The sequence below is a fragment of the Tachypleus tridentatus genome, chromosome 10 (assembly GCF_004210375.1).
Source record: "Tachypleus tridentatus isolate NWPU-2018 chromosome 10, ASM421037v1, whole genome shotgun sequence".
NCBI classification, from domain to species: domain Eukaryota; kingdom Metazoa; phylum Arthropoda; class Merostomata; order Xiphosura; family Limulidae; genus Tachypleus; species Tachypleus tridentatus.
Genome location: NC_134834.1, coordinates 173973386 through 174117564, shown reverse-complemented (window position 1 = coordinate 174117564; position 144179 = coordinate 173973386). Strand labels below are relative to the sequence as shown.

At 32.9% G+C, this 144179-nt stretch overlaps 1 protein-coding gene and 2 long non-coding RNA genes across 3 annotated transcripts; 2 read left to right on the top strand and 1 right to left on the bottom strand.

Moving 5' to 3' along the window:
- Positions 1-1931: 1931 nt before the first annotated feature.
- LOC143228265 (uncharacterized) lies at positions 1932-8694 on the bottom strand. The gene is made up of 3 exons (XR_013015295.1): positions 8544-8694; positions 7258-7377; positions 1932-2128 (listed from the first exon to the last, which is right to left on the bottom strand). It is a non-coding gene; the product is annotated as an uncharacterized LOC143228265 (long non-coding RNA).
- Positions 8695-57500: 48806 nt separating this feature from the next.
- LOC143230951 (uncharacterized) lies at positions 57501-59364 on the top strand. The gene is made up of 2 exons (XR_013016701.1): positions 57501-58204; positions 59075-59364. It is a non-coding gene; the product is annotated as an uncharacterized LOC143230951 (long non-coding RNA).
- Positions 59365-59676: 312 nt separating this feature from the next.
- LOC143230950 (uncharacterized) lies at positions 59677-124656 on the top strand (the record flags this gene model as incomplete). Its single annotated transcript, XM_076465303.1, has 25 exons — positions 59677-60352; positions 63692-63976; positions 70456-70625; positions 70916-71129; positions 77465-77529; positions 78022-78124; positions 78417-78619; positions 78951-79019; positions 81472-81589; positions 85841-86014; positions 86895-86967; positions 87650-87773; positions 90196-90252; positions 92678-92727; positions 99991-100117; positions 100521-100624; positions 103856-103958; positions 104450-104597; positions 104830-104893; positions 108634-108700; positions 109189-109271; positions 117301-117445; positions 122508-122597; positions 123441-123504; positions 123768-124656. Coding segments are annotated over 25 exons (3387 nt in total), but the record flags the coding sequence as incomplete, so codon positions are not given.
- Between the last annotated feature and the right edge of the window lie 19523 nt (positions 124657-144179).

Here is a 144179-nt window from a genome sequence, read left to right as displayed (position 1 = left end):
TCTTTCATCAACGAATAGTGGGATTGACCGAACATTATAACGCTCCCACGGCTGAAAGGGCGAGCTTGTTTGGTGTGAAAGGGATTCAAACCCGCGACCCTCAGATTACAAGTCGCACGCCTTAACACGCTTGGCCATGGCGGACCTGTTCGGAAAGTCACTATGCACTTATATATTTATTAACAGACATGTTTCAATATAGAACATAGGAGGTAAATATGAATGACAATTATAAACAATGTTGCAAGTGACCCCCGTTGGCATCAATACAGGCCTGGATCCTTTTTATTTTGTTTCTAAACACCGCTATCTGTTGCTGGCTTGAAGTAGACTGAATAAAGTATGATTACAAAACTGCACAGTGGCTTTCCGAACACCCTGTATTTATATTATTGTCTCGTTTGTTTTAGTTTTATTTATGTTAGTGTTGCATTATTCATGTGTGTTCTGTGATATTTTTATGAGTGCGTTTCTCACAGAGGCTTTTCTGAGCCGTAATTTTTTGGCTTCAAACAACATGTTGTAAAAAAAACTTTTGTACGAGTACGTTTCGAAATTTATCATACCAAGAAAAATATTAGAAAGGAATTCCACTGTAGCAATGTCACCGTTCATAGATTACTATTAGTAGTACAATACTGTGGCACCTTGATCATACAAAGATACTGTAAAGAACCAACAAATCAACAAAATTAAGTTAGAATTGCCTTAAAAAGTGCATGAATTGAACAAGGCCGTCGTTTTGAATTTGCCTTTGTATCCAGGCATAGATGTTTCAAACATGTGCCTATTTTGTTGATGTGTGCTTTATTGGCTCATCTAAAGTCCCCAGGTTAAAACTGAGCTCAAAGTTGAGGTAACTACTTATTTTTAAGATATCTGATTAGGATTAAGGTACTCTAGCCTTGGCCTAACCACGTATTTTGTAGTTTAATGTGCAGTGCAGTTTACAATTGATTATACTGAGTAACACAAATTTTGTTCCTGGATAGTATGTGTTATTTCCTTATTGCTTATGTTGTAAAGTACAGAAAATGGCCATTATTCCCCTCAAACTTTGGTTTTGTGACATGGATAATGAAATTAACCTATTTTCTGTGTAAGAATGGGCAAATTTGCACATTTTCATTTCTCATGTCAAAAATCATGTCTCTTGTATGTTAAACAGTATAAAATAGTCACCCTTCAAATGTATTTAGTAAAATTATACATTTTATTGAAACTGTCAAGAATAGTTCTGTACATGGAATAAATATAAAACTATAACTGTGTTAACAGGGTGAGTAAAATAAACAATCTTGTGTGAATAATACTAAAGCTGAACTGAAATTTATGAGAAAAGAAAACACAATTAAAACTACAAAGGTAGACACCTTAAACCATTGATATAACCATTCCTATTCATTTATCTCTTTAAAAATTTCACTGTAAAACAACAGAAATTTCAAATGTATTGTTTCTGCTTATTAGAAATAGAAATACTACAGTAAAATCTCTTACAATCAGAGTTCTTTTGCCAGACTTTACAGAAGAATACTGATACAGAAGTATAGTTTTGATCTTTATATATAAAAAAATATTTGATTTTTGTTACTGATTAAAATTTTAAGATCAACATAAGCTTGATTTTTGATACCTACCTAAGATCAAAAAAGTAGGTCACCCTATTTTTGTTCATGTTTTTTATGACACTAATGTGTCATAAAGCTATGACACATCTTAGCTATCTGCTTAGGTAGTACAATTTTAGTACTATCTCATTCTGAGATAGTATAGTTAGTAGAAAATATACTATTTTATTCAGAAGATACAAAGCAGAAATTGAAATTAACACTTTCATAAGTGGTTTGTATATTTAACATGAACTTGTAACCACCATGTAACTATGAATATATATACACCATAACAGTGATAGTACCTAATGTGGCTTCACAAAACTTGACGTACAATATAAGTCATTTGTAGACAAACAAAATAAGAAATTTCAATTAAGTACTTTTATTAAAAGTTGTCCATAAATATACGGAGTAAGAGAGTTGATTGGCCCAAGTGTTTTTTCATGTTAAAATAAAAATATTTTCTTCATCTGAAACTTTTCAAACTTCATCAGCATAATTTCTGAAATTTTCTAAATAAATATGAAATGTTTTGTTTTCAGAAACATTTTGACTTGTTTAATTTGGTTATTATTTTCTATACCATAAAACTATAGTCAGTTAGTGGACTTAAGTGACCTTGTTACAATCATATAAAGTTAATTAAGAAATAATCATTAATTACTCTTTTTCTGTAATGACAAAGTTGTAACAGGGTACTAGAACAGTTTATTTTAAATAGCTTATCACTTGTAATAATCAGTGAACCTGATAATGACTGAAGAAGGTCGAATCGTTGTTCGCTCCTCTACGTAAAAAAATTTTCTCAACCTAAACAAGCCGTTTTTACATATATAACTTGCAACAATATTCATCTACTTATACTTAATTTTGTTATTTATTGTTCCTTGAATGGTGCATAACTAAATACTGCCACACAACTGCCAACATTAACATATCAAATTATATAATCCATGAGCTGCTCACAAGCACACCTTAAAGAATTTTTTTTATTCATTACTTTACCATAACTGATAAGTTTTTATTTTTATCATTTTACTCACCGATATAAATAATAACTAAAAGACACACATGAAAAACAAAGATAATATTCACCTGAGTCTTCTCTTTTTTGTTGTCAACTGTCATGAAACTTAAGCTTACTTTTTTATCTATTAAAGGTATTGATAAATCAATAATGTTTTTATGTAATTAAATAATACAACTAAGAACACAGAATAATAATACATAGAAAACACTGTCCTATAAATATGATAATTTTTTGTCTTTCTAACTGTGTAATAATATCCTTAAAGAGATTCAGCTACACTATCCAATGTAATTAGAATTTCCATAAGAAATTTGAAACCAGATGATAAATAGACAGCACTGCATAGAGAAAAACAAATACAGATCACTTGATAGATTAAAACTTTAGTTTTTTTATTGGGTATAAATAATATAGTGTGAAACAATAAAGATCACTACTGGCACTTCTGAAAGATGGAATTGCAAGAAGTGGGTCTAATCATGCAGTTTATGGTTCGTAGAAATATAACAACAAGAGGTATAAAAATTATACTTTGTCTATATTATAATGAGCAATCTATGTTACCTGACGATGACTGAAGAAGATCGAAACATTGTTCGCTCCTCTACTAGTGCTTTCTCTACTCACGCCAGCCATTTTTAAATATATAATCTATATTTAATTTCTTATTTCTTGGAGATGTGTTCAATAAATTAGAGAAAAGGAAAAACCTACAGACCAAATGTCACAATTCTCATACTAGGGAAGAAGAAGAATTTCTTAAATATTTCTTTATAAGGTTAAAAAATTAAAACTGATGTAATATTAAAATTTGGTTAACTAATTATATTTTCATAACAAGTTTATTTTTGTACATTAATAAGAAGGTAGTTGCTTTTAATTTTGAACATAAGTCTGTAAAAGGTTGTGACATGTACACTTTGACCTGCATGATGCAAAATGGTTAACTAACAAGTCACCACAAAAGTATTACACCTAATCAAGTTCTCCAAGAACACTGTATAATAATATTAAAAAACAGATAATTTCCCTTAACTATCACAATTTTTCTAGCTTTTTAACTTTTCTTTCTCAGTAGGTGGGTCAAATTAACGAATATTGTGTGGAGAAAATAACAGATAAAATATAGAGTTTTACAAAACAGAAACATTTGAAATCTATTTAGGAGATACAGCATGTAGTTTTTGAAAGTGTAACAGGCCTAATACTAGTTCCTTGTGATATGTATAATTAATTATGATCACACATTGCCAGCATTATTTAGCTAACAACACTGATAATAAAGAAATTAGTTACTTCAGAAGATAGAATAACTGACTTTTTATTGAAACTGTTACTCAATTAACAAGACTGTTATTTAACATCTGAGAATAGAGCATGATAGAAAACTGGTGGTAAATAAAAGATCGATAAGAAACTGGTACACAATCAGGTAAAAACAACGTTAAAAAAATTAATTCTGTATCAATGGAGAAGACTGATAAAGAAATTGGTGAAAATTATGTAAAAGATTCATAAAGAAAATTGGTTTTCAGTTGAGACAAGATTAACAATAAACAAAACTTTCCTATTTTAGAAGACATAATGGTTTAAAATAAAAAAATCTGGTCATAAATCAGGTGAAAAGATAGAAAAAGAAAGCTGGTACTACATCAGGTGAAAAGACAAAGAAAGAGAACTGGTACTAAATAAGTCAACAAGATTGACAATAAAAACGTGGAACTGAAAATTAAGAAAGTATCAAACTGTCATAAAAACATGTCACATTGATCTACAAGTATACATACAGTTATTAAACTGTGATATAAAACATGTCACATTGACATACAAGCATATATACAGTTTTTAAACAGTTATATAAAACATGTCACATTGATATACAAGTATACATACAGTTATTAAAAGTATGTAAAATAAATAATATACATGAAACATTTCATACCTTGTAACCCTATTTATTTGGTCATTATACACAATTATCAAATGATTCTTACGTTAAATAATACACATTATTTACTTTATTTTTATTCATCAAAATAACATCATCATCTTAATGGGTTGTGTGAATATTTTTTAAAAACACCACCTGTTAATAGTACAATGTTAAAATGTTTGGGATTCCTATAGAAATTACAAGCAAAAAACAAAACATGAATATCATTTTATTTTTTATCAATTAATTTAACTAAGTCTTACACTAACCTTAAAGTGTGGTATTCAAGTACACTGATGTTTTACACAGTTATAAGTATCTACAAAACATAAATTCATAAATGTTTTACATTATTTAAGACATAAATAAAATAAGAAAATCAAGCTAATATTAATGTGAAATTAGAAAAAAATATTTATTCTAACATGAAGACCAAGTCTCCATCCAACTACAAGCCATTTAGATCATGTAGAAGAGGGCAAGATGCAGTTCAAATGTCCTCACAAGAGAGAGATAGGATCAAGAATATCTTGCAATGTTATATCAAACTATGAACTTAGTGCACTGTTCTATATTCCTTGTAATACCTACATCAATGATGATTCCCATTTCATTGTAAAAGAATTAAACCCTCAACTTATACTACTCTTTGGATTATACAATATAGTCTCACTTCATGATGACATTACAATAAACATGACGAAGAAGTCTGACAGTGTTACAACACAATACTTGTAGCATATAATTTTTGTCAACGATAAAATATTGGTATCCATAAAATACTCACATCTGAGTTATAAAAATATTGTTATTAGAAAAATATGTAAAAGAGTATGTTATACAGTAAAACAAAGTAGTATAAAAGTGTATACTGTAAAAATTATGAATCAAAGCTAACTTTGAATAAGTAAAGAAATGTATCATACATGGAGAATAGCTGTTGCTGACCTACTACATACAAGAAAATATTAAAATGTATCTTTGGACAGCTGGTAAAGATGTGAACACTTTTACTAATAAAGCAGAGAACAACGTTTTAACCTTCCTAGGTCATCTTCAGGTTAACAAAAATATTTGCATATTTGTTCCAGCTAACATTCGTGGTCAACACATGTAACTTGTATTTACATTTATAAAGGAAATGTATACTTTTGCCGAGCATAAAAAAACCCATAAATATGTTAATAACATGCCAAATGCTCATGTTGTATAGCTTACATGTTAATACCTAGTGCAATATAAAAATAATTTCATATTTATTATTTTCTCAGAGGTTAAGTATTACTTTAACATCATTTAACAATAAAAGTAGTTATATTAAATATTTAAATATTCAAATACCCCTTTTAAGTTTTAATGTTAATTTATACATTCAACCTTATATTAGTTTATACATTCAACCTTATGTTAGTTTATACATTACACCTCATGGATTGTAGGAAATTTTTTGTTACATCAGATTACAGTTGGAACTATGACTAGAACCTGAACTGTTCTGTGGTTAATAATATTCATGAATTTAGTCAGTTTTCATGCATACAAAAATAGTCAGCCTAAGGACAATATGTTAGGTCACTTTGTTAAAAGAACTTGTTTAGTTACAAACATCATCTGAAGTATCAAATGTCATACAAATATATAGTGTTTGTTTCACTCTATACATAAAATGAGGAAATTGTTAAATCAGGAGCAAAAATGCAAAAAGTTGAACAAATACTAAAATAGAAGAGACAGAAAAGTAAAAGATCAAAAGAGATTTAAAGGAAAAAAATAAAGGAGAAAGAGACACAAAATTACCAGAAAGAAACCAACAAGTAGAAAAATAAGAAAGTAGTGAAACGAGAGAGATCGGCCACTTCAAAATTTATTAAAGTAAATCTGGCTGGTTCATTTGTTTGATTGTTGTTAAGCACAAAGCTACGCAATTGGCTATCTGAGCTGTGTGAACCATGGTACTAAAACCAGTTTTTAGTGTTTATAACACCAACTTACAGCCTCCAGTCTTAACACTGTGCCACATGATGGAAAAATCTGACTGACCACTAATAAAATTTATAAAATTATTGAAAATGTACAAAAAATTAAAAAATAAACAACAGTTGTCTTTTGTAATTTAAAATAACAACTTTAAATAAATATTTAATTACTTTTCCATCTACAAATGCATGTAATTGCTTTGGTTAAAAAATACAAGATCTTTAACTATAATATATAGCAAAGTTATATTAAAATATTGTTTAGAATTTAGAAAAAAAAACACAAAACATTTAACGAAAAATATGTGACATACCATCTTTTAAAAAATAATACACTTAGAATTGGTAATTATTATATCTCAAAAACAGTCATACTACTTTTGAAAACAATCTTTTGGGACAACATAGGATCTATTGGTTCATCTTAGCTGTTCCATCCTCTAAATTAAATTAAAATACATAAATCTTAAAGCCAGCTTTTATCATTCATAAGCTTAATAAGGTTTTCTTAAACACAATTAAATTTACTTCCTTTACATTATACAAAAGCAATCAATTCCAAAGGCCAATCTCTCTGTTAGAAAAATTAACCTGTTTTAGCAGAAGATGGCTCCTACCCTGCCAAAATTTATATTTGTGTCTCCTAGACCTACTATTCATATTGTTAAATATAAAGAAAACAAAACAAAGGTTCTTAAACACCTCATTCAGATTCCCACCTACTCTTCTTTTTTCAAAGAAAAACAATTTGAGTCATTTCAGTCTCTTCCCATATGACAATTCTTCCATTCTAAGCACCTTTCCAAACATCTCATGTCTTTTCTAAGTTAAGAAGTGGAAGAATAAATACAACATTCCATATTTGGCCTAACTAGTGACTTACACAATGAAATCATGACTCTTTAGACTTGTATTCAATATTTTTGTAGAAACAATTTAAAATCCTATTTGCCCTACTACTAACTTCGATGGCTTTAGAGACTGATTAACTGTTACATCAATATCTTTTTTCTTTCATAACACTGTTAAGATTATTCCCATACAAATAATAATAATAATTATTATTATGATATCCATGAGCTCAGAATTAATGCAGTTAATTTGTTTGTTGTCATTTCCATCTATCAACTGTTCAAAATGCAGAACACAACATAAATATTCATGAGTAAAAAACAGAGAAAAAACTTAATGCAATAACCCACTCAACTCTTAAGTTATCAGATATGACTTCCTTTACCATCCCTCAGGGATTCTACCCTGATCCTAACATTCTGTTTACCCTAAACATATTTTCTCATACATTAATTTCTGATGTTTTACTTTCCTGTTTCAAACTTTCTTGATCTTCTATAATCTGTCATACCAGTCAACTTAAATTTTTTACGCTTTTCTTTAATTTTTTCTCACATACTCTTTCTGAGACAACATGGAGTTTTACTTGCTGCTAACCTTTTATTTCTATAAGGAATATGTTTACCCTAAATATATAAAAAAACATTTATCTTTAAAAATTTTCCACATCTGATCACCTTTACAATTCACAATGGATAATCCTTGTTTCATCCCTTTAGAATTTGCTTTTTGCAATTTGTAAGCAGAATATCATTTTTCCTTATCTCCACATGCAGCAAGATGTTACACTTAACAGAGCAATGATCACTGGATTCAGTGTCATGGCTATTATCTTCTATATCCTCAACTTCACGAGAACGTAACTCATATCTTACATAAAGTCACTCCTTTCCCTGTTTTTTTAATACTCTATCCCAATTAAATAGCTTGTAACCTTGTATTTCAAAGAAATTTCTGTCATCAAAATCATCTAGATTTAATCATATTTCAGTTATTCTCCTTATATAAAAATCTTATGTTCCTAACAGCACTCTAAAGTTATCTATTTCATTTATTATACTTCTAGCATTACAATACTACAACTCAGCCTATCTTTTCGAATTTTATATCCATTTCTTATACTGAAGTTCCCTCACCCTCTTATTCTTTTCTTAACTTAGATTATCATGGCTCTCTCCATGGTCTAGTTTTCTCTTACAGCTAGGTTACTAGTTTTAGTAAACAATTCAAAACAAAAATCGAACTTCCAAGAATGGATTGAACAACACCTCTGTTTTTGAATTTCGCGCAAAGCTACACGAGAGCTATCTCCACTGGTTGCCCTTAATTTTAGAGATTGTGTGGGTTAAAATTCGGGGAATGAGGTACGAGTTCTGGGGCATTTTTATTATGTTTTGGTAACTTGCAGCGGCCAAGCGAGAGGAAAGGCCGGGAAGAAGACAGGAAGTACGACTAATTTCTTGTAGTAGTCAGATATGAGTGAAAACTTCGAGCCTACGTACGAGATCAACTATTAACGATTAGAGACATCACAAAGTAAACGACCGCCCCAAAGGGTCGGCGCAACCCATCCTAGAAACAACGCAAGATTAAAATTATATTTTACTGCGTGTTAACAACAGCAATACAAAACAGATAATATTATATAATTACAGCTTATAATTTCAAGCCAAGTAACAAAAGATTGTATTCAATAGAAGACATAAAAATTTCGTATTTTTAAGTAACATATAAAAATACACCTGTAGTTCATTGTTCGTCCCGGTTGGGGGAAAAGGACAAGGCAAAATGCTTGATGTGGTTTAGGGAGTTTTGTGAAGTGATGTAATTGAGAGGACATACATTTATACCATCATGCTGGTGTTTATACCAGTCTTCGGACTTGTAGTATCTGTTACCGAGAGATGTAAAGCGTGTTTCAGTTGTCTGTGATTTACTTGTTTGATGAAGGTAGGTGCCAATGTTGTAAATTGTTTTGTTTGTTTGTTTTGGAATTTCGCACAAAGCTACTCGAGGGCTATCTGTGCTAGCCGTCCCTAATTTAGCAGTGTAAGACTAGAGGGACGGCAGCTAGTCATTACCACCCACCGCCAACTCTTGGGCTACTCTTTTACCAACGAATAGTGGGATTGACCATAACATTATAACGCCCCCATGGCTGAAAGGGCGAGCATGTTTGGTGCGAGGGGGATGCAAACCCGCGACCCTCAGATTACGAGTCGCACGCCTTAACGCGCTTGGCCATGCCGGGCCATTATATTGCTTTTAATTGGGTTAATTCTAATTGTATGTACAGATATTCGGCTTGTTACTTGTGACAGGGCATCCGTATTCGAGAACTGATCTTACGTAAGTGTTATAGACCGTTATTATAGTGTTTACATTGCAGCCAATGGCGTAACTGCTGATCTTTTTTGAGATAACTGATCCGCTGTTTTGCTTTGATCATAATTTGTGTGTTTCAAGAAGCGTTGGGAAATATATATCATTAAAAAACAAAATATACAATAATGGACTTGAAACAGTTTTCGGTGACGCTAGCTTGTAGTGGGAATGGGGTGAAATCTTATTGTTTATAGTTTCGTGTTTCTCTCTGTTAGTAAGCTTGAAATCCATCTGGTAAGTAAAGTTGGTTTATTGTGATGAGTAATGAATATTTTTAATATTCAAACTGTGTTTGACTGAACGACTGACACGCGCAATATCGTAACTTAGAATAAATCGCAACATCCGACTCCAATTTATTATGTTACATATAATTTGTCCCGAACCACTCTCCGATTTATTATTTTACATATGTATTACGATTTGAAATTTTAATTTAAATTTAACTGAATGTCGCTATGTATTAAATTTATATTTGCTGACAATATTTATACACACAATTTTCTTTCTTAACGCAAATACACTTTTAATATACAAATAATAATAAAATTGATATTAACAGTTATTACAAATATTCATCTATATACAAATATTTTACAAACTCATAAACAATATCCAGTCTTTTATCTGGTCTGGAAGTTAATATTTTATCGAAGATCGGGTCCACAACGAGCAAATTAATTCTGAATTGCTATTGTTACACTTTGCTTAAGCTAGGCAGTTCGGTTGGCCTCATGCCGAAGATATTTAATGTCCTCGTAGAAATACTAACGTCCGAAGTTAATTCACTGAAATTAAACGAGTTGTGATGTTAGAAATCTATGAACGTTCCTCGTCAAATTTTTTAGTTTTCTAATGAATAATCCTTAATCAGTTATAGCTTTTGAAACTTATAGTATACTGATTGTAGCTGACCAATAACAATACTATCTCTTGGCTAACTGTTTTTATATGAATCACACATGCGTTTTGATTGTTCAATAATGTTCTGAAACACGTAAATCACATATTATATATTATTGTTCTCGAGAATCTTCTAGAAATTTAGGGAACTGGCGGGACTTGCACAATACACGTCCAAGAATGTACAGCACATGTATAAAAAACTATACTGAAACAAACGTAGGAATTATAATAAATGTATAAGAGTAAATCTATTACACCTTTCTCATTGGAAAATTTAAAATTGGCATTACACAATTTTTAACAAATATATTGTGTGTATATAAATACACATTAAACATAATGCACTCTCAAAGAATTATACAATTTCAAGAATTATGAGAATAGATATAACATAATGAATACAAATAATTTTATGCTAATAATATTTATTACAGAGCATATGAAAGTGCTTAGTCACAGATATTATCTTTTAGGCTTAACACAATCAATAATCACAGGTTTGGGAGCTTCTTCATAGGTGGGATGAGGCTCAAAGGAGCAAAAGGAATTTTCTGATTATGGTTTCCAATCAACAAATGAATGAAAAGTTTTATAGAATTGGAAGACATCGTGTCTAATTTTCGCCCAAAAGAAATTTCTCATGATTTTCTAACACGTCTTGTTGACTCCTAAATGGCCTTCCATAGAGAGTTCATGGGTCACTTTCAATATATCAAAATCTTTTGGAGCAACAATTTTATAAATGAAAGCCTAGTCCTCTGAAACTGGTACATTTGATGGTCTCATGATGATATAATTTTCTCATGAACACACCATTTTTGGAAAGGTAACCATTTGGAACTTTCTCCAGTTCGTTGTTTGGGATTTTATATTTAAATAGTGACTACATCTTTATCCTTTTCTTGTTCAGCGATTAGTTTACTAGTAGTAAAAGAAACTTCATTAGGTGAATCAGATCCTTCACGTTCATCATTGTCACTCACCAGTGAATTGTCAGTAGGACAATTACTTACAAGATTCTCGTCGGATCCAAGAAATACCTGAGACAAATCCATAACATCATCCTCTGAACACGTCTCTATCATTTGTTTTTGTCTTAATTTCTTCGCCTGGGTTCTAGGCACAGCACACAACGGAAGCACTTATGGATTCTCCTTAACAACATCATCTTTAGATGAAATAGTTTGGCAATAACTTTCCCAACAATAAATATACACCCTCAACTGTCAGAGTAGGTCTTTCTCCAACCACAACTGGTCCCGAAACTATGTCTGATGTTAAATAAGTGTTATGAAGAGGAACGTTGACAAAGATACCCTCAATACCCTAGGTAATAACATACTCACCAGTGGCAAAAATCTAACCTAAAGGCAGTATACCTTCTAGCAACAATGATTGAGTTTCAGTCACCCCAGTATCTCGTAGAATGCGTATTGGTATGGAATTAGAAGAGTCATTTGTCAAAGACACAGAATCAACAGACACAAAAGGTCTAAATTACACACTAACTACATCAGCCTTTTTATCAAATAATCAATGGTCAAATCAATATCAGACGATCTGATGAAACTACGTCCATAAGTGGACATGAACGCATTGGAAGTTGCCTCCTTTTTTATGTCTTTTCAATCTCTTACAGTCGGACATAAAGTGAACATGTGTTTTTTTACAGAAATGGCAAACAGGCCTGGATGACTTTGAAGAAATTTTATTCTGAAGATTTCGAACAAAAAGAGTTGGATTTATTAGAAGAATCTTCAACTTCAGTAGATTGAACATTAACAGGTTTTTGCTAAGATGGCAGGAATTTCTTTGTATGAAAAGTGCTTTTTTTGTGTAGTCATCGGAATGTGCAGCTGCTTCCTGTAATGTTTCAACTTTCTTTTCATCGAAATAAACGTTGAGGACGTCCCTAGTACAGCGTTTAAAACCCTCAGTTAGACGTAATTCTCTTAGTATGTCGAAATTGTTGCCAACATGAATAAAATTACACCATTGATTAAAATAAACGTCTTTTTCGTGGGCGAATTTCACATAAGTTTGTTTTTCTTGCTGGCGATAACCTCGAAACTTTTGAGATAAGCCTTCAGTACTAACCCGTATTCTTTAATAATATCTGCTTTAAGTTTGTCATAATTCATGCAATCTTCTAGAAAGAGAGCTGCATAAGTTTATTGTGTTTTACCAGTTAAAACACTATATTAATGTGACCATTTTTCAGTGGGCCATCTGATGGTTTGGGCAACTTTCCCAAAATGTTGGCAATATTTATCAACTTTATTTTCTTTAAATGATGCTAAATATATATATCGATTGAGTTCAAAGTTGTAATTTTACCTTGGTCGATCGCAGTTGAGTCTAATTTCTGTTTCTTTCATCCTAATTCTTTCTTGGCTTCGACACGAGCTTTTTCGGCCTTGAGACGTTTACTCGTTCTTTTCACTTCAATTGTCCATTTTGTTTTTCTGCTTCGATTCGGATGCTCTTTCTAGTTTTGATGAGGCTTGTTCAAGCTCGATTTGTTTAATTGGATTTCTAACTTATCTTTATCGCTCAACTCTGGTTGGTTAGTGGAGGTACTAGAATACTCCCAAAATGCTTCCTCAGAGATCAAATCCTCATCGACTAATATTTCAACAATATATTTTAGTTCATTTTTCTCATTGATTTTTTTTTATCTGTAATTCTAAGGTTTTGGCAATTTTGAGCAGTTCACTTTCGTTATATTTTTCTAGTTGTTCGAGAGAGGATGATTCAAAACCTTAATAATCAGACATAATTAGATCTTGTTGGCAATAATAAATATAAATCTAATTAATATATGAATTTTAATTTAGAACGAATTTTGTCTCTAAATCAGATCTCGGACAAGAGACCCTAATTTATTATGTTACATATTAAAATTTATCCCAGACCAGTCTCCGATTTATTATGTTATGTATGTATTATGATTTCAAATAACAAGGAATTTTAATTTAGAAAATAACTGAATGTCGATATGTATCAAATTATGATATTTGCCAACAAGATTGATACACAATTTTCTTAACACAAATATATCTTAATATACAAATAACTATATAATTGATTTCAACAGTTATTACAAATATTGATTTATCTGTACAAAAAATGTACAAACTCACAAACAATGTTCAGTCTTTTATCTGGTCTGGAACTGAATATTTTATCGAAGTTCCAGGTCTACGTGGAGCAAATTAATTTTGAGTTGATATTGTTACACCTTTCTCAAGCTCGATATATCGGTTGGTCTCATGCCTCTTATAAGCTGAGTTATACCGACGAAGATATTTAATGCCCTTGCAGAAATATAAACGTCCAAAGTGAATTCAGTGAAGTTAAACGGGCTATAATGTTCGAAATCTATAAACTTTCCTCGTCAAATTTTGTAGTCTGCCGATAAATAAGCGTTTATCATAATTATATCTTCCGAGGCTTATAGTATATTGATTGTTTGTTTTTTGAATTTCGTACAAAGCTACTCGAGGGCTATCTGCGCTAACCGTCCCTAATTTAGCAGTGTAAGACTAGAGGGAAGGCAGCTAGTCATCACCACCCACCGCCAACTCTTGGGCTATTCTTTCACCAACGGATAGTGGGATTGACCGTCACATTATAACGCCCTCACGGATGAAAGGGCGAGCATGTTTAGTGCGAGCGAGATTCGAATCCGCAACCCTCAGATTGCGAGTCGAACGTCTTAACCCACCTGGCCATGTCGGGCCATATACTGATTGAAACATACCAATAATAATAATAACTGTCTCTCGGCTAACTGCTTTTATACGAATCACGCACTATTCTCGAACGTTCAACAGTGTTCGAAAACACGTAAATCATATATTGCTGATTGTTACTCTCGAAAATCTTTTAGAGATTTAGGGAGTAAGCGGGACTTGCGCAATACACTTTCAACAATGTACGTCACATGCATAAAACAATGCTGAAACAAACGTAGATGTTAATATGAATGCATGACGGTAAATCTGTTACAACGCAAAAAACAATGTCTACAACGTATCATATGAATGTAATAAAAATAATAAATAATACATCTTGGGAACCAAACGTACTGTTAATATTAGGATGAAATAATATCAGAGACGTCGTACATGATTCTATAGAAACTCACGCTAGAGAAGAAAGCGACAATTGTGACTTCAAGAATATAAAAATTTTGCCAAGGACTATGATACCAAAAATATTTGAAAAATTAAAGAAGGCATTGCAATAGCAGCCCATAATAAGATCCTTCCTAAAGGTGTTAAGGGCCGGCATGGCCTGGTGATTAAGGCATTCGTAATCCGAGAGTCGCAGGCTCGAACCCCCATCACACCAAACATGCTCGCCCTTTCAGCCGTGGGGACGTCATAATGATACAGTCAATCCCCCTATTCGTTAGTAAAAAAGTAGCCCAAGAGTTGGCGGTGGGTGGTGATGACTAGCTGTCTTCCCTCTAGTCTTACACTGGTAAATTAGGGACAGCTAGCGTAACTAGCCTATGTGGAACTTTTCGCGAAATTCAAACCAAACCAACAGGTATTAACCAAAATCATTTCTTCTCCTTCATACTTGTTGGCTATTTTTTATTAAATAAATCAAATCATGCGTTAACTCTAATGCTGTTTTTAAAATACCCTAATTTAATTTTTTTATCCGTTATTGTTTTTATTAATCTTACCTAATTTATTATATTATTATTATTATTTTTACTGTTGATTTTATTTCTAGCATAACGAATCACAATTATGGTATTGCTTGATATGTTTCTTGACTTTTAACGTTTTTTGTTTTTCTTAATTTTGTTTATTAGGCTTCAGGCTTATTTTTGTAAGGAAGGCACGTTCTTGTTTTTTCGTTGTTGCTAGGCAACTTGTGATTTGAATTGTTTCATAAGATCCTGTTGTTTATTAACCGTCTTGTACCTGTGGAAGGATTAGGTAATTGAGCTGAAAGCTTGTGCATTAATTGGAAAACAACTGAAAAACGTGATGGTAGTCGAAATAATTCACTTAATGGAAATATGTGTACTCACATTAAAAGACTGAAATGTTATTTATCTTCTAGCTATGAATGGCGAATATGCGAACTCGTCGAAGCATGTGAAACGACTGTTATCAGACTGTATTCCGCAACCATTGTGTTTTTCCTAAAATAGTTGTCTTATTTGTTATTCTTTACTGATTGACGAAATCGATGTCAGTTTTTCTTCGTTGCGTTTTGATTAATTTTCTAACATTGTTGATCGTGTTATTGATTAAGGATTTAAGGCTTATATCCTTTGTTCGTATAAACTCTTTACGTAAGCGCCTTATGTTTTGGGTTGTTTTTTTTTAATGGGATTATGAAATTTTGGTTTTAACTGCCCGCTATTAATGTTTACATTTTTCTGTGAGATTGCGATAGTACTTTCTAGAGCTTTTGTAATGGCATTTAAAATATCTTCGGCGTACATATATTGACCACTACTGAATGAATTTTTAATATTAGAAAAAAGTGAGTCCATTATTAGTTTTAAAATATCCCAGTTTGCTTTAGTGAAGTCATAAAATCTGGGACGCAAAATCGGGTTTACGTTACAGAGGCTGATATTGACATTATATGAAGTAGGTTGTGATCGCCCCCGATGTGTTCTAATGCTTTAAAATTGTTTATATTCGGAATGAACGGTTATGAGATGATTACTGAATCTGTAATGTCTCGTGAACCATTGTAGTGCGTATGAATTGGAGTGTTATCATTAATAACACAGCCCTGCAAATGTAAACCTATATATATTTACTTTATATATTTTATATGCAGTTAGGAAAACCAGGACTAGATATTAACGTTCACTTCAGTCAGATTTAGGTGGCATTTTTTGTGAATCGTAATAATGTAATTTAACTAGAAATGTTATACACTTAAAAAGAATAGGCCGTAAGACCAAGTTTTAACAATATTTTCTCTAGTATTACGAGTAGCAGTGTTACTTATATGTTTGCTCAATCTATACAGAGGGTTGAATTATGACAGAAGCAATTAGTATTATTAAGTTTCTAGTAATACAATGTTGGTATTACTGCTTCAGGATAGTATGATTTTAAAATAAGGATTAAATTTCAAAACAGTCATAACTTTAATCTAATTAGTATAAAATTTAATTATTAATAGTATTAGTCATTTTTTGGCCTTGATATTTATCATTATATGGAACTTATTTCTAGAGACTGATTTTCTAAATGTAATGTTTTAGAAATAAGTTTACAAACGTGTAATAACTAATATGGCAAATTATGTAAGATGTGGAAACTGTAATTTCAACAATAATTATTCATTTACTGTATGAACCAGCAATTCCCGTCCATACGCTCTTTGTTCAATAAACGTGTATTCTTACGTGTCTCTCTCTTGTGTAGGCCTGGCATGGCCAAGCGCGTAAGGCGTGCGACTCGTAATCTGAGGGTCGCGGGTTCGCGCCCGCGTCGCGCTAAACATGCTCGCCCTCCCAGCCGTGGGGGTGTATAATGTGACGGTCAATCCCACTATTTGTTGGTAAAAGAGTAGCCCCAGAGTTGGCGGTGGGTGGTGATGACTAGCTGCCTTCCCTCTAGTCTTACACTGCTAAATTAGGGACGGCTAGCACAGATAGCCCTCGAGTAGCTTTGTGCGAAATTCCAAAACAAATAAACAAACAAACTCTCTCTTGTGAGATACACATTAGAAATCTATATGTGTTACAGTAACTATTTATTATTTTCATAGAGAAAAATACATTAAAATGCTTAATTTTGCACTACTGCTCTATTAAATCTACCCTGATTTCTCATGCTCTTCCCTCCCTCAAAAGAACATTTCTGATCACTGTATTAAACTAATTATTAGTTTAATTTATTAAATGTATTCTTAAAACTTAAATCTAGGTTCAATAGTTCATACATATATCATGTTTTCGTTATGTCTACCAGGTATTAATAACATACTAAAATTGTCCTAGATGTCCTCTAAAATTGTGAAAGATTCCCTATAGAAGAATCTTTGATCTCTCTGTGTACGAAACGTTAATATTCGTTGGTTTCTCATTGTTAGATTCAGTTTATTTGAAGAGCATGACTTACACTCACGGGAAAAAGAAACTTTCCTCGCGATCTACAACAATGTGGAGAAAGATATGTTACTAGTCTCTCTATAACCAGCTGAAGACATAGAAGATTACTTTATGTATTATATAAAATTTACCAATAAAGTATTAAAATAATAGATTGTTTCTCGTATTGTCTTCCAAGTTCACTTATGCGTGAAGAGATAATGTCTTCTATTTAGATTATTATTATACATTATAACGCCCCAACGGCTGAAAGGGCGAACATATTTGGTGCGACGGGGATTCGAGCCCGCGACCATCAGATTACGAGTCGAAGGCCTTAACAAACTAATCATGCCGTGCCTTACATAAACAGTTTGCTTGATCAATTATTTAGAATTACCCACAAAGCTGCACAAAGAACCGTTTGTGTTCTGCTCACCACAGGTGTATATAAAGAAAAAAAAAGATTATTAAAAAGAGCCGAAGTATTTAATTCTGTATATATATATATATAAAATATATTAAATATTCAAACATATTTTAAGCATTTCTTATTTTATTTTACATACTTCTTTAAAGGGTGAAAACACAGTAAAGCAGTAGAATAGTATGAAAATACGAAACGGCTTTTGCAAATTTACAGAACAGAAATGAATGTTTTGTTGAATTTCCTTTAAAGTTGGCCAAGGATTATACTATATAACACACATTTTTTTCCTGCATAGTATGTATTATTTTTTAATTGATCATGTTGTAAAAGTACAGAAGATGGCCATTATTCCCTTCAGATTTGCTTTTGTAACCTGGATAATGAAATTTAGAAATTAACCTATTTTCTGTGTAAAAACGGGCAAATTTGCACATTTTAGTTTACATAAGGTCTGAATAAAACAATATATGAATCAAGATTTATATGTATTTACACTAAAGCTATACAAAAATGAATAAAAATGTTTAGAAGTGAGTATTTTTGACGTTTGCGACTGTAATGTAAATCACTTTCACGTAACAGCCCCCAAATATAGTCTCTAATCATATATTCGTTACACGCTCCTTGGTAGCGACGTTCAAAGTCCAGTATATCTTGGTGGAAGCATTCTCCTTGCTCCTCTGAGTATGCTCCCATGTTCTCCTTGAATTTACCAAGATGAGCGTCAAAGATATGGACTTTCAGGGACATCTTGCAGTTCATTTTACTGTAGTTCTTTATCAGAGCCTCAACCAGTTCCACATAATTTTTGGCCTTGTGATTGCTCAAGAAGCCCCGAATCACTGCGACAAAGCTGCCTCAAGCTTGTTTTTTCTTTCCTACTGAGCTTCTTGGGGAATTCTGTGTACTTTAGGATCTTCTTTATTTGTGGTCCAACGAAGACATCAGCTTTGACCTTTGCTCAGATAGCTCAGGGAAGATGTCTCAAAGGTACTTGAAGGCTGCAGACTCCTTATCAAGAGCTGTGACAAATTGTTTCATAAGACTCAATTTTATGTGCAATGGTGGAACAACATCTTTTGGAGGTCCACTAGTGGCTTACACTTGACATCGTGCCTCCTCACAGAGAACTCGGTCCGTTTGGCCAGTGCTTCCTGTTGTAGTGCGCTGCTGTGTTTCTGCTGTTCCAAAGGCAAAGATAACAGGAAGGCTTGGTAAAGCCTCCTTGGAGACCCATCAGGAATACCACCATTTTGAAGTATCCGATAATCTTCCAGAACTAAAGGAAAACACTGTAGGAAAGATATTGTCCGAAAGAGATAACAGAGTCTGCAGCGAGATTCAAAACACCCAAATATGATACTCTGGTAAGTGTGTATGATATGAATGGACCAAGAACAGCAGTTTTAACATTCTAAAACAAAAAAGTGAAATGTGCCATTTTTAATACTGATGTGCCAGACAATAGTTAAAATGTTGGAAAGAAAAAAAAGCGCAAAGCCAGTCAGATCGCAAAAAGCAATAAGTAAGATGTTAACGTGACTTGCCATCTCTACTGAAGAGCAACAACGTGAAATGTCTTGAAAATCTATACTTGCTTCGTAATCCATAAGAGGAGAGATGCACCTTATGTCTTAAAGGTTGAAGAAGCAGGCTCACTGTTGTGTTGTCTCGTGTTAGCCACTATATAAAATCGACTTGAAATGAGGAAGGGATATATATTCAGGAGTCCTAGGAATCCTGAACAAGGGATGGATCTAATAGCATTCAATCCTCCTTGTAATGATGGGTCCATAGACTTGGAGTAAATGCCCACCTGAGGGTGAGGATGGAATCCATTGGAAAAATGAGAAATTTTGACGAAATTGTGAAAATAAGATAAATCTGTAACTAAATACCAGTCCTTAGTTCTCTGAGAAAATACAAAATGATATCCAAGATTGAAATGTTCCATAGCATCCTATAAAAAAAAAGATGGAACCACCTTAGACAGACTCTGGCCAGAAATAGAGTTCTAGAGAAAAAGGAAGGAGACAGAAAGTGGTGTTAAAGGAAAGTAATATAGTACTTGAAGGAATACACGTTCTAATTAAACCCCAAGCACCCTATAATCCAATGCAAAAATCTACCATAGTTGCACACCTCGCCAATGTGTTTCCATTCTGCCTGAACCCACAGGAAGGTCACCTGTACTGTTGGCGGTATGCGACTCAGCAAAAGGCGAGAAAACTGAGGTCGAAAAGGAGGTATTGGTGGGCAGTAACCACCCTTGAATTCAATAATATGCTAATATCAATAAAATATAACTCTATAAAAAGTGGAGTAGTAAATAAATAGCATAAGTAGGTCTTGGGTAGACACATATTTTCTAATGATGCATTTTTACCCAGGGTTTCAAATAAAAGAATGGTCATGTTAGAAGCGAAAAGCCAAAGATATAAAACACGCCAACGTGAAAAAACATAAGGTAGCCAGTAGCATTTAAAACACTGCTTTGAAGTAGTGGTAGTAATAAGAAATTTAAAACTTATATTCAACTGGAATGAATTTCAAAACTAGTTAGTTAATAACTGTATAGGAGAAAATGAAAAAAATTAAATTGTTTAATAAATAAGATGAAAAACGCTAAAGTCAAATTAAAGTAAAAGCACGAGTGAAAAATTTAGCATGTATTAACACTATTTTGCCAGATCAAGAAGTGAAAATGGGAACTTTCATCCTACCGTCTGCTGCAGGTTGGTTCCCAGCAATGTAGTTTAGAAAAGGAGCTGGACCAGTCGAAATATAAGTGGCAGGCAGACCACCATTTCCTACTTCTGCTGGTTAATTCCTGAAAGATTTGGTGTGGAAAGTTAACATTTTCCTCATATGAAAATGTATTTGCAATAGATACTCACCACTTCACACGAAGAAGGTATCAACCCTGTGTCTTGAAGATTTGTATACCAGTGCATTTAAGCAACTACTTCCTAAACTTACGAAATTTCTCGTGATTTGCATTAATGGATAGTGAAAGTATAATGCAGGAAAAGCCCTCCACTAAAACGATGGCAACATCACCTCCCTGTGTGATAGCTCTCATTATACTATTGCACTTATTAGACTTCATTATTCACGTGAGAAATGTTGTAGGTTCCCAAAAAAAACATATTCATCAGAAAACGATCCAATCTGGGAAAGATGGTTTAGAATGGGATTCACTGCTCCAATTACATGAGAATCTATTAAGCAAATTTATTGGGTAGCTTCCAAATGGAGAAGATCGAGTGTTTAAGACAAACTATTAAGGATCAGATATCTCATTGGTGACTGATATACAAAGTATCGTGAAAATGTTAGAATGGGTCATACTCAAACAATCCACTAGCATAAGTAAGAACTGCAAACATAGCCAGTGGACATCAGAAAATTCGAGCACATTTATGTGAAGGAATTGCTCGTACAGGGTACAAGTACCTGATGTAATGGTTTTTCAGAAATGTATCCAAGAAGTAAGAGATGCATTTGTGAATAAATATATGTCTGGTTTGATTGGAGGTAAGAAAACATCAACAGTGGTATTGGATTGATCTAGCCACCACAAAAGTCCTTTGAACAGAGGATGGGACAAGTGAACTGGTGAAGTGAAAAGGTTCCTTGAGAGGTCCCACTGATCTCGTAAACACGCATATCAGCTCTAACTAAATGGTTAAACAATTATAATGAAACCATAGCTCCTGAAAATGATAGAACCTCTCGAGCAGTACGACTATGAGAGGCTTAAATTCTAATGACAAAAAGTTCCAAAGCGTATATATGAAGAAAAGAAGGCAATGCATAGCTGAGGATAAAATTCAAGAAAAATCTCAAGTGGATAAGACATTTGGTGAGAGTAAGAAAGGATTTGGAGGTTTCGACAATCCACTCATTGTGAGCTACCATCCTCAGAAGCATGAAGGTATAACTGGGGGACTCTTTCCATGAAAGTGACATGAGAAACCTAACTTACATACAGTAATGAAACAATGAGCCCAGTCGATGGAGATGTCGAGCAAAGACCCTGAAAACGCAGAAGCTGAAATCATTCCAAATAGTGGTGCTCAAAAAATCAAAATACAACCCCAATTTGCGAAGTGAATGAAGCATCTCGTTCATAGGTCAAAATAAAAGAGTTAATGAAGGGAAAACATTTCAGACAGAAATGCAGAACAACCATAGAGAACATGTGATAGGACAGGTTGATGACTGAATGATCCCGGGTATTTTAGGAAACCACAAATAAGTACAACAAAACACTGGAGAAGGGTAGTAAATCCTCTCTACTGCTTATTTATGCAACAAGTCTCAAATTACTTTATCCAGCTGAAGAAATTAGATGTTGTTTGTAATTAACCACAAAGCTACACAAAATGGCTATCTGTGCTCTGCTCACCGTGGATATCGAAACTTGGTTTTACCGTTGTAGGCCTGCAGACATTCCTCTGTGCCACTGGCAAGCGAAGAAGTTAGATGGGGTTCAAAAGAGGGTAAATTTGAATAGGTTGAAATGAACTAAAAGCCCTTGTGCAAAAACATGGGTAACACACCTGCTGCTTGATATATGTTATTCGAGACGTGAAAACTACGACAAACAAGTCTACACAGAGCGCAGTTCCTTTGAGTTGTCAACAATGAGGCCAACAAATGAAACATCAGACAAAATTAGGATGAGTGAAAGTTAAATTGGTAAAAGTGTGCAATTGGTAAGTGATAGGGCAATATCAGGAACAGTGTCAGATACTGTGAAGGAATGCATCACTATGCAGAGTTTCTGACATGTGGTGCAGAGATGAAAGTAACGAGACAGAAAGAAGTACCAGGCAAAGACAGGAAGATAGGATGCTTGATAATTAAAATGAATTGAATGGTTCAGCCTTAAAACAGGCAAAAGAGATTCCAAAGTTATTAAATATAGACAGTGCACTCAGGTCGGGATGATCATGCATATGGTCGTGGAAATGTAGATGGTCTAAAAAGGAAGCAATATGTATGGAAATATAATGAAAATAATGATATGATAATAATCATATAATGATATGAAATATATCAGGACTAGAATTATGCAAAAGTGATGAAAAAATTTCTTATTTATAACGATGTGACGAAATAAAGTAAATCCGATGGGAGCGAAAGCACCTGGTTGCATAATAAAACTCACTACAGTATGAACAATGGCTGTCATGTCATCAACACTTAACGTGCCTCCAGTAGCCACTGTAAAAATTTGACATGTGTAAAAATATTATTCTTCAATAACAAATTGAGAAATAGTAATATGAACTTGCGAGTTCATAGTCCAAAAACAATGTAAATCTTATTAATATAGGAATTCGTGAATTTTCGAAACACAACTGTAAGATGTAATAATAAGAGAAACAAAGTCGTTTCACGACTGGAAAATTATAGAGATAACTAGGTGTTGTTGAACTCCTATTGGTAGAAGGCTTTTCCTGCATTATAAAGCCATTATGCATTAGCGCAAATCAAAATAAATCTTGTAAGTTTAGGAGATAATCGTTTAAACGCTAGTGGTATAAATAAATCTCTGAGGCAAACGATCTGGGAAAGTCTCTTACATGTTTGAATAGGTAAGCTTTATTTCAGTAGGAGCCTAATAATATAGTAGTCGACTTAGAAACCACCTTCATACCATTTTCTATAGGTTGATTCCCGGCAGTTACGGAATGGAAAGGAGGTAGACCAGTCTAGATATATTGTTTTGGCTGGGCTATACCATCCCACTATAATAAAGAATGTGTTCCAGCCAATATATCTTCAATCAAGGATATCCTCTCTTTCCACTCAGTTCTGCAACAAATACTTTCAAAATGGGTGAACAGTGTACCTGGTTCAGATGAGGTACAATCTCCCTCGAGAAGTCACATTTCACAGATATTTTTGGACACTTTCCTCCAAGTCAACGAGTGATTCTAGTTATTATGTGAGCAGAGCTTTATAAGTTATCAAATAAGAAGTTAATATTTTCTTATTTTGAAAGGCCAGGCATGGCCACATGGGTAGAGCGCTCGAATCCGCGTCACATTAAACAATTGGTTGAGTCTAACAACGCAAAATGCATATTTTTCTTTATGTTCATTGGCCAGAAGTGTATATATATATATAGAGAGAGAGAGCAAAGCTACACTGAACTTTCTACTATATTCACTACAAAGAGTGGAAACTGTGGTTGTAGCTCTGTAGAATAAAAACTTCTACCACGAGACTATAAATAATATTACAAGGAATATAAACGTGATAAACTATATATGATGGTAAACAAAATGACAGGATTAAATATATTGAACTTATTAGTATGAAATTGCAAACTAAAGAATAAAAAGCATCTCACCTAGAACCATTAACACATTTTGTTATTGGTTATATTCTCTTTATATATTTAGGTATAGTGTTTTCACAAATAACTTTAATATGCTCAAACAAAAATTTAGTTGTTCATCAGATGCTTAAAAAATACTCTCTAATTCAAGTATGACAATCTGCTGAAGCTCCTTATAATCCTAAGGTATGTTTATGTGGTCTATGAAATAAGAATACATAAGTCATTTACAATTTGAATTATTGAACAATGAGTTAAATGAATAAATAAGAGAAATAATGACTTTCTAACTGATTGTGAATGCTTCTAACTGAACTAAACTAACTTTCATTGAATAAGTGTTTTTTGGAATTAAAATTAATTTTAAACAAGCACATATGTACGACTTCTAAAACTTTTCCTTACTGGGATACTCTCACACTGTCAACAAGCATACAACAGTAGTTCTGAGTGCCTATGTCGGAATACAGAACACCAATGAGCTTACAGAGGTGTCCAATATCTACTTGTTTTTCTGTACCAACATCAGGAAAAAGCTCTGCTTTTTCACTATAATAAAGAGTTCTTAGTTGCAGTCAGGAAGAAAAATCAGTTGTAGGATGGTGCGAGAAATGAACTTTTATTTTATTTTAAATGGTTGTTTGAAATTCATCTTTATTTTAAAAATGTAAAATACAAAACTGGTAACCTTACCTTTCAAATAGAAAAACAATGAATACTCATACATAATGGAGGACTGAACCCAAAGGACTGAGCGACCAAAAGCTGGGGTCTTTGGCAGTGAAGTAACAAGCTTTGCGTTAAAACAAATAAACACAAAAACTAAAGTAACTGTAAAATTCGGGGTTCATTTCCCCGTGGTAGATGAAGAGAAGATAAGCCTATTGAATATTTGCTCTAAAAATTTAAAGAAGGAAGAAAAGACCACTAATAGCTACTGACTGGAAATGCTTTGAGGTACAAAGTTATCTAAATCTGCACATCAAAATGTCATCTAGTATACAAAAACACCTTAATACGTTGAATTGTGGAAAACTTGAGAGACCCAAAGATGGTTTCACCAATCTAGAACAAAGCAGTGGTAACACTGGATATGTTAATATAAAAAAGTGCAGTAGAAGCCACAATCTATTGTAAGAATAACTGTAAAATCCCGTCTTCCTTGCCTTGAATCTCACTGGGCCATCATAATCCATTCTAATGCATCCTACACAACTTCCATATCTGCACTCATCATACCAAGTTTAGCAGTGATAGAACAGAGGGAAGACAGCTAGTCAACAACGTTATTTGTATTATTATTACGCCACTCGATTCCATGAAGGAACATAGGGCCCCAATCGCTTGCGGATTCATTAACAGGCTGGTTTTTAAAGTGAGCAAATTGTTAGCCTACTGCACAACCCCCAACCAGGAGGAGGAAACTGAGCCGTCCCTAATTTTGCAGTGTAAGACTAGAAGGAAGGCAGCTAGTCATCACCACCCACCGCCAACTCTTGGGCTACTCTTTTACCAACGAATAGTGGGATTGACCGTCACTTATAACGCCCCCACGGCTGAAAGGGCGAGCATATTTAGCGCGACTGGGATGCGAACCCGCGACCCTCGGATTACGCGTCGCACGCCTAACGCGCTCGGCCATGCCGGGCACAACTACGTTATTTGATAAGTAGTTTATTGTCCACAGTATAGGTGTAGTATCATGTTGCAACTAAATAGATAAAGAATAAAAATGATATGTTTTTTTCATTTTGTGCAATGCTGCACAAGGGCTGTCTGCACTAGTCATCATCGATTCAACAATGATAAAATAGAAGTAAGATAGATAGTTAACAGTAGTAACTGCCGACACTTGGGTTACTCTTTACCAACTAATAGTGGGGTTAACTATCACATTATATCATTCCTATGGCTGATGCAGTGAGCGTGATTGTGTAATGAAAATTCGAGCCCGAGACCCAAATATTGCCTACTGAACACATTAACTCTTAGATGATGAAAGGCCTTTCAAATGTGTTCATTGTATTGTGATAAGCAGATTATCATACACAATATAGGCATGTTCTTAAGTCGTGAATAACAAGTATTTGTATTTTGAATTTCGCACAAAGCTACTCGAGGGCTATCTGTGCTAGCCGTCCCTAATTTAGCAGTGTAAGACTAAAGGGAAGGTAGCTAGTCATCACCACCCACCGCCAACTCTTGAGCTACTCTTTTACCAACAAATAGTGGGATTGACCGTCACATTATAACGCCCCCACGGCTGAAAGGGCGAGCATGTTTGGCGCGACCCTCAGATTACGAGTCGCACACCTTAACACGCTTGGCCATGCCGGGTCTGTGAATAACAAGAAAACAGAGAATAACTTACATGCAAGGAGTTCCATCTGGTTTAAATGAATGGAAACCAGAGGCAAAACTGAAGTTGATGAAAGAAGTTACATAACAAACGAATAAGAACATGTTAAGATTCGTCCGTATGCCAGTTTTTAGTATGTCCTCTAAAGGATGTTGCAACAGAATGTCAAAGACATTTCCAAATGATAAATAGTGCAAAATGTTAACAAAAATTCATTTTTAAGGTGTTAAGGAACATTCTGAAAAACAAGGAGGACCAAACAAATGTGTTAAACGTAGCTGGATCAGCAACATAAGGTAAAAGCAACCTTTTTAGAAACACTCATAAAGGTTCACTATACAAATGATAATAACAAATGGTACTTTCAAATCTTTAAGTCCTGCATGGTCAGTCAGGTGGTTAAAGCCTTCGACTCGTAATCTGAGTGTGGCATGTTCGAAACTCCGTCACACCAAACATGCTCGCCCCTTCAGTCGTAGGTGTATTATAAATTTACGATCAATCCCATTATTTGTTAACAAAAGAGTAACCCAAGAGTTGGCAGTGGATAGTGATGACTAGCTCCTTTCCCTCTAGTCTTAATGTGCTAACATAGGGACGGATAGCACATATAGCCCTCGAGTAGCTTTGCACGAAATTCAAAACAAACACTCCATAAAAATAATAACTATCAAACGGAAAATTTGAATTATAAAAATGAAAACTGGAACGAGTGTGTAGCAGTATTAGACTAACCGTTACCAAAAACCATTCACTTGACAACAGATACACAACTGCTTACCAACATCACACAAAGCCGTCAGTTACGAACACAATACATGTATAACTGAGACCAAACGTTCAAAAAACAAATAAATAACCTGAGAAAGAAAATACAAGTACATTTTTAAAAATAAGAACAATTGATCAATTTCTGCTCTCAATTTAATGATAAAATTGAACCTAAACAATTCTTGAATCCTTTAAAAAGATGCGCAAAAGGAGAAAATGCAACCTGGAAATACCCACCACTAGAAATTAAAAACACAGTAGTTCACACAAACGAAGACAAAGCAGAAGCTTTCAAACAAGAATTACAGAAAACCTTTCGAATACATCATGAACAACACATTCACTTCTACAACGAAGTAAATCAACATGTAGCAAATATACATAGATACGTACAAATAACTTTTTGTTGTTTGTACGAATTACAATTATAATCAATAATCAAATCCCACCTAAATAATGTAAAAGTTAAAGTTTAGCAACGCACGAACTACATCAGGAAACTAACAGGTAAAAATAGCCGAGCAATAGCCGAAAAAATTACTAAAATCTACAAAACATACGTACAACCAATAATAGAATATTTTGCATCAGCGTAGTTGAAAGTAGGACCAAAACAAATTAAGCCTAAATTAGAAACACCGCAAAACACCTCACGTACAACAACGTACCTGGGTACCTAGATAAACGTCTTTCAGATTTATAGCTAATTATACAAATACATAAACATTAATCGATAAATTCCTACATAGTTCACTAGATTATTTCGAAAAGAAATGGCAAAAAGTTATCTAATGTGGGAACATGAGCATTTCTTTGTATATGATGAAGACAGTTCTAAGTACGTCTATCCCTTAATATCTGTATAAGAAATAGAATTAAAGTAAGGCCACCAAATGCCAAACAATTAAATTATCATTAATCTTTTGTAATTGTGAAATCAATAAAATGATTTTATGTGAATGATCTCGTATATATTTAGAATTAATGAAAATTTGTGAGAAATATTCTCGAACTGTTCATAAAATGTAGAGTTAGCACAAACGGATAAAGCAGAAGTGTACTTTACACAATAATTAATATTAATATAATCACCTAGAGGAACGTAGTCAGAGTTAAAGTGTGGAATAACTAAGCTTTGACCATCTTGTAGTAATTAAACTAATATTACACAAGAATCACTTATCCAGCGCTGGAAAGAGGTAGAGGTCAAAGTTGAACCTGAGTATTCCAGGTCTATAAGAATGACCAAAATGTTCATGTTGAAAATTGCAGTAATTAAACCAATATTACACAAAAATCACTTATTCAAGTGCTGGAAAAGAGAAAGAGGTCAAAGTTGAACCTGGCCATTCCAGGTCTATAAGATTTAAAGCCCGATGCCAAACCAAACGAGAGATAAGGAGAGTAAATTATCTTGTCAAAGTAATTCAACCCGCCTGTGTGGAATTTAACCTAAATAAAACAATTATTTAAAGTTCTGGATACCGGCTGTGGTAGCCAACTGGTTAACGTAAGTGAATTTTTCGCAAATTGTATACTAAAAGACAGAATAGAGAAGAAGAATTCGTCTTGTGAACTGGGTTTTAATGTAGCTGAATCAGTCTGTGTGGACTTTTGCCAAGAAATGTGAATTACTTAGGATTTCACGTACAACTGTGATTCTGATATTCTATAATGTAAATAATTTCTCTAGTCTTACACTGCTAAATTAGGGACGGCTAGCACAGATAGCCCTCGAGTAGCTTTGTACGAAATTCAAAAAACAAACAAACTATACCTACCTAAATGATCACACCTTCAGGAAATTAAACCACCTACGTGACTATGTGTGTTATATTTAGACAAAAAAAAAAAAGCAATAGAGAGAAATGTAGCATAATTAGATTTTAATTATTCATTTCAGTCAGATTTAGATAACACTTTTATTGGATCACAATAACATGGTGTTAATAACAAGAAACTGTGCATAATAAATGTGTGTAATAACAAGGAGTCGTTTAGAAAACTACGTTTAACCAATGCTCTCACCAGTACTACAGCTAAAAGGGTAAGCATATTAGGCGCGACGGGGATGCGAACCCGCCACCTTCAGATTACGAGTCGCACGCCTTAACACGCTTTGATATCTCGGGCCAGGTAGGTATAGAAATATTAGTATCGTCCATCTTACAGTATAGCATCGACTTCTAATAGTATAATAGTCCTTATAAAACATAAAGAGTTTATACTCGCACGGTTATATATATATATATACATGTACATCTTTACACCTGTTGTTTCTCTGACAAAATAAATTACTTTTTAGTATATTTTACTTGAAATTAATTTGATGTTCGAAACTATGAGTAAAAGTAATAAATTAATAACCAAGCACATATAACACACGTTGCAACGTCGATAAATATTGATTGGTATCATTTGATAAAACGAACACAAAGAAGTTGACTAAATTAATGAACTTTTATCTAACATCAGTTCTCGTTCCTGACCAAACGTGATATGTGATTCTGTGGTAATGAGTATTCCATCTGTTTTTACCGTCTTGTCTGTGGAGTTTCACACACTACTTTGATCAAAAAGGTTTTGCTCTAGCTACATATTTTTACTTTTAATTCGCCTACAATAGCATATGTTGTCTTCCCATGGTAGAAATAGTTGTTAGATCACTGGTAATAATTAGCAGTTATCTTTACATAGCCAACCAGAATACTTGCTAGTCACGTGGGAGTAAGATCTGCTATAGCTTTGTAATTAGGGAATTATACTTGCAGCCTTCGCAATTTGTGGTCAAAATTCATTATCGGATGTTTTTATCCTTTCCCACAAGTAATGCAAGACTAACAGGCCTGTAATTAGTGGAAACCTTTTATTATGTACTACATAATATTTAAGAAAAGCTCACAAATTTAAGTACTTTGAAGTAATTGGTATGTTGAGAGGCTTAGAAGATTATTGTAGATCAAGAAAGTTGGTGAAACAGAAAATTAAGACACCTAAAAGGGTATATGAGAAACGATTGGCTGTAAATTTATGTATTGACAGTAAGGATTTTTTAAATACATTTAGGGATGATAAAGTAAGACCTGTATCTGATGATTATGAGCTAACTGGGTTATTAATTTCTGTTATTACTAGTGAAGATTATAGTTATATTCCTTATCTTGAATAGTAAATAAATGGAAACAAGGTGTAAGAAGATGACAGAATTAATCTTCAGTTTGTTAAGAAATAATTGGAAAGTTTAAAGGATTTTAAATCTTCTGATCCACATAATATTTCTTCACAAATTTTGAGGAAGCTCAAGAACTTAATTTGTGAGTCACTTGCTACTATTTCATTTTAAGTTCTTGAAGAGTAGAAGGTGTCAAAGGATTAGATGTTAGCTAATGTCACTTCTCATTTGAAGGAAAATTATAAAAATAATCCCGGTAATTATAGGCTTATTACTCTTACGCCAATTGTAGGAAATGTTTTTGAAGGTTTGGTAAAAGATTGTTATGTGTTACACTTTACCCCAGACGAGCCTCTAATTATTGTGTTACGCATATCGATATCAAATAGTCGAAAACTTAGTTAAATAATAATTTAAATTTAAAAGTTAAATAAATGTCGATATTTTTCAGTTTTTGACACTTACCAACAAGTTTGATGCACAGTATTTTGATTTTAATACAAATGTATTTTAATCTACAAACAATAACACAATTTAAAAAAAAAATAAAAAAAATAGTAATGTATGTACAAAAGTTTTACAAACTTACAGACAATAGTTAGTCTTATATTTGTTCTGGAATTTTCTTAATATTTTATCTAAGGTTCAAAATGAGTGAATTAATTTTAATTGATGTAAATCCAATACACTTGACAGGGAGCTAAATCTGTGTCGTTATCCAGTGAAGTATTTATATGATATTTTCGTAAAAGTGCTAATATCCAATGTGAATCCGTTGAAGTTAAGTGATTTTTTAATATTTGAAATGTGCAAACGTTCCTGGTCAAATATCTGAAATTTCCAATTATTATGCTTTAAAACAATCACTATAGCAAACCAATGATATATAGTGTTATCTGATGAATTGAATATGTTTACAGGCATAAGTAGAGTTTCTTTGAATATCAGCTTACGACGATAGACCAGTGTTTATGTACACACACACATATACAGTGTTGACTGATACACTCGAGAATTTTCTACAATTTTAGTGAATAGGAGGAAACTTAGCAATATAGATTTAACTGTATAATTTAGGTACATTTCTAAATATAAATTTAATATCAACATTGGAATAAATATTTAATAGTACATTAATCAAAAGACGCTTCACACAATCATTTAACAAAGTTTAGAATTTTATTGGATAGTCAACATAGTTTCATTAAGGAAATTTTCGCAAAACAAATGTTTTAACATCATTTGAAAAAAGGTTACTGCTTATTTGGTGGAAAGTAAGAGATGGAGGGATTTTCTTATGAGGAGAGGTTTCGATCTTTGAATTTGTCTTCTAGAGGGGATCTGATTGAGATAATGTAAAGAGAGTTGCTAATGTTTTGCATCACCATTTTTATACTTAATGGCGATAATAATAACAAGAGGGAACACAAACATAAATCTTGGCAAGATAAGAGGTACCTTTGTGCTCTTATTCTTTCTATTTCTAATCTCTCCTCTCTACATTGACATTCTTTCATTTCTCTTTCTCTATTCTTCTTCTTTCTCTCTTTGTTCTCTTATTCTTCCTCTCTCCATTTCCAGTCTTTCTCTTTAACTAATTTTCTACTCTCTCTTTTTCTTCTTTCAGTCTTAAGCATTTGAATCCTAACTCATACTGTTGAAAATGGTGAATGTCATCAAGAGATATCTGATTTCCTCTGTTATAAAATAATAAGTGTGTAAGATTAAGTAATTATATTCTATACTATTATGATAAATAAAAATATTTTCATTAGAGTTGTTTTGTTTCATTACGAAAACTAAGTATTATTATGATTTAAGATGGTTAATAAAGTGATTAATGTAAGTCACTCTGATACCATTTTCAACTTTTTAAAAATCTATATTAATATTCATAGAATAATAATTTGACAGTTGGCTATATAAAAAGTATATCTAGTAAAGACATTTTTATATAAAGTCATTTTGTAACAAAATTATGAACAAACATATCATTAGTATCTTTATGAAATCCACATTTAGACAGCAGTTATTGTTTGGGTACATGTAAACATATATGTTAGCCATAATGTATACAATATTGGCCATACACTGTTGAATAAGGTTTTTATACAATTTTCTTATTTTAAGTCAACATTTGACAATTCTTTTTTATATTGTTTTATGTTGAAGAAAGGGCAAGGAAATCAAAATATTATCCTTTCTTATTTCGACCAAAGTGGATACAGACACAGTGACTTTTAGGCTTATGAATCATATTCAAGTTAATGACTTACAGCTGTGTGACTATACATATGTATAATTAGGTATATGATCATTAGCAAACACATCTCCAAGCTTATCTTGTGCACACAAATCCTGTAAGAATGTAAAATAAATATTTACAGTGCCCACTGTTTTCAAATATCAGTGATAATTTTTCTAGACTGATCAGTTTATGAATATACTGAAATTGTCCACAAGCAAGAACGTTTAAAGTGATGAGTAATGCTTTACCAAGTCGCATTTCAATATATAATTTTCCCTATTTCAAAAAATTAAAGTGCAAATAACCAGTGGATAGATCAGGTACAAGATCTAAGACAAAGACTGTGTATCTTCCAAAGTATTCCTTATATCATATATCGATTTCTTCATCTTGAAACTGTCTTTCTATTCCACCAGATAATGTTTCCTACTTTTGTGTATATAAATCAGCATCAAAATCAGGTTGTAATGGTCGTATTGGAATATTCTTTCCATCCACATTGATTGCCAATAAATTGATACACTAATATTTGAAATTGCAAAGGTTTTTTTTTTTTCAAGATTCATTAAAAGCATCTTTGTCGACACATCCTTTCCAAAAAGATGTACAAATGTAAATGGCCATTCATGTCGACAGTTTGACTACCTAAGGTATTAATGTATCAGTATTCGATTCGATTCCATCATTATTTCCATCTTTAAGATTGAGATTGTCAAAATTATAAACTGTGTCCTTCGGGCAATCGGTTTTCCACCTGTTAACTGCAATAAGTGTCGTGATAGGAATATACTCTCATAATTTCACAGATAACGAAAATCAAATGTTATGGTGACCTTCTTTTGGCTCAAATGTTATACGTCAGCATATGTCATCTTTTATATCAATCTTAATAGTCTAATTTGTTTTTTGGTTATTTAAATACAAGTGTTTATTGATGGTTGGTAAGTGTTTCAGTAATCATGTTTCCATCCCAACCTTTAACTTGAAGAATTCCTATCAGTGGCACATGTGCCTCACTGATGACCCAGAATGACCAGGTGGTTAGGGCGCTCGGCTTGTAATCCGAAAGTCGCGGGTTTAACTCCTTGTCATACCAAAAATGCTCGCTATTTTAACCGTGGGGACGTTATAATGTGACTCTCAATCCCACTGTTCGTTGGTAAAAGAGTATCCCAAGAGTTGGATGTGGGTGGTGATGACTAACTGCCTTCCCTCTAGTCTTACATTGCTACATTAATGACGGCTAGCACAGATAGGCCTCGCAAAATTAAAAAAATCAACAACATAAACAAAGCCTCACTGATAGCACTAGCTTCCACAATATTTGAATAAACAAAGAACGAATGAAATCCACTATACATATCAGTCTTTTGTGGAACTGTAGTGGATTCTTTTATCATACAATTAATTTCAAAAATCCTAGTTGTGCATAAAATACAGTGTAAATAATAGAGGATATTTATTTAATACTGACGCTTACCTTTCCGATGAATGAATCATAGCTAAATACAAGGCTTGATATAAAATCAAGCATGAAGTATTCTTATTGGTTTAGGACTCTAATTAAATCTCTGGTATTTTTATAATGACCCACTCTAATATAAACCATTTAATTGTGAGCTTTATATCGAGGAAATAATATATTCTAGTCTCTTTCATCAAGTATATTACGTGGATTCTGTTGCTCAGTAAAGGTCACTCCCTACGAGCCCTCGACGGCAATAAATCTCGTGAGACGTGCGAGATAATTCGTGAGAGTATTGCTTGAAAAATAGTTCATAGAACTATCGTTTACAACTAATACATACCTAATAATGAGTAGTAGAACTACTGATAAAATTTTATGATGTCAGTCGGTTCAGATCAGCTTGAGGGAATCAGTTATTAAACTTACCTGGACATCCTTTTCATTTACTGTAATACTGTTTGTTCTTACCCTGTCACTATTTGCATAACATTTCTTTTACAAGACAGACATTGTTGGGAATTTGCTTATTATCTAGATCCATGAAATGTTCATCTACTTTTTCTCCAAGATAGTTTTACAATTTGTACACTGGGGATTTCTCTCCAGTCTGTTTTGAATTGTAAATGTTTCATCTGACCAGCCAGGCATGTATCCTATCTTAAACTGATGTTACGCTTTCCATATTCGACATAGCCACTCACTTTTGTTAGTGGTTTGTAGAGCGTTTTCCTCATCACAATATTATTAGAGTGATTAACATCTATCGTCTTGTTATTTGGGATAATGTTGAAACAGTAGATCAATAATTTCTGTTACAGCATAAGCTAGAAGTTTACAATGTTCTCGACTTCGTTTTATAATTTGCTTGTAGGTCATTAAGAGCGTTACTATTTTCCTATCTTTAACCAGAGCAACACATGCACATCTAGAAAATACTTCGATGCACATCAGCAAATACTTGAACTGATTTTTATAGTGACCTAAGTTAGATGTATCTACTAAATAAGTTTGTAACTGCTTATCAACACGAAGAGAAATAATTACTCTTACAGGTTTGTGTAAAGTATATATATATCCTGACTTCTTAACCAGTCCTTGACCTGATTTAGACTGGAGGTTTAAATAATGATTTTACTTATATACCTAAAGACTGTACTTCACTTTAGCTAGCAGCAGGTGTACGACCATGATATAGAGACTGTAGAGTTGGATTCGTATTATACATTATTTACTACATCTGATTACACTGACTCAACTTTTGTGATTTTGGTTACTGTCAAAACTCTCTATCGCAGCAGTTAGAATTTGACCTTTTAAAGTAGGGAAAGTTAAATCTTAGCTGGTTAACAATATTAACAGGATTCAGCGGTTGATGGCAGCCTATGACGATAATCAGGAAATAAAAGGTTATATAACACACTTTTTGTTTATTAAAAATGAGATTTTTACGATATAATTCATTTGGATCTTTTAACAATACGACCTTCATGCTTCACATTTATATAACTGATACTGTTTCTGCAAGTTTTTTTTCCATTTATTTTAATAGGTTTCACAGTTGTTGATTGAAAGATTGTGACGTTGCTTTATTTTAATAGGTTTCACAGTTATTGACTAAAAGATTGTGACGTTGGTTTATTTTAATAGGTTTCACAGTTTTTGACTGAAAGATTGTGACGTTGCTGCAACTGATTTAACATCTTGGTTTTATCATCTACAGCCAGTGTGTTATTATTTGGTATAGATTTCACATATTGGTATAGATTTAGAGAATTTAAAACTTTGTGAATTGATCTTGTATAAACTATGTACTGACAAAGGGAGTATACCACTTCTTCAGGACCATGAATCATTCAGTTTGCCAAACTTTTAATATATATTAAATGTTTTAATATATTCAAACAGCTTTGCCAATAGCCTGTTCTACCAAACAATAAAAATATTGGTGTTACAAGTAACGGTAGAAACCATCTTTTATGTATTACTGAGTTTGTTTTATTTTAAACTGATGTTTTCTTTTCAGCCAACCCTCTCAAAAATGACTTGTATCATCTAAGTTTCTGTTTTTGTTTGTTAATCCTGAGAATTATACATCTAAAACATTTAAAGCACATTCACAAATAGGAGATATTAAATCCTTTTTGGCTTTAGTGATTAAACCTTTAATTTGTTTACACGTTTAATGCTCGGAGCAAACCCTGGTGCTGCTTAATTCTAGGTGTCATGATGAATAATGAACAAAAATAGAGTGTGTAGACAACTCATAAATCTATTTACTTACACATGTACTTATAAAATAATTTAAAATACATTTAGATGACACATCTTTTTTAACACTATAATAATAAGTTATTTCACCATTATGAGTTGAACAGAGTATAGTTAACTTATGGGTTGACTCTGGGACAAGGAATATACTTCAAATTATAACTAAGAATTTGGAAAATAATTCTTGACAGTTCGTTTTTCCTCTCCTCTTTGTTAAAATAGCTTAAAAGTTGTGTGTTAACAAACTAACTGCATTCTATAAATAAGGACACTTCATAATTACACTTTCCCAGGAGATATAGTTTATGTATTAAGTAACCCATTCACACTGGTGATGGACTCTATCTCTAAGAAACTGCTTCGAAATGGTTGTTTAAAGAAACACACGTCTACGTAACGATAACTAACACGTACGAATGCTAGTTTCATAATAATATACTGTTCATCCCTCAGATAAAATCCTTCAATATATATCACCCCGCAGTCCTCACGATTTATAGAGATGTATCACTTGGACACACAAACTACTCCTGGAAATAAATTGGTTCTGAAACGTAATTAGTAAAGACTCTGTAGTTTCAAATCAATGATCAGATAACCAAACTGTTGTCAAGTTCCATTTTGATAAGCTTCTTCAAAATGTTTGAACTATGTCAGAAACATCTCTGGCTAAAACATTTAACTGAGACTTATCTCTCCCATTCATTAACAAAATAATGTGTTGAAAATTTAAACTAATGCTGTACATTTCTCTACCCTGATGAAACAGATTTTGTAGAATACAAAATACAGATAAATTACAATGGTAATTTTCTCGTGTAAAATGTTGAAACATTCGTTTATGTTCATCACTTTCATTCATAAGATCGTCAATTATAAAATGATTTGGCTTTTCTAGTTGTATATAATCCCTAAAATATTCTGGTAACCCTATGTCAAAATTAATGTCAGGTATGGTTTGCGTTAAGTTAATATACAACTGTTGAAATTCATGGTATATCCACACAATGTTTTCTGGATTAAGACGAATAAGAGAAAAAATGTGATAACGTATTGCTAACAAATTAATTTTTACTGCTTCCAGTTCAATTATACGCTAAGCAAATAATGTGTGTTATTAATGGTAAAACGTCTAAAGTTACAATGATATTATATGCAATATGAAACACTTAATATTCTAACAGTAAATGTTAACTTTGTAGTCACCAAATATCTAAACTGTCATTATTATAGTCACAGCACGTTAGTTTCTATTTTCACTTCAAGCTGGCCCGGCATGGCCAGGTGGGTTAAGACTTGTAATCTGAGGGACGCGGGTTCGAATTCCCGTCGCACCAAACATGCTCGCCCTTTCAGTTGTGGGGTCGTTATAATTTGACGGTCAATCCCACTATTCGTTGGTAAAAGAGTGGCCCAAGAGTTAGCGGTGGGTGGTGATGATTAGCTGCATTCCCTGTAGTCTTACACTGCTAAATTAGGGACGTCTAGCGCAGATAACCCTCGTGTAGCTTTGCGCGAAATTCCAAAACAAACCACTGCAAGTTTCATTTCCACATGAACGAAGTTTTTACTGAAAACAAAATTTAATTTTTTCTCAACAGAAACCTACATAATACAATACGTGAGTTTATAGGCTAAAACCTTGGCTTTTTATTGCTTACAAATAATATATTATTGAACATCTGATAGTACTATTGAGAAATTCTCTTGTTCAACTTGGAATATGATGACGAGTCCTAGTTAATTAATGAATGAATATTTGCTGTAAATGTATTTTAAATGCTATTAATGTAGCTACAAGTTTGGCTGCTTATTTTGATTTACTTTCTTTGAGTGACTTACTGAATCTCTTTATGGACGCAACTTATTTTCACTTCTAAGGTGCTTAGATGAAATATTGTGACTTTTTGTCAATATACACCAACAAAACACAGCAACTTTCTTAGTTGCTCAAACAACCAGATTCCTTGAAATACATGGTGGTGTTTCTCCCTCTTAAAGACTTAATAATTTACTTTGTAGTAATACTATAAAATCTAGATTAAGATTTTCTTGTCAGCACCCACATATATTTCGTATAGCCATATCTAACATCATTTAATAAGGAGAATTTCTTAAAATTTCGTAACTTTATACTTAAAAGTTGGTAAAAAAATAATAACCACCAACTCATATGATAGTTTTGTAAAACTTGAGCTAGAAACTGATAATCTAGTTTCTTTACCTAACGAATATTTTGTACGTCCTTTCACCCTGTAGTTTTGCTGCTGTAAATAAGGTCTTTAACCCCAAAGACAAAAAATTTAAAAAATTCACTTTACTCTTAGATATAGTAAATATCTTAAACCGATAGCTCCCATGATATTCTGATAATGCATGCGCAAAAGTGTGTTATATTTGAGTAGTTTTTGTAGAATAACTTTGCATATGTAGTTAAAATCTACAGCACTTTTGACACGATTGTGAGTTTTAAAATCTATCCGTGTACCAGGTTAATTATGTTTGTCTATCTAATAAGGTTTCAATATTTTCATTGCAAACGATCTGCTATGGCCAGGTGGTTCAGTTCAGCACGGACAGGTGATTAGGCCCGGCATGACCAGGTGGTTAGAACGTTCGACTCGTAATCTGAGGATCGCGAGTTCAAGTTCCAATCATATGAAACACGCTTGCCCTTCCAGCTGTAGAGGTGATATAATGTGACGCTCAATCCCACTATTCGTTGATTACAAAGTAGGTGGTGGATGGTAATGACTAGCGGTCTTCCCTCTAATCTTACGTTACTAAATTGGGGACTGGTAGCGCAGATAACCCTTATGTATCTTTGCGCGAAATTAAAAAAAACAATTCAATGCAAAGAAAACGAAAAATATTTAGTGAAAATTGGAGATTTTATATTTTGTGTTGATCTCAATGGATTGTCTTCAAATTTGATACGTGAAGTGAAAGTCCAGTACAGCTACTGAAAATATGTAATAATTTGGGCTATCGCAATATGAGCTAGTGTAAAATTGCTAAATATTGACTTCTGTTAATATCAAATAGTGTATCCTACAAACCGTTTTGGTTGTACGACACATTACCTCTTGTATTGATAATTGAAATCAAATGACCATCAACCTCTTTATGTTATAAGTTGAAAAATTATTTTGTTTCTCGGAATATAAGAACTTTCAAAACTCAACACATGAAATGTTCCCATTAAAAATGTTTTCCTTTCCAATCGTGCAACACAATAGGTCACTTTTCAAGTTCCATTCTTTCGTCACTATCAAACTAAACAAAAAAGAAGAGACACTTTTCGAATCTTTAATTTTTTCTCTTAAAGAAGGCATAGATGATCAGAAGACGTGAGTATTGTTTTACAGCCTACACAATGTATTTCACTTCATCTGTGAAAATAATAATAAAACACGTTTTACATTGATATAATTGTCACACGATGAAACTGTCTCTTTTACGTTTTTAATTTTGTGTCTGTTGTTGCAGTCCATTGATTTACAAAATCTGTTGCAGTTAGCACAAAAGTTGGATTAATTATTTATGCAGCCTTCACTGTGAGAAACATTCTAACAACTCGCACTATAATGCATATTTAAGTTGCTAAACCTCTTATTACAATCACAATAGTGATACGAGACACTGAGAAAACCCTTCATTAATGATGCAACTCTGAAATGGCTATCATGAGACGAAACGAAAATTTTCTGGATATTATATTCCTTTAGAGATAATTCTATTGAAATTATCAAAAAAAGTGCACTTGAACTTTTACGTGACATTCAAATATTGTTATCTCTTCTATTCCTAAAGGACCAATTGGAACATTACATACATTTTCATAATTAAAACTAGAATGTGTTAAACCTAGAATAAATGGTTTTGACGTAGCAGACGTTATAACTATTGATTGTTTTTCAAACGATTAACCTTAAATAATATTAGTAATATTACATCAACCTCTACCTACTGGCATTTGTAAAGTTATGACTCCAGTTTTGAATTATTCATTTAATGTTAACCCTTTTTTAATTTGATCAATATTTGAGAGGATCAAGTTAGGTGTGAATTAATCCTTGTCTTTTAAATATGTACTAGTATGTTTATCTGTGTATAGAATATACTGACTCTAACCTCATCTTTAGATTTGAAATTATCTTTAGTCTCGTTAATTAAACGAATTTAAAATATTTGTGAGAAGCTGTTCGTATGAGTCTTCTTTGAAAGCTTATTTAAGGATCATAGACACCGCTATGTTTTACTTTACACAGTTTAATAAAGTTTCGGTGATATTAAATATATCTAAATGTCTGTTAAAGAGAGGAAATGAAGAAGTATTGAATCAAATACGCCAATATTAATGTAATTCATCAACATTATTGGGAAAATAATTCCTCTCCCAGCTTTACAATCGTGGACTAGATATTTCGTTTCCCGAGATCTCTGACTGATTTCCCTAGTGTGTGATTATATTACAGAATAAATATAAGCTAATTTTCAAAACATTTGAGAGAGCTTTTAAATGCCTAAAGATATATACTTTATAAAACAGTTGGGAAAACATATATGATTTAATCTGTGCTTAGGTACAGAATGACGTAAAGCAACCAACTAAGTGAAGCACGTAGCAAGTGCTGTTTCGATTTGAAGCCGAAGCTCGAGGGCCGCGAGTTCGAATCCCGGTCGCACCAAACATGCTCGCCCTTTCAGCCGTGGTGGCGTTATAATGTGACGGTTAATCCCATTATTCGTTGGTAAAAGAGTAGCCCAAGAGTTGGCGGTTGGTGGTGATGACTAGCTGCCTTCCCTCTAGTCTTACACTGCTAAATTAGGGACGGCTAGCGCAGATAGCCCTCGAGTAGCTTTGCGCGAAATTGAACACCAACAAGCTCGATGGCAGATGTAACTGGGTCGCTCAGAAATTTTCTTTCTCTTCACCCCGCACGTGAATTTCAATATCATGGTGGGCTCAATACTAAACACAATATGATAAAAAATAGATTAAATTTTAGAAAAAAAAGGAATAAGAATTATAAAAAATGAATTTTACAACAGTAATAGTGTTATTAACTTGAAGTAAGAAAGCAATGGTGGAAAAGACGACAAATGGCATCACAATATCAATGACCGATATTGGACTTATGATCCTTCAAGACCGAGGTGGATCTATAGATTCTATGCCAAAGTTGGGTGTGGAAGGAAATAGGAGGACCTTGAGAAAACCCACATTCACTATCTGGCACTAATATTGCCAGGTAGTTTTCTACGAGACCTGACGTGAAGAGGAAGGAAAGGCTTAATGACCAAATTTACTTTTCGAGATCTTTAATGGTGTACATGTTCTTGAAGCAAGGTTTGGGACTGGTGGTGCACCAAACTGTGTTTTCGTCTTTGCTGTCAGAGGTCGTGGGTTGATTACAGGAGAACATGACGCTAGGTTCTATTGAGTTGTCTGTTGAGTAAGACTGTAGGGATGGGAACGGATGTAACTGGTGAAAGATGCTAATTGTTGGAGTGGAAGTCGACGGGGTTGGGCATTGAAGGAATCGGTAGTCTGGGCAGCTTTTTACCGACAATAGAGTCTGGTCTGGGTAACTTGCGCGATTAGGCTGTAGGCATCGGTTAATGTTGATGATTTTACAGCTGATGGCGTTTCTATTTGTGCAGACTGCTCAGAAAAAAAAGAGGCTAAATTAGGGATTTGGATCTGTGTATATGTGATGGTAAGCGGTTAGCTAGTTGGGACGAGAGAGTCATTGTTTACAGTGCTGTATTTTGGCTAAAAAGTGGAACAATGGTAAATGACTCGTATTTTAGAATAGATGCGGCTATTGTTCTGGAAGTGGTGAGTGTTTTCATAAAGTGGGTGGGTTGTCCTGTAGTTTTTTTGTGAACAGCGTGGAGTTGAGTTATGTAAATAGTTTCTATGCAGCAGCATAAGTCATCAGTAGAAATAAACGAGTGAATACCTCTCAGGAAAACACAAGATAGGTGATTAGATTTACTGGTCTAGGAAGGCCCCAGATTTGTATTCATGGACGAAAGCGGATAAGTGGCGTGAGGAGAGTCGCTGTGTAGACAGTCGACGATTTACGGTCACCAGCTGCAGAAAGATCGGTGATAAGGCCAATGGACGAAAGCAGATCTAGTTGTCTTGGGTACCATGTCGTAGGTTCACGGTTTCAGTGTGTACCAATCAACGAATAATACCAATCAATCAAATGAAGCAATACTGAGAGATAGGCGTCTGACTCCTTCACTTATATGCTTAATCGAGGAATTGCTCGCATGTTCTAGTGAACTGAGCATGTTAGGGTTTTGTGATCCCTAGGCAGAGTGGATGTCTGTGGGAATGAATCAAAAGTGTTGCAATTCGCAGGTATCAGAATCAGGTTTCTAACGTTTGTAACGAAGGCCGGATGTGCCAAGGGATTGATTCGGCTTAGCCATTGGAGTTTGACTAATATTATCTGCTGTTACATGAAATATTTATTTGAAGTGAGGATGTAGTGAGCGAATGGAGCATACAGGCACTAACTCGAGGATTTATAGTTAAAACAAAGCAACTCGAGAGACTTGAGACAAGAACTTCCAATAACACTTTTAATTTAAGTCATCAAAAACTTAACATTCACACACACACATACATATATGTATAGTTTATCTTTAGTCATGTTTATCATAGGCACTCATTTTAACTCTATTAACATGATGGTTGACGTTTAAGAAAGAATGGTATTAAAAATACTTACAAAGAGCTTGGGCGAGAAATGACATTTCTACTAGAGGAAAGAGACATTTCTCCCTCAATGAGATGAGCTGAGATGTGAACGATCAGATCAGTTCGGATTGCTTGTTAGATCTTGAATACTCTGGCAACTGTTGTGGGACACTAGCTGAGGGGGGAATTGTCAGCCTATTCATAGTGTCAGCTGACTTCCTCTTTTGTGATTTCTTAAGCTCATTTCGTAATAATAACTAACACTAACGCGTCGTCAAGTGGTCAGGATTTCTCCTTGTTTATGAGCTCCAAAAATCGTGAGTTGCATTGGTTAATCAATTACCATAGCCCATACTGTCACGTCCTCCCGCAATCCAAGGTTCTTCTTGGTTTCAACGTCCAAATTTGCTTAACCCTTTTAACCTCAATAGCGTCAATTCAGTTCAACTGAAACATACAATGGACAGCTTCTCATCTTTAGTTTATAGTTTGAATAACCGCTTTTAACCTTGATAGTGTTTATTTGTTCCAATCTAAATAGATGTTTTTCAACGTCTTTCTCTGAATCTCTGTCTTAAATAACTCTTCTGTTGTCCTTGTTAATGCCAGTTCTTCATAAAACTAGATATCGATTGATCTTGCGGCGACAAGTTTCTCAGCATGTTTCCTTGACCTATCGTTGTTCTATAAACATCATTGCTTCATAAACATATTTTCTTATACTTCATTATTTCCTGTTTATTAGAATAATTATACGAGGCATCTAAATATCTAGCGATGCCTCATTAGGAAGGAAGGCATTGAATACTTACAAAGAGTTCAGGCGAGAAACAATTTGTTGTTCCCTTGCAACAATGGACAAGTCAAAGTATTGTTGAGACTGTATCTGGAGAGCAACTTTTGTTGACGCGGAAGAGCTGACTTTTCGGTAGTTACATGTGTTTTGATTTGAGCTATCAAATAGTAAGTACCACTACCTGCAAGCAGTTCCAATACTTAATTGGTTAGTTCTGTACTTGTCGTGTGCAACGACCAACAACAAAAACAACTTCCATCACCCATTGGTCTCAACGAGAGTAGGTGAATAGTTAGACTCTTCTCTTGTATCTGTTCCCACATTCTTGTAATCGATAGTGGATCAAAGAGCCGACTGGCTTCCTTTTTGGAAAGTTTTAAGACATCAATCATCTGCAGCTTTAACCCATGATTACGTTGTCAACTAACGTCCTAGTTTACTTCGATAATACAACATCTCTAGCGTGAACCATCCTTTCCATTGACCTTGATAGCGTCAATTCGTTACAGGCTTCGTTAATATAGCATCTATGGCTTACAACATTCTTTTCACGGATCCTGATAACGTCAGCTTGCTATAGTCTAAACATACAGCAAAGAGTTTCTTCACATATTCTCTGTAGTATTTATCGTTATATAGTCATCATTTGTTATACACTTTTCTACTTATATTTTCCTAACTTACTGTGGTGCAACTCTCCTTATTACATATGATCATCCGAGGCACTTAAAATATTTAGTTGTGCTTCACCATACCGCTGTGCCAATGGGGGAGTCATTATTGGGAGAGTTGGCTGTCAAAAAACACATCAGTTAAACAGAAAAGAAACTTACTAATACAGAAAGGAGTGTTTCTACCATTTCTTGCAACACCAGTACTTTCATTATTTGGTGGTTTGGTAGGGCAGGTTACAGGTAAAACTATTGGAATTTTAAAATATGGTGAAACTAACTGTTTTTGTTCCCGAAGAACTGGTGCATTCTTTTATCAATCCAGAGTTTATGAAAGGCCTATGCAAAAAGTATTAAACTCTATAGACAATGATCTGAATTCTGTCATAAAACAATGATACATTACTCGAGAACATGAAGCACGTAAAGCAAAGGTGATAAACCAGCTACAACGATGTCATCAGACTTTTCATTCACAAGTCATGGACTATGTCAAGATTAAAGTGATATCGCCGACACATTAAAATTTAGATATTGTCGACAGTGTTCCTTAGGAATATAAAAAGAAAGTTGAGATTCTATCGAACTTGATACGATCCAGTGGGGATCTAGCGTAGAATGATGGTGTATAATTAATGATTAATGAAAAAAACGTCCAGAAGAATAGCATAGTTGACTTGACCAACGACGTAATCAAAATAATTTTAACCTTTTGCGGAACGATTAGATAGGAATATTTCTCAAGAAACTGTTGGAAATGTACACAGATGGATGTGTTAAAATACGTGAATACACTGTATTTAATTGGGACTATTTTGATAAAGTATTATTGCATTATTTGTGTCTTGACTGCTATTATGGACTGTTTTCAGCCTTTCAAACTTAGTAATAATTTGAGCCATTGTAAAGATGAAATTAATACAACTCTTATAATCAATATTGATGTTAAACTAAATATAGAGGGTATAGATTAGTCAGGTGTAGCAAATACAATGTTTAAAGTGGATCAAAGTCTAGAACCTATCTATTGTATCCTACACATCCTGCTAGTTTTAGCGAAGTGTAGCGTTTGATTAGATTTGTAAAAACGTTGAGTAGTTTCATCATTTTAAAACATATTACAGACTGGTTACACACTTAACACACATTAGTAAAATATAAGTTTTCGAGTTATCGTTTCAGGGGTAAATGAACAATGGCAGACGGATTTAATGGATCTCGCTAACCAAAATCAGTATTACTATCCTAATTTCTCCACGAAAACAAACAGTTCATCATTCGAAAGCGCTCACGCTATAGGGTTTTTATTCATTTCAAACAATCAATTTAAGCATTTATTCACGTCTATCAGTGTGTTTTCTAAACATGCATGGGTTCTTTCACTCAAGGATAAGAAAGCTGTAACACTTATCAAAGCTTTCAAACGGATTTAAAAAAGAATAGAAAACCTTGTAAACTTCAAATTAATACTAGGGCAGAATTTACTATTAATCTGTTTCAATATTATTTCAAGAAACGAGACATTCCCTTCTTTACTACAAATAAAACGAAACGAAAGCATCTATAGTACAAAGATTTAATCACACTCTTATAATAAAAATAAGATGATACTTTATTCAACGGGGAACTTGTAAATATATCGCTGTATTGAAACATTTCAGTGGCAGTAATCAATCACACCTTGACAGCATTAATAAAAGAAGACCAGATGTTACTCACTCTCACCAGTCTGTGGTGTAAAACAAATCACTCGCAAAAGTAAAATTCCAATTTAAAAAAGACGATCAAGTATTTATTAACAAAGTTTCAATTTAAGAAAGGCTATATAGCTGTTCACAAGAAAGTAAAGCGAAATTCATTAGTGTATAAACTATAAGACTACACAGAACAAAATTAAATGAAAGAAAGTGGTAAAAGGAAACAGAATTTTGTAAAAGTATGAGGATATCCTGGTAAAGTTAATAATTGTATTCCACAAACAGATCTGAATCGCCTGTACTCATAAAATGATATGCATAACCCTATTTTTCCTTATTCAACATGGACCAGATGAATGTAACGTTATCTAGTAAGACTCTTCTGAATAATTCTGCCAAAAGTATCCTGACAAACTGTGTCCCACATCTTCTGAGATGTATCAACCGTGAAGATTCGTGGGAAGCGGTCTTGGTCGAATTGCGGTATCCACATTGCTAGTATAACGTGCCTGACAGTACAGGACAATTATCTTAATTTTCTGGCCTTGTTACTGTAATCATTTATATTAAACAAGTTATTATAAAGATCTTAAACCAGGTAGAATATTCATTTCCTAAAACCCGACACTAGGGCTTACGATTCATTTACCTTAAAAGTACGTATAAACGTAAATGATGGAACTTCTATAACGCACGATTCTGTAACGGCAATAATACTTGGATTTGATATCAATCACATTACAAGAGAACCCACTATAGCTCCATATACTGTTAACATACATGGTAGAATATATTTTCTCTGTTTTAGTCAGATATTGCAGAATCTAGTATTGTTGGTGGTGTATGTATACCACTGATATGAACTGTTCAACTTGAAGGTCAGGATGTGTGACACGCAGTATGTTGCCTTCTGGGTTTGGTGGGATTACATTTTATCACGCCTACAACATAATGTTTGTAGTTTTTTATGAATTATGATATCAAATTTCCGGTATTGGCAAGCTAGAATATAAAATAATGACGTGCTACCTATTCGTACCCTCTGCCTACCAACTTAAGCCCAGCATGGCCAGGTGGTTAGAGTGCTCGATTCGCAATCCGTGGATCGCGGGTTCGAGTCGCCGTCCCACCAAACATGTTCGCCCTTTTAACTGTTATGGCGTTATGATATTACGGTCAATCCCACTATTTGTTGGTAAAAATTAGCCCAAGGGTTGGTGGTGTGTGGTGATGACTAGTCGCCTTCCCTCTAGTGTTTCAATGCTAAATTATGGATGGCTATATATATATATATAGCTCACATAGCCCATGTGTATCTTCGGCGAAATTTTTAATTAATGAAACTAATTTAACCCATTCATGCTCTACTCTAATTTCAGCTTGTACATAGGACAAGTAACGCATTCGCCGCCCGTCCTGTAAAAGTGGATTTTCTCGGGTATCTCCCTTCCCCCTTCCCCTCCACAATAAATTCTGTGGCACTTGGATTTAATTATCTCTGTCTTGGCATTGGATTTACAGATCCCACTAACTAGGTGGCCCTGTTTACGGGGTGTTTGTTTATTATGCGCTTTGTCGAATGTTGTCGCTTGTCTTCTCTGCAACGTCATAATCTGCTGTGATCTTTTCTCTACCTCACGGACCTCCAGACATTTCTCAAGTCTTCTTATCAACCATATTATAAGATATGATGTGTCTTCGAAAGCTTATTGCTCCCACGAACTTACCAAGAATTTTATTGCACGTAAGACAAAGGGAATATTAATATCCTGAACTCTCCAGTTTAGTAAAGTTTCTGTCCTTTGAAAACTAAATTCTTATCATATTTTTCTTTTTTTATCATCAGAGGTCTCTTAGAGTCTGAGAGCCCAGTGTTGCTACGCCGACCAATCAGATCTCTCAGTTCTGAAAATAACTAAACACATAGATGACTTCATACCAGCATTATCTCAATTATCTATAATGGTTACTTGTGTTTCCAGAACTTATGAAACTCACTCGTACTAAAATGTGACTTACTGTGAAATGACATCCTATTACAAATGAGTTTTAGTCTTCGTTTTCAATATCCAATAATAGCTGTACTTTAATTCAATTATGAGACACGTATCAATTTTAAAAATAAGTAAGGTCAAAATGAACTACTGTTGTTTAACATTTAAGCTGTAGAACATTAAAGTTTTACAATTAATATCATATAAAATGTAAACTCCGTGAGAGATAAACATACCTTAAAGATGTTTGAGATTTAGCTATTATTATAACAATTGCTTATGACATTTTTACTTTATTTCAAGTTATTTACTTGCCTGTCCTGTGTAAAAATAATGATTTGGTGCAAGTTTATCAGGAGCAAGAATGAATTATTAAAAACCTAGTTCATAGTTTTAATCGTTTCTTTTTCTTTTGGTATTTAATTGGTTGATATATGAAATTAGCGACAGCTGAATCAGCTTCAAGAAACAGGGAAGAAATGCGTACTATTTAATAATGCAGTATTTTCTTTCTTTTTTAATTCAGAAACGTCACTTGTTTGAGTTCATCAAAATGTTTAAAACATATAACCGTTTGACGTGTGTAGAGAGTATAATATATTTGGGAACACTCTACGTGATATAGCAATCTTAATAATCACAATAATTACCTGCTGTGAAATGTTCTCCGTCTTTGTTTTTTATGTTAATTAATAATAATCTTGGTCTAGTACTATGTATCAAATAGTACAGGTTTAGTAATGCCTGGTGGTTACATTCTCTATATTTTACTTCTGTTAGATTACCAAATGACTTGGGTAATACATATGAATAATGCATTATAAGTTGTTCTTCTTCATACAAGTACACAGTGATATGTTCTCTCAGTTTTATTCAGGTTGTCTTCAACTTTCGTCAGATATGCTGCAGGTTTTTCTTCATTCAATAAGAAATCAGAGACCCCCTTTCCTCCCTTTAGAACTAAGTTGCAAATTATATTTTGTAACAAGCAAAAAAGTATTTATTTTATTCACGTTATATCTAATCCAATCTATTGAATTTTTTTAGGTTTGATTGTATAATGTGTTATCTGCCGTTCTTCTTGTTATTACAATTAGTGTTTTTGCCTGGCGGTTAACAGTATGCTTGTGAATGTCACATATACACTTAGATTTGTCATCGCGATGACTATCTGGACAATGGTAGGCATGATTGAATCTTCTCCAGTGTTTTTTATACACTTTCTTGTAAAGAAAGTATCTAATTTAATCGTAGTTTTACCGAGGATGACCAAATTAGTTTTTAATTTCTTTTTTATCTAAACTATTTATACACTAAATTGTCAATGAGTTCATGTTTTTTTGTTGTTTACAGGGTCCTCAGTAATACAAGAGCCACAAATAATTGACATAAAAGTACCATCAATATTACAATTAATATCTTCAACCAGTGCTGGAGTGCACTTGACTATTTACGTAGAAACAATGCGATTTCATCCAGTTTGTTTTCGGTCACTTCACACACATATATACTCAGTACTATATTTGCCATAAAAGTAAAGATACCAAATAAGCTTACTTATACTTATATATATTATTCATGTTCCTTACATGTGAAGGTAATATGAACATCGCTAATGACTCACAGTATAAAGTGGAAGTCAAGGGTTTGGGGTTAAATCAGTTTATGTTGAACTTATCCTAAAAAATAGAGAATTACTATAGAGTGGTATATATCTATCAATGTGTGTTTCCATAATTCTAGAATATTAAGCAAAGAGGTTCTCTTATTTAATACTTAAGTTTAGAAATATTTTAATTCACCAAATAAAATTTAAACATAAGCATTAATTATGAGATATATCTGTCAAGGTCTTTATGCTGCAATACGTTGAAACGTTAAAGCAAACATGAAGCTAATTTTGGTGAAAGCTTCACATTCCTTAAATCTAGTTGTCGAACTCTATCGTAATTTGTTCTTTTTACTCTCTGTCTGTACAGGCATGTTGTACTAAAGATAACTAACGACCTGTGATATTAGTTGCCAGGGTGACATAAGTCCTAACAAGGCCAAACAGTCAACTAAACTAGGTTACTCCATGGCAACATTTTGTTTTCATTAAGTCAGAAAATTCTTTACTTTGTCGTGATTTATATCTGCACTGGCAAATTAATGTTATGCATTATGGTTACCTTGACAACGTTTCTAATAAAAGTGGTAAAAGCTTTTTTTTTTTTTTTTTACATTTTCTACAGTAAGACTATCTATCTAAAATAGTGTGTGCATGCGCATGGACGATAAGATATATGCAGCACGTGTACACATATAATAGATTAAAAACTATTCATACAGTTTTTATATTCAGTTCTTTTCAACTTTATGAATGCTATACCAAGAAATAGTGGATTTTTTTTAGAATATTTTTAGAAGTTAGTGATTGGATAAAGTGATATTCCAGGTTTCGTAGAAAATAAGAAATAATAACTCAATGCCCAAGAGAACAAATAAAGTAATTTTTCAAACATTCTAGCCACACAAGTGACAGATCATTATCCAGTTAGTTCAAGCATGGATGATGTACGGAACTTGTAAAGAGAAGTTTTTAAAAAAGCTTTTCATTCTTTCATTTCATATTTTCACATCAAGCAACAATTATTAATACCGTGGTTTTGAATCTGTTCAGTACAATAAAGTTCAAGCTGTAACTATACCAGAAAGTGCAGTAAATGAAGACAAAAGAAGGGCACAACCGCACAGATAATTATAGATCAACATTAATTTTCCATATATTTTAAAAAACATGTAAGATTTATGAGTTTTCTACAATGGTACACGAAAACTTGAAAGTCAGTTCAAAACTCATGAAAAACTCTAGATGCAAAGAACGTGGAAGATGCATTTACTTAGCACTATGTATATGGTACAAATTTGTTATAAAGATATACCGTACATAATGTTGAATTATCTTAAACTAACTCTTAAAACACAGTTAGAAGACGATGATAAATAATTTATATTTATAAATACATTTTTGTGACATTTTTAATCAACAAACTTATAGTTTGAGTTACATTGGTAAAAATAACTTTATGAAACCCCACTTTGCATTTCTAGTTTGACATTCTTTTGATATAAATATTGAATACATGCCTAATGAGGTTATAATGTCGTTCTAAAGGTCATTGGTTAAATTAAATTTGGGATATTGTATTAACTTATGGGTTAATTACCATAGGAGGAACATTACATTGTTGGAAAGAGTTCAGAGGAAGGTTAGTAGAATGATACCTGGAATACAAGGAAGGTTAGTAGAATGATACCTGGAATACAAAGGTTGTCATACAAGGATAGTTTAAGATCTTTGAAATGTCTTCTTTTAAAAAAATAGAGTTATAATGAATCTTGTTGAGATGTTTAAAATTTTTAAGGGAAATGAAAATGTTAATCATTTTTGTCATGTTCAATGGTAAGAACTGTAAGTTATTACCCCGATTGGTGGGGACCCATAGGATGCTGGTTGAGTAAAGGGACATCATGTGAAAAGAAATAAAAGGATGCCGCCTGAAGGTTACGTAGGTGTTACGTAATATATACACCTGTTACGTAACTGTTATGTGATAGACACTCGGAGATAACGATGTCCAAAAAGTGACACTGGAAGGCGCATTACTAAGTTCACGAGGCAGCACCAGAGAGCGTGTTGGTACGACGAGAGCAAGAAAGTTCGTGAGCGAACCGACAGAGAACGTGAAATCAGTTTTTCATGTGTGTGTGTGTGTTTTCTTATAGCAAAGCCACATTGGACTATCTGCTGAGTCCACCGAGGGGAATCGAATAGTTTTTAATAAGAATCATAGTCTTAAAATTAATAATTTAATCTAATCTCCCCATAGTTGTCTTTACAATTTCAGTTTATAAGTAAAACAGTAATTCTGCTAGTTTAATCTTATCAACTTCATATTTTTCTCTAACACAGGTAGACATGTTTTCTATAGATGGATAGTGTTACTATGGACATGTTTTCTATGGATGGATAGTGTTACTATGGACAGGTATTGCTACTAAGGACAAATTGTAGAATCATCAATTTATCGATGGTATTTTACTTTATTTCCCTGGTGTACGTTTTAAAAATCCTAAAACGAACATATTTTTATGATGACATCTGTAAATATCATACAATAATTTAACATACAATCTTACACTAGTTTGGTTTCATGGATTAAATGTATTTTTGTGCTATTCCTCTACCCATTTAATTATGATTTTTATTGTGCATAACAGTAGATGAAAGTTTATTAACGGTTTGAATGTGTCATAAAGAAAATTTTATTACAAACGTATTCAGTTACGCCATCTTTAAACTTTAATTTTCTGAAAGGTTGATTTGTCATCATCAAACTTAACAGTAAATGAGTCCTTGATAAAATGTTTCATTGTACACAGGCCCGGCATGGCCAAGCGTGTTAAGGCTTGCGACTCGTAATCTGAGGATCGCGGGTTCGCATCCCGGTCGCGCCAAACATGCTCGCCCTCCCAGCCGTGGGGGCGTTATAATGTGACGGTCAATCCCACTATTCGTTGGTAAAAGAGTAGCCCAATAGTTGGCGGTGGGTGATGACTAGATGCCTTCCTTCTAGTCTTACACTGCTAAATTACGGACGGCTAGTGAAGATAGCCCTCGAGTAGCTTTGTGCGAAATTCAAAAACAAACAAACAAAAACAAACAATCATTGTACACTCGTATACATGTTAACAGTTACTTAATAGTTTTCACTAACGTATAATTTACAAAGGTTGGCGGTTTTATAAGATGGATTATGTTGCTAAGTTTCTATAGGCATATGATCTTACTAGATATACAGTGCATGTCTCACAAAAGCGAAGTGTGTTACTATACTTCCATGATTTGTATTTAGAATTCAATATGTCTAAACTTATGTTCATAGTTTCTTATTCTACATTTAATTTGCATAAAGTACTTTTTGCTGTTTTTAGAGCTGCGTACTATCACATTTAACACACTGATTATACGCTTTTTACTTGTGTACCTAACTTGCATAACATACTTTTTGCAGTTTCTGTAATTTTATAAGTAAAACACTTGTCACTAATTCATTTCTTTAATTAATACATTGTATAACATTCTATTCATTCTGATAATAATGCTTATTTAATTTTCCTGTTTATTTTTATGAATTGATTTGTTTCAATCAAGTTTAAAGGATCTTTATAAATAACTGGGCTTAACCATTACCATTGTGGAAAATTATATCCTTACTTTTCTGTAGGTATTTTCATTTTGAACATTAAAGTAACTACTCAATATAGGTGTTATTTTGCGTTTGAATTCATTAACATGGAACACCAATGATAAAAAGTGAACACACACAATTACCAAATGGTGTGGACACTTCATTCTTATTGGATATTCAGGCAATCTCATTACAACTGAGAGTATGTCAGTCTTTTACTAAAAAACAAAGAAGGGCTTATAGAATTCAAAGTTCGACATGGTAAAAAAGAAAATTCTATACAAATAAAAGTTGAACAAGACAATTATAATATGTAGTATAAGCAACTGTGTATAATTATACTTTCATTGCTGAGATACAAATGTTATGTATATATGTTATACATAAATTCAAAATTAATAGATTATAAATTTATTAATCATCATACTTTAACATAACTAGTGATAATCACCTCCTATATATCACTAAATGTAAGAGTCAATAACATAGTTTATTTGACCTTTCACTTGATGTAATGATAGCAAATACGAAATGTGTATTCATGAAATTCTATTTCTCAAGATTTTATAGCACATGTTTAATACGTGCCTTTCAGTTAGCGTATAATTCTTGTTTACTTTCAACTCAATAAGACTCCATGAACTAATTATAAACGTTTCTTCAAATGCGTTTAACTCATACAAAACTCCATACAGATATGTTATAACTAATGTGTGGAAGTAAAATTAGAAATGCTTAATAAGACTATTGTCACGCATGGTGAGACAATTGTTCACAAAACTAAGTAAAATCTCCAGCTTAACAAGCATAATAAAACAACTATTAACCGAACTTCAAGATATACTAATGTATTACTTATTTAAGTATCTTAGTTTATAAAATACTGGATTAGCTCTCATACAACCTTTGTATGTTATGTCCATATTACTACTTGTTCATTTCAGCTCAGTATGTAAGATTTTTAATATAGTTTATAAATGGAACTGTTAGTCTACAGCTCTTGCATTTTGTTGAGGTCATCATACTAGCTCGTTCTATTGTTGTTTGACATAACACGATTTACAAGCTAAATATCTAATGTCTTCGTAGAAATTCTAACGTCTGAAGCTAATTCTCTGAAGTTGAGCAGTTCGTAACGTTCAAAATCTATAAACTTTCCCAGCCAAATTCTGTAGTTTTTTTTCCGATTAATAAGCGACAATTACAATTATAGCTTCCAAGGTTTGTAGTATAGTGACTGTAGCTGACCAATAATATTATTTATTGTCTCTCAGCGCGTCGATTTATAAGCTTTTAGGCGAGATTATAGAAAGTTCGATTGGCAAAAATACTGGCAATCACACTGCTGATTCTTATGCTTACAATTTTCAATAAATTTAGAGAAAAAGCGAGGCACGCGCAATGCACATTTAACAGTATTAGTTAGTTATGCTCATGAAACTGAAACAAACACAGATATTAAAATAAATATATAACAATAAATCCCTCGCACTATGTTCATTAGTCATGTAGTACTTGATGAAAATCAACCTGTTTTATTATCATACAATATTTGAACATAATGAAAACAAGAAGTAATATATAACAACATAAAACATTGACTGAAACTATAAAAATTGATTCTTCTCCCATAGATATTGAAAATCTGTCAGTGAATGTGTTAACTTTTGTGACGTTACATCTCTTAATCATTGAAACAATAAGAACACTGAATACCATAGAGGAGTCCCCCAGTGGCACAGCGGTATGTTTGCGGACTTACAATGCTAAAAACTGGGTTTTGGTATCCGTGGTGTGCAGAGCACAGGTTGCCCATTGTATAGCTTTGTGCTTAAACTACAAACAAACAAACGTTCTATTCTATCTATAAAATCAGTTTATAAAGACAATTCATATAAATTCTTATACGAACATGCCAGACATTCACCAACATAATAATATCTGTCTCTAGAAACCGTTGCTCAAACTTCCTATAATGAAGTTAATGTCATTTGTACAGCATAACATAATCAAAGAGTTTTAGTTATTATAAGACGTCCGAAAATTAGTAAAGTTAATTACAGTAACAGAAATATAATGAAGTCGTAACACATTATCACAAGGCTCTACCTCAATTTACAGTCATAAAAAAACAATGTTCCTATTTTAAGGAGCCATTTTTGTTTACTAAGGACGAAAGAAAACAATGTTGTTATATTGAAGAGCTAGCTGTGGGTAGTAAGGATTAGAGAAAACAATGTTATATTGAAGAGCTAGCTGTGGGTAGTAAGGATTAGAGAAAACAATGTTCTTATACGTAACTATCTGTGTTGACTAGGAATGAGAGGAAACAATGTTGTTATATTAAGGAAACATTTGTGTGGGACGAAAGAAAACAATGTTATTATATTAAAGAGTGTGTGTGGTAGGGACGAGAGAAAACAATGTTCTTATGTTAAGGAGCCAGCTGTGTGGGATGAAAGAAAACAATTTTGTTATACTAAGGAGCCATCTGTGTGTGGTAGGGATGAGAGAAAACAATGTTGTTATGTTAAGGAGCCACCTGTGTGTAGTAGGGATGAGAGAAAACAATGTTCTTATGTTAAAAAATCATCTGTGTGGAGTGAGAGAATGTTATCTACGTTTAAAGTAGTTTTGTGATCATTACTAGAAGCGTTCGTTTGATGGTAAATAGATGCACAACATGTAGCCTCTTGCCACTGAAATAATAAAAACAGCGACCCATATCTAACGACAGCTTCAAGGTCTTGGTACGGCAAGACAGTGTACACAGCCAAGGGTCCATAAACTGTAGACAAGCATTGATAATCAGATTGTCCCTTATATATTATACAGAGATGCAAAAGGTTCTATTCAATCTACTCTAGACATACGAATGACTTTCTTGAGTCATGGGAACTTCCAAATGCGTGAATTTAAGACTGAAAGTATTTATTTAAAGATCTTTTATTAATGGTATCCAAAGAGAAGAAATGCAACGATATTTGGACTTTATGCTCTCTGAGTCGCACGCAGCTGCCAACAAGGACCTTTGTCCAACATTAGTGCTCGTTTGGTTAGCTAGAATTGCAACACCTAAAGTTAACTATCTTAACAGGTTATGTAAACAGTGTTTTGACGGAGACTTTATTACACAAAGAAGAGGATATAACACGCATATACAGTTGTTCATTTAATTTTAAAAAATGTTACAGAGTGGTGAGGATATAATTTCCTACAATAGTAATAGTTAAACATTGTTATTGACATAGATGTTTTTGAATTTGAGTGAAATAAATCAATTTATAAAGTTAAATAAACAGGAAGATGATTCATTATTATGAAGAGAATTAAAAATGCATTTTATTCAGAATGAATAGATGTTATATAATACGTTAACTATAGAAGTGAATTTTAGGTAAGTGTTTTACTTATAAAATTACATAAGTTGCAAAAGATACGTCCTGCAAATTAGATATACAAGTAAAAACTATAATCATCATATTAAATGTGATAGTAAGACTATATACAGTTCTCGAAACAGCAAAAAGTATGTCATACAAATTAACTGTAGAATAGGAAACTATTAATATAATTTGAGACATACTGAAATATGTAGATTGACCTATGGGAATATTGTAATACTCTCTACTTGGCGATCTCACACAGAAGCGGCATCCTTTGGGTGCCAAACAATCTGTGTAACATATGATAAGGCTTTGGTCAGAAATATGAATATAAATTAACTTTATTTTTCTAACAGGGTGGTTGACCTTTGGAATAGGTTGCCTTCAGATGTGGTAGATGCAATTAAGTTTAAGAGATTTTAAAGGGAGACTTCATAAATATGAATATTTTATTTTACTTTATATTTCAAGTTGGTTGGTAGGAAGGTCTAGATGGATTAAAATATTATTTATTTTAGAGCATTATTTGACAAATATTGTGTTTTAGGAGTATCCTATCGTATCGTAGCAACAGTATATAAGAGAAAAACACAAGCGAAGGTTTGCTATAAACACTTTAACATTGGAAGAGTATTGGTCATAGCTACCATGGCAACGGACGTTTGTTTCGAACCAGTAGAGAAATTCAGTAGACTCTCTGAACGTTATAACAGTCATCTTGTAGAATGCTCATACCATCACAGGAAAACATTTTAACCTTATCAACGTTGTTGAATAAACGTACGCGAGGTACTTTATAGGTTTTCATATGTTGTAGAATGGAGCAGATTACCAACTTTGTTGGATATTCAGGTACTATTGCAGATTTTTGTTTTATATCTTTTGTCAGAAAACCTCATCACTTGTTAATTCCAGAAGTTAAGCATCTGTTTTATTTTTACTATAAAATCGTATAATCTTTAATTAAAAAATTATTAATAACACTTTAAAACATCGAAATAAGAATTCTTTTTTAAGCAGTTTACTTTATTTCAATTAGTTAAAAGGTATTTAAACTAAACGAACTCTAAAAAGTCTCCAAATTACGTTTATTTTTTCCTACATCTTAAATTCCCAATCTAATATTTACATTGAAAATTCTGGATTATTTTTTTGTGAATTTTAAAACCCCATGGTTTGTAACACCTACATCAGGAAGTTGTGCGTCCAGATGGTGAACTGCAAATACTTTAAAGTCACTAACACTGTGAATCATAATTTGGAATCTTAGAAACAAATTCACATTACAGTGTCTCATAACACAAATACGGATTTCTGTGTACAATAACAACTACAGTAGATTATTTCTGCTGTGTTTTTTAACATAGTTCCTCCATAACTAAAAAAACAATTTACTAGTTTTAACCAGATCTTGCTCTGAGTATTGTTGTTAGATTAGTGTGATGGATATTTGCTGAATTATATATTGTAGAGCTTTCTTTAATCTTTGTTTTTCTAACATTTTATTAATATCTTAAGCTTTCCAGAGGGTTAATTTCAAACTTAAGTTTATTAAGCGTTTACAACGTCCTCGTAGTTAATGTGATGTGCCTAAGTAGAGCTACAAAAAATCGTTTTTATGAGCACATTTCTTTTGTATTAGTTATGCGTTTTACTCAGAAACTTTTGACCGCATTTTTACTTATCTAAATATATTAATTTATCTATAATTCTTTTCCACAGACAATCGATAATTCATTCTCGGACTTGTGGAACAAGGTTTTCCCCTAGAACTCTCTAAAATGTGGAAACAGTTTCTAATTCTATATTGTAAAATTCAATTATTTTAATGTATACGTCGATTTAACACAGCATAAAACGTACTGATGTATGAATAATTGAATATTTTGTATTTTCAGCTGATTAAAAATTTATCATCCTGGTGTCTGTCTGCTCATTTTTACGATAAGACACAATGAAATAAAGAGGTGTGACATACGCTAAACCAGTAACTTGAAAGTCTAAACTTATAAGTAACAGATGACAGAAATGATGAGAAAACAATATGTGATGAGTGATGAGTTTGAGTTTGCAGTTGATTTTGTGTAGAATGATGATGGAATGCATGAATGTTTTGTGATGTTCAGATTGTGGTCAGTGTGAAAAATTGGAAAAAAAATGCACGAAGGTCACTTTCATCCCAGGATAAAGCATTCAACCATAGGTAAGTAAACGGAACCGTGTTTCATCGAAGAGAGATGTTTATGGGTAAGTTAGGTAAGTATGAAATTAACACTTTCTCCCACAGACAGCTGGCAAAGACGGCTTTCGATTGATCTTCTTGATTTCAATGTTTAGCAACAACTACCACTCCTGCGATAACAACTACAACTGTTGTTTCTACCAAGACTACCACTGAACCTTTAAAATCCACAACAACAGTTTCTCCTATATCTACAACTCGAGAACGTACAACAGCTGTGGCTTCGCCTACTACCCCTCAAAAATCAACAAAAACTACAACCCAAATATCAACGAGTGGCAAAACTACAACCCAAAGACCAACGAGTATTGAAACTACAACCCAAAGACCAACGAGTACTAAAACTTCAACCAAAACATCAAAGAGTAGTAAAAGTACAACCCAAGCATCAGCGAATAATGAAACTACAACCCAAGCATCAAGTGCTAAAACTACAACTCAAACGTCGACAAACAATACAACTGATGCATCAACAACAGCTATTCTCACAAGTAATACCAATGCTCCATCTTCAAAGAAGACAACGAGTTCTTCGGATAAAGCCACATCAGTCCAGATGACCAAAACATCGTCTCGAGAAACTTCGTCATCAACAGTTGGAACTCAACTTGAATCGACTTCAACAAAGCAGAAAACTTCGAATACTGAAACAGTTCCGCAGAAAACAACTACTACTACAGAAAACACAACCACACCTGAACCAGTTACCACAACTGTGCCTCCTTCACCTCCAACAGTTCCACCAACTGACTCTAATGGTACGTAATGAATAACATACGTTTCTAAAACTGCTTTGTTATAAATAGATATCTACAGCATACGTAAAACTGTGAATCAAGTTACGTAAATTCTACTATGTATTATAATTTTTTTCAGCATATCTTTGCAGTAAGTTATAAAGATTTTAAGTTTATATCAATGTTAAAAGATTAATTGTTAAAACTTTCGTTGGGCTAATACTCTGAGACAGTCATTTGGGAGCACAATAGAGCGCACCTAGTTTTTTTTCAAGTATGTTAATATTTTGAAACGAAATGAAAAATGCACGTAAGTTTAGAATCAGAAGTCTTATCTTAGTCACAGATGTCAGATTACACAATGGTAAATCACAATCAGTTATTTCTTACTTTGACTTCCTGCATATCACTTATATTTCTTGTTATTCAAAACTTTTGACTAAACACTTTAGTCCATCATTATTACGAGTGATACTGTATTTCTTAACGTACAGAACACGCTGCGTCACATTTTCTTAGCTTACAAAAAATTCTTGGTAACTATCATGACAATACAATTTTTGCGAACGTGTTTTATACATGGTTGGGTGTACAATATATATATATATATATATTATTACTTAAATTTAGATTGTTTGTATACGTTTTTTTTTCTTAATTTTTGAAAGTCATATAATTTTCGAATAATGCTGCAATCACCTTAAACACACATATATATATATATATATATATATATACTTCTAACAAGTAAATATGTCATTCAAAAAATGGATAAACAAAGACGAGAACGATAGTACCGTTTTTGTTTGTCTTTTCGTTTATTTTGGATATTACCGAGAAACTATACAAGGGCTACCTGCGCTAGCCGCCCGAAAAGTTATATTAGAAGGAAGGCGTCTATTCAACAGCACTCACCACTAACTCTTGAACTACTGTAATCAAATAGTAAAATTTGGCCGCTACGCTTATTACGCACACATGGCACCAAAGTGCGAAGCGCGGATTTTTTCGGAAGAGGACACGAACAAATGGGGCACTGTCCGACTCATGATAGTATGGAAGAAGCAATTTAAAAAAAAGTAGTATACCTTTCTTGTAGTTAGACAAGTATCTACATGAAAGATATTCCATGACATTTGTAATTGATGTAGAGAAAATACATTTTAGTTTGATGCAATATAAAATGGAAAAATTGTACATAAAATTAGTTTGATGTGCTGTCGTTATTGGCGATATGTTTTGCTTGAATACCAATAATATTTCTTGAGATTCGACCAACTTATGAAATTTAAGTTAATTCCAAATATATATACTAATTTAAAAATGCAAAATGATACTCATTATGAAAATATATAATTAAAAACAATAAAACTGAACGAGATATACATTACTTTGTTTTGAATTTTGCGCAAAACTACTTAAGGGCTATCTGCGCTAGCCGTCCCTAATTTAGCAGTGTAAGACTAGAGGGAAGGCAGCTAGTCATCACCACCCACTACCAACTCTTGAGCTAGTCTTTTACCAACGAATAGTGGGATTGACCATCACATTATAACGTCCACACGTCTGAAAGGGCGAGCATATTTGGTGCAACGGGCGAACCCGTGACCCTCAGATTACGAGTCGAACTCCTTAACCCACCTGGCAATGCCGGGCCAGATGTACGTTAAACAATTTAATCAATACTGTTAATAAATTAGCGTTAAATATGGAATAGAATTTACAAAACATAAAACTTAATTATTATTTGCTTTTTTCACTTTTATCGAATTGTTAAACTACTAAAACATCTTTAGGTTAAACTCAACTAAGTCAAAATAGTGAGTGTTATCAAAGTTTTACGTCATTCATATATTTGTGTAACTTCAACTTGGTAAAATGTTGCAGTATTTGACGCTATCTCATTCCCGCTAAAAGTACATTATCAACACTAGCTGGGATACCTGTACCCTGAATGGAAACTATGTAGATTCATGATTAATGAAAAGTTATCTTAGGACATGAAAAGTTGTTTCCTTTATATATAATTTAAAACAAAACCCAAAGCGTCCATAAAAACAAAAATATTCAAAATGTGAAACCGTAAGTTTGCATTATCTCCTCATGGACCCAACCAACCTTCATACCAGATTTGGTGAAGATCCATCCACACCCTGCGAAATATTTACATGGACACACAACAGACAGTACTAATTGTGATAGTCTGGCATGGCCAAGCGTGTTAAGGCGTGCGACTCGTAATCTGAGGGTCGCGGGTTCGCATCCCTGTCGCGTCAAACATGCTCGCCCTTTCAGCCGTGGGGGCGTTATAATGTTACGGCCAATCCCACAATTCGTTGGTAAAAGAGTAGCCCAAGATTTGGCGGTAGGTGGTGATGACTAGCTGCCTTTCCTCTAGTCTTACACTACTAAATTAGGGCGGCTAGCACAGTTATCCCTCGAGTAGCTTTGTTCGAAATTCAAAAACAAACTAATTGTGATGACGAGAAACCCACTTGGTGTAAAAATGTAATCTCAAAACGGCTAGTATGTATATTAAAACTTTAATTGAAATAAAAGTACAGAACAACGTTTCGACCTTTTTTTTTGTTAACCTATAAAGGTCGAAACGTTGTTCTGTACCTAATTTTAGTTAATGTTTTATTGCACATACTAGCCGTCTTGAGAAGATAGTACTATTATATTTATGTCGATGGTGACAGTGTATTAGATCCGCGTGTGACTTATTCATGACGTCATATCACCAAATATTCCATAAAATAACCTATTTTTTAGTATTTACACTACGCACAAGAAAAGGAAATAGGTTTGAAAGAAGTTTGCTAATTTTCAGTATTCATTGGCTTAAAGCAATCCGTAGAGTGAAATACATTTTAAGAGCAAAGTAGCAGCAAGTTATAATCTAAATTTTTGTATTGCTTTGTATATTTTATTCCAAGACCTTAATTTATTTCATTTTTATAGTCTTTTACCTTTTGCAGGTCGATCATCAGTATATTATTTTATATTTAGAAGGTATAGCAATGACGATATCAAACGAAAACTATTTATCCGATGGGCATCAGAATAGCGAAAACTAATTGCCATTCATTACACTGGTTTTGGAAAATAAGTTGAAGAACTAAATATCACGAAACATTGTAAATTAATTTCTATTTGGCATTCGACAAAAATGAGTTTCACCGTATAGTCATAATTACAGTAATCTTAATATATTGTTAAACCTGCAAAGGTGGTTTAAAAGACAAATGTTTTTCAAGACATGGAGCATTGAAATGTGAAATGTTTGTTTATGAAGTAACCCCAGACTTTACTATTCTTATATGCGTAAGATAAGACCTCTTTTCTATGATTTTATAGACACCAGCTATGAAGTTACAGCTAATTACCACATCCCTAATCTCAAAGAAAACGGTACAAGTGCAGTTCCAGAAAAAGCTCCTCTGTTATCTCATGGACCGCTAGGGTTTGGATATAGTGTCAAAGTGGAAGAATCATGTTTGAAATTTGAAGATTTCGAGCACGAAGGAGACGAGGACTGTTGGAAAAACCCCTCCAACTGTAACAAAGGTGTATCTCTTTCTATCTGGGAACGAATCAGTTTTCAGCGGAACGATTCCACAAGACGATATATTTTCAGTACTGGTAAGTTTTTTATTGAATTTCGTGCAGAGCTACTTGAGGGTTATCTACTCTACCTGTCCCTAATTATGAAGTATTAGATTAGTTGCCATCACTCATTTTAAACTCGTAAAATACTATAATAGAGGGCGGAATTTAGTTTTCAGTTTTATAATATTCTCACGGCTACAAAGTGCGGAGCACGATTTTAGTTTTAGTAGTAAAGGTGCGCAATCAACGGAATATTTGATCCACAACGTTTGTCATTGAACCCCACTCGGCCAATCGGAGTTTCGAATTTTGCGCAATGGTCACTGTCACTATAATTACTTCCACCTAGTATAGGAGGAGTATAATTATAAATAAAATAGATAAAGAGGCAAATATATAAAAATCATTGTAGTCAGTGTTTTACTTGATGTTTATAAGTTTAACTGTCGTTGATTTATTTGCACTTAAGAACATATGTATGATTCGAAATAATTTCACACCCAGTAGCACTCCGGATTTGACCCAGATCTTTCGAGAGCCCCTTCACATTACCAGCATAACATAGATATCTATAATTTAGATATCACGATGAATTTGTGTCGAGTTACGAATTTACCGAATTAATTCAGAAACAGTACTGCTTAATTAAGCTACGGAATTAGCAAGTTTGTTATCTGATTCGTAAATAACCATTGCATGATTTAAGTCAATTTGATTGTTTACTGTCAGCCAGTGAGTTAGTTCTTTCAGTGCTGTTAATACTAAATCTGTGTTTCGACAAAGAAATAGAAATACGAAATTAGCACATGGATTATCTATTGAACATAGCTTGTTTGTGATGTTCAATCTATCGATGAACTTTGGTTAAGTTAAACCTGTAATTTGGAGTTGAATAGATAAAACGGCTTTGTTATTGTTAAGTGGACTGCACTTTCCATTACTTTTTTATATTGAATATTCCAAAAGGACTTGACTATCAATAGAAACCACTAAAACTCTTCTGTTAAGAGTTGGATGATTTTGATAAAAATAAAACAAAAGCCAAACTTAAGTTCATTATAACGACATGTGTCCGAAGCCTTACTGAAATTTTTATGAAAATGATAGAACAATGGGAAGAAAATCAGGAAGATAAGTTTGTTTTATAGCAAATCCATAATTGACTATTTGCCATGTTATTTCTGGGAAAGTTAACTCTGGATTTTAGCTTCCCTTTGAAGGATAAAAATTAAGAATGAGGATTTGGAAGAATATCATAAAGTTAAGATAAGAACTATAAAATGTGTATAAGGTGTAAAGAAGAATTATGAACAAAAATAACTTAAAATAGTAGCCATTTAGAAAATATCCAAATTTGTATTGAAAAATCTGAAGGAGATGTTCAGAAGGACGTCAACAGCACTATAAAATATTAGAAAAATGGAATGACAAATGCAAGTATCAAACGAATCACACTTCTCTCGGAGTTGCTCAAGAATTTTAACGTCCATCTCCATTAAGTATGCAACATAGAATAAGAGACCCATCTAGTATACACGTGTTATCACTATTGCTGTATCGCCCATGACTGAATGGGTTTCCTATATTACTCTAACTACATCATTACCTTATCAAGTTATGGAGTATAGTAGACAAAAACACTGCCCAATCAAAAACACAACAGAACATGACAAAAAGGTTCCAGGGGAATATGTCAAGCGCAGTTTTATATAATTTCCAAAGTGAATGGACGATATATTGAACAGCAAGCTATTCTTATTGCTTCTTATTTAAAATGATGAACTTAATTAAAAACATCAAGAAAGCTTCCCAAAGAGGGCCTAGGAAGCATCAAGCATTAGAAATTTACATTAGAAGAAAGTTTCTAAACCGAAGTGTAAATGTAGAATAAAAATGAAGCAAAAATCTTTATCCAACATTACAGAAGATATAGAAATCCTTGCCCATTTCTCTTATTCACGTGAAAGGATGGGCTTTTTGACAAACGACCAACTCATAGATGTCTTAATAGATGAGGATATGAAAATCATTCTAAAGAGAGTTTTGTGTTCATCTTTAATGGGAAACTGTTGTGGATAAAAAAATAGATCGAGGAACTTTGGGATTATGAGATCAAATCCTTCTGGAACATCAGCTTCCTTTGATAGTGGCTTAGAAGAGCTCAGTGGATTATTTAGACAACTATTTACTCAGAGTAAAAGAAATAAGAACAAATACAGAATAAATCTGAATGGGAAATCAAAATAGCATATTTTAGTACGATGCAAACAAAGGCCTCTAAGTATAAAACTTTCTATTAAAAAGCAGAAGTAGGATAAAGAAAAGACGTTTCAATACCATGGAACTGAAGACAAAAGACATTAAATAAAACTGCTGTCAGAGGATGACAGAAGGAGAAACTTTAAGTAGAATCAAATAAACGATTATGAGAAATCAATCATTTGTAATAAACTAAGAATAAAATATCCTGAAAATGAGTATACTCTATCTTGCTCAGTTGAGATAAGTAATGCATTATTAAACAACAGTCCTTAAGCTAACAAAACCTTTTACCACGTTCATTGCTATCGCTTCAGTGCTTAGCGTTAATCTTAACACTGAAAAGTGTGACAATCAAGACACAACCTTTAGGGGCTCCAAGTTCCTGTGGAAAAGAATGGGAAAGTGTCAAGCCCACACGGACTTGGAATCGCCGTTTGGTATTTCATGGAAGGCACCAAAACAAGCCTGGGATACTTTATGTAGGTATCTCATACTTTCAATCTGCATTGCTTTACAGTAGGTCCATCTTAGTGCTTGGCAGGTAAGACGTCAAAGCCAGAAGAACTCTTGCATTAAGTTCACAACTAGTTTCTTTTCTACTACTAGTTCCAAAATTATATGGGAATCACTTCTTTTTATTTTTCTCTTCAATGGGCAGGAAGCTGCTGATGTCCAAAACATCGTCGATACTCATGTCAAAAACTTTAATCGTGCATCTAACACTTTTGTTTCGTCCCCATTTTTGGCCATCAAGTCTCGGGCGGAGTGATCATCTCTTTTCTTTCAGTCCAATCGTCTCTATATCGTAATCGTCCCTTTACTCTGGTGGAACTTAAACTGGTGTCCGACGAGGTTGTCAGATTCAAGGAACCACACATGATGAGTATTAACCATCCTCTCTAAGGCCTTACAGAGACAGTTCGTCAAAGCAACTGGACGATAGTTAGAAGAAATCTTGAAATCTTTTCCAGACTTCGATAAAAGGAAGACAATAGTCTAGTGGCAAGCATCAGAAAAACATTCTTCTGTTAGATCCAGTTAAAAACAACCAGAAGAATAGCAACAAAGAGAGGAGAGAGATGGCGCAACATCTCGTAGTGAATATCATCAGGTCCAACTGATGTATTGCCAAATTGATGAAGAGCAAGCTTAAGTTCCACCAGAGTAAAGGGACGATTACGATATAGAGACGATTGGACTGAAAGAAAAGAGATGATCACTCCGCCCGAGACTTGATGGCCAAAAATGGGGACGAAACAAAAGTGTTAGATGCACGATTAAAGTTTTTGACAAGAGTATCGACGATGTTTTGGACATCAGCAGCTTCCTGCCCATTGAAGAGAAAAATAAAAAGAAGTGATTCCCATATAATTTTGGAACTAGTAGTAGAAAAGAAACTAGTTGTGAACTTAATGCAAGAGTTCTTCTGGCTTTGACGTCTTACCTGCCAAGCACTAAGATGGATCTACTGAAAAGCAATGCAGATTGAAAGTATGAGATACCTACATAAAGTATCCCAGGCTTGTTTTGGTGCCTTCCATGAAATTTGGAAAGCAGGAATCCACCACGGACAATGACACTATGGAAAACGTGTCAAGGTTTTATGAATAGATTGAGAAGCTGCCTGAACAGTACAGTCAGTCACTGCTGCCATATAGTCGTCTATCGATGGCTTACAGATGACAGAAGGATCAAGTTATGACAGAACAGTGAAAAAGGGCCTGTTAGGCTGATTCAGTTTCCACCTGGGCACACAGGTCACGTGGCATTGACCAGAGCTAGTCTCCTTTACAATGATAGGGAAATTATCTTTATCCCATGTGTCACTGTAAACCCTCCAATAAACGTGAAAGAAAAGAGAAGGGAAATATATAAAGAGATCAATAGCAGTAAAAGACTGATTAGGTGCATGGAATTAAGTATAAGAACCAATATTAAGAGCGAGAGGTTGTGATCCAAGAATATATGCTCTATGAAACGAGCTTCATGTAAATATTAATCTTTTCACAAGTCTAACATGAAATCAAAAATGTGTGACAACTTCATAAATGTCTAGTTGTGAATTGAAATTCATGTTAACTTAGATATTTTAGAGCTTTAAAACATTATTGTGTCAAGAAAATACTGGATTGTGAAAATTATGTGATTTTGTTCAAAATATTCCATTGGTTATTTTGATGTGGAAAAATAGTTGAACACTGCACAGCTTAAAGACAAATTGTTACAGTAGGTGCTTTGAAAACAGAAAACAGCAAGCTGACAGAATCACATGTTACTATGTAAATGAGTAGTAATATAATATGATTAAATTACATATATTGCAAGGGTAGAACAGCATACACCTCTTTTCTTTTATTACACTCTCACGCAATGACTGTATACAAAGATACAAAGGAACCAGTCCAAGGTGTGCTTTATTCAATATTAGTGGTGCAATAGGATCTTTAAAAGTTGTCTACTATTTTTATCTGCTTAATTATTTAATGAATATAATATTTATATTTACCAATATTAATGTTGGTAATTATCATACATTACTATTTTGCTTTTTATGGAATTTAAAGTTTAATGTGTCATTGTTCTCTTTATATAATCCCATAGTGGAGATGCCAGTCCTGTAGCGCTTTCTTTTACCTTAGATTTTCTTAAAATTTTGTACTGTATAGTTGGAAATAAGATAAACATATTGGGCCATGATGGGATTAGTTTTAATGTTTAAAACTTTTCCCAAAATTTAGTAAATTATTCAAGCCATACTAAACAAACTTCTTAGGCTAGAATTAGTGCAACTCGTGAAGAGAAGAAATAGAGGTCACAGTCTCAGAAGCAAAATCACCTAGATTCTGAACAGAAGAGTCAAGTACCTTACAAAATAATTAACGCAAACTAACTCACAGAAATGAAAATATTTTTTTATATTTTTTTATAAATATAAATATTTATAATTTTTAGTAGTTAAAGAATATAAAGTGAAATATTACTCTAAGTAAAAAAAAATTAAGTTTCAGGACTTGCCAGATATTTGATATTTTTTATTTCAAGCATAAAACAGCTTTATGATCATTATTATTTGGGCATGTAATCAACAACTTGGCAAAATTTTCAAAGTTTCACCCGTACAGTTTGGCTTTCCCTATTTCCCTATTTTTACTAGGTCTGAATTAGCTATTGAATACTAGAGTAAGATACTTAGTTAACGAGCTTGTCATTCAGCTGATAATAAGTAATAATTGCCTAGTCTAGTTATCTGACTTTTACTCTAAGCCAGTTACGTAAATCAATGGTTTGAATGTTAAGTTTGTGATTCAGCAAAGAAATAGATATACTAAATTGGCAACTAATTAGAATTACTGTAAACGCAGATCGTTTGTGTAGGTTGACCTATTATCACTGTTGCTTACACTAAACGAGAAACTTTAAGAAATAAAACAAGTTCCTCATTAAGTGGATCTGGGCTTTCCATTATTTTTTTCTGCTAATGATCCAAAAGAACTTGAGCAATAGTAGAAACCACATTATTAATATGATGTCTTGGTGAACCAGCAACTAGCTTACTTAAACAAAATGTGTATTTCTCACACAAATCTTTTTTTGATGGATTATGTAAACATAGTCAAGAACGATCTAATTCGTTAGCCAATCTCATGTAAACTATTTGTTAGGGCAGACTACCAATAAAAATTGTGCATAATGTATAATAATATTTGTTATCAGGAGCAATGAATAAGATTTGTACATTCACCAATTTCTGCTTTCATTTTCATATTGTTTACCAAATACTCTACTAAGATATTCTTCTTGAGTTTACCGGTTAAGAAAAAAGAAAAAAAACAACATACTATTACATTGTATTGTAGGATTTAAAGTTATCTTATAGTCAGCAGAAAACATATATATTTTTTTAATTTTTGCTACTTCTCCTACCTTTAAACTCAAGTATGTTGAATGTGTACTGGTATTGTTGGCTGTTGACAGTGGCATACGTGGTACTGGAACTCTTAAAATGAAGCTCTTCATAGTGTGATATCGTTAGTGACAAAATACATGTTTTTCTTGTAATAAAACAACAAACTCTTAAAACAATATTATTAACGCAATTTACACTGTGCCTTAAGATCATTTTAAAGCAGGTTGATATAGTTTAATTTTTTTATGGTTGGCGCTTCTTTTTTAATGTTACCTCTTTCTATTCATCATATGGTTTGATGTGAAAGTACTTTGTACAGGAATGAAATTCTTGTTTTTTCAAGGTGGAAAAGATGAGGGAATTCCTGGTATATCTCTATACTATGAAGGAATTACTTTACATGCTCTGGTTTCAACTGGTCAAGAGAAATGGTACACTTATGCTAAAGGTCATCTGCGGAACGATACATGGAATAACATTGGTATCCGTTGGAGTCAAGATTCCGGGCTTCATGTAAATATTGATCTTTTTTATATTATGTTTCACAAGTCTAAAATGAGATCAAAAATATGAGTGATAACTTCATAAATGTCTGGTCGTAAATTGAAATTCATGTTAACTTAGATATTTTAGAGCTTTCAAACATCATTGTGTCAAGAAAACACTGGATTATCAAAATTATCATATTCTGTTCAAAATATTCCATTTGTTATTTTAATAAACCCTGGATAAAATCTATAAGTAATTAAAAGTAGAGCCGAAATTTAGTGAAACTAAGAAAACATTGTTTTGGCTTTTTCTAGGTATACGTGGATGCTATTCATAAAGCCTATGTAGTATATCCTGAAAAGACGTCTGGAAGTGTAAGTTCTTTTCAAAAAACCCAGCTCACAGTAGGCTGCAGCAGACAAGAAGAAAATGCGTATGTTGATTATGCTAATGGTGAATTTGATGAGTTTGCAGCTTGGATGTGGGAGTTAGAAAGAAATGAAATTGCTTACTTTTTAGGAGGATTCAGTAAGTATGTATTTTGAATGAAGTTGTCTACGACAGTTTACTCAATTTCATATGGAATTAATCCTTTAATTACATATAAAACCTTTTAAGCTCTGCTATTTTTAATAAAATAACGCTAGAAGAATTATTTTCAATAAAATTACCAATGAGTGCATATTCATAATATGAATACACCTCCATGACAAAAGTTTACACGAATGAACAATTCATCTCTTAGCAATACGTAAAAAGTACATTCTATTAAAGATTACTATTCAAAGCTCACAATTATACAGAAACCCATTAAGAAGGTGATGACAAAAAAGTTTGGAGAGAACAGAGTTGAAAGTGGATGACAGAGAAATGGAAGTCATGTGTTCAGCGGAAGATGAATACTTGATCACAAGTGGAAAGCTACTAGAACTGGTAGAAGACCTTAGATAGTTGGGAAGTATAATCCAAAGTGAAAGAAAAAAATGAAAAAGCTGTGCGAGATAGAATTCAGGAAGTTTGAAAAATAGAAGGAAGTAGCCACAATCATCTGTGACATTGTATTGGGTATTGAAAGCCAACGTATATAAGATCGTAATTAGACCAATGTTCCTTTATGGAGCTGAGAACTGGAATTTGAATAAGAAAGGTGACTTGTTGGTACAAACAGAAATGAAAATTTTGAGATGACTCTTGAGAGTGATGCTGAAAGAGAAGAAAACAGGTAACGAAATTAAGGAAATGGCAGGAGTGTATGGAATCGAGGAAAATGCAAGAGAAGTGAAGTTGAGGTGGTTTGGTCACGTGAAGAGAAGAGGAAAACAAACAATAAGGAGAGTGTTAGCATTGCCAGTCGCTAGCAGAAAACAACAGGGAAGGCCAGTAAAGTGTTGGAATGGTGTAATTAAAGAATATGTGGATGAGAAAGCTATTGCAAAATATTTGATGGGGGAAGGCAAAATGTAAGAGACAGTGATTCCTGCAAAATGAGAAAGCCAAAGAAGAAGAAAAAGAAAATGACATAATGCTTTCATTTCTGACGCCACAAATCTGTTGGTACGGACTTATAATGTTAAATTCTAGGTTTTGATTCCTCTTAGTGGACACAGCAGCTAGCTCATTGTAGATTTGCTCTTAAGAACAAACAAATAAATTGATCACACAAATCATATTTAAAACTAAATTAAAAAAAAAGTTTACAAGGTTGATATTTAATCAACATTTTCAGTATAGTTTTAGAAAAGGATTGTCTGGCATTACCAGTTTCTATAGTGTTTTATTGGGGTTTATATTTTTCTTGGATAAGATTATACTGCTTGAAGTTGTAACTTGAATTTCAGAAAACCTCTTTATAAGAGGCTTCAAAAGTAATTCGAATTGAATAAAATGGTATGAAACTGGTATACGTTTGGACTACCAGTAGAAAGCAAAAGGTGGAAAAATAAGATTGTTTCTGACTGGGAGAATATATTTTGTGTGAATCTCTCAGGTATCCGTTTCAGAATCTCTGTTCTACAATAAGTATATTAATTGTGTGGATAATTTTTTTACGTAGTAATATTTGTAAGTTTGCCTTGCATAAAATGCTAGAAGGATTTGATTTTGTTGAGAATAGCACTCATAATTCAAATGGCCACTGACAGACTTCATGAATGAGGAAAACTGTGGAAAATTAGCTTTAACGTTGACAACTTTGAAGTTTATGCAGCTGGGCATAAAAATTTAGAAAGAAGTTACTTCTCCGGCAGGATCATCATTTGAGTTATGAAAAATATCAAAAAGGTTTATGTGGTGTATTGTGACAGCATTGCGACTAACATCATAAATGTGATCTTTAAATGTTGATTTATTTCTTCTTAATATGATAAAATGTGTACCAATAATTTTTATACAGTATTTAGCTGTAGTGCAAGATGCGTTAAACTGAAACGACGGGGCATATTCCTATATAAAATTTCTTTATGACTATTTTACTGAAAAAAATGCAACACATATTTTATATGTTCCTAGATTGTAATAAAGGTGAAATTAACAAAACTAATTATCCAAATTTTTTATCGTTTATCTTACAAAAGTATAATGCACAGCGCTGGTGCAAGGTCAAAGGTAGAATGGCTGCTCAAGTTTATGTAGTCCAATAATCTCTAGATTTATTTTTGTATGGCTCCATTACCTATGTTTTTAACCCCGCCAACAAGTAACAGAAGTTGTATTTAGTACTAATTATACAGATCGTTGGTTTTTTAGAGGAAAGCCGCATTGGACTATCTGCTGTGTACGTTGCAAGGACACGAACCTCAGATTTTACATTTGTAAGTCTGTAGACGTACCTCTGCTCTACCAGGCTACAAATAAATGAAGGAATGATTAGATGTATTGTTTGATTAATAAATTAATACAGAAATGTTTTTATTCCAAAGCCAATACTTAGAGAATCATTTATTAAATAATCTTCTAGACGACATTTAATAATCAATTTCAGCATCTTTCCAGCAATAGAAATCTAACTTAAAATAAATCTTATCTCACTGATAATCTTCTAGTCACGAAGAGATTTTCTAGTGTTCAAGACTTTAAAAATTCTGCAAGTTTGTTTTTGCTTTATCTAGAATATTTCACCAAACATGCTCGCCCTTTCAGCTATGGGGGCGTTATAGGTGACGGTCAATCCCACTATTCGTTGATGAAAGAGTAGCCCAAGATTTGGCGGTGGGTGGTGATGACTAGCTGCCTTCCCTCTAGTCTTACACTGCTAAATTAGGGACGGCTAGCACAGAAAGCCCTCGAGTAGCTTTGTGCAAAATTCAAAACAAACTAGAACATTTCAAGATGATATATATAACATCTGGGTGGATGTTATATATTGTTATAAGGTAAATTTTGCTCTTTGTTCGTAAAAATTATCGTACTTATTATATTGGAAAATTGTGGCAAACACCTTTTTAAAGAAATTATAAAGAAGATATTTGAAGTTGAACAATTTATTTGAAAACAGGGAGAATTGTTTTAAGTCCTAGTAATGCCGGAGAAAAACAATTCTCCCTGTTTTCAAATAAATTGTTCAACTTCAAATATCTTCTTTATAATTTCTTTAAAAAGGTGTTTGCCACAATTTTCCAATATAATAAGTACGATAATATTTACGAACAAAGAGCAAAATTTACCTTATAACAATATATAACATCCACCCAGATGTTATATATATCATCTTGAAATGTTCTAGTTTGTTTTGAATTTTGCACAAAGCTACTCGAGGGCTTTCTGTGCTAGCCGTCCCTAATTTAGCAGTGTAAGACTAGAGGGAAGGCAGATAGTCATCACCACCCACCGCCAGCTCTTGGGCTACTCTTTCATCAACGAATAGTGGGATTGACCGTCACATATAACGCCCCCTGGCTGAAAGGGCGAGTATGTTTGGTGAAATGTTCTAGATATGGTTGTAAATGTGATGGCTTCAGTGTAGCCACTGTAGCAATTAAATTAAACTGTGGAACCAGTTCAAATGGCGGAAGAGCTCATTCGATAATATAATAATCATTTTGTTCTACCAGCTATTTCAGAGACTCGTCAATTGATTGTTGCGTTGGCAACGAAACATAAAACTACCGAGCTTAATAGTATCTATATTTATTTTCATAAAGTGGCATTGGAATCATATATACTAAATGATTAGTTTCAGTAGTTTGTGAATCTAACGGCGCAGTAAAGCCCGAATATACACTATTGAATTTAAAGCAGACGTATAATGTATTACAAGATGATTTCACTAACGATTTTTAAATTTCAAATGCCATTTCTGCAACAAAGAGTAAATATAAGAAGAATGGTACCGTCATAGTTTTCATCGTTCCACACTTTCATTAGTATTTATTATTATTATTTTAGGAGTTGTACCAAGCTTCTTCATTCATCGTAGTCTATCGAAATAACCCTCAATCAACAGTTTTTAGAATGGTCCCCTTGTCGACCATCCTGGCCTCAGTACTAAAATATGCTGGCCACGAAACCAAAACCTATTATAACAAAAGCTTGTTTAAAGATACTGAGAATAAACTAAAACAGAGTAAATTCATAAGACACCACCGAAATGTCCCCCAGTGGCACTATGTTATGTATGTTGCTCTATAACGCTAGAAACCGGATTTCGATAGTTGTGGTAGGCAAAGCACAGATAGCCAATTGTGTAGTTTTGTCACTTTTTGCTTATCTTTAAAACACAGAAATAAACAATAAAAAAACTATCTGGACTACCTGAAAAAAATGATTTGTAACCATAACTTATATGTACCCTAACTAAGTCACTACTAGACAAACTTTCAGTGAATAAATGCGCATTATATTTGAGAAATTACAGTAGGTAAACAGTGTTGTGATCCCCTCAACTTGAAGTATTATGGCAGTATTATCCTTGATTGTTTTTTTTTGTTGTTGTTATTAAGTTAAGATAAATATAATAATTCTTTAAATGAAATCTTACGTGAAAACCATGATATTAACAATATGTTTTGGTTTTCAGTGATCTTAACATCTGATTTATAAGTAAATATTTTTCATTTGTTAAATAATTAATTTTGCTATTTCTTAATGACGAAATGGGATTTGATTGGAATGAAAAGTATCTTTGGAAGAAATTCGTTAATTTTCAGCAAGTTTTATTTTATAAATCTAAAATATCACTCTTATTACAAACTTTTTAGCCCACTTCTAACAAGTAAAATCACTTTTTAAAACTAAGTACAAGATAAAGCAAGATTTATTTTACTTAACGTTTACTATAACTACCTAATTTCAAGGCATAAGCATCTCAAAGCTGAGAGGTTTTTCCACATTTTTTAGAGTTATTGTGAACAACACTTTCTTAAAGATATGAAAATTTCCTAGCTGCTAATATGAAGCTGCTTATCATGTGGGGACATTTCTAGATTAGCCATAAACTTGTCTTAGAGATTTATCTAGCTTAAGCCAGCTCATGTGAACATATTCCTAATAATTGGTTATTATATCCTTGCTCAGTATTTCTTACTTCACTAAAGATGTTGAAAAATATTCAGAGCTGTTATGTGATTTCTGCAGGTTCTGAGTCACAAGAATTTGAAAATTAGTTGAAAGTAGATTTCAGATGTACATTATGTCTTTAATTGTTGTTTTCTTAGTTATGATATATGACAAATAATTTTATTTTTTTTTCTCTCTTACCTCTCTGAACCAGATAAAAATACAAGTAAGTTTCTTATCAAATGTTTCTTATTATTATACATTTGGTTATAACTAAACAATTTTAATGAAATTTTTACATCCAATCATTTTAAACGTATATGTAATACATACATCTTTTATTGATAAAGAAATACTATCTAAACTAGGCAAATACTTATTCAAATAGTACATTTGCAAGGTCAAATTGTGAAGATAAATGACAATCTTGATTTGGCATGTGCTACAGGTGATTGTGATAGACAGTGTGTGAAATATAAAATATTCATTGAATACTTCAAACAAAAATGAATAATTAACTAACTAAATTATTCTAAATATGGATGGGATAAATATCCATTCTCTTTGAACATCACACTCTCTGTTGAAATGGATAGTGAGATATCATTTTCACTTACAGGTTATCTCATAATATTACCTAGGCATTTTGCTTCATGCATGTGCATCACACATAACAAAAATTGTGACACTGGTGCTTTCTATTAGCCTCTAAATATTTTAGCATTTTCCCAGATCCAGGATTTAATTTCCTTTATTAGCTTTATCACTTACAATGGAAAAGTATGATAGTGGAAGCTACAGTAGTCTTTCAGGTAAACATCTTACCTACATATTGTGTTATTAATATGTATCACAGGCAATCACATTAGTGACAACATCAGTGATGGTTAAGAACAATTCAAAGAACATTCTTAACCAGTGGAACCAGGTAATAAATAGTATTGTGCAACTATATTTTGCATCTCTTAATTGGCCTGCTATGAGCATCCACTGATGTGGAATTGTACATCCTGGTACACATTCTTGTTAACTTTTTAAAAACTATGATAAAGTAACTAGTTTAATATGATACCTTAATGAAGTGTTAGTTAATGCCTGCAGCTGATATTCAATATGTATAGCCACTTGAACTATCTGATCCAAAAATAGCTATTTCAATCAGATATATAACCAGTACTGCTGCTTATGCCATCCATATTGCTTAAGTCATCACATTTCTATAAAATACTGTAACTTTTTTGTTGAAATGTAAATATTTAGAACAAAGAAATTTGATTTATAATAATTAGAAATAAAAACTCATAGATATGTACTATTTAACTTAGAAGTTATTGTAGCATTGTAATATTTGATATTATCTGTTTTTGCAGCATGTGATCCTGAAATTCATCCCTTAAAATGTGAAACCATTCCGCAGTCTCTAAAGAAAACTATTGTAAGTAAAGAATGTTGTTTGTGCTTGTTACATTATAAAATATTTCAATTAAATAAAAATCTTAAGAACACATACTTCTATATACATTTATGTATTGTATGTATTATTTTATTTTCAACACTGCAAGTCTTCACTATCTTTTTCAAATACAGATAGAATTACTGTAGATGTTCATATCAGTGATAGTTTTGTTGTTTGAATTTTACCATAAATCTCATGTATTTCAGTTCTACATTTTAAAATTTGTTCAGTTCTTTCTCTATTTCAGTATGTTGTTTTATTTAGTTAAAAACATTTCAGAATGTTTTTGGTTACATTGTGCTTCTGATTTTGTTTAGTTGTTCTGGAAACATCAGTAGAGTAGCACTTTTGATTTTTCACTAACTAGTAAGTTTTTTTCTGGATTTCTTTCTTAAATTTGGAAGTATTTTAAATGAACATAAAGTATGATAATAGATGTATCTAAAATTTTGAGATATTCATTTTTGCTAGGAAACTGTGGATTTGAATGACATGCAAGTTTATGATGATTCAGTTAAACTTCTCAAAGATGTATCAGCAACAATAGATGAAAATGCTAATGAACTCTCGGAAGGTAAAGATAATATAAAGTTATTATACTGTAACTCAATATTGTAATGATCAAAATGAAGGTTATCTGTTTAGGACTTAAATTCTGGTAGCTAAGTTAATAGGTCATGAGCTTCAAAGCATGTTTGTGAACTAAGAGTCCTAGCTAAATTCAAGCTCATGAAGACAAATTTGTTAACATTAAGATATGCGATAATGATGAACTAGTGGTAATTTCATCAAGTGTTTATTTTACCCAGTAAAAAGGTTATCAAATAAACATAGAAAATTAGCCTGAAGTGATAACTGTTTCCTAGATGGTGGAAGTCAAGATCAGTCTTCAGGAGGAACAAGTTCAAGTGGCTCATCAAGTAATAGTGAAAACCGGATAGAAAAACAACAAAAGGTTCAAGAAGATATGGAAGCAATGTCAGATATAGTGAAAATGGTGATGCAAAAAACAGCGGTAGAACCAGGAATAAGCAGGAATTTAAGTCAGAACGACCTTGTTAATACTTACGTAAGCCTTCTCTGTTTTGTCACTGTCTTTCCATTTTATCATATTTTATCTCTTGCAAACCTCTTTTTGTATAAGATTAATCATCATGCAGTCCACTTAATGTTAATTTAACTCTGATGTTTTATATTTCTGCCTCAATATTTATAAATTCAATGAGCATTGATAATATATATTATGACTCAGAAAGGAAAAAAAGCTAACAAATAAATTAGTATATACATAAAAGAATTTGGTTTTTACAAAATATTTTTTTTTGACTAGAAATTTTAAACTGAATATTGTATTACGAAGTTTGTTATAGCCATGAAATCAGTGTCTTATTTTGTTATAGAAATTCCAAGACATCCTCAGCAATTTAATTGGAGCTTATGTAAATAAAAGAGAAAAAGTTACACAGGAGGTTAGTACCTTAGCATATAATAATTTTTAACATTTTATTAACGTTAACACAATATAATATTAAGAATGAACAATATCAAGGCTGTCTCATCTACTAAAGTAAACATTAATAACAATAATATAAAAACTCCCTTAAAGGCAACCTTTATCATTTAAGTACATAGATTAAACATTTCCTTAAAATATTTTAGATTTAATGCATTCACTATATATGAAAAAAAAACCAAAAGTCAACAGCCCTGTATTTTAAAATTCAGCCTACACAAAGTTTTACAGCCATTTTATATGGAATTTGAAATTTTATTTTGTCCAAATCAATTTGTTTACTGACCAATTAGTAATTTTATGAACTTGTTTTAGAAATATATTCCAAGTTTATTTAGTCTATTCATAGCTTCTGGTATTTTTTTGAATTTTCTTTTTTGTTTTGTGTATACCTAAAACATTCTAACCTAACTTATGTCTTAATTAAAGTTTGACTATATTCATAACTGTGTAGTGAAACATAAATTTGCATACCTTGATTTTAGACTTGGTAAATAAATAAGGTCCAGATATTTCTGTAAGACCCCTAGACATTGATGCACCACATTCAGTAAATAATTATTCCTGATATGATATCTTACTTCCTCTCTCAAAAAGTTTCATTGCTTAGTACTGCCCTTTATCAAAGCAAGTTTTTGTTTCCCACTTCTTTCTGCATATCTGCATGCAAAAGATCATGCAGCGACCCTCCACAAATAGAAGTGCAACACTACTCCTGTCATAACTAGTGATCTCTCTAATAATGCACCTGTAAATTACTTCTTGATTGACAGACTTACTGTTAAGAACAAGGAAGCCAGCCTTACGCATGTGAGTAATCATGTGTTGCCAGGATTTGGACCAGAGATAAACATCCACTGAGAACCAATATTTGTAAGATGCCAGGAAACAAGAAGATCTCAGGTTGTGTTTGAGGTGTGCACATGCAGAGTTGAGTTATTTGTAAGGATACTTGCACTCCAACCAAGTACCTGTTTTTGAAGTGAAAGGTAGAGGATCTCTTACCTACTGCAAACATGACATAGAATTCCAGATGCCATCAGGTGGTGATTTAGGTCAAATCAAACTTCATTTACTATCTGTCATACTCTAACCACCTGACACCAATAGTTCTCTTTACTGTTGATTACATTTTAGGAACCCTTCATGTTTATGCACTTTTAGTTTGAGTGACACGTTGCTGTAAAGAGGGGAGTAGATCTAGCTCAGAACTGGTGCAGTCTCTCATATATGCAATGTTTTTCGTTTCTCACCACACCTCATGGTCTTTCTTTGGGTGCTTTCTCAAGGAGAATTATGTTCTTACCAGCTGCCTTCCCTCTAGTCTTACACTGCTAAATTAGGGATGGCTAGTGCAGATAGCCCTAATGTAACTTTGCACGAAATTCCAAAAAAAAACAACAGCCCTCAAACCAGTTCATTGTGGGATTCTATCTCTTTGTGTGAGGAAGTAAGATATGATGTAGGAAGTTAACATTTTCCTAAACTTAAAATGTATTTCTAACTAGATACTTACCTCCTTTCACATTTCCCACACATCCTTCTCACATCTGGTCTAGTGATTGACTTGGTCATGGTGAATCTTGAAATGATGAACAGGTGCATTGTTAGAGAGAATGCTAGTTATGACAAGGTTAGTGTTTCACTTCTATTAGTGAAGGATTGCCTTATGATTATTTGCACATAGATAAACAGAAAGAAATGAGAGTTACAAGACTAGGGGTGAACAAAATGTTCATGCTGATAGAGGGCAGAGCTAGTCGAGACACTTTTTTGTGAAAGGAAGTTGGTATCCATGTAGAAATTCAATTTCCATTTAGGAAACTGTTAACTTTCTTAATAGGTTTTGAAAAAGCACCAATTTTCTCAGTGAACTTGATTAAGACAGTTCATGAGTCCTATACTTAAATTATGTTTTGACTTTGTGATAACAAAGTTCAGATTAACATTTGTAATGTTTTAAATATATTTCATCATTAATATAACTCAAATATCTAGCCACGTTGTGCTTCTGTACATTGTGTTTATTTGTTTCCGAGATACCAATACTTTAGTTTAGCACTTTTCTTTGTGTTCACTTATCAGTAAGCCTATTCCATATTTTTTTTCCATAAATGGACTGTACATGGTTACTTAATGCGCAAATTTAAATTTTAAAACTACTGTTAAAGGTAAACAACATCACAGGTAGTAGCCTAAAAAAAAGGTAAACAACATCACAGGTAGTAGCCTAAAAAAATGGCTTTCCCATTTGAACAGATGACATATACTTAAAAAAAAGTGGGCAGACACCATTCACTCTTGAGTCTGAGATTGTCTATTGCCATATTTTTGAGTGAAAAATGGTATATCTGTATTGTTCACTTAATATGTAAAGATATTGTATTGTACGTTTTTCTGCATTTTAGGATAAACAAAACATTCAAGCATTAGTCCAAATGTACAATAAATGGGCTTTAGACAAAATTGGACAAACAACATATGAAAAAGATGCTATTGATGTACTAGCCATCTCTGATAACATGGGTAGGTAAACCTTGTTAAAATTCTTTGCCTATTTATGTCCTTTTTTAACATGAAAAAATTAGAATATTTTGCCAACAAAGAACTTAACAACTGTATAGATTGAATTTTTATGAAAGATTCTAAAATATGTTTCAAAAGTTCCAAGTCAATAGAAAGAGAATAATATATTTTTAATACATAGAAAGCATTTTTATGGGCAAAAAGGAGATAATGCATTTTTCTGAGGTCGTTTTATTCATGCTGTAAAACTTCTTTCTATTTTACCTTAATTTTGGGTCCTCTGATAAATTATTTATTAACAGTTTGAAATAATAAGTATTATATATTATAAATCTAAAACTCAGTCTTTTTTAGATTAAAAGTTGATTTATTCCCAACACTCATTCTTCTTGGATTTCAGTGAAAAGCTAAATTTCTATAGACCTTAATTCATAATCAGGGATACTGATTTCAGTAGGTATTAATAGCAGAGTTGTGTGACCTTTGTTAGGTCTTTCTTCAGTATAATTGTTGTTATGTAGACCTTGCTATATCCAAGTCCAAATTTAGTGGGATGAAATGTTTCAATGTCACTCCAGAGTTAATGTGACTAGACTTTATATGTAAAAACGGCTCGTTTGGGTTGAGAAAATTTTTTACGTTGAGGAGTGAACAACGTTTCGACCTTCTTTGGTCATCGTCAGGTGAATATATTTCTCTACAAGTGGGTTTTCTCGACATCACTGATTATTATGACTTTGTGAGACTGTAATCAGATATTAAGAGTATCTAATGATTGCTAGTTGTGTAAAATGCTGAAAGATGATAAAGTAACAGAAAGCAATACATAATAAAATATCACATGATTGAAGGATTGAAGATCGTTTTTTTACCACATTCCCATTAATAACTTTGTTGTGGGTTCCGAATAAATGGTATCTTAAAATAGCATTTTAGGTTTGTCTTTTATCTGCCACTATACAGCTAATTAGATTGAACTGTCTGTACTAATTATTTTATCTGAAATATAAATTTATTTGCAGTATAAAAATTTTAACAATGTATAGTGACTCTCTTTATTATTTTGTTTCTTTATAATAATTACTGTAAAACTTTTAGGAACCTCTGGTTATGCTAATATATCCATAACTTTTTGTACTGTAATAAGCTTCACAAAATATATCTTCAACCAAGATCAAACAAATAACAATTGATTAAAAAGCTGGTGAAGCAGAAACTGATAGTACTGATTTGTGTATGTTTGTTTACACAGTCTTTTCTTATTAGAGTATTAGAGTGAAGTCATTATTTAGGGGATAATGATTTTAATAACAGAAATGGGTCAGAATATTGTAGGCAAGACTATTTGTGTTGTTAATTTTTAACATCATGATAATGCTATTCATTCTCATAAGGTTTTATTCTAAGATTACTGCAAATGAATTAAATCAGATCTGTCAAAATGGCAAAACAAGGAATTCGAAGCTATGGCAAAATCATAAGGGTCTTCAAAAAAAAAAAACCATTTAAAGTATGTTGATAAGCAAATGCACACAAGGAGTGCACCTGACTATAAAAAAGAAATATTTTCCATTTTATTGAAATAATTGTAAATATATATCTAGATATTCATTTTTGTGGTTTAGTGAATGGAAAATAATTCAACTCTGACCTATATTAAGAATTGTAGTGGCTCTCCTTAATATTTTATTTTTTTATAATAATTATCGTAAAATATTTTAGGAGTTCATAATTATGCTAATATATCCAAAATTGATCGTGTGTAATGGACTAAACAAATTTTCACTACAATCAGAGTCAAATGAAAACAACTTATTGTTGAAAATCCAACATTCATAAGTAAATGTATGTCTCCACCATGCAATACCAACAAGGCCAATTTTGACATCAGAAAATCATGAAAATCAGAAAGATTAATTACTGTCTATATTACTGATTAGGACCTGCAAAAAGGAATCTTCACATCAAATCCAATGTAAGTTACCTAGTATACAGCCAGAGTAATTGTCAAAAAACCTTCAAATTATGCTGTTTGTAGCATATTGATCTAACCCCCTATAGTTACTAAAAATAGGCAAGTCCAATAGTTTTATTTGTTAATAGTTGGTACCTGTATAAAAATATCTTTGTACCAAATACCATGTTCATTAGTCAGAATTTGGCCCAGTAATTTATCAAAAACCCTAAAGTATATTTTCTTAGCTCTGACCACCCCAGAAAACTCAAAGTTGGTAATTCCAACTTTTTTGTATGTCAATGTGTTGAGTACATGGAAATTTATAACTATGCTAATTTGCATCTTAATTGTTGCAAATATGACTGCACAAGAGTCCAAAATCTATATTTTTGGCTGTTTGGGCTTTGACCCAGTAAGATTCATAAGAAGACCTACATAAAAAAATGCAAAGTAGGTTTAGATATATTGAACCAAAGTAAAATCCGTCATAAATTCGAGTTAATCCATTGATATCTAAAGGAATTGCAGTTAATTGTAAAGTACTTGGAAAAAAAGAAACAATAGAAAAATGGTATATCTCTCGGATGAGGTGTAAAAAATATAACAATAGAAGTCCAAAATAAAACTTTTAAACAACAAAAATACAAATCTTATCAGTTTCAAAAATCAACTAATAAGTCTTACTAAACAATGAGACGTAAATCTCATTGTTATTAATTTCAATAAATATCAAAGGATTTAGAAAAAAAAAACAGAGAAGGAAAAAAACAACTAATTCACCAGATAATAACACAATGTTCCAAAATTAAACCATCTTTTAATGTAATGAAGAGCATTGAGCTATAATTAAAAATATTTCTTCCTAACAATATATCATGAATTATTTCGTTTTAAAGATCAAGGAAGGCTTTTTTACTTAGTGGCTAAACCACAAGGTTACATGTTATGTAACTAGCAATTACTATAAATCTACATAATCTGCCCTGAAATTAATATCAGTATATTGCCTATAGGGGAGCTTATCAGTTTCATAATACATACATAATCAAGATTAATGTATTTGAGATGGAAGGGGAATTTGCATTTTAGTGTACCTAACAATTCATAGTTAAACTAAATGATAGAATAATAATTGAATGGTGTAGAAAACTGTAAAATCAAAATGTTAGATTTCAATTTAATATGGTTAGTGTAAACAATAATCAGGTAAACAATAATAGTGTTTTCCCACAATAAGGTTTCAGAAACAGAAAAAAGGGGGATTTTTTAGGTGTATTGATCCCAAGACCATTAGACTTTATTCTTAGGTACCAGATGTTCAATTTACCTTCTGTCTTTGCCAATATATTTACCATATATCTGATGCAAATTGATTTGTCAAGCCTCTATATGACAGTTTTTATATTAGATTAAAAATGGAATGCCTAGTTATATCTTACAATTCATCTAATATTCCCCTATTTAGATGAGAAGCTACTCTTACAAATAATGCATTAAGCAGAGGCATAGCTAGGGTTTTCAGCACTCGGGAACAAAGTCAGTTTTTGCGCCCCCTCGTTACAAAATGTAAGCCATAAGGGGGTCCATCATGCTTTCAAATTACGACGTTGTGGCAATGTTACATAGCAATGCCCATTATTCGTCAGGAAGTGACATTGCAATCTGACGTTTTTGCAACGCTTAGACAGCGTTATAGTATAACGTGTCCAAATCACAACCAAGTTGTGGCAACACATGACGTTGCAACTCCCATATATAGGACACTGGGCATTAATTGGTTAAGAGGGGAAAACATTTCATTCTGAAATTCATTACTAATTATGTAACATCAATTTGGCACCCCTCACCTTCGATGCTGCACCCAGAGACAGATGTACCCCCTTTCCCCCCCTCCATAGCTATGCCACTAGCATTAAGAAAGCTTAAAAAATATCTTTGATTTTTCCTCAGTCTACAAAATACTCAACTACCTAAATGTTCATTGTAATTATTGTTTGTTTTGTGTTAGGTATTAAAATAATTATATTTTAAGCATGGGAAAAGCAACTTTAACTATTAGTGTTTCCAAGCTATTGTTAATCTAACTGCCATTTCAGTTTTTAATTATATACAGAATACACATAATATTACATCGATGTTTAAAATCAGCAAAAAAAAAAGCCAAATAATACGCTGTCTGTACATGCATTATCGAACAAAGTTTGCTACAGAAATGATTAAAGAGGCATGTCAATCCTTTCTACAAAATATTCAAATATCATTTGAGAATATACTTTCTTTTCTATTAATTACAGTCACAGAGTCCCGAAAATCCAATTACAAACAACTAAAGCAGTTAGTGGATGAAACAGAGCATTATTTTAAATTCCCAGGATCTAGTGATTCTTGGGATAAAGTAAAGGAAAAATGGGATAGTCCTGAAGATTACCTAAGTTTTCCTGTTGATATATTTGGGGATTTAGATATGAGTAAGTTTTTATATGTATTATATTCACAATGTAATTACACAACATACATTTTTTATTTTATAAATATTTTTTTACAAATTAAACAAGTTTCATTATGGTGAAATGATACGTTGTATATACAAAAATAATTGGCTGTATATATATATCTTAAATACTGTACTTTTAATTTGATAGAAATAAATTACTTCTATGAAGCAAACATTTTTCAAATGTGTTTTATATATGTATAACTTATAAAATATGCAGTAAATAGAATATTTTTGAAAACCAAATTGAAACTTAACAAATACTGAATAGAAGGATTGTGAAAACACTCTATCTTTTAAAATATACATTGTTATTTCCCCTCTAAACTTTGTAAAGCATGCATGAACATAAATGATGAAATACAATATCATTGCAAATTCAAAAGAAACAAATATAATAAATAAATTGTCAAGCTAAGCAAGTATATGATTGCATTGTATTAATGGTTATAAACTCTTAAGATAGGCTGACTTGGGACAAGGCAATATTATTAAAATGTATCTTTAAAACCATAGTTTTTAGACGCTAAATATACTTAATGGCTTAATTGTATAGTTCTGTACTTAATAAAGGATGATAAGTGTATTGATTTTGATACAAAGAGTTTGGAATGACACTAATTTGTTAGCTAAGTGCTTTCTGTTACAGAAGTTAGAATATTTTAATGCTTTAAAACATATAAAAAGTATTGTTAAACTTAGATCTAATTATTTGCATTGTAAATATGTGTTTAAAAAACTCAAGATTAGTTTCAACTAGTTTGCAGGATAATTATGTTGTTTAAAAGTTGACTTCAACTTTATTGAATTTTTACTTACAGAAAAGTACTAATGTTTTTCTGTCATTATCATAGGTAAAGAAGTTCATGTAATCTTCACAATGCAAAACATCTATCATAAAATTGCTCCTCTTTCAAATAAGATAACGTAAGTAATATGAATAGTTTCATTACTAATACAAATTACATTAATTCCTCACTTTAAACTATTCAAACACCTGTATTTTTGAGCTAGTTTTTGAATTTTAATGCTGTTTTTCAGTTCATTAGTTTCTTTTTTGTTGTTGTTTTTATTAAAATGTACCTTTTTATTACTTCTGAAGCTCAAACTCCATTCTTATGTTATAATTAAATTCCTTTATTACTTCCAGCTCGTATTTCAATTTATAGTGAATCATAGAGATTTGATGATATTAAATTGGGTGATTATATAATATGACAATATATGTGATGCACTTATCTCAATAATGTTCTTCATTTGCTGTATTGTGATATCAGAAGATTCAGAGGTATATGTTCTATTTTAAAAAATTAAGCAGTTTTATTTGTATAATACAGTTTAAGCTGGAATAACTAAATGTATTAACTCAAACAATAACTAATAAAATTTATCTCAATTCAACATCTTTTCCATGAATCTGTTTTAAAACGTTTTGATAAGATGACAAATGAATTGCTAACTCATTCATTTTATCACCATGAAATGTAATAGAATAATGAGAAAAAAAAGTTTTAACATTTCTAATTTATATTTTTTGGTCTGTATTTGTATTTTTATATACTTTTCAACATCATATTAATTGCTGCTGCTGTTTTAAAATCTCTTTTAGGGGTGCTGATCCATCACTGATTTTACTTGATAGCCGAATACTATCATTCAATGTTGACCCACCACACAGTGATATAGTTTTACAAAAATCACCTATTAAATGCTACCTGGAACATAACTATAAGGTCTTTGTTTTTCATTTCATAAAGTAAATTTGATAATTAATATATTTTAGAGTGATTCAAATTAGGTACAGTGATAAGGAAATGTTCATCAAACATTAAGTATAATTTAAAGATTTATTCACTAATGAACATTAAGTGTTATACCACATTTTATAAGGAGTATTTTTAGGGAGTTATTAATGGAGTAATGTAAAGAAATATATTAGGAGTTTCAAATTTTGATTTTAGAATTCACAAGCTTAGTTTGGGGCCATGTGTGTTTCAACCAAAACATTTTAAACATTGTGATTTTTTTATAACAATAAAATATTGCTCTAAGCAGGATGTTACTTATGTGTCGTGTGTATAGGATGGTAAATAGTATGCAAATTGCTTATGTTTTAAATTCTTTCATATTATGGTAAACATACAACTTTTACTTTTTTGCTATAATTTTGATTATATTGTTCTTTGGGAATTTATCCTTTGAGTTGTTTAGGAAATACAATTTTTTATTAATGTTATGGTGCAACATGTGAACAACTTACTTCTATAGGAACATTGCTGTTTCAAAATTATCTTACTTTTTACTGTTCAAAAATCATTTTTTTGTTTTTAATAATTCTACTTTTATTGGTGATAGATTCTCCAGTTCTTTCTTTAAAATATTCAAACTGATTCATCATATTGCATTTACTAAAATGATAATCTTCAGTGTTTGTTACAATGTAAACAACTTTTACAAACTGGTGAAGCATGATTATAATTAATTATACTTGCCATATAAGACAATAGTATTAGACCTTTTATATTTTTAAATACCGTGTTCAGTATCTAGTCCCTCAGAGCTTTTCAGGAACTAAAAGAGAGTAAAATAATATTATTCCAAACACAATATATTAACCTTTTTCAGAATAATTGTTGTTGTAACAAATGATTTATAAAAGCATTATCCTAGTGCTTAGAAATATAATAATATTTTATTATAACAAGTATAATTGATTTCTCTATATTTTTAGAGTTTGTGCTTCATAATATTGGCCAAAAGTGTATTTATCTATTGTTTGTGGATCTGAAAAAGTATAATATTATAACAGACATTGATGTACAATAGTTTCATACTATCAGTTAAAAACAGATAATTCATTAAAATTTTAGAAGTGATTTTGTTCAGTTCTGCTATCATCAGTGTTTAAAGTGGGGTGGGATGAGGACACCTAACTTCTTTTCAGGAGAACTTAGACTGAAACAATCCCTCTGCCTTTTAGTAGAGTTTTGCAGTTACCTAGGGCTATGTCAGATATTGTATACCTTCTTTTTTCTTCCTTTCATACCATCATAGATAGTAAGGTGTGACATAACGCAGCAATGAAACAAAATGCAACACACAGAGTCATACAAATTCTTTTCACTACCATTTTGCATAAACAACCTAATTTGCTAATTATATGAAAATTAGACATGACTGTAAGTTTCTTAAAAGGTTTACTAAATGATACAATGAATAGTTATTGCAGCAAGGTACTTGGATGAAAAACAATATATTTCTTAGTGAGGCAAAAATTTGACAAAATATATGGAGCAAATGAACCCTCTCACTAGAGATTTGGACAGTGTGACCAAGTTCATAACCATAAAGTGACCATCAGAGTTTCCATACTATAACTTTAAATATCACATGTGTGTCTTAACACATTTTGTTATGGTTTCAGTAAATGATACAAGTCTTTTGTACACAGATAGTTAGATTTTTTACATAAGTATTTTTATTAAAAAATTGTCTTTAAATATTTGGAGTCAAAGTACAAAGTGATTTTTGTGTTAATATTAAAAATATACATCTTCATATCAAAGTTGCCCGATTTTTCTTTTTGTATAACCCTAAAACCTCTGAAACAAATACCAAATGTTTTTAGTAAAACTTAACGTTTTACTGTTATTTGTTGGTCTGCCACTTGAAATTTTTAAGTCAAGATGAGGGAACAATAACATACATGTTGAGTAATTGTTTTGTTCTTCCATTTTAGTAATAAAAGTGTGTGATTACAACAATTATAAATCTAATTAATAAACTATAAAAATTCAGAGCGATTATATTAGGTTGATACATGTTGGCATAATCTAAAATTATACACAAATCATTTAGGTTCTTTTTTTTTTTCAGATTCAAGAGTATCACAAACAACCCCACTTTCTCTTTTTCCCTCACTTCAAACACTCATAATTGATGTCTTTAGTTTAAATAATTTTCAATTTCACAATTTTCATATTTTTTTAATGAGAATTAAAACTTCATTAACAATAACAAAAACAAACTGTCATTTTTAATATTCTAGTGAAAGTATTAAAGCATATTATTGAGAGATATGTAGAAGATAAGTGTACTTTCTAATGATCTTTTGTTTATTTGGTATATATTCTTTGTTTATCGACTCTTAAACAGAGGCCTAGTACAGGAAGAAAACTGTTGGCTGATACATATCTCATGACAAATGGAGAGGTAATAATGAAAAATGTTTTTAAATTTGTGATATTAATTGACTACTTGGTTGAAACAATGAAAATATCATAGGTACCTTGAGATATTCTTCTCATTTTAATAATGTATATATCTATCTAGATAACTTTATGTTACAAGTTGTGGCAATTAACTAATTTTATTCTTTTATAAGCTCTAAGAAATATATTACATGAAAAAATACAGTGACCAACCTGTGATGGTGATCTATTAAAAAATGTAAAAGCTGTAGTTTGTATGTTTAGAAAATAAAAAATTATAATATTGTTAAGGGAAAATATTATTTATGTTAAATATACTTACAGTGATTGAGTACATTACACTGATATATTTTTGGAGCCTCACCACATCATTAGAACCCAGATCATCACGTCCACCTGTGCTGTATCTGATAGTGCATCTTTCAAAAGCACTAAAACATAGTTTCCACTGCAAAATGCTCTGTCATAATGCTGTCATTTTTTAAAGCACACAACTCAACTGTATAAACGTTTATCAGTGCCAATTTAGTAGCCTAATTATACATCTCACATATCAGTAAAATCACTGGCTGCAGTGCCTAGGGATATGTTTTCGTACACAGTGGCATAACTAGGGGGAGCAAGGGGGTACATCTGTCCCTGGGCACAGCATTGGGGATGGGGGATGCCAAATTGATGTTACATAATTAGGAATTATGGCTTACATTTTGTCACGAGGGGGTGCGAAAACTGACTTTGTCCCCGGGTGCTGTAAACCCTAACTATGCCTCTGTTTGCACAGCATAGCACTAATACCTGTTTCACCTTCTTGATTGAATGGATATTTCATTGAATTATGGAGGCAGTACATGTAGTTTGTGGCTCGTTTTCCGGGTGTGCACATTTCTTGATTATGTTGAGTGTTATTGAGATGTGGATGTTTTTACCACTGACGTATGTGTTTATGGGTTCTCATCTGTTACAAGTGTGGTTATATGATGAAATTTTGCATTGTATTGAGGTTTTGACACAACTGTCACTTTCAGCATTGGAAGTAAAAACTTAAGTTTACAAACCACCTGTTGTGTTCTCATATATTAATAATATGAGTTATATCTAAACACTGAACTATTAAGTAACATAGGTAATTTAGCATATCAGTCGAACTCAAACAAAGAACACAATGTCAAAAACAAAGCGTGACTAAAATAAAAGATTCATCATGTAGGTAAGCTCACTGAGTTCTTTTGGAATTCTTGGTAAAAATGATATCAATTTTTGTTGATGTAATAATAACAAATTAGTTTCATTTTCCTATCACGTTTTTACAGAGTACACTCACATTGACAGAACTTGTAGTCTTTTGTTCACAATGTTATAGCAAAATTTCTGAGACTAATGGTTATTAATAATACTATGCCTAACTTATAAATACAAAGCTAAGACTAGTAACAGGATATCCTTACATATCATTTGTTTTGGTTTACTTTAACAAAATAGAGTAATAAATCTTACTTCTAATACTTATAAATAACACTGACACTAAACTTACTCTTTACTCAATATCTACTTATTGACTTACTGTAGTGACTTTCATACTTAAAATTTATCTTTGCTTTGGTTCAACAATTAATTTTAATGACTCCATTAGCTTGGCCACATGTATTCATACCCACACTGCTGAAAACCATGTTTATATACTGATAGTAGACACAGTACAGGTACCCTATTGTGTAGCTTTGTACTTATTTGTTTGTTTGGAACTAAGCACAAAGCTACACAATGGACTATCTGTGCTCTGGCCACCATGAGTATTGAAACCTGGTTTCTAGCAGTGGGAGTCTGCAGATGTGCTACTGGGGAGCAGTTTTGCACTTCATAACAAGCAAACAACATATTACAGTTTACACAGGTCAACTCACTTATTAAATGAATATATGTGTGTGTGTATATAGGGGCACCAAAGGTGGGATGCATGGGTAGACATGCAGAGTGTACAATGTGAGAGTACAACTATAGGATGATGCTGATACTAAAAGCAGCACATTAGAGAAGGTTATGGGGGTATGTCCCCCAGATGTGTAATGTAAGTATGTAGTTCACATGTGCTATATAAAACAAATACATAAAGGTCAGGGTACTGTGGCACCTCCAGTTGCAACATCTCTGTATATTTGTTTAATAAATATCACAAAATGAGCATTGATGAATATAACATATTTAACATATAGAGAAAATTGGTATACTTGTTGCATGAAAGAATTTGTCATTGCTTTAAGTTTTACAAAAAAAATATTTTTTTTGAATTAAGGATTGTCAAGGAAATTTCTGTAATGATTTAGTACTTGTAGAAATGGTCATTTTTATAAAAGTGCAAATTATAACAAAGCTATTAAATGTATTTATAAAAACTCATTACAAATGAAACATTTAATATTTTTTCCCAGATACAAAAGAGATACTGTGTGAGATGGGATGAGCATTTAGAGATTCCAGGGTAAGTAGTCATTTTAAAATTTGTAATAAGTAAACATGATGCAAAAGATGTTTCAGTAGGCTCTCTGAAAAAGTAAAAATACATTGATGTTTTGTGTTTTTTGCTTCATGATTCATCTATCTAAGAAAATTAAACTGAAGAAGATATTAATATTTTAAAATAATTTAAAACTTAAATGTTATGTAATTTAATGTCCATATTTAAAATAATATTTATTTTTAAATTTGACTATTTACATAAACTATATTCTATATTATGAAAGATTTTTGCATTTCAATACAGTAGAGTTATTCATATAGGTTTTATCTTTTATGTCTTAATCTTTATAATTGCATGTTTGAGGTAATTTTTCTTTTCCAATACTTTTCTTCAAAGTTAATAATTTTCTAAATTTACAAAACATATCTTCATGATCATAAATAAATGAATTACATTTTAACTAGTGATTAATTATAAGGAAACTTATTGAAAACGCTTGAAGTATAACAAATTGTGACACTAAAATTATTTTTGTGTAAGAAATTTCATGCATTACAAACATTACAAGTTAAATATTATGTAAATTAAAAGCACTAGTTCTTGGTGAATTCTCTTTCTATACATGTACAAAGCCAAATGTGATAATTATTCCACACTATAGGTTCTATATGAGCCCACTGAGTATCCTTCTCCTTTGAATGTTCATCGTACTACTATTTGTACCTCAGGCCCATTTCTCCCTTTTGCTCTACATTGATCTAGCAGCACATTAGTTTGCCATAACGATATTCATTAAGAGGTGCTGTGCCATCTCTCTCCTGTCTCTCTTGCTTTTATTATGTTTGTTTAGGAGGGATTTTACAGGAGGAGGATTTTTATAATGAAAAGGATCCAAAGATTCCTTCTAATTATTGCCCTATGACTTTGACTAACTCTCTCTGTGAGGTTTGGGGGAAGATGTTTAATGCTCATAAAGGTTGGTTTATTTGATCAAACAACCTCCTCTCACCCACTGTAAGTATTTATCCCTTTTTATTTGTAGCTTTTTAAATGATGCAATTTTTTTCAAGTTTGAGTGAGTTCAATATTATTTCAGTCCTTCTAACAGGAACTTAGAGCCCCATAAGGTTCTTTCATGAGTGTCACAATTTTCAATATTAAAATTAAGGCCATCACTGAACAACTTCCTCCTATCATTGCAAACAGCCTCTATGATGATGACTTACAGATTTCCAATTATTTGTTTATTGTAAGGTTTATTGACTGGCAGCATATGATGTGACCCATTCACTTGTGATGGGTCACATCAAATGATTTCACCTTTTTGTCATTTAAAACCACTTGTTTGCATTTTTGCCACCAATGTAAAATGCACCCTGATCTACAGCTTTAGATGGGTGGTTCCATTCTTATCTTGGTGGCTGGGACAAAGTTCTTAATAATCATCTTCAAATGTAAACTGAATTTTGTTCCACAAATTTAGCAGCTTTGTGTCTAGTATACAAAGGCACTGGAAATCTTCTGTGTTTTTTCCTCTTATTCTTAGGAAGCAAACAAATGTTCCATACTGAAAATCTCTCATGCCCTAACTTCATCAAAGTTAGATAATGGATCTATGGTTCAGCCTTGAAGATGTTGGACCCTATACATCATTACGAATTTTTGGTTCTGCACAGAAGCTTTCTGCACTGGTTCAGAGTTTGAATATTGAGTTTTATGAACCTTCATTTTACTTTCTTTGCAATATGCTGCAATGTTCTGATTCTTATATTACAGTATCCCACATGGCATTGTAGCTTCATATCTCAATAAATTGTGCACTTTGGAAATAGACAGTCTGCCATTCCTACATTCAGCTTCCATATCCAGAAAGGGTTAGCTAAATTAGGCCTGTTGTTAGATGACGCTGCTGAATTCAATGTTCAGTCCATCCCACCATATATTATTACCATCCCCACTTTTGGCATTACTTTTGAGTTATTTTAAGAAGTTAGTTACTTGCAATTGGAAGTACTGTCTTCTCTTTACTGAAAATCTTTCAAATCATTTTACTGCTTCTGTTTTTATGGATGGTTTGAAAACTGATGACGTTGTAGGCTCTGTCATAATTTGCTATAATTCAGTGGTTCTCACAGGATCTTTTATGCAGGTCCTGTTTTCACTACCGAGATACATGCAGTTTCACTTTCCTTGGATCATACAGTAGCTAAGCAGTACCATAACTGTACTATTTGTACTGGCTGTTTTAGTGCTTTGAATAACCCTGTAATCACTTAATGTGAGTTCTCACCCAGTTATTTTGGATGTTGAGAAATGACTGATCCACTTCTCTTCATCATCTATATCTATTCCGCTTTTCTGGAATACTGGCTATATCAGTATCCATGTGAATGAGTCTGCTGACACCACAGCTAAATTGGTCTGCTTGGATACTGTCATGGCCCAGTCTGTCCCTTATGTGGTCTACAAACTTGTCATCATGGTACTACTTTATACCAGTTGCCATTCAGTTTGGAGTGAAAAACTCCCTAACAAGCTTTTACAGATAAAGCTGTTATTATTTGGTTGTCTAGGTTCTGTAAGAATCATGTGGAAGTTCTTGTCTAGACTAAACCTGGCCACAGTTTCATAACTCCTAGTTTTCTTCTACAGTCTGATCTGCAGTGTTATACTACTTAAGTCTCAATTGCCTGTATTTTACTTTTACACAGCCACTAAAACTCTCATGCATGGCAGCATCAACTTAGAAATGTTTTTTCTCAGGTTTGATGTTAGACAGTGTCATAGATGATGGTAACTGCCCATATTCATTTTGTTTTTAACTTTTTACTTTGACATTATTAATTTTAAATAATTTACTATATGACATTATTCTATCATATTTAGCCAATTTTTTTCATTTTCTACATTTGATTCTACTTCACTTTTCATTAAAAATATTATTCCATATTAATAGACTGTTTCGTACAGATAGCCTACTTTCTATGCATAATAAGGCCCCAAATCTAATCCACTGTTTCCTTTTCTTTTAATCTGTGCATTTACATAAGTTTTCAAAATTTGTGAGCTACATAAACTTAACAATATTAAAGAAATAATTCCTAGGATTTGAAAAATATCTGTATTTCAAGCTACAAGGTGTATACTAAGTATAAATTTTTGAAATTTTGGAGGTGGGATAAATTACTTGTCCTTTTTTTATAGACATAAATTGAATTCATAGCGAAAAAATAAAATCTCTTAATTCATTAAAGCCCAATCAATTTGAATACTTGTTTGGTTTTTGAAATTAAGCACAAAGCTACACAACTGGCTATCTGTGCTATGCCTACCAAAAGTACTGAAACCCGCTCTCTAGCATTTTAAGTCCGTATACATACAACTGAGCCACTGGGGGCAAGGGCGTCAAGAGGCATGTCAGGCCCCAGGGACAATTATGTCACTGGGCCCATTTTTGAAGTCTTCATAAATTCATGGGTGTATGAAGAATTTTTCTGGTGGGCAGATGCCAAATGTGTTGAGAATTTACAAATTTACAATTTTAGATAAAATGTTATTTTCTGAGATAAAAGCGATTTTATGCAGTACTGAGATTTTTCCTTAAGTATACTATAAAAATGAGAATACATTATGCTTTATCCCATATTTCCGTGGGCCCCCTAATTGAGCCTGGGCCCCAGGACTGTAGCTCCTTGATCCCCCTGTTGTGAAACCTGACTGGGGGTTGAAGGCTAAAGTATTAAAAAAAAGTATTAGGATTCACATACAAAGCTGTATGTAATGCTGGTTAGACTTTCTGTCAAATTGCTGTAGACTTGAAATGCTCCTTAAACACTGTCAAGTACACCCTCGATCATGAGACCAAAACAGGTGAATTTGAAAATAGGAACAGTAGAGACAGAACACCTAAACTCAACAATACTCATGTTTAGTATCTTTGTTTATGCACCCTTTGGAAAAAAAAAGAAGATTTTCACTGATCTCAAGTATGAGATAAATGACCATGTACCAAAGAACAGAAATTTGTGCAGATCTACAGTATCAAGATGACTCAAAAAGAATGGAACATTTGGTTGTGTAGCAGTTAAAAACCTTTACTTCAATCTCCAAATATTGTCAAGAGACCAAAATGTGCCAAAAAAGTATAAAAGCTGAACTGTTGATGATTGTAAAAAGTTGTTTTAGACAGATGAGTGCAAGGTTGAAATATTTGGTTCAAAGCATAGGTTGACAGAAGAAAGGTGAAAGACACTTACTTCAATGTATAGCACATGCCTTGAACCATGGGGGAAGCAGTGTGATGGTGTGGGGGTATTTTGCTGCTGAAGTGACAGGAGAAATTTCCAAAATAGATGGAATAATGTACAGTTACGACAGAAAGTGTTCGTACCCCTGCGTCGTGAGTAGTGTTTTCCTCATAACTTAAAAAGTATCACGATTAGAATAATGAAAGTATAGTATATTATAAATATCATACTAACACACATCTACATAAATTTTTATGTAAATTGAACGACAAATAAACTTGTTATAAACAAATAACCAAACATAGGAGGGGCAGAAAGTGTTCATGTGTCTACTTTAATTGTCAGTTGTGTAGTCTTTCAGGTGAATTACTTGGTGCAATCTCTCCTCATAGTCCTCCATGATCGTTTGACAGTACTCGACTGGTATTTTCTTCCATTCTTCTTTAGAGAAGGGCTCCAACTTTTGCAAGTATTTCAGATGATGCTGATCAACCCTGGTCTTCAACTCATACCAAACATTTTCAATTGGGTTGAGATCGGGTGACTGCGATGGCCACTCCAGAACGCTTATATGGTTACTATGCAACCAGAATTGCACATATTTCGATGTGTGCTCGGGATCATTGTCGTGCTGGAAGATCCAACGACGCCCAAGCCATAAGTTCCGAGCATCATTCTTTTTTCACGATTCCGTTGACGCGGTGAAGGCTGCCTACACCAGAAGAGCTGAAGGAACCCCATAACATGATCGAGCCTCCTCCATGTTTAACTTTAGGGACGGTGTTCTTTGGAAGATTTCATTCCCAATTCTTACAGAAAATATAGCGAATATCATTGTGGCCGAAAAGCTCGATTTTAGTCTCGTCTGACCAAAGAATACTCTTTCAATAGGTAAAGGGTTTATCTACATGCTTTCTTGCATACCTCAATTGTTTTTTTAAATGAACAGGCTTTAAATATGGAGCTCTACGAGACAGCATGCTTTGAACCCAGAAGAACTTAGCATGTTCGTAACTGTAGAGGTGCTTACTTCAACCTGTTTCCTTTATCAGTTTCTGTATGTTATTACGTGTTAAACGAGGGTTCCTACTAACTTCTCTGAGAACTTTCCTCTTGATTCTCTCTTGAAATTCTGGTGGGGTATCTGGAACGAGGGAGGTTAGCAGTTGATCCTGTAAGTTTAAACTTGATAATTATGCTTTGAAAATTAGATTTCGGCACATTAAGTTGTGTAGTAATACCGGAAAGAGACACACGAGACTTGTATTTTACAATAATTCATTTTTTTAAATCACTGTACAGTTGTTTCCTGTTCGCCATGATGACCAAGCAGATGATGACGGAGACGGTGCTAAATTGCCAGAAGTACATTTTTTGCTGGCTAAATTCCAATAATTATGAACCCAGTGTCTAGTTCTGGAATGTTATAATGTAGTTTATTCGCCAAACTAAACAAAATTTTTACGGGAATATCAATTTTTTCACACGTTCTGAACCGTAGGAAAACTATCTGCTCCTTCTATTTTTGGCTATACAATTTATGTAGATATGTGTTGGTATAATATTTATAATATCTTTTACTTCTATTAGCCTAATCGTGATACTTTTTTAAGTTATGAGCAAGAAAACCACTCGGGACGCAGGGTACGAACACTCTCTGTCGTAATTGTACCAGTTTAAGTGCTATCAGATACCAATCCTTCATGGTTTACTCAGTGGTTTGCATAGTCCAATACAGAATTTACGTAGCTTATAAAGAAGTTGCTGAGTCATTCAAATGATTTAATGGCCTTCACACAGCCCTAATCAAAACTCATTTGAGCAGATCTGAAATTTAATATATCAATAATTTGACAAATCAAAATTTACTTCCATAGAAACTTTAACAGTAATATATTAAAGACGTTTGGAGTAAAATCCCAAATGGCACTTTGATTAAATGTATTGCAACAATGCAACGAAATATTGCCTAAAGTTATTAAAGCAAAAGGAGGACACACAAAATATTAACTATTTGATGAACTCAAGCATTTTCACTGAATTTCTGTTGTATTAAATATGAAACATTTTGATGTTTCACCATTGTTCTTTAAAAGTATTCTGAAATGTAGTTTTTGACTTTGTTCTAACATTTTTCAGTACTGTACAATGTCTTCAAGAGTACAAATATGTTAAGAATACTGCTGCATAATTTAAATATAATTTTTTTTATCAGTGACTGCTTAGAAATATGTTTTATCATGTAAGTATGTTGCAATTTGCTGGACATTAGATTAAGACAAACCAGATTATACAATGAGAGACAGCTGTTGTGCAACTACTTGGAGATGTTACACATTTTCGATTTTCTTTTAAATAATGAAAATTTTCCATACTTTTTTTAGAATAATAAAGTATATTACAGATACTATATTAAGTTTTTTTTTTTTTTAAATGGATGCCCAAAGCAAATATTAGTTTTCTCACATAATTATTCCTATTACATAAATATCTTCTCACTTGTTTTTATATTATTCTTTGTAATGTAACAATGACTTAAAAATAGCTCGAGATGTTCTTAATAAGTGATAGGGAAGCTGACAAATGTTTTTTTTCTAAAACCTTTGAGAAACTGGCAAGAATAATACCCTACTCCATGCTGAAGATTTTTTAGTCTTACTAAACAAGAGATAAACGCAAAATGTTCAGATAATGAAAGTTCAAGTAAAGTACACCAACTGCAGTTCTTCTCTTTAACAAGATGATGTTTTTTTGTCTCCTTGAAAACAGGTTTTTAGAAATTAACTGCAGAATGACTCCAACATTATGAAGAGTATTGTATGTTTGAATAATTTATTAAGGACTAACTTAGTTATGAAACTTATTACATGTTTGAATAATCTACTAAGGACTGACTTATGAAGCTTATTGTATGTTTGAGTAGTTCATTAAGGAATGACTTAATGTAATATGAGCATTTATGATAACCTATATTAATATTTATCTCATTATATTGTAGAATGGATGTTTTTCACCAGTGATTTTTGCATGTTTACAGACAGTCAAGCAAAGGAGGTTGGACTTATGAAGGCTGTTTTACAGTCAACAGCACAGCTGAGTCCACTGAGTGCCATTGTACCAGGCAGGGTCAGTATGCTGTCATGGCAAAACTCCACAAACCATTTGTAAGTTAGAATATATTGTTTTATCTGTATAATCTTGGGAAAAATAAATTCATGAAATATTATATTTTTTGCTATAAAAATTCAGCTTGTTTTTGTTACAACTGAAAATTGTTTTACAGTAAGTTTTAATATGTTACATTCACCAATTCATCATTATATATAACATTAGTTCTTTAAATTTTATACATAAATGTGAATTTCATGCTACATAATATATACTTACACACAGATCTATAGAAAAAATATGTATAGGTAAGTTTAGAAGAAGATTTATGCTTATGTTTAGACCATTGACAAATTCTGTCATAAAAGATTTAATTAAAACTGATTTGGAAATTTTAAAAATGCCTTTTTGTAACAGAATCCTTTTTTATATGTCATTTTCTATCTTCTTTCATTTTAGTCAATACCACCTGACCCAGAGTGGGTTAAATTTCTTAAATGGGTGCTCTATGGTATCTCAGGAATTCTCCTTGTTGTTTATATATTCACTATTTTATTTCGAAGGTAAGTATTCTTACAAATCAGTATATCAATATTAATATTATTAATAAATATACCATTACTTGAGATTAAGCATTTTATCAGCAGTTATCCATATATTTGTTATAACAAAATTTCTTCTAGAATCCTGATTGATCAGTATTTTTGTTTGTAAGATACTAACAGTAATCAATGTTTTTTTAATTGTTTAACTCACATAAGCTGCAACTGAATTATAGCATTTCTTTTTGAAGTAAAAATATGTTTACGTTTCAGGGTATAATTTAATAACTATTGTTTAAAAGAGACATCTGTAACACACAAATTCTATCATTTTTCTCCATCTATGTGTACTGCATTAATTGTTTACAGTGATTAGTTCTAGTCAAGTTAATTTAAATTGATGATATATCATGGCATGAACTGTGGATGCATCTTCATCCTTGACTTTAGCTTCCAACATAGCTTATCCCAGTTAATTCTTTATGCTGTTTCTCCACTCAATCTTCTGACTTCCTTTGAAATATGTATTCCATGACAATATTTTCAAGGTTTTTATTCCTATTTTAAGATAATAAAAAAATCTAATCTACATCTTGACACATAAAAGGAGGTTAGAATGCTTTCAACTTGCTGGAAATCAGTTTGTTTCAATTAATTGGTCCTATTTTCCATGTAGGAAATCCCATTTATTTGACAATAGTATCATATTTGAAAACCCTTGAGTCTTTGATAGTGTAATTTCTACATTTTACATTGGAATGTAATGTAATAATATAAGTCCAGCAAGAAACCTCTTGGTCTGTCTAAGCTATTCCATCCACTTAACTAAATTTTAAAATAAAAAAATTCTCAAAGCCTTCCCTTAAACTCTACTCTAAAGGCAACCCACTCAAAAAGTCAGCTGTCAGAAACATAAAGTTGTCTCAGCCAAAGATGACACCTACTTTACCAGAACTTATATTGTCTCCTATTCTTACCATTACGCACAAAGAGGATGTGTCAACACTCAGTTCTCTTTACAACCTCAGACTTCTCAATCAGAAACTCTTCAACTCGTATACCAATGTATTGTTCTATTAGCTTTTCTATGAACTCTGTTCAGTAATTCACTGAACTTCCTAAGGTAAAGCATCAAACACTGAACACAACATTCCAAATGTGACCAAGCCAATAGTGTATACAATGAAATTATAGTATCTGACTTGTATTTAGTATTTTTGTAGATACAACTTAAAATTCTATTTGCTCTGCTACTAGCAACAACACATTACTTGGCTAATTTAATAGACTGATCAACTAGAGCACCAAGATTCTTATCTAATTAGCAACAGAATTTAAATTATGATCCCATATGTGCGCCTCCTGCAGTTATTATAATTAAAAGTTCTCTGCCATTTATTTGCCCAACTTGCCAAATAATCCAACTCATTTCCTGAAGCAGCAGCATCTTCCTCACAGTCAGCAACACCCTTCACCTATGTCATAGATGTAAAAAAGTAACAATTCTTACAATGAGCCCAGAGATACTTCACTTACAGTGAAATTAATCTAATATCATTGAACTCCATTTATAACAGCCCTCTGCTTTCTTCCATCCTACTAATTATCTATCAAATGAGCTAACATATGCTCCCCACCTCACCTATATAGATAATGTTTTAATAAGCTTTTGTAGCACCTTGTCAAATATTTTCTGAAATTCCAAATACACCAAATCCACGCTTGTGTTCTCATCAATGTAAACAATAACCTCTTCAAAGACTGTCAAAAGATTTGTGGGAATAATTTTTCCTAGTAAGTCATGGTGTATAATAATCAAACAAAACCTAAAGCTTTGTTAAATGACTTTACAAAGTATCTTTTATTACACTTTGAAAACATTTTCCTACCACTAATTTGAGACTAATAAGCTTATAGACACTGGCACAATTTTTCACAGCTCCACTTAAAAGAGAAGTAATACTAACCAACTTCCAATCTTCTGGCACCTGCTCACTATTCAAAGAGTTAGAAAAAAACAGAAGAAATGACGCACATATCCAATATGTAAGCTCCTTCAACACCCTCAGTGAAATATCATCTGACCAAGGAGAGTTTGTAATATCTGAATTACCAGTTTTATATTTTCATTAATTCTGAATTAATGTGATTATTCTGTTTCCATTTCAAGAGTTCGAGATGAAGAATACTGCTTAAATTTCATAATTAAAAACAGAAAAGAAAGTAAAATTTAAGAACCCAGCCATCTGCTAATCATCAGATAAGAACATTTTATATTATACATAAAAGCTAGACTCTATTCGTGTCTAACATTTTGCTCACTTTTAATGTATTTAAAGAAATCCTTACAATTAATTTTAACATTTTTTGATATATTGTTTTCAATTTCCTAATTTCCCGTTTAACCAACTCTTTTTAACTTCTATACTTGTGTAAGTCTCCCACCAAAGCAGTCAGTTTAAACTACGTTCTCTTAAGTGTATCTACTATTGGATTATAGTAATCCTTTGTTCATAAACTGTATTAAATTAAAATGATCAAAATATTTAAACTTGTAAAAACATTCTGAATTTGAAAATATTCTAAAATAACATTCTGTAGCTTATATATATTAGTGATACTTTATGACTGAATATGAACATTTTACAATTTTTTTGTAATTACACTGTTTTATTTTACACTTAAGTGTTTTTAAAACATTCTTATGGCATAATTGTTTCAAAACTTGGAACAGGATTATAACTTAAGAACAAGTGAAAGTGCTAAATTTTGATTATGAATTGGCTTCAATTTAGCAGTAACCAGATTGATTCTTTTAAACTCTTTAATTTCTGAAAATTTTCAGCTCCACAAACTATCACAAAATTAACAGTTGTAATAGCAATACAAACATGCCTTTTGTCATTCTTTCCAGAACTCTGTACCTTTATCCAGAAAGAAAACCATCTAGTGGTGAAGTCTAAATGTTATTTTTAAAGGGGAGGGACATGTGTTTATAAATAACAAAAACGTTCTTATTCTTCGGAATGACTTCCTTAAAACGTTTTTTTTTTTAATGCAGATTTAGATATGTGTCTATCTGAGTATGAAGAAAATTGTCCATTATAGAAACTAATTCATATTTAACATAATCTGTTTGTCACTCTACATACAATAATTTCTACAACTACTACTCCAATTTTGAGTAGCATTGATTTGTTCACACGTATTGTCTCGTTTTAATGTAGTTATTTTATCTTGTATTATCAACAGAGGTTTACAAGAACAATTCCACCTGATCAGGCTAAACACAGCTCTAATGGCAACTGGAGCTCTTGCATCATTCTTTGCTAGTGATTGGAAGAGAGATGATGAGGTAGGTTCTTTGCTTCATATCTCCTTGTGATTTCCAAAATTTTAGATGAAAAACAACAGTATAGTTATATTTTTTCAAATGTCAAGCAAATCAAATTTGTAAATAAGTTACAAGTTATATTTTTACACATACATAAAGGAAAGTGAAATAAATAAGTAGTTTTGCCTAAGTATAAATATTATATTTTCATTATAAAAAATTATGTGATTTTTGAAAATTTGTACTTTATAAATGAATGTTCTTGTTACTTGAGGTAAGAATTAGAGAAAGGTAAATGATTGTCCAGAAGTCATTATGTTCAACAACTGGTTTTGTCACACAGTAGAGTGCATGTTTATGATGGCTTCAAATTTGAATAACTTAATTACATGAAAGTAACTACATTAATGCAGGGTTAATTTACCATTAACATTCAGTAGTTCAATTCATATTATTTGTATGAAACATATTAAGTAGTACTCTGATTAATTAGTATATATTTTTATTGTTAGGAGGCATGTCGGCTACTCTCTGGATTTATCCACTTCTTCTACATTGCTGTTGCCTCTTGGTTTGCTATTGAGGCTCATGCTCTGTTCTCTGCTATTATTAATGGTTCAGTTGGTGGAAAGCTAAAATGTTATATACCCATTGGTTATGGTAAGATTTATAATACTTATTATTGATGTGAAATTACTATGACCCCACTCAGCTCATATCAATCAGTTTTATATGTCAGTGCACAAATTAACATATCATATCATGATATGAACAGTATTCATAACATAATCTAGTAGAAAAGTAATCATTCTTATATAAAAGTAATTCAGTACATAAATTTAAAGGTAATTTCTCAATATTGTGTCATTATTCTTATCTTTTCCACCAACAGGAATCCCTGGTGTAATCTTAGGAGTTTCTATAGGGATCTACCCTGAGTATGGCTACGATTATAGGTTAGTAACTATTAAATAATTAATGACCTTCTTAGAATACTAAAGTTCCTACTTATAAACAAAAATGATTATTTCTTAATTCTACAGTAACTTTTTTACATATTGTTACAAGCTATATTTTTAAAAGTTTCAATTTAGATTATAGCTAGAAGGCTTACGACGTTATAGTAGGCCTAAAAGACCTAGAGAATTCGAAAGTTTGCATTAAGAATCTAGTTAATTCAGGGAGCATCAAAAGATGACTAAATAATAAAAATGAAAAGCAATAAAGTACAGTATCAAGGTGCTTTGCCTGAAACTAAATTATCATTAAATAACTGTCACTATATCACTGTACCAGTAAAGTTATTTTTAAATTAATCATAATATAATTAGTGTGGTATTCCATTTCAATACTATTTCTAAAGTTAGGTCTACAAAGTATCAAGTAGTGCTAGAGCAATCCTTATATAGGAATGTATTTGGTTACAAATGGAGGCCTATACATTATGTATAATAATGTGTTTGCCAGGACATCAGCAAAATCCAGCTGAAAGAATACAGATGAAAAGCTTTTCTCTAATCAAGTACAAAATTCTTCTAAAATTTGGATAACTTTCCTTGACGTTTAGAAAATGGGACACAAAATTGTTTTTTTCTTTTATGACTACCATGCACACAAAAACATCTCATGAATACCTAGTGCAGCAAGTTATTCACTTTAGGTTAGGTAACAGCACAAAGTACTACTAATCACTGTCTCTGATCAGCATGCCATTATGTGCATTATATGGAAATACATAATCTACTGTATACTCCTTTACCATATCACAAGTATCCTAACAATGACCTATCTTACTTCAAAAAGTAACATCTATAGATTATATTATGGCTCCATATAGAATAAAACTGAGTAGGTTGGTAAAATGATGCCTTCCACTTAGAAGCTTTACTGAAAGCCAAGGCTTCAACTCAAAAAAGTGCAGAAGCAAAACCTTTATTATAAAATTGTTGGGATTTAGGAATAGAAAAAGATCAGAATCAGGAAAGCATGGAAGGAAAATCTGCAATACTTATTCCTGATTTTTCTTCCATCCCAAATGCTCTCCAGTTTCTGTTCTTTTTTCCTTTCTTGCATTCCAACAATTTTAGAAAGAAATTTGTTGTTGGTAGTCATATCATAAAAGTGAAGGAAGATTTTAGAATATGTTAGCACATTGCAGACTGGTCATGAGTTTGTTTGTGCTCTGTGCAGAGCATACTTGTGTGTCATTTATTAAAACATTGAGTTTGAAGTAGTAGGATGTATTTTATTTTGTTCAAAACTCAACTGTATATTTTATTATTTTTTTAAAACTTACACAGTATGTACATGAAAACACCTACTAGATTTTTAAAGCGTGGTATCTTGTAAAACATTTTACTATATGGAGTGGAACTGCAGAAACCTTGAAAGTACAAACTTTGCAGGCTCTGGTAGAATTCTGTTTTTTTTTTTTTTTTCCTGTAGATGAAATGAACATAGGAATATGCTGTTTCATGTGACCAGACAATCTTCCTGGGGGATCCTTATGTGGGACTCTCTTTGTACCTTCAGATAATAGACTGGGTTTGTTCCTCTCTAGTTTGTCAGGAATCCATTCTCTTATCACATAGAGAAGGAAATGTTTACATATGTTGTTGTTTTTGAGAATGTTGTAGTATAAGATGTACTGATACTTATGATCAACAACTTTCATGTGAGCATTCTGATAGAGAACATACATAGGTTTTTTACTTCTTTTCCAGTTATTCTATTTTTCTCTCCTGTTGTAGAAACAGATGAGTTATGGATGGTTAAAATCACTCTCACTTCTTTCTTGTCTTTCTATATGAAAATAGGAACATCACCTTTATGTAGAAAACTGATTTACCTTTTCTCTCTGAAGTTGTTGAAACTTCAGCCTTCAAGTTTGGTGACAAAAACCCTCTGTTTACTCTGATTTTTTAAAAAATACTCTTGTTTTATGTTCTAGGAATAGGTTTGCAATATAAGTACCGTTCTAATAATTGTCCTGGTATATGTGGTGCTACAATCCAAGATTGGGAGCAAGAACTGAAAGAATATTTTCCTCCAATTTTTCCCCTCACCAGTATAATTCTCCAAGTTGTAAATATAACCTGTATCACTCTCACACACCATTTTCACCAGCAGGCCATATTTTACAATTTTTGCAGGGTTATATATATGGAATCTTGGACGTTTTCTCCATGAAATTATGTCCTCATCCAATTACAACTGTTGCTTTGGTTTGTATAGTGTCTTGAATTTATTGAAGAAATAATCCAGTACTGGTTTTTTTTTTTTTTTTTTAAATTAAGCCCATGTTTAAGATATTGATTTGTTTTGAATTTTGTGTAAAGATACTCGAGGGCTATCTGAGCTAGCCGTCCCTAATTTAGCAGTGTAAGACTAGAGAGAATACAGCTAGTCATCACCACCCACTGCCAACTCTTGGGCTACTCTTTTACCAATTAATAGTGGGATTGACTGTCACATTATAATGTCCCAATGGCTGAAAGGGCGAGAATGTTTGTTGTGACGGGGATTCAAACCCACGACCCTTGGATTACGAGTCGAGCGCCTTAACCACATGGCCATGCCAGGCCGAGATTATCATTGAAATGCCAAATTTGTTCAAATCTGTTTAAGCTCATTGTCTGCAAAAATATTGAGCTAATCAAAAAAGAATCTGTTGACCAGTAATATTTCCTTGTCTGTCCCATTGGTAAAATAAGACTTAGGAATTTCCTCTGTTTTCAGGTGTAACTTCGAACTACCAAAGCCCTTCAGATAACATTTTATGTTTCTCTGAAGTTTGATTATGGTAGGTACACAGTTTCAGACAAAATGCATCAAAGAAGTCATCATCAAACATTAGACTTGTCATGGCAGCAATACTTTCTGGTTCAGATGGAATTATAGTGACCTCTGGATTTTTTTCAAACATTACCAAGTTTGGTTGAATACCTATTTCTGACCAATTATCATTATTGCAACAGAAGAACAAACTACTAACAGGAATATTTGTAGAATCATCGCCACTCTCTGACTCAGAATCAGTTGAAAGCACAACAATTTTCTGTACTTTTGTTGATGTAACAGTATCACTGTAGCTAGGGTCACTGTCAGAATGATCCACAAACACATCCACATCAGAATATTCACCTTCGCTTGCAAGATCTGACAAATTATCACCAAATAGTTCAGTACTTATCACATTTTCACTCAACACATTACGTTTTCTGCGAGAAGCCATTTATAAAAATGTGGATATTGTACCAAAAATAAAAAAATAATAGCTATTCACACCAAAATAAAATGTGTCCAACTTCTTTGACACTATACACAAAACATGAGTAAACATGTTACAATATGTTAAAGTAGAAATAAACTAATTTGTTACTGTTTTGTAAACTGGACTTATTATTATTTTCACTAACCAATTTTTAGAAACCTATCTCAGGAAAGAATAAGGTTACAAGAATATAATTGATCTTATTACCAGTAAATTAATAGTTTTTAAAACAATATTTTTTTTCTAAACTATCCTGCAGGGTATAAACCTAAATATTCATGTATTATTAATGTTTAATTTCAAGGATCTTTCAATATTTTAATAAACGATAGGATTAACTTCCTTTTGTATGTCAAAGTCAGGCCAAAAGTCATTGGTCATCAGTTGTATTATGTGCAAATTAAACCTAACTCAATTTTACAGATGCTTGGTTGGTCCAACTTGTGAAATGAAATGGCTTTTGATTGGCCCCATTTTAGCCCTGGGAGGGGTAAGTAAAATGAATAAAGCATTTCATTTTACTTGACTAGAAGCATTATTTATTTCTCAAATTGTTTTGCATTTAAGTATAATTTTTTTTTCTTTTATTATCCTGTTGTTTTAAATTCATGATCCCATGCTTTGTTACTTAATTATTATATGTGGTAAACTACTTTCATAAAAAAACAAAAAGTAATGTGTCAAGATTAATACTTAGCATAATTCAACCATTCATTTTCCTGTTAGATATCTTTGTCTAAACTTTTACAAAAACTTCAATACTATTTTTGAAATGTGAAAGTGAGCTTTGGTAGAAAGTTGAATTTAAAAAGTAAAACTAAATGATTAAAAACAAATATAGATATTAGCTAAACATAGTGTTCTACTGCAAGAATTTATGCTTTTGAATCTCGAACCATGCAATTTGAGAGTATCTAATATAAGTAATATTGTCTTTCAGATTGAAAAAAAAATTCTATAGGTACATTCTCTTTTCAGATCACACTCATCTGGTCCTTAATTACTGTGTGTAACCTAAGTACCCCAGCTATTAAAAAACATGTTGTCGTCTTAGTTCTCAGGTGTGAAATTATTTTATTATAGTAGTTTCTATTTGCATAGATATTGTATAGAAAAATTACATTTGGATGTCTAATTGATTTCAGATATCTTGTAACTAAAGGTTATTTAAAAACAAAATTTAAGAAAATAGTAGGAGAGACTGTGGTTAACTGAGTGAAGGGTTAAATGGGCTGGTCCACTGTACCCCATGTCCCATCCCACTTATCCCAGATGAAAATGTTATTTCAAAGTCATATTTATTTGTTAATTATATGCATTATGATCAAGGACTGCCCTAATGATTTTTTTTATTTCTTTTTATGCTATGGAAAAGTAAAGTGCCACATAAATGTATCAGAACAATGACATTCAAGTCATACTCAGAAACAGTTTTGAAGAAGGTGGTGGATCATACCTTAAATGAAAATTATAAAAGCAGCTACCATGTTTGAAATAAAAACTGCTGCTGATCCTAATGAAATAAAATTTCGTTCAAACAATGAATATTTTGTTTTTTCACTGGATGAAGAAAAGCTGCTCAGAGAATATTTCTAGTGCACAACCAGTATTCATCAAGAATTGGTATATGAAACTTGATATCTTGCACAAGAGTTTCCTGTTACTAATAACAAGACAATCAATGAAAGCTGGTAAGAAAATCATAAGGTTTTTGTTCAGTGGTTATGATCATTTATGATGTAAGAAAATTTGTTTTTTTCTTACATACCCATCACTTTTTGAGAACTTCTGGAGCATTACAACTTTCACAAATGGCCAAAATTGAGAGCTGCTTAAGAAAAGATACAAGTATGCCAAGTAACTTTAGCAGAAAGTATACCTCAAAGCTGAGGGAGAATCAGAAGAAAAGGGCAGAAAGGCTTGAGGCCTATGGTTCTGTGAAATCTGGCCCAGCCACCTTGGCTAAAGAAAAAGTCCAGAGTGCTGCCCAATCAGAGAAGGAGAGAAAAAAAGCTCAGAAGAGAGCACTGGAAACCCTTGTCTCGAAAAAGAGGAAAGTAGCCAAGATTGATTAAAGGAAATTAAGTGATTTGAAATTTGACTGTAATTTATGCAGCAGAGCAGAAGTTGATATCAGTGACTGAAAAACATTTTATTATTATCTGCAGCATACAGTGCCAGTGGTTTATTTTAAAGCATATCATTAATTTTATTTTGAAGCAATGTCAAAGCTTTCCTTGATTTGCTGTTTCAGTTTGTATTGTGAAAGAATGAAAAATATACTGATATTGAGGTACCAGTAATTTACTGACAAGATTGTATAGATGAACAAGTTTTACTGTAGGTAGTCATGTAGAGTAATTTCAAGTAATTTGAAATTTTAATGAAATACATGCAGCAGAGCAGTAGTTGTTGATGTCAGTGACTGTACAAAATTTAATTTCTGAGGCATATCACTAATATCAGTAGTTTAATATTGAACCATATCAGTAGTTGAATTTTTAAGCAATGTCATAGCTTTCCTTCATATGCTGTTTTAGTTTGTATTGTCAATTTGTGAAAGAATGGAAAATTCACTGACATTAAGGTACCAGTAGTATAATGACAAGATTGCATAGATGAACAATTTGAACTGTAGGTAGTCATGATTAGTCAAAAGAGTAATTTTATGTGATTTGAAAATTGTATGGAATATATGCAGCAGAGAAGTAGTTATTGGCAATGACTGTAAAACATTTAATTGGCAGCATACCAGTAGTTGATGATGATGATGTTATTGATGACAAAAAGGATAATAATGAAATGATTTGTATTTGAAATATTTACTGAGTTATTTTGGCTTTATTAACTCATATTACTAATATATTTTGATTTAGAAAAAAATTAAACTGAATAAATAGCAAATAAACAATCTTAAATTTAATTTATTTACTTTTTATTTTGTTTGTTAATTTTAGATATTTTGATATATCTTCTAAAATTGAATGCAAATTAAAAGAATAAATCAATCTGCTAAAAACTGTAAATGAAAGTTATAGTTTTTATTAGTTTGATTTAGTCTTTTAATTTCCTTTTGTTATTTTATATGATATATATTGTGTACTTTTCCAACATTGAAATGTCAAAAAACATAAAGAAATTATGTCCCAGATTGCACCAAATCACACCAAATAGCATCCATTTTTTTTTAATTTCCCGGGGGCATGCCCCCGGACCCCCTAGTCAGGCGCAGCTGCTCCGAGCTGTGGCGCCTCTGGTGCCAGGCTATATACCTTTTCCTCTTTTTTTCATAAATGTCATTGGCATGCCTGTTAACTGCACTTTACCTGTGCTGAGGAGAGCTGATGGCATAAGTGAAAAGGTGGTGAGGAACGTGGAGAGTAGAAGGGTTATTATTGTTTTGAAGGGAAGTCATTTTCCATAAAAATGTCATGTAATTCTCCTTCCATCACTACAACCTGCTTGAGACTTACTGGACCTATTTCTCACTAAAAACTTGACTAATGAGGTTTGTTTCTGCCTGCATTTTAAAATGTTTCTGAAGTAAGACATGGCATTGTCATTGAAAAGGTTTATGCTGCGGTTTGCTACAGCTTTGTCAGGGTGAAATTTTTCCACAAAATTTTGTAATTCTCCCCATTTTCCACACATTTCCTTGATTAGTGAATAAGGAACATCCTCCCTTCCCACCTCCTTTTCTGAAGACATTTCCTCAATTGCCTTCTGTTGCTGCTCCTTCTGAAGGTCTTGGAGTTCTTCCATGGTGAACTCAGTATTGTGGTCTTACACCAATTCCTCCACATCATCACCACTTACATTCAAGCCCATACACTTGCCTAGTGAGACAATATCCTCAACAACAGGCTCAGCTTCAAAGCCTCTATCTGCTACTGAGTCTGGCCACAATTTCTTTCAGGCTGAGTTCATGGTCCTCAAAGACACTTCCCTCCAGGCTTTGTCTATGATCCTCAAGGAATGGAGGATATTAAAGTGGTTTTTCCAGAACTCTCTTAGGGTTAACTCTGTGTCAGAGTTCACTTCAAAGCACCTTTGAAACAGTGCTTTGGTGTAGAATTTCTTAAAGTTTGATATGACCTGCTTGCACATGGGCTGAATGAGAGGAGTCATATTAAAGGGGGAGGCGTTCCACTGTAATGAAACTGTACTCCTCCACCAACCCGTCCTCCATGCCTGGTGGGTGAGCAGGTGCATTGTCCATCACAAGAAGGGCCTTGAGTGGCAACTGTTTTTCTGTGAGGTAATTCTTTACACTTGGGGCAAACACTTCATGAACCCACTCCATAAAAAATTGCCTGGTTACCCATGCTTTACTGTTGGCTCTCCACATGAGATTTAGTTTACTTTTCAGGACATTATTTTTCTTAAAAACCCTCAGGTTCTCAGAATGGTACACAAGCAAAGGTTTAAGTTTTAAGTCCCCCACTTGCATTACTGCATAACAACAGAGTTAGCCTGTCCTTCATTGGATTGTATCCTAACAGTGACTTCATCTCCTTGGTGATGTAGGTCCTCTTTGCATTTTCTTCCAAAAGAGGCCTGTTTCATCACAGTTGAACACTTGTTGGGAATAAAACTCTCAGCTTCTACATAGTCCTTAAATTCCCTAACAAATTTATCAGCAGCATCTTTGTTAGAACTGACACCCTCCCCATGTCTCACCACACTGTGTATGGCACTTCTCTTCCTAAATTTTTCAAACCATCCCCTACTAGCCTTAAAGGCATCACTTGTATCAGCATTTGTTTCCAGGGGTGTTTTTCAGGAGATCAGCATGCAGCTTTGCTTTCTCACAAATGATGGTCTCAGAAATGCTATCACCAGCTAACTGTTTTTCGTTTACCCAAATCAACAACAGTTTTTGTACCTCTTCCATTGTTTGTGATCTTTGTTTCGTAAGCAATGTCACTCCTTTTACAACATCAACTCCTTTGATGACCTCTTTATTTTTCAGTATTGTACAGACTGTAGACTTCGCCATATCAAACTGTGTAACAAGGTCAGACACACGAACACTACTCTCATTCTTCACTATGAGAACTTTTTTCACCTCTGTTGTGGCTCTTTTCTCTTTTTGGTTTGCTGCTTTCATTATCCTTCTTTGACCCCATGGTAGCTTATTTTATCAAAATATTTAGAAAAACAAACAAAAAAGAAAAACGAGAACGTTTACAGCAGATTTTAGCGGGGATGTGGGTAAAATGTTTGGGCAAGCTTGGCGTGGGCCGAAAATGGTCGAAGGGTCATTCGGGTTATTTCGGGGGTTCGGGCCACGACAGCTTGTTTCGACAACTGAGACATTTTTTTCTCAAACAATATGTTCAAAAACCGAATTGTTCGAGAAAGAAACGAGGTACCACTGTATCTTTAACATGTTTTCCAATGAATCTAATAAGAATTCTATATTTCATATGATTTTCATGTTGTTTGAAGACTGAACTGAAATTATAATTTTGTACCCAGTTAGCCCTGTTCTCCCCTACTTTTATTATTTTCTAATTGAAAAGATTTGATAACTCAATTCGTTTTTGTGAAAGCATTTTTAGGAAAATGTTATAATTCTTCTGGTATTAATTACCAGGTTGTACAATTTTTAGAATCGTAAGTGGTTAACTTTTGCACAAATTTAACCTAAAGTAGTTTTGGAACATTTCTTTTAGCAGAATTGTAGATTTGAGAATATTGGTAACTAATTCATGTTATAGAACCATTTTCTGCTTCAGTAAAGTAGTAGATTAATTGAAGTAAATTTCTGTGACAACACATTCACTTACACAATTTGATGATGAAGTTGGAGCACTTTTTTGACTAATTTATTTAAAGACAATAACATTTGTATGGATCAAAGTTGTAAACACTTTATTGCAGGCTGTAGAAGACATATAATAATTTAATTATTAAACATTTTTAATAAAGGTTTTGTAAATGGATTACAGATATTATAAGAATGTTATAACTTTTACAGATTTGGTTATATTATATTTTTTAAACTTTTGTTCATCTGATTTTATTTAAGGTATATCTAAAAATTAACAAATGTGCTTCTATGACTTTTGAAATAATTTTGAAAGTTTCTAATGTGAGTTAAAATTATTAGTAATTATTAAGACACTTGTACCTGATGAGGACACCTCCCAAAGAAGTTCTGTTTTTTCAGTTTACCTCCTCTGGGATTTAAACATCTACTCACATGTTTGCCGTGCGTGAAGGGTAGTAGAGGATCCTGGTGGTTGAGGGGTCCAACCCTAACACATCACTTTGGCCTTGAATTCCTGTAGACAGGTGGCCTTGGGATGGCCCTCCCCAGGATCAGTCAGCTGGTCTACTTAGACTAGAGTCAACCAAGTACCAGTGTTATACGTTCTCAACAGGTGTTGTGGACATTCTCTGATTCTGGTATTTGAGTATAGTGCTCACGAAACCCTGGCATTACTGCAATGTTCTTGTTTGGCGTTGTAGTGCGTCCTGTCATAGGGCTTCATGGTAGGTGGGGTCAGTGGGCAATGAAACATTCTTTCTTTGGTTTTGGGTATGGGCATTTCCTTGGGCCCATCTTCTTCCCACTCGACCCAGGGCAAGGCAGGATTCATAGAGGTCGATAGACCTCCTTTTAATAAAGAGAAGAGACATGGTCAAAAACGGAAGAGTTCTCTGCTCAATTCTCCTCCACATAAATAAAAATGGCCACATTAATACAGTGGAATTGTCGAGGTTTTTTTTCTAATTTAGATTATATCAAGGCACTGATTGATTCTTATTATTCTATGTGTCTTTTGTTACAGGAAATATTTCTGGAACCTGCCAATTCAGTCACCCTTCGGCACTTCTCTTTATACAGAAATGACAGGTTATGTGATGGATGAATGCATGGAGGAATGGAACTGCCGGTCGATCAGCATGTGCCCACCCTGTCTTTGCCACTTGATACACCCTTGGAGGCTGTAGTCATCTGTGTTTCTTTGGGTCATACTATCTCCATTTTTAATAATTCTGGGGACTTTAATGGACATAATCCTCTCTGGAGATATTGATGGGAAGGGTCTCTCCATAGAGTGTATGCTCTCGAATCATGAACTTTCTCTCTTCAATACTGGTGTTTATACTTATTTTCATGCACCTAATCAGTCTTTTACTGATATTGATCTTTCAATCTGCTCCCCTTCACTTTCTCTCACTTTTCATAAAAGATTGGCAGTAACCCACAGAATAGTGATCATTTTCCTATCATTTTGAGGGAGATTAGTTCTGGTCTATACCACCTGACCTGCATGCCCAGGTGGAAGCTGGAACAAGCCAACTAGCTCCTTTGAATACTCTCTAGGTCCTAGAGTCTAGGAACATGATCCTGCCGTCGTCAGTAAGCCATCAATAGACGACCATGTGGCAGCAGTAACTGACTGTATTGTCCAAGCAGCTACTCATTGTATACCTAAAACCTTGACACGTTCTCAACGCTATCATTGTCCATAGTGGAATCCTACCTACTACATGGCATGTAAGACTCCAGAAATGGGCCTGGAGTACCTTTTGCAGATATTCTACACTTTCAAACCACATCGTCTTTGAGCAAGCCCATGCATATGCTCAGCAGGTAAGATGTCAAAACCAGAAGGAATCTTGGGTGAAATTCACAACCAGCATCTCTTCTACCACCAGTTCCAAAGTCATACGGGACAAGATTCTGAAGGTCAGTGGGCGGTATACTTCTGTCCCTCTTTTGACCTTGCTTACTGATGGCCAGGAAATTGCTGATGTTCAGAGTCTTGTGGCTATCTAACACTTCTGCTTCATCTTTCACTTTCTTAGCCATTAAGACTCAGGCAGAGCAATCACCTCTTTCCTTCTGAGTTGATTATCTCTATTGGCAATAATCGCCATAGAACTCAAGATGATATACATTAGAAAATGCTGCACCATCTCTCTCCTGCTTTTCCTGCTATTCTTCTCGTTGTTTTAACTGGATCTGGCAAGAGAATGATTTTTCTGATGCATTGTGCCAGGCTATTCTCTACGCCTGGGAATGATCCCAAAATTCCTTGAAACTACCATAAGATGCTTTGATGAGCTGTCTCTGTAAGACCTTAGAGAGGATGGTTAATACTCGTCTTATTTGGTTCCTTGAATCAAACGACCTCCAACTCCTCCCCCCCTTCCCCCAGTGTGGGTTCTGATGGCAGTGCTCCACTGTGGACCACATGATTTCACTTGAAACATCGACGAGAAAAGCCTTTCTCAAGCAACAGTATCTTGTCTCAGTATTCTTTGACTTTGAGAAGGGTTACGATACTATGTGGTGGTATGGCTTTTTACAATACCTCCATTCATATGGGTTGCGTGGCCACTTACCCGTTTTTTTTTTTTTTTTTTAATGAGCAGGTGATTCCAAGTTCATGTGGGTTTGACACTTTTCTGTTTTTTCCTACAGGAACTTGGAGTTACTCAGGACTGTGTCTTGAGTGTCACATTTTTCACTGTAAAGACTAATGACATTGCTGGACAACTCCTTCCTACTGTTGCAAATGGTCTCTATGTTGACGACTTCCATGTCTCATGTCAGTCATATGTATCCTGAACTCCATGCTGGTGAAGTTGTGCTTCCCGTAGTCCCTGAGGCAAAGTTTTTGGGTCTTATTTTTGACTGCAAATTGACCTTTATACCACACATCAAGCAGCCACGAGTCAAATTTACAAGGGCACTGAACATCCCCCGTGTTCTCTCTTCCACCTCTTGGGGAGTGGGTTGATGTTCGATGCTAAAGATCTATTGTGCTCTCATTTGATCAAAACTGAACTATGGATCTCTGGTCTATGGCTCTACCAGGACTTCAGCCTTTTCATAACACAGCAAACAAATTAATAAAATCTTTAATTTTTATAAAGAGAGAATTATTTGTGTTTTATCACTATAGTTCTTGTTAACCTTGAAGCTTTTTATCGGTTGAAGAAAAGGGTTTGTATAATATTTTAGTTTTAAAGAATAAACAAATTTTGTGCATAAGTTAATAAAGTTTTTCTGGTTGATTCTCTATAACAAAATATATTTATCTAAAAACAAATTTTCTTTCTTCTTAGTGCTGGTACTCGGGCTCTTTGTGTTGTCTCTTTCTTATTTGTAGTAACATGGATATTTGGTATGTTGTCATTTATTGACTTGGGCCTTGACTACGAAAAGACTCCAGATTTCACTCCTATTTTCCAAATAATGAATTCATTGCTTGTAAGTAAAATTTAAATTTGTTAAAGGATTTGGAGACATTTTGATATACAAATTAAAAATGAAAAAAAATGTTTAAAATAGGATATTTAAGCTGAAAAGATAATGTGATAAAAATGTGATAAAAGATAATGTTATTGTTTTTAATTTGAGAACATATCTTTCAACTGTTTTAATGAGTTTGATATATATATTGCAATGTGTTTCTATAATAATAAGAATTATTGAGATTTGAAATAATGTTATATGAATTAATTATAAAATCAAATAATACCAAAATGTCAATATTTTTCTATTCAACCATTCTACATAAATATAATCTTTATAGAAACTTGAGATTCTGTTTTATAGTTTATAACTTAATAGCTGTTACTACATCATTTTGTTGCTCAGTTCTATGTCAGTGTCATGTCCAGTTATGTCCTCTGCTGGTATAGCTGTAAGTCTACGGACTTAAAATGCTAAAATTAGGGGTTTGATTCCCCTCGGTGCAGTCAGCAGATAGCCCGATGTGGCTTTGCTATAATAATCATACACACATGTCCATTTATCAATTTAAAAATTTTTTTTCTGTGTAAATATTCGTATTTTTATATTTATTTTAATGCATGTTTCATTAAGGATTCTTTCATTGAAGTTAAGTGAAATTGCTTTTTTGTACAACTTAGTTGTTTAATTACCCTTATTTTTAAATCTGCGTATATATAGAAATTACACTGGGCAACAAATAAAATCATTTTCTCTGCTACTAGAAAAAAATGAAAGTTTCTGAGTTACGATAGATTTATTCAAAATATTCTTAAGTATCATGAAAATAACTGTTACTTTAATAACTTTGTTTATTCATAGAAAATTACATTGAATAATGTATAATCTGGAAGCTTTGATAAATTTATTTATATAGAATGAGCAACAGGAATAAAGGGTTTAGTGTTCCCATTGTGCAAAAATACAGTTTTCAGTCTAACTTTAGATGCATGAATGAAAAGTTTCCTTTCTTGAGGATAATGTTCAGTACCTAATTCTTTTACATTTGTAGAGAAACAAAAAGTATCTTGTGTGCTGTAGTGAGAGGCAAGTTAATAAGTTCTATTGCTATGAATGAGAGTCAAAAGGTTCACCATGCTTCTTTGATTAATATAAATCACAAATCAGATCATTTAGCTCTTCTTGTGTGATCAAATGATGCAGCTTATGTTGAGGTGTCACAGAAACAGAATTACTGGATGAAAAAGGACAAAGATGACAGAATTCTGCATTGAGGAGTGGGGCAAACTTTCTTCAGACCAATGTCAGAGGGCTACAAGAAGCATCTCACTGCAGTTATTTCAACCAAAGGGGTAACACTAGCTATTAAGGGGTAGGGTGCCCTAACTTTTTCCTCAGTTAGAATATGCATTTTTGTAGAATTACATTTACAGAAGATCTTGAAAAGTCTTTTCTTCAGTTTTAATTATTTAGTTGTATTCCTATAATCTCTCAGTATTGTTGAAATTGAGATTAAATATCTATATATCCAAAAATGGTACAAAAATACACAGGCTTTCATAGGGTGCCCTAATTTTTTTAACATGACTGTATAGAGTTAATGTGATTGAAAAAATTAAGTGTGTGTTCTGTAGATGTGAATCCCGCAATTGTGTCATCTACATATCTGTACAAGTATAGTGGTGGATGTAATGCTGTGTTAACTGCTTTGTTTCAACTTGTGTCATAAAAATATTGGCCAGAACTGGTGATATTGGGTTGCCAATGCTTAGGCAATTTGTTTGTATATAGTTGCTGTTATTGAACATGAAATTTGACTTCATCGTGGTGAAGATACCTTCTGATATCTTTCCTTACTAAGTTGGCTTTTCACAAGTCTGATTTTGATCTACCTCCTACTCCTGTAGTGCAATTAATCATTTGGACTTGTAAGGTTTGGGGGTTTTTCTTTGAACACTTTGGGTCTACTCCTCCCTCATCGGTGGAGGTAAACAGGTTAGTTTATCCTCCTTTCTGATTTTTCTGATTCAGGTTGAAAGATTTATTATTTTATTACATGACAGGATACATTCCTTTGTTTGTTTGTCTTGGTTTTCCACCTCTGGGTGGAAGTAAATGTTTTGGCTGCTGACATGTTGGAGTTGTTGGCATATATGTAGGGCTTTCTCTCTCCCCTTAGGTCCTTCTATATTTTGATTGTTTTTCTTTCTAAATCTTGGGCAACTAGGGAACAGAATACATCTATCCCTGCAATTCTTTTGTCATCTATTTCTCACCTTTACAATCAATTGTAATCTGATTGTTTGTTTTGGCTCGTCAGGTCTGGAAGTGTTATTTGACTCACTTTACCTCCTTTTGTTGTGACTTGCATTCATTGTTATCCTCCAGTTTTCTTTATTTCCCATATTTCCTTAGAGTTGGACTCTGAAATATATATTTTGCTCATTATAAGTGAGGTATCTTCCGAGTCATATCTTGTCAGATTCAGCACATTTGTTTTTGTTGATCATTTAATTTATCCAGTGGGGGACTTTTAATGAGCCAGTATTCAGACTTCTCCTAATGTTTTTTCTCATGCTCTTTACACGTTTGAGCAGCTTTTTTTGAAAGTTTTATCCTACACCATACCCACTTTTAAAATCTGTTGGATCAGGAGTAGGAGGTCAGGGTACTTTTGTCACAGACGTATCTCTATTTTCATGGTCCCTTACCTCCCGCTTGCTTTGGATTCCACATTGTGGTAAATGTTGCCCAAACAGATGTGCTTCTCTCAATTTAATTACACACTAGCAACCAATTTAACTATTCTCACTACTGATAGCAACAGGTTCTATAGAAATGAAATGCTCTGTAAGATCACTTAGGTGCTTACCAGATGGTATTACCATGTTATCTTGGACCATCACTCATTAACTATCATGAGTAAAGCTAAAGGGGATTCTGCCTGTTCATCAGGACTCTCCAATGCACATTATCCACCAGATTCTGTTAATGGACCTAGGGAGTCCTTACCATACCCAGTTTTCAGTCACTGGGATGATAGACTGAGGTTTTTCCTCCAGAGTGTTAGAATGTGTTTCTTGCCTCTTGGAGAAAAGGGCAAAGTTGGGGGCCCTTCTACTCAGGTCTGTGGATGTTTTCCCAGATGTCAGGTGGAGTGGCACCAGCCCCCATGGGAGCCTACTCGTAATTCCTGTTCAGATTTGACACTGTGCTATCTGGCTGGGGTGTGTATAGCTCTTCTCTTCGATCAGTGTTGGTTTCGTATATTGTTCATGGAAGAAAGTTCACTACCTTTTCATATTTCCAAATGCAAAGTGGTCCCATTCATGCCTCCCCATAATTTTATGTGCAAGTGGAATATACTCATTGCCAATTTGTTTGGGGAATGAGAATGAATGTTCCTAATTCCAGACCAGATGAGTTCTATTCCTTTGGTTGAATGTGGTATACGTTATCCTGTCAATCCAAACCTGAGGTTTTATCTTTTGAACTTCTTCAGGTGGAGGAGACAATTTCTTCACTTTGGTGTTGTATACTTTTTCGTCATGATTCTGGTGGTACAAAACACATCACTCTGTGGCAACAACTTGGGATTCAATCAAAAATATATATATATATAACTCTAACACTGTGCTTCAAGAGTCATAGCCACCAACATTGGATATTGGGACCAAGATCCCTTAATTCCAACACCGAATCGTGGAACATCAGCTTTAAGTTTGGAGCTTGCCTATAATGATGATTACTTGTGTACTATACCCTTGACACAGGAACTAGGTTCTAGGTGAAGGGCATACCTGTTCTTGATGTAGTGTATTTCCCTACTTGTATACCACTTTTATCTTAGTACACTACTGTTTTATGCAAATACTCTCTGTATTCATCATGCTCACCAGCCACTTCACCTTCTTAGTGTGGGATTTTAGCTATATTGGCAACAGATGATAAGTATGTCTTGAATGTTAACATTTTCCTAAATTGCTGACACACTCCTGTCCTGCCTTCCCACTGAGAGCTGGTGTAAGTCTCAAAAAGTAATTACATTATCTAAGTGAGTTGATTACATACAGCACCAGGATAGATGGTACATTGCTAAGGGTGGAGAAATTTGTAAATTAGATATTGCTAAGAGCATTTAAATGAGGTATAAAATACTGGAGCATGCAAGACCAATGCTTAGATAGGCAATGCTGATGTGAAAGAATAGCCACATTGTTAGTGGAAGTAAATATTATTGGAAATACCTTTTCAGTTGAGAAAAATATTAACTTTTGTGAGAAGATGTAAATATCTATCAAAGATACATTTTCAGTTTAAGGAAACGTGAACTTCCACAAATGCAGGAGAAACTGTTAATGAGATTTTTGGACTTTACTTGAACTTGAGTTAGACAGCATTTTAAATTATTTTCTAAAAAATATTAAAGAATGTATGTTTACAGAACTAATGTTTAAAAGATATTAAAAACAAAGTTTTGTAGAATTTGATTATATTGTGGGTATGATTCAAGAAAGAATGTTGGACTTTGTTTTGACTGAGTGTGGAGTGAGGCAAAGTGACCAATAGAGTGAGTGAGAGGCATCTGAAAGAGAAACATCTGATTTTGCCCCTTTTATGAAGTCTAGGAACTTCTTGTAAACGAAGCACATGAGGGGTTCATGCTTCCTGGGAAGAATGTGTTAGCATGGGAAGGAAGCAGAAGTGGTGCACATTACTAGAATTATATCTATAACAAATAGCATATATGAATAATATATTTGAAATTTTATACCAATAAAATACATTCCATGTTTTAAGTTATTAAAAATTTATGTCTTTCACCTAGTAAACTGCCCAAGTAAATTTAATTTCAAAACATAAATTCATTGAAAATATTTAAATATTACCATAACTCAAGATATTGAGGTGATGTTCAAATTCTGATTATGTTTTTGAAATCAACACCATCAAATTACTCTGAATCACTTACTAGTTTTTTTCTAGTAGCAATCTTTGTTGTTGTCCAGTTTTATCAAAATAACTTCTTGCTCTTTCTGTAACTTTAAATTGTTTCAATTGTTTTTGTTTTTTACAGGGAGTTTTTATTGTAGTGATGATGGGTTTTGGATCACCACATTTCCGTAGTGCACTTTGCAGCAGAGGAAGATCTGGTGGGGTACTAAAGGTAAACTTAGCAAGATGTGGTTAAGATAATGAATTAAGATGATATATAAGCAGATAGCAAACATGAAGGTGATGAAAATTGAAGATTAGAAGTTATTTACATGAATTAAGTAAGAATATTAGAATTTTATTCATTAGACTGAATAACGTTTGTAATTGGCCACGCATAACATAATGATTAACATACTAAGCTGTAGACTGGAAAGTTATGTTTCATTATGCTGCTAAACATCTGCATCTTGAGCTGTGAGGATATTACAACTATGATAATCATGTTCTTACCATCCTCTTCTGGTCAGGAATTCTATATTAGAGGTGGATATGACTGAACTTCAGTCTTTGATCTAGTTATTTTTGTGTTGCATGAGGTTTAGACTGAAAATACAAAATGCTTATAACTGTGAAATAGATTAGGAGTATAGTTTGTTGTTGTATTTTTTATTTTATTGTTTGATAATGTACTTTGGAAAAAATCATTTTATTATCTTATACTTGTGAGTATTAAGATGCTAATAGAGATGGACATAAGCAACGTTATGTTCAGGACGAAGAAACTTGCATATACTAATATATTCTCAGAAACACATTGTGTGAGAAAGTATTAGAAAATTAATGGTATTATGTATCTTGCTTTCTCTATTAAAATATTTACAAGTATCAAGAACCTTAATGTTATATAAAGCTAACATATTTTCATGGTAGATGTTATCTGCATATTCACTGATGTGCTTTTAAATACAAATAACATTATTTGTTTATTTATTAATATCAAATTTGATGGAAAATTATTGGCTTTCTTATAAAAATGAAACAGCTTTAAATGTTTACAAATGTTTTTTTGCAGAGAAACCAGGTAGATCCATTTGATCTGCACGATAAAGCCGAAATCCCAAAAGCTAGGAAGACATGTATGTATTTATGAAATTACCTATAGTGTGGATTTTTGTAGAATTTGAATAAAATGTTAAAATTCAAAAATTCGTTCTTATTACTAGTGATTCCTTTCTTTATACTTTTCTAAGTTGTATCTAAAGATGGTTTTGGAAAAACAAATTTTAATTTATTTAGTGAAATGATACTTGTCATAGGATTTAAAATTCTTTTAGAATTATATTTTATTGTAAATTCAGTATCCAATTTATAAGAGTATTTTATTTGTCCTGCTACACAGTTGCAGCATAATGAATTCCAAATATCTTGGAGAACAGATGAAAATGGACCGTCCTTGGACTTCTGCTTCTAGTGCCTTTTTCTGCAATTGAAATTTTCTGATTAATTTTCATGTCCTTTTCTGTATCTCTCTGTAAAGCATACCTTTCCTAACTACCACAAACATTTTTTTCTTTGTTTTATCCTTTTAAATTATTTTAGATTTAGATAAACATAAGAATGCTTAAATTCTAATATTTATTTGCATATTTATAAATTTTAATTTTTTTTACTTTGTTGTACAATTAAATTTGAAATATTATTTTTTTTCAGTATTTTTTGTACTATGAGATTTATTATTATTCTCCATTTAAATGCTTTCTTTTTTTGTAGAATCCTTCAATTTAAAATTATTATTTTTTATTTAATGTTTATTACTGGAATGTTTTTGTGGTACTGGATGGGTATTCTCCTTTCATGATATCATTTTAATGTTGTTCTTCTATACCAAACCAAACATTTCCTACAATAATGATGAACAAGTTTAGTAATCCATTTTCTTGAATTAGTAAAAGTAACTTTTAGTAATTTTATAGCAATTATGTGAATTCTATCTGAAGAGTAATTGTGTATGGTTACTGAAGAATACGTTTTCCTTCACTTGTATGATACTTTTAAAGAAGAAATTAAATAAAACACAAACCATAACATTTAAAATTTATTTATTTTGATTAAATTAATGCTTTATTAATTTTGGTGAAGAAGGACAGCCTTTAATTTCGTATTTCTTGATTACTTTGGTTTGGGTTGTTTCGTTCAATAAACGTGTGTGAACAAGCAATATAGCGACTTCTTGTAATTTTTTTTTAATATTGTATTGCTAATTTGGAATAAAAAGTTTTTAAGGGCAACTTTGCGGAAATTATTCTTCATTGAATGAAAAATGAATTTTCACAAACTTCACATAATTAAATTTTTCTACTGCTCTGAAAAACGCATGATTCTGTCAATTCTTTTTAATTTTTTTTGCTGGTAAAGAGACGATGTTAAAATTTTCAGAAAGAAAAAGAATGATATTGTGCTTATTGTCAAGGTTGAGACAAAATATTTCATTAGTTCAGTGGCCATCAATGTTTTGTTCATGGATTTCTTTTTATTGTTATTATTATCTCTTTTGACAACAGCGGGATCCATATATACTTTGCTGGCAATTATTTGATATCATTACGCAACCTTTATAACATTTAGAGTACATTTGAAGGCTTATAATGTCAAAAACTGGAAACAATTAGTTTGATGGTCGCAATGCAGATAACTTATTCTTCAGGTTTGCGGCAGTTGTCAGAGGTGCAAATCATTAACAATGACGTCATAATTCTACAAAGTGTCACTAGAGGGTGCATTGCTAGATCTCCATAACGTCATAGTTCCAAGAAGTGGAACCACAACATGATCAGATCATCATGTCTCAATCTGTAATTAATGGCTATATGTAATTATGATGTATAGTTTATTTATGTCTAAAACACTAATTTATTGTTTGTATATTTACTCACAATTTGTTTTACATTTCCTTATATTTTACATGTAAACTATTAAAAGTACTGAAAAGTAAATTTATTTAACATGCAAGCGAACGACAATCATTTTACACTGGTTGCTTCACACTTTTTGTTACCACATGTTTTACAAAGGTGGATGGTACATTGTGTTACTAAGACAAATTGTTCTTCAGTGCATTTTGCTTGTGATTACATAATCAATGTCCTAAGTAAAACTATTATGATACTGTTACACATGTCAGTTTTATCTCACATTTATTTGAATTGTTCTGAAATGAAACGTGTCAATACACATTTAGTGTTTTGTACAGTGAGTATTAAATTTATGTAGAGTTTGAATAGTTTATTTTCAATATAATGTAAACACAGGGATAGCGAGACTTTATTATAATAATTATTATAATTATCCTGTTTAGTTGGTTTTGGTTTTGGAATTTCGCACAAAGCTACTCGAGGGCTATCTGTGCTAGCCGTCCCTAATTTTGCAGTGTAAGACTAGAGGGAAGGCAGCTAGTCATCACCACCCACCGCAAACTCTTGGGCTACTCTTTTACTAACGAATAGTGGGATTGACCGTCACATTATAACGCCCCCACGGCTGGGAGGGCGAGCATGTTTGGCGCGACACGGGCGCGAACCCACGACCCTCGGATTACGAGTCGCACGCCTTACGCGCTTGGCCATGCCAGGCCTTATCCTGTTTAACTTGTAATTTTAAAAACGTTTTTCTGTAACATTGATCACCCTCTTATAATAAAACCATGAGTCAGATAAAGTGTTATATGTTCAAAAGAAATCAGTGTGTTTTATTAATACAAAAGGTCAAGAACTTTTCTAAACTTCACGTCCTGCTCTGTGTATTTTCTAAAACCAAAGTTTATCGAGCCTGTCAACGGTCTTGAATATCAACAATGTTAAAGAACAAACTGAACTTTGATTTATATCAAATCTATTCTTAGTGAGAGTTCAATATACCAGTAGCCGTGAGCCAATAAGGGTAAAGTGTTATTTCGTGACTGTATATTCTCAGTGTTAATGACATCAGTTAGAAAGAACACACATACATTAAACTTTGTATTTCCTACTTGACACTGTGGTTATTAAACATGTATGTGATGTAAGTTAATCTCTAATGTAGAAGAAAGTTCAGTTATTCTGTTCTTGAAGATTTGCGAAAAAAATGATGTGTATTCTATAAGAGTAAATAAATATAATTATTATATAGCAAAATGATTTAGTACAGAGTTTATTAGTTGATGTTAAGATTAAATTATTGAAACGTGTTATATGTGTATAAAAGGTTTTATGCTAAAGGTATCCTTCCAAGACATAAATGTAAAATGTTACAGAACAAAAAATATAATTTGGATGCTAATTCATTTTTTATAAAACATTAGGTATGATGATATTCTTTCATGATTAGAAACCGAGTTTCGATACCTGTGGTAGGCAGAGAACAGATAGCTCAATGTGTAGTTTCGTGCTTAACTACAAAAAATATTTCATTACTGATAATTATCAATAATTTGTCTCTTTTAAATGAATGTGTGTTAGAAACTCACAGGTGTAACATTTATTATAGTTTTTTTTAGTAAATCGTTAAGTAATAGTTTTACTTGGGACACTGATGACATAATCGCATGTTGCCTTAGTAAAACATGTGTGAAAGAAATGTGTAAATTAGCCAGTGTAAATTTATTGTCATAAACGTGAAGGTTAAATAAGTGTCCTTTTCAGGTATTAAGTGATTTACATATAAAAATTCAGTAAATGTAGAAGAAATACAATTTAATATAGAAGCAATGAATTAGTGCTTTTACATAAATCGAATGTAGATCACAATTAAATCTATCTATTAATAACGTGTGGTTTCACTTCTTGGAACTATGACGTCACATCCACTTCTCATAGCATCCAAGCAACGCCACCTCAGTACCTCACTGTCCGATGCCACTTCGTGGAGTCGTGTTTGCCTGTCGTAGCGATAATGCAAAGCATACTTTGCCAATTCCTTGGTAGGTATATAGGTTAAATTATTATTTCATATAGAAGAATAACCTGGGATGGTCAGAAACTCTTATTTCTCTTCACCCCACACGCGACTGAAGTTAGTTTAGCGCATAATTTGAAATTTATTAACTGAACTTAAAGCATACATTGGCAACAGACCTTCTGAAGACACTTGATGGAACTATGTTGCTACCATCCCTGATAGCATTGCTGTCTATACATATGGCGGCGTACCGATCAAGTACAGCCAAAACTTGTTGTGTTTAAGCAAACAAAGATACTCATTATAATTAAGAAAGAACATTATATGCGTATTTTATATCATAGAAAGAAGTTTGCAGTTTTTTTAGTATATTTAAATAGAATGTGAAACCCTGAGGTCAAAAGGCCATTTTGAAACGATAAAATGCTTTCATAGTTTACTAAATGGACGATCCCTGAGAGCATAGCCTTTCCTGTTCCCCTTAGTTATCTTCAGGCTTGCAGCAGTAAATCTCAAAGTGAAATCTGAGTTATCATAAACGACAGATTACGAAAGCAAAATGTTGTAAGATTTAAAAAGTTGTGCTTCAGAATACCACAAAAAATTATGAAACTATCACAAAAACATTATGAATTAAAATTATAAACATACAAACTCTTATATTTTTAGTGTGAATATTTCCAACTAATCAAATTGTTGTTTGTCAAAAAAAAAGCTAAAAATATCTGGTGAATAATGTATATAAAGTGAATCCGCCATCGTATTTTATCAGTGTTTTGTATGTCCCCAGAGGGGCAGTAGTAAGTTTTGGACTAACAAGGCTAAAATCCGAGGTTCTGTTCCACGCAGGCCCGGCATGGCCAGGTGGGTTAAGGCACTCGACTTGAAACCTGTAGGTTACGGGTTCGAATCCCCGTCACACCAAACATGCTCGCCCTTTCAGTCGTGGGGTCCTTACAATGTGACAGTCAATCCCACTATTCGTTGGTAAAAGAGTTGGCGGTGGGTGCTGATGACTAGCTGCCTTCCCTCCTGTCTTACACTGCTAAATTAGGGACGGCTAGCGCAGATAGCTCTAGAGTAGTTTTGTGCGAAATATATAAAAAAAAACAAAAACGATTCCACGCTTTAGACACAGTAGTTCAACGTTTCTTTGCTGTAAAAAAAAAACAGTGTATTTTGTGTTTCATAATCAGCTACTCAACAAATTCACTGATTACTTTTTATTTCAAAAACTTTATATGAAACTATTTATTAGTTGATATTCATAATAAATAAAACTTTCCTGGTTTTGGTAGAAAAATAAAATATTTATGCTGATCATAATAATTGCAACCGTTTTATATTTGGCAGCTACTAACTGTGACATACAGTTTTAACATCACTTAGGCCCGGCATGGCCAAGCGTGTTAAGGCGTGCGACTCGTAATCTGAGAGTCGCGGGATCGCATCCCCGTCGCGCCAAGCATGCTCGCCCTTTCATCCGTGAGGGCGTTATAATGCTACGGTCAATCCTACTATTCGTTGGTAGAAGAGAAGCCCAAGAGTTGGCGGTGGGTGGTGATGACTAGCTGCCTTCCTTCTAGTCTTACACTGCTAAATTAGGGACGGCTAGCACAGATAGCCCTAGAGTAGCTCTGTGCGAAATTAAAAAAAAAAAATTAACATCACTAAGAATGATGAATATTGCATTCAACCCTTGTAAATTTAACCATTACTCTGACTACCCTGATAAAAAATACGAACCAGTTCTTTATAACCTTATTTTTTTTAACTACTTTTGTACGAGTTTCATATTTTTTTAACAAAATATTCTTTATAACTAGAAAATGTAGAAAAATGCGATTCCTAAAGAATCAATCTACTGTATTTCTTTTTTATAAGCATTGCACCTGAGTGTATCATATATATGTTTCTTCAAGCGTTTTCGTTAAGCCCTTATATTGACATTTGCTTCATGTTATTTAGTATCTTATTTATCCTGAAGCCGCAAAACTCTCCGTCTCAAAGCATCTACTCAAAGGCAGTTTCCCCAGGGAACTTGGTATCAAAGTTGTCACAGTGAGGAGTCCAGAAATCTCACGTGCTCTTTCCCACTATCATAGCCTAGGCCAAATCGAATTCACTATTCCAGGATGGCCATAAAGGAAAATGCAATCGACGATAGGAAGATATTATAAGGACTTGAAGGAAACGTTTTATGATTTAAGACGTATAGATATATTTTTCCATTTAATACGTTTTGTTGCAGATTGTCCATTCGTATGATTAAATTTTATAATCCAATTGTTTTACTGGTATACCGTTCGATTTCTAAACCCATAGGCATCAAACATATTGATAAGGTATTAGTGAAGTTAGTTTTATTTTCCAGTAAAAAATTAATGATTATTCAGTTTTCATCTTAATTTTCTACATACTGACGCTTTCATACTAAAGTGACAAATTTGCTTAAAGTAGGTAGTTTTTAACAAAAAGGTTTACTATGTTACATTTACTTTTAAAAACCATCGATCTGTTTTTATAGTAGTTTCCCAATGGATCAGTTGCAGATTTTCAACGCTAAAATCTTGGGTTTCATTTTCCACGATCGACAAAATTCGAATAGCTCACTATGTAGCTTTGCACTAAGAAGACTACTTTTGAAGTGGGGCCTAGTTTCATAATAATAAATAATCCCTTTCAAGGGCGTTATTGAGAAAACTTCGAGGGAAGGACAAAGTCGTTTCAGTATACAGAACATCTTCTGTCCCAAAAATCATAGTGAATGAGAGAAACTACGCAATTATTGCATTTGTAATTATCACATCATAGAGCTCGAGAAAAACCGATCTATACTTCGTGAATTTGCCAAAATACAGCCCTCCACTAAAACAGCAGTAAGTCGACGGACTTACAACGCTAAAATCAGGAGTTCGATTCCCCTCGGTGGGCTCAGCAGCTAGCCCGACGTGGTTTTGCTATAAGAGAAACACAAACACACACCCAAATACAGCAGAAAATTCAAATACATCGATATATATATAAAACTATAGATCTTTATAATGCGTAATCTGATCAACTGGTGTTTCATCGACAATTTTAAGAAGAAAAAGATAATTTATTCAAGTAATATTATGCAAATTAAATATTTCCAATTATCCATTAAAGTTTAATAGTACAGTAATACAAATCTGACTCTGATCTTACGCTATTATAATACACAGCAACCGATTGAAATTTCGCGTGAAACAAGAAGAGAATGTGAGATAAAACTAAACTTTGTTATCCATTTATGAAGAAAACTTCGATTTTCTTACAAGTGGTTACATTACACCCTGCAACGTCTAAGAGTGAGGTGGAAACCGTTATTTTGCCACTTAATATTATTGTATCTACATTAAAGCGTTGCTTAAAAGAAAAGTTAAGTAAAAATTTATATAATTTAAGAAAACAATCGAGTTAGTTTTAAAACGAAGATATATCACAATCATTTTTTTTTACTACAATATTAGACGATAACACTGAATTTCCTCGTGTACTAGGTGTGCGTTTTTGCAAGCACATTGACGATTATTCATGTTTCCTATTCAGCTGTATGAATCATTTTAATTTTATATATTTTGTTAGTAATGATTCACGCTTTTTTGCATTTATAGTTAGTTTCTTTGACAGCATGAATCAAATTACTTGTGATAGTTTTGAGCCAATTTTAAACTAACTTTAACTCTTAGAAATATTTTTGTAGTTAATTATATTAATTTTGTAAGTTATAGGAGATATAGTAATTTTAAATATATACATTTACTTTACATAGTTGATTTAAGAGTGTGGACTTAAGATTCACCTAAATCTCCTAAACTATCCGAACATCATGACATGTTGTTGTTATTGTGAGCAGAACTGTAGTTAATAGCGAGGATATCCAACTGTAGATTTAATGCAGTTTAATCATAAAAAAAGTTATGGTTTTCTTCTAAAATAATTTATATTTCTAGTCTATTAAATTATATCAAGTTCATTAATAGTTGTTTTGATGTTCTAATCTAGTTAACTTATTCTTGATTAAAAATTATTAATACTCGTACATGCCTTTGACATGGACGTCTTAAAGTCTGTGTATGATGAGGACATAACTTAACTGATGTAATCCAAATGATATTCACATAAAAACCATCAAATCCGTTTCAAACTAGCATCTAGCACCAGTATTTCAGTCATGCTATTCGTTAAACTAGTTTCAAACCAGGACAAAGCAATCAATAATTTTATGTTATGTAATCTGCCAGGCTTTCTTCAGGTTTTATTCATGGTCAAATCTGATGATCTTGTAAACATTTTCAAGTGACTTCCATTTCTTCTTCTTACAACTGTTAAATGCTCTATGAGTTCTCTATCAGTCCTGTACAGCTGAAAGACATTTTTTTTATACTCGCAAAATACATCAAGTTATTATGAACATAATCTTGCACCTGACTCTGCCAGGATTCATTTCTTACAGTAAATCGTGTCATACCGCTAAATTTCTCATAAACTGGACACAGTATCTTGCAGTTCTTACTTTCTTTTATGAAGACTGTTTGGTTCTGCTGGCTCCAGTCTTTCACAATGGAGACAGTTTCATACTTCTTCCACCTGGTGTACATGGACAGCATCAGTTTTGCTTTCCTGTCTTGGGTCACTCATTGGCTTCACACTAACTCGAATAATATGTTCTAGCGATGTTTCCTAACAATGAATTCAACCAAACTAGTAGATTAATATATATATATATATTATCAATTTAAAGAATGTCACTGTCTTGGTGCGATATTCAGAGAGTGTAGAGAGTGTTTATTGCATGGTACAAATAAAAGGTTTTTACTTTAAGTCACTAATTCCTTTATGATGGTCATTGCTTTTGTCTTTTATGTTAGTTCCACTGTCATATCATTGGTCTCATAATTCTACCCCATAAGAAGTAACGCCATTTCATGAAAACTACTTAGAGGAACTTTGGTCATATCAGCACTGCAACGTCTTTCAGCAGCAAAGGAAAAATCTAATAAAATATTCATTGATATCAACCCCATCTTATTCATTTGCAGTTGTCTCAGTAACTTTGACAAATCATCTTAGTATTGTGTTCGGTTTTATATGATTTAAAGGTAGAACACAGTCAAACACAATCTAATATATAACATTTATAGTTGCAGTAAACACGTGAGTGAGATTCTTATTGAATAGCAGTTAAATCAGATCATTCTGAATGTTCTTAATGAAGTATGACAGTTAGTAGTTAGCATGCTGGAGTGTGAATCAGAAGATCCATGGTTTGTGTCCTGTTGCTGTAGAAACAAATTGTTTCGCTCTTCACGTGAGTTATATGAGTAACACTAATATTCACCTATTCTGTTACAACTGGCAAAGAGCAAGTGTTGGGTGCTTTTGACTAGCTGTGTACTTTCATTTTATCAGTTAAAAATCAGATAGCCGTTATTTGAGTTTGCACGAATAACCAAAGTTTGTATACTCTTTAATAACTCATTAGTAGATTTCGAGGTTCAAAGCTGCAAAATGTGGGATTCGATCACTTTTACCATTGGCAAGTCGCCATTTGTAATGCCTTTTGTGTTTTATCTTCCTTCTTTGTCTTCAGGAGAGTTAAATGCACATAACTGTACTGGGTTCATTTCAATCAAATGTATAGTGTATATATCAAATGAATGGCATATTCTGAGATTTTATTTATAGGATTCTTTCCTGTAATATATACTAATATTGAAATATTAAATTAGTAATAAAAGAATGCAATCAAAATTGCATGATGTTTTTTCTATGGATTCGCATTGGATAAAACGATCATATAGCATCTAATGCCAAAAAGTATAACATTGTCTCGATAATCGTACTATTGATGATAAGGTAGTATCCGATAATTAAACATCAGTTCTTGATAAACTATAATCCTTGAATGAGAAGTCTGTGAGGTAACTGGTTTGTACAATTTAATCTAATATGACTGCACCAAGTACAGAGTTGGATCACTTTGTTTGTTTATTTGTTTTGAATTTCGCACAAAGCTACTCGAGGGCTATCTGTGCTAGCCGTCCCTAATTTAGCAGTGTAAGACTAGAAGGAAGACAGCTAGTCATCACCACCCACCGCCAACTTTTGGGCTACTCTTTTACCAACGAATAGTGGGATTGACCGTCATATTATAACGCTCCCACGGCTGAAAGGGCGAGTATGTTTGGTGCGAGTGGGATTTGAACCCGTGACCTTCAGGTTACGAGTCGAAAACCTTAACCCACCTGGCCATGCCGGGCCGAGTTGGATCAGGAATCAGATCAAACATGAAAAACTTTTATTCTTTACTATATCTGCTCCAGCTTTGCCGACAATGTCTGTAGTTTTAGGTAAAAATATTGCAACATATTTCCAAAACATGCTCCCTCTGATATGAACGTGAATATCAGTAATAAAGTTTTGGTATTAAGAAGCGAAATTATAAATAAATATTATAATTATAAATGGGTTACTTTAAATTGAATCAGAGGTATAAAAAACGTTAGAGCACAAATGTAGTGAGTGTATATTAGGTTTTACTGTTGTATTACCAATTAGAAGAATGTGTGTGTTTTCTTATGGTAAAGCCACATCGGGCTATCTGCTGAACTCACCGAGGGAAATCGAACTCCTGATTTTAGAGTTGTAAATCCATAGACTTTTTTTTAAATTTCTCGCAAAGCTACACGAGGGTTATCTGCGCTAGCCTTCCCTACTTTCGCAGTGTAAGACAGGAGATAAAGCAGCTAGTCATCACCACCCACCGCCAGCTCTTGGGCTACTCTTTTACCAACGAATAGTAGGATTGGCCATCAGGTTATAATGTCCTCATGGCTGAAAGGACAAGCATGTTTGTGTGATGGGGATTCGAACTACGATCCTCGGATTACGAGTCGAGTACCTTAACCACCTGGCCTTGCCAGGCCTTATTAATAACTGAAACCTTCAGAAATGTTAATTTTTTTTAATCCAGTAGATTAATGTTATTTGTTGCAATAGAAATAAAATAAGATAATAATAACGATGGTCAAAAGTCCAAGTTAGCCTTAAAAATGTTAACAATGGGAGGGATCTTCTAAGCCTACAACAGTAAGTTAGTTCACCGCGTAATAAGTAAATACTAAACGTAATATGAACATAATATGTTATTTTAGAACCTGAAGCAATGAAATTAATTATATTTTAATAGAATTATTATACAGCGTGAATCTAGCAACATTGACATTCAAACTTAAATACGCGTACTGGAGAATATCAAATATTTTACACGTAAAAATTATAAAATCAGAGGTTGTTAATTTTTAGTCCATTTATTGGACGTCAGTAAAAATGCAGAATAAATGTTCTTTTTGCAGAGAATCAGGACCATGTTATTCACTTTTTTATTCACCTTAACATTAAATGTACAATAAGCTAGATAAATTGAATTGATTCTAATATATTAACATTTTTTCTTTGATTTCTGATAAAATATAAGTCTTGGAATACGTAAAATCTTTTTTGTTTTTTTTATTTCGCGCAAAGCTGCTCGAGGGCTATCTGCGCTAACCGTCCTTAATTTAGCAGTGTAAGACTAGAGGGAAGGCAGCTTGTCATCACCACCCACCGCCAACTATTGAGCTACTCTTTTATCAACGAGTACGAATAGTGGGATGGACGGTAACATTATAACGACCCCACGGTTGAAAGGGCAAGCATGTTTGGTGCGACAAGGATTCGAACCCTTGACCCTCAGATTACGAGTCGAACGCCTTAACCCACCTGGCCATCCCGGGCCTCGTAAAATCTTAGAGTCCACGTTGTTAATTAACTCATTCTTTTATTTACATTACAGACTAATAACATGTTGTTAGGTAAATATATTTTAGTGATATCAGCAAAATCTTAAATAGCATTTTGTAGCTCAAAAATAACCCTGTGATGCTAGAAACAAAAGCAGCAATAGTGTTACAAGTGAATATGATGTTTTGTTTAACCTCTATTTTTCTGCTTCTATGTTCATTCCCGGGTATAATTTCCTCTTAGAATGCTAGAATATCCTGTCAATAAGCAGAATGTGAGCGCACCGCAATTACTTCCTCATTTTTAAAAATGTAAAGAAAGAATGAAACATGTACTTAGATCGTAAAGTAGACTAAAATCTTGGAACAAATATGAAACAACAAATTATATGATTATATCTACATTTAAAGAGCCCTAAGAAGGTATCGTACCTGCCCAAAAATTTGTAGTTAATAATAAACAAGTGCTTTCGACATTACTGTCATCTGATACGTGAATTAAAAACCTAAACCCGTTATCACTTCAAGAATTGTGTAATTATTACCTTTTAACTGCAGTGAATGTTTGTTTTGGGTTAGAAAGGTATATAATGGTGTCTTACAACAGGAGGCATGAATAAAGACATACTGCTGAAAATTACTAACGTCGGGGAAAAAATGTCTTCTGATATTGCTTATACAGCGACTAAAACCAATATAAAGGAACAACTTTCTACCTATACTAATTAATAATCTAACATCCAATTGCAATGCCCCCTACAATCCCGTACCCGTTTATACTCTTGTCCCTAAGACATGTGTCCGACAACGGTCACTTACAAACTCTTTTTGTTAACCTGAAGATGACCTAGGAAGATCGAAACGTTGTTCTCTGCTATCAATAAAAGTGTTAATACCCATACCAGCCGTTCTGAGATACATTACAGATTTCGTTAGAAAATCATATTATACGCATTTTGGAATAAAACTTATGGACCAAGACAAATCACGGGCTCCGTACAAGGTTTGCACCGATTGCGTCAAAGATTTGAGACAATGGACTAATGGTAAGAAAATGTTTTTTTTTTTACCTTTTGTAATTCCAATACCCTGGAATGAGATTGAGTTTTCGTTGGGTCTCATATTAGGAAATTGATTTCAGACGAACAGTTAGAAAAAACAATGAAAAAAGTTGAAATTGGAACGTGAATTGTCTTCAAAGATGTTATTGACAGTTTTCAGAAAACAAAAAGGCACCAAATTATGGAAATATTTTCAGTAACATTCTAGATAAATTCAAAGAGTTGGGTTGTAATACGAGGTTAAAAGATCATTTCTAACACTCACGTATTGACTATTTCCCCGAAAGTCTCGATGACGTAGCGAAAAACAAGAGTAAAGTTTTCACCAAGATGTCTGGAAAACAGAGGGCGGGTATCAGAGAAGGTAGAATATCAGCATGATGGCTGATTACTTCTGGTCATTGAAACGAGATGTTACAGACGCAATACTTAAAAGAAAGACTACAACACGTAACTCTGAGACTAAAAAACTTGCATTTCACAAACACTCAGAGCAAATGGGAATGTGTATTCATTTGGCATCAATGTTCTTCATTTTTCTTAGGTTGTTTGTTTTTTGATGGTTTTTCTTCCCAACTTGTAAAAAATCCTTACATGTTAGAAAAAAATAAATATTATTTTGGAAATCTCGTAGCTGAATTATGGAAAATCCGTTATTAAAACTAAAACAGTTTTCATAAAGTTTATATTTGCAGGCATGTGTTATCATTGGTTGTTAGTTGTTAATACGGGTAATAAATGTCAAGTAAACAAATTTTAAAGTACACTTTAAAGTACTGCTTATCTATTTCTGCATCGCCGATTTAATATATATATATACACACACACACACATACACTGCTGGCCAAAATCTTAAGGCCAATGAACAAAAAGAAAAAAATATGCATTTTTATGTTGTTAGATTCAACCACTTATTTGAGTAGAGCTTCGAAAGATAAAAATAAGAAAAGGGAAAATAAAAATTAAAAACTTTTTTCGCATTTAATAGGGAAAATGGGAACAGTATGAAATTAGCCTAAATACTAGTTGGTCAAAAGTTTAATATAATACCCAAAAGAAGTCCTAAATAGGGTAAGAAATGCCCAAGAAGAAGTCTCAGTAGTGAATTGCACGGCCGTCATTGCGAATAATTGCAAACATTCGCTTTAGCATGGTCGATATAAGCGTTTGCAGAAGGCTAGCTGGAATGTTATTCCAAGTAGTGAAGATGGCTTCACAAAGATCATGCACTGTTTGGAATTGACGTCCGTTTCTATAAACGTCCCTTGCAATCCACCCCCCAAACATTTTCAATGGGGTTCAGTTTGGGCGAACACGCTGGATGGTCCAAAAGAATCACTTTATTCGCCATGAAAAAGTCCTTTATCCTGTGGGCATTGTGGATTGCAGCGTTGTCCTGCTGAAAGATCCGGTCATTTCCACACAAGCGAAGACCTTCAGTCAATAAGGATGCTCTCTCCAACATGCCAATGTTGCCAGGTGCTGTTTGACGCCCCTGTAAACCTGAAGCTCCATCGTACCATGGAAGGAAAGAGCATCCCAGATCATGATGGAACCTCCCCCACTGTGTCGTGTAGAAAATGTCTCCGGTGGGATATCCTTATCGTTCCAGTAACGTTGGAAGCCATCTAAACCATCCAGGTTAATTTTTTTCTCATCAGAGAAAAAAAACCCTCGTCCACTTTTCTATGTTCCATGTTTGGTGCTTTTCAGCAAAGTTTAACCGAGCTGTTTCGTGGTGTGTAAGAAGGCGTGGCCTTTGAATACGTTTACGGTTTTTAAAGCCTTTCTCTCATAGATGCCGTCTCATTGTTCTTGAGCTGCATTTCGCGTCCGTAAGGGCCTTAATCTGGTTCGACAATCGACTGGTATCTTGCCGGTCAACGCGTCGATTCCTTCTGCTCAACGCCGGCGAAATTTTCTTGGGCCAACCACTTCAAATTCTCGTTCCGTATCCCCCAGGGTCTTTTAAGACATTTTCAACAGCAGTTTTACTACGCCCTATCTCATCAGCGATGGCACGTTGAGAGAGACCTTGCTTTTGCAGCTCGATAATTCTGCTACGTTCAAACTCTGTCAACTTTTTAGCCTTTGCCATGTTTTTACCCAATGTAACACAGGAGATGTTGGATAACGCTAATGCTTGAACACATATGACTAAATTTCGTTACGTGTTTACCGATCAACGCTTTGTTTCAGTATGATCTTAAACTTTTGACCGGCTAGCATTTATGCTAGTTTCATAGTTTCACATTTTCCCTATTAAATGCTAAAAGGTTTTTATTTTTATTTTCCCTTTTCTTATTTTCATTTTTCGAAGCTCTACTCAAATAAGTGGTTGAGTCTAACAACACAAAATGCATAAGTTTTCTTTATGTTCATTGGCCTTAAGATTTTGGCCAGCAGTGCATATATATAGACATATATATAACAAGAGAAAATATAATTATAATGAGATTTTAATCTAAAAACGAAAGTATATTGGATAAACTTCCACTAGTTTAATTTATTTTTGATCATTTTAATGTACTCAATTTGTATGTAGAATATGTTAGTACATGTTTAAAATATATTTATTTAATTTGGTTTATTTACGTTTAGTTTAAAAACGGTGTTTGAACGTTTTTGTTTCAGATTCTCAGTAAAATTATATTCTGAAGGGTGAGTAACCTTCAAAGTCACGAAATGAAGAAAGTAATAAAGGAGTGGAGAAATACACTAACAAATATTCCAGTATTTTATTTGTACCCACAGGTGTTTTGGGTAATTGATATATAAGTATATATACATTAATTTAGAACATCATCATTAAGTTTTGGTGCTTTATAGAGGTGTGTTTTTTTATTTTTATTTTATGAATTTTATAAATGTCCAGCTCTTTAGTTCTTTTTACATACAGTAATTTTATTTACATGTTTTGTAAATTACACATACCTTTGCTATATCTATGTTTTATAAATGTATAGTTTATGTAATCTAATAATAATATATTTAGAATTTTAAATGTAATTTTATATTATAATACTATGATAATGATAACATGATCCTCATATTTTTGTATCTGTATTATAACAATTAACTTTACCAAGTAACTAACTTCCAGCGCACATTAAACATACTGTGGAACAGAACCAGACCACAAATAGTAGATATCTCTGAATTTTTGTAATTACTTGAACTTTCTCTTTTTTGTTAAATGTACAATCTATTATTCTCTAAAAATATTTAATGAATTTTGATTTTTTATAAAAATAGAATAAATGTTTCCATTATTTATAGTTTCAAATTTTAAACATACAGAGCTTTGATAAATTTAAATCAAATCTGAAATATTTGAGTGTCTTGAGGTTTTAACCTAATAAACTTTCAAAAAACTATTTCTTTTAACATTATAAATCACTCTTTATTTTTGATAACCTCATTACAAAATTTCAATTGTAAGTTAATACCAAATAACCTTGAAACCTATATTAATGTTATTTGCGTCTATACAAGGGAGGTGATTAAGAAAATATGTACTTTAGGGAAGCTTCGATTGGATAATAAAGGTGTTACAATAAGAAGGAATTCTAAAATACCAATAATAAGCCTTGCCAATAGCTGTAACCCTTGATGATAAACCAAAATGCACTACCATAAATAAAATAAATATTCTCTTATCTGCCATAAAAGGTACTTTATTTGCAAAAGTGTCCAAGATACTCCAGCACACGCTATGTAATCTGAATAGAGTAAGTAATAAACTTGTAAATAATTTACTGGGCACAAGCTTGTTCGCTTCATTTTTAAATGTACAGGGTATCTTGGGATATTTTCAAAATTGCTTTTCACTAATACTCGAAGATCGCATAAGAGGGGATGACATTTGAAAAAAAAACAGACTTGTGCAACTACGTTTCTGGCTTAAATAAATGTAGACTGTGGTATGCATTCTCAACTTAAATAATGACTTCATATTAAAGCACTGGTGCTTTTCACAATAGCCATAAATTATTTGGTCTGTTCCCGAAGGTGATATAGAATAGCGTTTTGTTTCATACCCATGTTAAGTAATAAAGTTTAACTGATTTCCTTTGAACAAATCTAATAGGTGGAGCAGTTGTAAATTTTATAATTTTAGTTTATAGTTCAAAGTAGGTGGTATTTCAACAGCCCTTATTTTTTTACTTAATTTAGTTAAAATAATTGTTTGTTGCGTGTTCAAACAATTTTGTTGTTATTTGTTTGCTTTTGAATTTCGCGCAAAGCTTCATGAAGACTATCTGCGCTAGCCGTCCTTTGTTTATCAGTATAAGACTAGAGGAAAAGCAACTAGTTATCACCACCCATCGCCAACTCCTGGGCTACTTTTTTATTAATGAATAGTGGGATTAACTGTCACATTATAATGCCCCCACATCTGAAAGGACGAGCATATTTGGTGTGATGAGGATTCAAAACCAATTCTTGAATTATGAGTCGAGCACTTCACCCTCTTAGGCATGGTATTTGATGTATAGACATTGTTTAATGTAAGGCGCTTGTCATCGTGTGAAGGATGGCATTTAATAACTATAATAGGATATAAGCACGTACTGCGACAAAGAGTAAAATTAAAGCATGGCTGAGTAATATAAATTATAATATGTTCTGGGCTTGGCCTAGTAATTAGCGTACCGAGCTACGAATCAAAGGTCCAAGGTATGAACCACTGTTCGTTGCTGAATACTCATTGCAATTGAAATTATGCGAGCACTATAACTGTGACAGTCAATTATATTATTCGGGTACGATAGTAATGTAGAGGCGATAGGTGCTATAGACTAGTTACCCTGCTTCTTGTTAGCAGTTCTAAACTAAGGATGGCTATAGCTTAATTTTATAGATTTCTGAGATGGCAAACTAGTTCATATGTAGCATAAGGTGTCTTTCAGGTTGCAAATATCAAATACTAGTAAACACAGAGGTCGAGTTCGTTATATGATTTTTTTCCCATTTATAACATCTTTACAGTCTATGTTTCCATGTCCAGTCATATTCATTTGATTACCGTGCATCCTGATAATATCCCTGTAGTGCAACTATTTGGAAAATGTTCTCTTTTTTTTTTAAATTAAAAATTTTAATTATCCTGTTTCTTAAGTTTTTATGCTCACTCATGGAGAATAAATATTAAGCTTTATGCGTGCGTATGCATTCAGTTGAATGTTAGATTTTCTCAACAGCTTACTGCTGGATAGTCTTTTTCTCATTCAACCACTATTTACTGAGTCAGGTAGTTTTGTTTGTGCCTGGGGTTTCGTGTAAACACACGTTTAGCAAATGTCGAGTTGAAAGAAAGCCGCTCACAACAACATCAGATATATTATATATTTATAGCTACATCAGTTAACTTTCAGTAGAAATAATCAATTTTTAAAATAAGTTATGGATGCTAATAGCGTTTCATCACTATCGTGTTTTGCGGCCACAAAACAACCTACAGGAAATACTGTGTGTTATTAACATGAACAATAGTTTAGGAATATTCCACCTTCTATTGCTCAAACTATTACACCTTTTCCGTGAACGTACTTTACTAGACTCTTACTTCAGTACCATATTTAAAGACAATCCATTAATAAATACCTGAGATATAACATCTCTAGTTTTTATAAAGTTACTTCCCTTTTCCCATTTGCACCAAAAGTATGGATTCTTTATTTGATAGACAAACATACTTAACTTTCTTGGACATACCACTGCGCCACTATGGGGCTACACTATTTGTCTAACATTTTTACTGCAGCTTCATCTCAGAGTAAAAGTGGATCGTCTGTACTTTTTTGTCATTGAAATTAAAAAGGGCTGACTTAGAAAAGCAAAACTATAAGGTTAAAGGACATGCAGATACATAAGTATCAGTTAGGTCACGGAAACTAGATTAGCAGATTCTAGCTCAAGTTTTCAAAAGAATCATAGGATGAAAAGTTATTATTCATTGTTCATTGTCAACTCTTCACCACAAATTTATTAAATTTTATGAAATATCCTAATTAAAGAGCTTATGATTTTAGCCTAAGCAATTAGCACAAATAATAACGTTTGATATGGCTGTGCTGATTACATTGAGAGTGATGTCAAGGAACTGTTAATATAAATTCCATGGTGTTAAGGTATTTTAAAGAGGGAAATACCACTCTGTATGTTAAAGAATTTGGTTGGTTCCGTAAAGAAAAGTCTTTTCCAACTAATATGGTTGCGATCCTACAGCTAATGTTGATTACAATCGAGTGTCACTTTTTTATTTGAAGTGGTTGATTGATGTGTATTTGCAAAAGTCATGATATCTAATAAAAACATTTTAGGTGCAGAAAAAAAGATTGAGTGTGTGACTTTAAAGGAATTAACTGAATATTGGTGAGCAAACTGGTAGCTACACACTTACAACATTGATAAACATTTGACAACAAATATTCATTCATTAGGTAGTTGGGACATGTATTTGGTTTATCAACTATCATGTAGGAGTTTGTCTAGTAACTGCACATAGATTTTGGTGCAGTGTACCTAACCGTTTTTGATGTAAGCTTTGGTGCTTCATTGTTTGTTTTTTGAATTTCGCGCAAAACTACACAAGGGCTATCTGCGCTAGCCATCTCTAATTTAGCAGCGTAAGACTAGAGAGAAGACAGCTAGTCATCACCGCCAACTCTCGGGCTACTCTTTTATCAACGAATAGTAGGATTAACCTTAACATTATAACGCCCCCACGGCTGAAAGGGCGAGCATGCTTGGTGCGATGGGGATTTGAACCCGCGACCCTCAGATTACGATACGAGTGCCTTAACCCCTGACCATGCCAGGCCTTGGTGCTTGAATAGCTTCGAGAAGAAACTTGGCCACTAGTAATGAAAAACTGAGAAAAATTGTTTCTTGTCTTTCACGAAAAAGATAAAAAAAACAGTCTTATGACCTACGCAGAAATCTTCTTAGTAGGTTTCCCAAGTTTGCATAAAATAATAATAGCCGTCTTTTTCTGTAGGTTTGTGAAACAAGAATACTATGAATAACAATAGTATGAAGAGCAAATGGGTGAATTTTGATTATAAACCAGAAAATCAATTATTTTTGATATTATCAGTGTCTTAGCAGCCTTAGCCATTGAGATAGTAGGTCTTGAGTGTTGTTTCAAAATAAGTATGCTTTCTAATAGGTTCAATTATAACTTTTTGAAAATCGTGGAGGAATCTCATTATGGAAAACTTTTGTTATTCATGATGAATATCCCAAATTTGAAAGATGTACATTATGTAATTCAAAACCAGTGAGTATGTGTGTGTTTTCTTATAGTAAAGCCACATCGAACTATCTGCTGAGTCCACCGAGAGGGAATCGAATGCCTGGTTTTAGCGTTGTAAATCCGTAGGCTTACTAATGTACCAGCGGAGGGACAACTCAAAACGAAAGAAACATACAGCTGACGACTAAAATGCATATCTTCAAAGGGTTCCTACGATTCAAATGATAAATAAACATAAATGATGAGTAATAAATAACACACATGTGACATGGGAAATTTGAAACATGAGGTAAATTGAAATCAATATTAGCATCATAATGCATCTACAAATTTGTTTGATTTTTTTTCACAACAAATTAAAATCCTCAAACTGCTAGAAATGTTGAGTTTGTTTGGTTATTATGTTTTGGCGCTATAAGCCCTCAAGATTATCGCTGAGAAACAAAGGAGACAAAAACCATAGGAAAAGCACCCTTAGCAATTTATCAGTTCCATAAATTAGCCAGGTGGTTAGGGCGCTCGACTCACACCACCAAACATTCTCCCTCTTTCAGCTATGGGGACATTATAACGTAACTGTCAATCTCACTATTCGTTGGTAAAAGAGTAACCAAAGAGTTAGCGGTGGGTGATGATGATTAGTTGCCTTCTTTCTCTAGTCTCACACTGTTATGTTAAGGATGAACAGTGCAGGTAGCCCACATATAACTTTGCGCGACCCCCCCTTCCCTCACCCATTGGCACAGTGG